Genomic DNA, 121896 nt, shown 5'->3' with positions numbered 1-121896 from the left:
CCACAAAAACTTCCAAGGTAAGTAGGAGCCCCTACCCCACAGATCAAAGAGGATTTGCGCTCAGATGGCCTTTTCTCTGCCTTCAGAGGGTCCCCCTTGGAGGATGTAGGAACCCTGGGTCTAAGTCCCTCCCTCCCGACTTTCCTGTGGACAAGCCTCCCTGGGGCAGGTGGGCCCAGTGACCTCTTCCATCTTCTCATCCAGGCGCTTTCCTTCGAATCTTCCCCCAGCAACAGCTACCCCAACTGAGAGAATTTCTCTGATTGGCTGAACACAGCAGGGGGCTCCCCACCCCCCCCACCCCAGAATCTGTTTGCTTCCTCTTTACCTCCACCTTCTTCCTTTACCCTCACACCAAGCGGGACTTATCTGGTTAAAGCACCAGAGGGCAATGGTCCTCAGGGGGAGGCTGGTCCTGGGACTGCACACCCTGATGACCCTCCTGAGCCCCCAGGAAGTTGGGGCCATCAAGGGTGAGTGCTGAGGGCGCTGGGCGAGGAGAGGAGATTACGGGCGTGGGGTTACCCTTGTGATGGTACAGAGTGTGAGCGGTTCCTCTCTGCTGGTTTACGGCAACTTCCGTTGCGAAGAGACTCCCCATCCCTCTCACCTCGATCAGGTCTGTCCTGAACCTAAAATACAGGCTCAGCCTGGCCACACCAGCCATGTTCTGGTGCCTCCTGTTCCTCCCTCCTTCCTTTCCGTTTTTAGATTTTTTTTTTTTAACTGTGGACCATTTTTAAAGTCTTCATTGAATTTGCTACAACATTGCTTCTGTTCTATGTTTCGGTTTTTTGGATGTACGGCATTGTAGGATCTTTGCCTGGAGAATCCCAGGAACGGTGGAGCCTGATGGGCTGCCATCTATGGGGTCGCACAGAGTCGGACACGACTGAAGCGACTTAGCAGCAGCAGCAGCAGCTACCCCCTGGCCAGGGATCGAACCTGTAACCCCTGCATTGAAAGGCGAAGTCTTAACCACTGGACCACCAAAAAAGTCCCCTTACCCCCCTCTCTGAGACCCAAACCTCCATCTTGCTGCCCAGCGTCCTGATTTTTTAAAAACAACTTTCATGCATTTATTTCTTTTTGGTTGTGCTGGGTCTTCACTGCTGTGTGTAGGCTTTCTCTAGCTGCAGCAAGCCAGGCGGCTCTCTAGCTGCGGTGCCCCGGCTTCCCTCATTGTGGGGCGCAGGCTCGAGGGGGCCAGGGCTCGGTAGCTGCAGTGCACCAGCTTAGCTGCTCCACGGCGTGTGGAATTTCCCCAGGCCAGGGATCGGACCCGTGTCCCCTGCACTGGCAGGTGGATTCTTATCCACTGTACAACCAAGGAACTCCATCTCTCTTTTTCTAATTTATATTTTTAAAATTCTGGGGCCAAGATGCACAGCATGTGCTATCCTAGTTCCCTGCCCAAGGATCAAACCCGCCTCCCCTGCGTTGGAAGCACGGAGTCTTAGCCACTGGACGGCCAAGGGAGTCCCAGCATCCTGATTTCTGTAGAATTCCTGGTTTGAAATGTGCCCATGCACCTCCAGCTCTAGTACCATATTTTTTACCAGGTCAATAGAGAGTTGTTTATGTCTTTATCCTGCTCTGTTCATGAGCTCCTTGTCTGCAGGGCCCACAGCTGGTTTGTCTATACTCCCCTGGGGCCTGTACTGTGCTGCCCACACGGTGGTTTCTCATGACTGCTGTGCAATTAATTTCATAGAATTATCAAGCCATCTTATCCACAGTCACCTAAACCCTAATTTCTAGAAAGCTGAGCCTCCTTCATGTTAAGAGACACATTTAGTCATAATGCTCTGAGCAGAAGAGATGGGACGTGAACTTTGAACTTCGAATCCCCTTTCCATTGCTCTCTGCAATACCTTGGGCTGCCTTTTTCTGCCCTTCTTAATTCTTACTCCTACAGCCATCTCCTGTTTTCCCTCACACCCGCTTTCACCGCATCTCTGTGCCCACAGTTCCATGGATGCTCTTTTTTTTTTTGCCTTTTTCTAAAAATTGAAGGATAATTCAGTTCAGTTCAGTTGCTCAGTTGAAGGATAATTGCTTTACAGAATTTTGTGGTTTTCTGTCATTCATCAACAAGAATCGGCCATGGGTACACCCATGTCCCCTCCCTCCCAAAACTCCCCCCCATCTCCCTCCCCACCCCACCCTTCTAGATTGTCACAGGGCCCCTGTTTGAGTTCCCTGAGTCATAGAGCAGATTCCCACCGGCCATGTATTGTACATACGCTATTGTAAGTTTCCATGTTACTCTCCATGCATCTCACCTCTCCCTTCTCCCCTCCCCCCTTGTCCGTAGGTCTGCTCTCTATGTCTGTTTCTCCATTGCTGCCCTGAAAATAAAGTTATCAGTGCCATCTTTTTAGATTCCATATATGTGCATCAATATACAATATTTATATTTCTCTTTCTGACTTACTTCACTCTGCATAAGAGGCTCTAGGTTCGTCCACCTCTTTAGAACTGACTCAAATCTGTTCCTTTTCATGGCTGAGTAATATTCCATTGTGTATATGTGCCACAACGTCTTTATCCATTCATCTGTCGATGGGCATCTGGGTCGTGTCCATGCTCTAGCTATTGTAAATAGCGCTGCAATGAACAATGGGGTACATGTGTCCTTTTCAATTTCAGTTTCCTCAGGGTATATGCCTAGGAGTGGAGTTGATGGGTCATATGGTGGCTTTATTTCTAGCTTTTTAAGGAATCTCCATACCATCTTCCATAGTGGCTGTATCAATTTACATTCCCACCAACAGTGCAAGAGTGTTCCTTTTTCTCCACATCCTCTCCAGCATTTATCTTTTGTAGACGTTTTGATGATGGCCATTCTGACTGGTGTGAGGTGGTATCTCACTGTAGTTTTGATTTGCATTTCTCCAATAATGAGCGATGTTGAGCATCTTTTCACGTGTTTGTTAGCCATCTGCATGTCTTCTTTGGAGAAAGGGCTGTTTAGGTCTTTTCCCCACTTGTTGATTGGGTTGTTTGTTTTTCTGGTGTTGAGTTGTATGAGCTGCTTGTATATTTTGGAAATTAATCCTTTGTCAGCTGTTTCACTTGCTATTATTTTCTCCCATTCTGAGGGCTGTCTTTTCACCTTGTTTGTAGTTTCCTTTGCTGTGCGAAAGCTTTTATGTTTAATTAGGTCTCACTTGTTTATTTTTATTTTCATTACTCTGGGAGGTGGGTCATAGATCTTGCTTTGATTTATGTCATCAAGTGTTCTGCCTATGTTTTCCTCTAAGAGTTTTATAGCTTCTGGTCTTACATTTAGGCTTTTAATCCATTTTGAGTTTCTCTTTGTGTATGGCATTAGGAAACATTCTAATTTCATTCATTTGCATGTAGCTGTCCAGTTTTCCCAGAACCACTTATTGAAGAGGCTATCTTTGCCCCATTGTATATTCTTGCCTCCTTTGTCAAAAATAAGGTACCCATAGGTCCGTGGGCTTATTTCTGAGCTTTCTATCTTGTTCCATTGGTCTATATTTCTGTTTTTGTGGCAGTACCATACTGTCTTGATGACTGTAGCTTTGTAGTATAGTCTGAAGTCAGAAAGATTGATTCTACCAACTCCATTCTTCTTTCTCAAGAGTACCTTGGCTATTTGGGGTCTTTTGTGTCTCTATACAAGTTTTGAGATGTCTTTTTGTTCTAGTTCTGTGAAAAATGCCATTGGTAATTTGATAGGCATTGGACTGAATCTGTAGATTGCAGCTGGTAGTATAGTCACTTTCACAATATTGATTCTTCCTACCCAGGAACATGGAGTATCTCTCCATCTGTTTATGGCATCTTTGATTTCTTTCATCAGTGTCTTATACTTTTTCATATACAGTTCTTTTGTCTCCTTAGGTAGGTTTATTCCTAGATATTTTGTTCTTTTTGTTACAATGGTGAATGGGATTGATTCCTTAATTTTCTTTCTGATTTTTTCATTGTTTGTTAGTATATAGAAATGCAAGTGATTTCTGTGCACTGACCTTGTACTGTGACTTTGCTGAATTCACTGATCAGCTCTAATAGTTTCTTTGGGGGTTTCTATGTATAGTATCATGTCATCTGCAAACAGTGAGAGTTTTACTTCTCTTCTGATCTGGATTCCTTTTATTTCTTTTTCTTCTCCAATTGATGTAGCTAGGACTTCCAAAACTATGTTCAATAATAGTGGTGAGAATGGACACCCTTGTCTTGGTCCTGATCTTAGAGGGAATGCTTTCAGTTTTTCACCAGTGAGAATAATGTTTGCTGTGGGCCTATCATATATGGCCTTTGCTATGTTGAGGGAGGTGCCTTCTATGCCATTTTTTGAAGCGTTCTTATGATAAATGGGTGCTGAATTTTGTCAGAGGCTTTTTCTGCATCTATTGAGATGAGCGTATGGTTTTCATCTTTCAATTTGTTAATATGGTGCACCACACTGATCGATTTGCATATATTTATTGAAGAATCCTTGCATTCCATGGGTGCTTTTAGCCTCAGTTAGTTTCTCCTCGTCCCACCCCTACTCTTCTCATCTCGCACACAGGACCCCACTGGGACTGGAGGTCAGAGTCAAGATTTAGCTCTGGGACCACAAGCCTGAGTTTAGGTGGCCTCTCTTCTTCCAGCGCAGTGTGCTGGGCTGAACCCTTGCCTGTGTGCTGGCCAGCCTCTCCATCCTCTTCCTTCCAACCCTCAGCAACTCCTCTGCTCTCCAGGGACCAACTCAGTGTCAGAACAGGACTCTTCCCCCACACAGAGCCCAGGATGGGGCATAGCTCAGAACTCAACCCATCACACCTGATGGGTTCTTTTCTCCCCCTGACCCTGAACTCACCCAACACAGCTGACCACATGGGCTCCTATGGACCAGCCTTCTATCAGTCCTATGACGGCGCAGGTCAGTTCACCTATGATTTTGATGGAGAACAGCTGTTCTCTGTGGACCTGAAGAAGAGGGAGGCTGTGTGGCGTCTGCCTGAATTTGGCAACTTCGCCTACTTCGACCCGCAGAACGGGCTGGTCAGTATCGCGATGATCAAAGCGCATCTGGAGGTCTTGGTGGAGCGCTCCAATGGCACCAGAGCCCCCAACGGTACCGGGCCCTTCCCTTGCCCACCCCCCCCAGGCCCCCAGCAAGCAGGGGAGGTCCAGAGAAGCCTCTGCCCCACCCCTCAGGCCTCTGTTGGCTCCCTGGCCCCACTCTCAAAATCTGAGACTGTTGTTCTCAACCCCTTTCTTTCCCGGGAGGTTCTAGATCTCCTCAGATTCCTTCCACAGCCCCTTCCTATAGGAATGACCCCTCCTGCCTGGCAGATACGGCACCCCCTGGGCACCCCCTGTCCCTTCATTCTCTTGTCCTTCTGTTCCCCGCTTCTGCCCCAGTGTCACCAGCCCAGAGCCTCCACTGCCCTCAGAAGGCTAATACCAGGAAGCTCCCCTCAATCCATCCCTGATGAGGCCCCAGCTGGAGGCTGCTCCTGTGGGATTCAAGGCCTGCTTCTTCCTAGTGCCCCCCAGAGTGGCTGTGCTGCCCAAGTCTCGCGTGCAGCTGGGCGAGCCCAATGTCCTCATCTGCATCGTGGACAACATCTTCCCCCCGGTCATCAACGTCACCTGGCTGCGCAACGGCCAGCCTGTCACCCAGGGCGTGACCCAGACCAGCTTCTACGCCCAGCCTGACCACTCGTTCCGGAAGTTCCACTACTTGACCTTTGTGCCCTTGGCGGACGACTTCTATGACTGCAAGGTGGAGCACTGGGGCCTGGACCAGCCGCTCTTTCAGCACTGGGGTACGGAGCCCCCTCCCTGCTGCCCACCTCAGACCCATGCATCCTTCACCCTGAATCTCTTTGCAGGACCCCCTGACCTTCCCTTTCTCTCCCAGAGCCCCAGGTGCCCACCGTGCTGCCTGACACCACAGGGACTCTGGTCTGTGCCCTTGGCCTGATCCTCGGCCTGGGGGGCTTCCTCGGGGGCATCACCCTCATCATCACAGGCACGTGCCTGTCCAGTGCCCCCAGGTGCATTGGGGGTCTCGGGGGAGGAAGGTGGGGACTCTGCACAGGATGGGGGTGGAGGACGAGAGATTCTGGGAGGGGAGCAGGGACAAGCAGAGGGGAGGCAAGGGGGTCAGGTTGGAGGGAGGTGGGCAGAGAAGGACCCAGAATTGTGAGCTTGAAGCTTGATCACGTGGTTTTTGCTACTTTAGGTGATGACCCTTCTGAGAGAAGCAAGTGTGAGACACCATTCAGCTCCCTGGCAAGTTTCTGACGGCCCTTGCCTGCTCAATGTGACTCCACCAAGTTCATCATGCCGACTTTGAATGGGATCAACCCCTGTCCCATAGGTCTCCTTTTTGGCCCCCATACTCATGGCAGGGACTTGTGGGGAACCAACACGCTCCCTTTCCCAGCCCCAACACACACACACACACAGACACACACACACACACACACACACACACACACACACTTTATTGGTTTACCCAAAGCTCTGGCCAGCAGCAGTAAAATTTTAAACAATGTTTGCACAGTGTCCATCTTCCCAGGCCTTAGCCAATTCTCTAAGGGTGTAAGGGACACTAGGGGACCTCCCAGGTGGCTCAGTGGGTAAAGAATCTGCCTGTCATGCAGGAGATATGGGTTTGATCCCTGAATCGGGAAGATCCCCTGGAGAAGGGCATGGCAACCACTTCAGTATTCATGCCTGGAGAACCCCATGGGCAGAGGAGCCTGGTGGGCTACAGTCCGTGGGGTCCCAAAGAGTCGGATATGACTGAAGGGACTGAGCCTGCGTGCAAAGGACTCCAGGGTCTGGAAGAGGGGCTTTCTGGTGATGGCCACTGAGCGTGACGTGCTGCTGGGGACTGGCGTTCATTCACGGGCCAATCTAGCTATGTCTTGCTTCATTTGACTTGTCAGCGTGGGGCCCCTTGTGTGTCACTTGTGAACGGACCACTTCACATGGACGTCATGAAATTTATATCCTGTATTCAGATTTGCCCCCAAAGGGATGCAGAATATTCTGTTCATTGCAACTCCCCTAGCCGACGACAGTTCTGAAGGACACCAGGCAAGGGAACATTCATGGAAACTTCCAGATTTACCGTCATGAAGAGGCCATTGGTATCCAGCTGTGACCCAGATACTGTCTCCTTTTTCTGCATTCACTAGAGTTCGATGCCTGGCAAACAGAGGCCAAGGCTTGGGTAGGATGGCCACATCCTCCGTCTGAGGTCCATCACATCAGGTAGGAGGGTAGAGAGGAGTGATCGAGTACTTCTCAAGGGACCTGTGAGAAGGGAGGTCTAGGAGATATCTGTCTGAATCCTCTTTAAATCTGTGCCCTAGGGCTTCCCAGGTGGTGCTAGTGATAAAGAATGTGCCTGCCTAGTGCAGGAGACATAAGAGACGCAGATTGAGTTCCTGGCTCTGGAAGATCCCCTGGAGGAGGGCATGGCAACCCACTCCAGTGTTCTTGCCTGGAGAATCCCATGGACAGAGGAGCTTGGCGGGCTATGGTCCACAGGGTCACAAAGAGTTGGATACGACTGAAGCGACTGCACGCACGCGGAAGGTTTCAGCTTACTGTGAACAAAATTTAAAATACACCCAAAGCAATAACCAACTCTACAAAGTAGTTTATGAAGTGAAGTGAAAGTTGCTTAGTTGTGAGCAAAAAGTTGCTCTCTTTGCCACCCCAGGGACTATACAATCCATGGAATTCTCCAGGCCAGAATACTGGAGTGGGTAGCCTTTCCATTCTCCAGGGGATCTTCCCAACCCAAGAATTGAACCGGGGTCTCCTACATTGCAGGTAGATTCTTTACCAACTGAGCTATTATATCAGGTACCAAATGAGTGGTACAGATTGGTGGTTTTCAAACTGAATACACAGAAGAACCACTTGGGAGCCTTGATGAGTACAGGCTACTCTAAGATCTACTGAATCGGTATCTCTGGGGTGGAGAGAGTGGTGACAGGGACTTTGTAATTTTTAACACGCTCCAGATGGTGCTGATGAAGTCGTTCTGGCCCCAGGCTGGGGTCTGGGAACGGAGACTGGCTGGTGCCATCAGAGGTCATTGGAAGAGCGGATCCCTGAGGTCTGAGTGATTCGGGGAGACTTTCTGGAAACCCTGGGCCGGTTAGGGCGTAGAAGTTGAGCAAGGGACTTCCCTGGTGGTCTCGTGGTTAAGACTCTGCCCTTCCAACGCAGGGGATGTGGGTTTGATCCCTGGTTGGGGAACTAAGCTCTCATGTGCCAGGTGGCACAGCACCCCCCACCAAAAAAAAAGAAGAAGCTGAGCGTAATACAGGTATGTAGGGGTAAGATAGGTATGTAGGGGTTTGGAATTTGAGCGTTTTGTCCTGGAAAAAAAAAGAAACCAAGAGATTATGGGGACTCTGTGGGCTTCCCGGGAGAGAGTGAGGTGGGGAGTCACAGGCCAGAAGAGGACTTGGGTGGGAGTGAGGGAGGGTTGTCCTAGGTGTGATTTTTGTTTGTCTGTCAGTCCCGGAAATGCTATTAGAATAATCACAGACACAAGAGAGAGTATTTACAATAAAGACGCCAGAGTGGTACCCAGAACCCAAGGGTGAGTTTGAGTCAGGGGCGCAGGGAGCAGAACTCAGAGCTGAAGCGCCAGCAGAGCCCAGCGCCCAGCCCTCTCCGGGCCGCAGACCCCCTGCTCTCTAGGTCCCTGAGCACGTCAGCCGTGTTCTCTCTGTGTGGACTGACTGTCCTTTTCAGCCGACCTGTCAGTCTTGTGGGTCCTGTGTGTGTATGTCACCTCAGCCCTAGCCACCCACGGAGACTGTCTCAGTCACAATTTAAACTTTTTGAAACAACAAATGATTCCCCAAACTTAGGGAAAGTGTCCACCCCGGCCCACGGGGATCAGATCCCACGGTACAAACACGATGCCTGGCGCCCACCCCCGAGGTGAGGAGTCAGGTTGTCCTCAGAGAAAGAAGAGGGTCTCGGAAGACACCATGAGAGATGTCTGGCTCCACTGTGCCCTGATCTCTGTTTTACTTAAAACTTAACTTGATGCATCCTTGGAAAAGTGTTTCCCTGATCTCTGTCCTGATGTTTAATAAAGTTGTTAAAAGTGTCCTCTTTTGAACAGACAGGTGGCCACCAAGGGGGCAGGTGGTTGGGGAAGGGATGGAGTGGGAGATTGGGGTCAGCAGATGTAAGCTTTTGTATATGGAACAGACAACAAGGTCCTACTTACTGTATGGCACAAGGAGCGATACTCGGTTTTTGTTGTTGCTGGGTCGCTTAGTTGTGTCTGACTCTTCACTATGCCTATACTATCCAGGAGTCACTAGAAGCAATTTGGAAGGAATGTGGAGTAATTCCAAAGGCTTATGTATTTTGACGTTACACTCACATTATTCTCTTCTAGTCTCAAAGTCTTTCTCTTTGGGTCTCTGAAAAAAAAATATTGTTATGCATTTTTGATCTGACTTCTTTCAGTCTCTTTTAGAGTAGATAGTCAACTTCTTTTCTGTATTTTCAAACTCTGCTCCTTCGCAGGGTTCCCCTCCACACATAATAAAAATACCACCGCTTTCATATATGGAGAACAGGAAGCCTCCTCTCTGTCCCGTAACCCCCACCCCCTCCTGCAAGCTCCTCCCAGCCACTCTCTCTGAAGGAGCATTCTGCACCAGCTGCCTCCATATCTCCTCTTCTGATGGATTTTCTTTCTTAAAATTTTAATTTTTAACTAAGTTTACCACACAGTTTAGAGAGTCCAATAGTTCTGCCAGATTCGCTTTAAAAAGTTCTAGTCACTGTCTCCCTTCCAATCCTGTCTTTGCCCCCAGAGTTGATTAGTGAAAGTGAGAGTCATTCAGTCATGTCCAACTCTTTGCTACCCCATGGACTACACAGTCCAGGGAATTCTCCAGGCCAGAATACTGGAGTGGGTAGCCGTTCCTTTCTCCAGGGGATCTTCCCAACCCAGGGATCAAACCCAGGTCTCCCGCATTGCAGGTGGATTCTTTACCAGCTGAGCCACAAGGGAAGCCCGAGAATACTGGAGTGGATAGCCTATCCCTTCTCCAGTGGATCTTCCCGACCCAGGAATTGAACCGGGGTCTCCTGCATTGCAGGCGGATTCTTTACCGACTGAGCTATGAAGGAAGCCCAGAGTTGAAAACTTTCAACTTAAAAAAATTTTTTTCTTTACTTATTTATTTATTTGGCTTCATTGGATCTCATATGTGGTATGCAGGCTCAGCAGCTGTGGCCTGTGGGTTCAGTGGCCTTGTGGAATGTGGGATATTAGTTCCCTGACCAGGGATCCAACCTGCATTCCCCACACTGAAAGGAGATTCTCAACCACTGGACCACCTGGGAATTCCTTTTCAACTGTTTTTTAACTAATTCTGTTGGTACTGACCTTCTGTCTGTAAGTAGTGTGTTTGTTTAGCTCCATCTTGATTTTTCAGCTTTAGGCCTTTTTACTTCTCGCTATGGAAGAAGACTTAATTTTTTTTTTTTTCATCTTCACACCACACACATGCCCTCCTTCCTTTAATATAGTTATACTGTAACTTTTCACCAGGTTCAGTGTTTGTTATTATTAATTTGTAAAGGCTGTTCACAGCCAAACTTCCTTTCTTATACAGCTTTTTGTTCTCCCTAGGATAAATAATTGCCTTACTTTCTCTTTGCTTGGTTTTCTTGGTACCTAGCATTAGTGAATCACAAGTTTCACTAATACAACCAGCTGCTTCAGGTATTCTGTCCATTTTATTGTCAGATAAAAACTTCCAGAACCGCCCCTGATCCATGCTTTTGCTGACGAGGGCCCCGCTCAATCCTTGTGCACAGAATTAAGATCCTGCAAGGCGTGGCAAAGAAAAACAAAAATCCACCCCCCCAAAAAAACACCTCTAAGAACCTTCTGTTGGCTTCAGTCTTAACTAATGTCTTCAGTGAGACAGCTGTCATCTGGGGAACACCCTTTACCATCCTTGTCTTTTGGGTTGGACCTTGACTTCCCTGGTGGCTCAGACGGTAAAGAATCTGCCTGCAATGCAGGAGACCCAGGTTTGAAGATCCCTGGAGAAAGAAATGGCTACGCTCCAGTATTCTTGCCTGGAGAATTCCATGGGCAGAGGAGCCTGGCAGCCTGTAGTCTATGCGGTCGCTGAGTCTGACACGACTGAGCGACTGACACTTGCACTTCCTGTTTCTTGCATCCAGCTCGCAGAATGACCACGTTTAGAAATTACTGCAGAGCTGTCACTTCTGCCAACCATTCACGTAGATCCCCTTGATCAGACTTTCTTTCTCACTTAGACTCTGGATTCCTTCCTGGCCAAGGTTCTCCAACCTCACCTCCTTGCAGCCGTCCTTTTTTCATGACGCTACAGCCACACTCTCTTGCCTGAGAATCCTCCTGCCTGTGACCTTAACATCAGTGCTTCCAACTTACCAGCCATTCATAAGTCCCGTGGTAAAAATTCAGTCTTCCCTGATGAGCTTTGCTGAATAAACCACCCATTTCCGCTCTTCTCGATCACGTGACTTGTTGCTCTCCATGGACAGACGTTTCTCCTAGCACGCAGCCTCTGCTCCCAGGCTTCCTTTCCTCTTCTGAGTGGCCAGGCCTGCAGAGGAGCTGCCACTTCCTCCCCCCTCTCCTCCCCTCCCCTGTCTCTGGCTATTGCCACTAATTCTGTGATTTGACTGTGTCTTGTGGCTGGATCCCAACTCCAGTGGAGGCTCTGAATTTGAGTCAACTTCCTCTTCCCAAGAGAAGGCCCCCTGGCCTTTCTGCCCCCTGGAAACCTTCTGTTGCCTCGCCCCTGGGTCCTTAGGGCCACTCCCGAGACCTGGCTTGACTCCCTGTAGTCCTTCATTCCTTCCCACAGGCCGGCACTGTATGCTCTGGCTCCAGGTATGAGTTCTTACCCTATCGCCCTGAATGCAACGCAGCAGTTACTCAACCCGTGTTGCTCAAATGACTGACCTAAGAGAAAGTCGTAGCCCACTCAGCTCTCAGATTCCTTGATGACATGCCCAGACAAAGAGAACTTTTAAAAGCTTCCTGCTGTTATCAATACTATTGCTTTTCTGAATACTATTAGCTTTATGTATTGTTAGTCACTGTCATGTCCAACTTTGCGACCCCATGGAGCCCGCCAGACTCCTCTGTCCATGGGGATTCTCCAGGCGAGAGTACTGGAGTGGGTACCCATTTTCTTTTCCAGAGGATCTTCCCAACCCAGGGATCAAACGCATGTCTCCCACATTGCAGGCAGACTCTTGACCGTCTGAGCTACCAGGGAAGATTTTCACATATTGATCACTTGCAGTGTGCCAAGCAGTAGTCTAAACACTTATATCCGTCAGAGCTATGAGTCTGCACACCTACCACAGTGTTTCCTAAACTGTTCCATGAAACTTAAATGTTCTGAAGGATGTTAATAACGTAAATCAATGTAAGTAATCTTTTTCTTCTAAAGCATATTTTAATATGGGTAAGGAAATGCCAAACATGTAGCCGTTAGTTTATAGTATTCTGCCTTTCAAAAAGGACGTCATGTTTGCTAATAGCAAAACACTGGAAACACGTCCAGTAAGAATGTCCTAGATGAAAGAGTTACGGTACATCCATGCAGTGGAGAAACACAAAGCTGTTAAAAAGAATGGGGAAGGTCTCTTTGAGCTGATATGGAGGGATCCCTAGGATGTAGTGGAAAAATTGCAAGATATCAATACAAAAGAAGGCATACAGTATGTGCTACCCTTGGGGTAAGAAAGAGGGGAGATGTTTGCAAAAAACCGCACTGAAAGGATAAACCAGAAATTGTTAAAAATGGGGAGGGGAAGGAAGAAAAGAGGGAAGGCACTTGAGGAAACAGGGATAAAACTGGATACTGACTTTGGAAATAAATAAGTACTTTATAATTTTTATAAACATGAAACAAAACCCCCTAAAATTTAAAACAGACATAAACGACTGAACCAGAGAGACAAGAATTATTTTAACTCCTATTAGAAAACAATACTGTATATTCCCAGTGGACTATATTCCAAGGGCAAAAAGAACTAAAAACATTGAAGGTCATCCAGTATATTCCCAGTGGACTATATTCCAAGGACAAAAAGAACTACTAAAAACAGTGAAAGTCGTTCAGTAGTTTTATCGTTAGTAATAATATTGTGTTATTATTTTGAAACTATGTTTATATATATTACAGGATAAAGCAATGCACGAATGACTGATGCAATGTATTTGGGAGGCATGATTTTTAGTGTATAAAAGGAAAGAAAAAAGTAGCTACATTAAAACACGAATATTAAATTTGAACTGGAAATGGCCAATTTAAACTAATGATTTACAAGTATATATATTTTCTAGCTCTAGCAAGTGATAGAACTTGGAGGCAATGGTCCTTCAGGAGTGATGGTTGTTCCTAGAACGCAGATTGTGATTTCTTAATATCATCACCCAATAAAAGGAACTGGAGCGTCTCCGAGAAGTGACTTATTTCAGGCCTGGATTAGGGAATATGCAAAGCAAGCGTGTTTCAGAAAGCGAGAAAGTACTCAAAGACTACTGGAATCACATCCAAACAAAAGAGTAGGGACTTCTCTGGTGGTCCAGAGGTAAAGAATCTGCCTTCCAACGTAGGGGATGCAGGTTCGATCCCTGGTCGGGGAACTAAGATCCCACATGCCACAGGGCAACTCAGCTGCATGCCACATGAAAACCCAGAGCAACCAAAATAAAAATAAATATGTTTAAAAAATAAAAATATATATGTTCAAAAATAAAAATATATTTATAAAAAATGAAAGAAAAGAGCAGCCAGCTTGAAGGAGCTCCAACTGGCCAAATTTGGGGCAATTTGACGATTTAAAAAATTTTTTTCTGTAACCAACGTAAGCACACCAAATGGATAAAAATGCACAAGTCCCTAATAATAATCAAAATAAAGATAAAGCAAGCAACAACAACAGAACTTTTCTGTGACCACTGGGGGTGATATTCTATTCCTAAAAAAGATAAGTGATACTTAAAGGAAGCTAGCTGATTTCCTGATTTTTTTCAGAAAGAACCATATAGTTCACTGGATGAGAAAATGTCTTCCTTTCAGATGAAGGCCAGCTAGGAAATAACAGAATGATTAAATAAGCATTTTGTAACCCTAATGTGAGAATTGACTCAGGTAAGGTATCTAAATGTTAAGAAACAGAGGCCTGAAATGGGAGAGTCCCCTCTCGCCAAAGTGTCGAGCCTGCAGCTTGCTTGCTGCGGATGGAAATGTGTGTTCATAGCGGAGACACCTGGTAGCCACTGCCTCGGCTCGCCAGTCTAGCGTGACTTCACCAATAACGAGAAAAGAGCACCGTCATCACACACGTCTTGATGAGAGGAAAAGTACACAGCATCACCTATGCAGAATTACTGTGAAAAATCTTTAATCGGAATCTAATAAAGCCTTTTGCTCAAAGTTCTAGTTTACAGAAATTACACTGGATACAGGAATAAGTCAAATGAAGCCAGGAAGAAAACCGCCATACAAACACAGAATATGAGATATTCTATAAGGCAACTGGCTTGACCTCTTGAAAAATCATATAAAAAAGGAGAAGGGGGGATTAAGAGAGACTGCATAGACATTACAATCAAATTTAGAGGGTGATTTTTGGCAACACTTTTGGGGGAAAACAGATATAAAGATACTTTCGAGATAGATGAAGAAATAGACTGGATAATCAATGATATTAGGAAATTATTTTCAACTTTGTTCAGCACGATTACTTTCCTGTGGTTATGTAGCAAGACAGTTTTAAGTATTTAAAGGTAAAATGCCATGATGTCTTTATTTTGAATAGGATGTAGATACACACACACACACAGTTGCAATAAATATGGGAAAATCTTAATAGTTGTTAAACCAGTGCACAGGTAGTCAAGTATTCTTTGTGCTTTTTCTGGATTTTCTTATTTGGGATTTGTATCATAAAGTGTGCGTGTTTGTGAGTGTGTCTATGTTTGCACGCTGTTCTTGAAAATATCAGGAAATTAAAGGCTAGATCGTTGGATTCCTCAATGCATGAGTTACTATATTGCCACTTATTGAATAATTACTCCTCTCGCAAAGAGCTGGACATGACTTAGTGACTGGACGATAATAATTGAATTTTGTAATTTACATATAAATAATTTTAATCTATTGTTTTTTCTTTAAAATTAAAATAAAGACGGAAGATGTAATGCCTTGTTGGGGTTCCATTACGTGGTTATTAAATACATACGTCAAGTTTGACCATTTCTTCCAGCAACTTTTTCACCTTCAGGTTCGAAGCACACTCTCCATTTTGTCATGGGAGCTCTACAATTGCTTCCTCATTTTTTCCTTTGGAAAAATGCTCTGCGGTCAGAAGTTATCACAGTGCATCTCGGGAACACCAAGAATAAGTTCATCTGTGAAACTATCAAGATGGGTTGAAATTTTGTAGTTTTATCCATGTTTGAGATTTTTATTTTCAATCCCAACCAGAAAAGAGAGAAGATTAATAAAGATAGGAAGAAAAATTATGCAAAATTTTCAAAATCTTACAAAGTTCATATAATTTTTATTCTTACTTGTTTTTGTTTTTTAAATTTTGGAGAGGCTTGGGGGGCTTGTTTTTGCTTTTTCTGGTCTATATTTTTGTCATGCCTTTACTTCTTACACGGTCAAAAGGAGGTGAGCTATACCCCTCCCCACTTTCTTCTCATGGACCCTGTCCATCTGGCCACAGCTTCACCCCCTCACATCCATCGCCTATTCCCTGGGAGCCTTTTTCCTTCAAGAAGCTCCCAGTCTCCAAGTCAAGCCTGAAGGAATGGTTAGGAGGGATGGTGGGTATGAACAGTCACCACTCAGATATTAGTCAGTGGCATCACTGGGTAAACAGCACTCAAAGTGAGTAATTCCCGCTCAGCCCGGTTCCTTTCCACACAGCAAGAGTCAGCGTTGGGGATCCCCTCAGCTGCACTGTTGGAGCCAAGTTGTTTGACTTCTCTTGTGTTTTCACTCTTCCTGATATTTCCTCTGCTAAGCTCAGCATAGTTGGGCTTGATGAAAAAAGATTAATTTTCTACTGCATGGTGGAATCTTGGCAGGAGCTACGTTTAAAAAATGTTGATACATCAGTAGATGTATCAGATAGACAGATAGCCAGCCAGACAGATGTGTGTGTGTATGTCCAGCCTTGTTCTTCCATTCTGGTTGGCGGAGTTAACAATATCTGAATTTTTTTTTCAAAGTTTCACTTCTGAATTCCTTTTTTGCTTGTATCTATAATATGGCCAGAAACAATGGACATAGAAAAAAGGGTATAAAATGCTGTCTTTGAAATCAGCATTTCCCTGTCTCACCAATTCCATGATCTTACACACATCAAGTCAGTATTTCCTCTAAAACATATATAATAGGGATGTTCTGTGGACTAAAGAGATCACTACAATAAGGTTGACAGCATTGTCTCAGCTAAGCGTCAATTCCTTTTCCCTGGTTTTCTCCTTCTCTTTCAGCTTGCCCAGACTTGGCAGAAACAAGGCCCTTTCTGCTTGGTTTTCCACGTTGCTCTGAAGTAAGGCCGAACCACTATTCCCACTCACAGAGCTGCTCTCTGAACCTGCTTCTCGACCCCAAGCTGCTGCCTCGGTTGCTCATCATTCTTTATTTCATTCGATTTTTCTTCCTGGCTAAATCATGGCCTAAATCACGGTGGGGCTTGGCAGGGTCTATTTGTGAGATCAAAGGCAATGATGGAAGAGCCTAATCCTGGGACCAGCCTGAGGGGTGGGAGGTGGGCTTGAGAACAGCATGTCTGGGGGTCGGGTCATTGTGGTTGGGGTCAGATCCAGAATGGGGTGCAGAATTTTAAGTGGAGATATAAGCAAAGGTTCACGGCCAGTATCAGCACCAAGTCACTGACCAGACCTCAGGGACCTAGGGGCCAAGTCAGGGGAATTCCTTATGGAAGACAGAAGGTGCAGCAAGGGATCCAGTATAGGAACCAAGAGACGTGTGTGTGTGTGAGCGTGTGTGTGTGTGAGTGTGAGAGTGTGTGTGAGTGTGAGAGAGTATGTGAGAGAGTGTGTGTATGAGTGTGTGTGAGTGTGAGTGTGTGTATGTGTGTGAGTGTGTGTATGTGTGTGTGAGTGTGTGTGAGTGTGTATGAGTGCGTGTGTGAGTGTGTGTGAGTGTGAGAGTGTGTGTGAGAGAGTGTGTGTGTATGAGTGTGAGTGTGTGTGTGAGTGTGTGTGAGTGTGAGTGTGTGTGTGAGAGAGTGTGTGTGTATGAGTGTGAGTGTGTGTGTGTGTGAGTGTGAGAGTGTGAGTGTGACAGTGTGTGTGAGTGTGACAGTGTGTGTGTGAGTGTGTGTGTATGAGTGTGAGTGTGTATGTGTGTGTGAGTGTGAGAGTGTGTGTGAGTGTGAGAGTGTGTGTGAGTGTGAGAGAGTGTGTGTATGAGTGTGAGTGTGTGTATGTGTGTGTGTGTATGTGTGTGTGTGAGAGTGTGTATGAGTGCGTGTGTGAGTGTGTCGGGGTGGGGCATGTTGGACGGCACTTGTTCTCTCTCAAATCAAGAATATAGAACAGCAGGTCGTGGTGGCCAGGAACCCAGGAGAACAGCCACCCCCACTTCCCATCACAGAGCAGGAAGTTTCACTCAGATGGAGATACAGGGCTTTCTGACCACTTAGAACTATCATCCTATTAGTTAACTTTACAGCTTTCGTTTCCCTGGGGTTACTTAGAGTTAGAAACATACAAGCAGGCTTAAAAAACCATTGTTTTGTTTGGTTGGTTGGTTTTAAGAAAGAGAAGAAAAGGATGAGAGAAAATATGAAACTGTCTCCTTTTTTTCTGTAGCCAAGTCTGAAAAGCAAAGTCTAGTCAGGAAGACAGGAAATCATCATTTTGGGAGGAACTCAGTGTCTCTACAACCTGCCTTTCTGGGGAAGCCCATTGCAGAGGCAGAAGAGAAGAAAGTATTGGTGGCTAGCCAGTGTTGTGTTCTCATAGTCTCAGAAATTATAAGAGCAATGATTCTGTGAGTACAGCTGATAGCATTTTAGTAATTCTGGTTTTTCAAACGAACACCCGGCAGAAAAATCTTATTACGGGAGACGTAAATCCCTTTTCTCCTCTAACTTCTAATCAAACATTAGCTTGCTGCTGCTGCTGCTGCTAAGTCGCTTCAGTCATGTCTGACTCTGCAACCCCATAGACGGCAACCCACCGGGCTCCCCCGTCCCTGGGATTCTCCAGGCAAGAACACTGGAGTGGGTTGCCATTTCCTTCTCCAATGCGTGAAAGTGAAAAGTGACTTGACAAGAATAGCTCTGTCCTCATCTGGCAGACGCATATGAGAAATATTTTATTGCATATCAACATTTACTTGCTATACAAGGACACACAAATAATTGAAGCTTGGCAAGGACAGTGGGTTCCTCTTACTTTGACAAGAAGCTAGTCTTATCTTGGCCATCTTCGGCTGAGGTGAGGCCCCCCTGGGGGTGACCGGCCCGGTACCCCACCAGGGGAGGCCACTGTTGTGGAGAGGAGGGCGCAGGCACCAGGGAAGGAGTTGGCTGAAGGACCCCGGAGACAACGTGTCTAGCAGAAGGACACGGTGTACGGAACCAGGGGTTTAGGCCACGTTAATAGGCCTCTCTGAACCTGTTTTCTCTTCTACGAAGTGGGTATAATAGACTCTAACGACCAGGAGTCGAATGCTAGGCACATCATGAGATGGAGTCTGTAAGGGATGAGCGCAGAACCTGGACAGTGGTCCAGCCTGGTGTCGACCAGTTCTGTCTCCTTCACTTCCGAGTGATGACCACGTCTCCCATTCCTGACGTGATCACCCATCCCAGTTTGCCCAGAGGACTTTCTCAGTTTTATTGCTAAAAGTTCCATGTCCACCAAACTCCTCAACCCTGGGCAAACCCAGGAGGGTTGTCTACCCTACCTTTACCCCACCTTAATGTCAGCTCCCCACCTGCCAGCCCTAAGGCAGGGCCAGGGAGACTGTTTGGGGATCTATGCTGGGGCATGGGGATGGATGCGGATACCAAGGTGGTCTCATCACCGTTATTATTTGTTTAATATTTATATATTTGACTGTGCTGGGTGTTAATTGCAGCATGCGGGATCTTTAGTTGCCAAGTGCAAACTCTTAGTTGCTGAATGTGGGATCCAGCTCCCTGACCTGGGGTCGAACCCGGGCCCCCTGCATGGGCAGCTTGGAGTCTTAGGTACTGGACCACAAGGGAAGTTCCCTATGGTTTGTTCATGCTTCAAGTCTTTCCCCAGGCACTGGGCAGGTTAAAGATCTAAAGAATAAGACATAGTTCCTACTTCACAAAGGAGCTGTGGGAAACGTGTCCTAGGGGGCAAAATTAAGGGGGAAGGAAGCTAGGTGTGAAGTGAAAGAGGAAGTGGCCGTCTGTGCACCGAGAGAGCCCTCGAAGGCTGGTGGGAACAGCCACGTAGACACTGTGTGAGGAGCCACAGAGCTCGACGCTGCTGCTGGGGTCTGCGAAGTGCATGAAGGAGGGGCCTGGACGGGGCTGCAAGCTCAGCGGGGCCCCTTGGAAGGCGTGTGCCGATGGACGTGTCATGGGGGATGGACAGGCAGCGTTACCTTCACAGTGGAGGTGACGAGCTGTTTATGGAGATTGTGTAGGACTTGCTGATGGTGGAAAGGGCATCTTCTGGGCAGAGAGAACAGCATGTGCCAAGATCCAGTGGCAGCAAAAAGCTGGGGAGAATCTGGGAAGGTCTCTCTTTGGCTGAGTTGAGCACAGGGTTCAGAGGAGGGTGGATGAGGGACATAAATTTCTGGATGTAGCAAGGGCTGGAGCGAGGCCTTGCAAAGGAGTTTAAACCTTAGAGGTAATAAGCAACACGACAGGATTTCTTTCCTCAGCGATCTCCCTGGCAGCAGCAGGGCGGGCAGGTGGGGGCCCACGAGGGGTGGACTCAGTGGCAACAGGACTGAGACTGCAGACTGGAAAGAAGGGACTTCCCTGCTGGTCCAGCGGTCAGAACTCGGCACTCCCACTGCCAAGGGCTGAGATTCCGTCCTTGGTCCTGGAACTGAGATCCTGCAAACCATGGAGCACCCCCCCCCCCAAAAAAAAATAACTAGGAAAGAGAGAGTTGTGACAGTCCAGCTGGAGGAGCACCGAAAGGGGAGAAGTGACAGAGGGAGGCTCGGGAGGCCTCGCTGGCTGCGCAGAGCAGGGCGGCGGCAGAGGGCTCACCAGGCTCGGTCTGGCTGGAGCGTCCCGGGGAGTGCAGCGCGTTAGCGACACTGACTTGGCTACTGACTTGCTGCGGGATGGCTACTCAATGGCTCTGAGCCTCAGTTTCCTCATTTGTAAAAGGCTGATGCATATCAATGTGTGGGATTATTGTGAGGACTTCATTTTATTTACGTATTTTTTAAAGACTGACTGTATAGTTGATGTACATGTTCTGTTAGTTCCTGCTGTATAGCAGAGTGAGTCAGGTGCTCATATACATACATCCACTCTTTTCTAGACTGTTTTCCTATACAGGTCTTTATAGTGATTAAAGTTGAGGACTTCATTTTTATTTTTAAATTTATTTTTTTTAATTGACGTACATAGTTGATTTACAGTGTTGTGTTACTTTCGGGAGGTGTACAGCAAAGGGATTCACTTATTACATGAATCTACTCTTCAAATTCTTTTCCCACTTAGGTTATTGCAGAATATTGAGCAGTTCCCCATGCTATATGGTAGGTCCTTGTTGGTTATCTCTGGCTATCTATTTTATTTGTTTTTAAATATTTATTTATTTTTGGCTGTGCTGGGCCTTCATTGCTGCACGTGGGCTTTCTCGTATTGCCGCGAGTGGGGGTACCCTAGTGATGGTGCGCAGGCTTCTCATTGCAGAGGTTTGTCTTGTTGGGGAGCACGGGCTCTAGAGCAGGCTCAGCGGTGTGGGGCACGGGCCTGGCTGCCCCTCGGCATGTGGGATCTTTCTGGACCAGGGATTGAACAGGTGTCCCCCGTGTTGCAAAACAGATTCTTAACCACTGGACCACCAGGGAAGGCTGGTTACCTATTTTAAATATAACATATGTGTACCTGTCAATCCCAAACTCTGAATCTATCCCTTCCCCCCTCCCCTCAGGACTTCATTTTAAAGGGATTTTAAGTGTCTGGCACATTAACAAGGGGCTTCTGTACAAAGTGCTTGTTACATAAATGGGTAACTCACAGAGACACGTTTGGGGAAAAGACAGGATCTTTTCTGGATGTGTGTAGAGTGCCAGGAGCCTACGGGACATTGCTATGAGGCTGTTGAAAAACAGACTTGGAACTCTGGAACAAGGTCTAGACAGAGATAGACTTTATGAGTGGGAGTTGCCTCCAGAGGAATGGAGGAAATTGCTTAGAAATACTGCACCGGTAAGAAGAGGGAAAGGGAAGTAACAGGATGGACAACAACATGTGGAAACTGAAGCCGAGACTCTGGAGAAAACGACCAAGTAGGGCTGACTACCGAGGATGCGTGCTGAGAACCCGGGACCAGGGAGGCTGAGAGCTCGTACAGGGAGACAAGGATCTCCGGGTCAGAAAAGAGAAGGCTCATCTTTCAAGAGCTGAAGTAGAGGAGGTGAGCAGGAAAGACAGACCTAAAGCTGGAAGGGTGGACACAAAAGTACCCAGCATGGAAATTCAGGAGGACGTCATGGGCAACATGCTCACCAGGTGGCGCCAAAGACCCTCCGCGGAGATTAACACCTGTTAAGAAACAGTGTCAGACTATTTTGGGGGCTCCCAAATCACTGCAGATGGTGATTGCAGCCATGAAATTAAAAGACGCTTACTCCTTGGAAGGACAGTTATGACCAACCTAGACAGCATATTCAAAAGCAGAGACACTACTTTGCCAACAAAGGTCCGTCTAGTCAAGGCTACGGTTTTTCCAGTGGTCATGTATGGATGTGAGACTTGGACTGTGAAGAAAGCTGAGTGCAGAAAAATTGATGCTTTTGAAGTGTGGTGTTGGAGAAGACTCTTGAGAGTCCCTTGGACTGCAAGGAGATCCAACCAGTCCATTCTAAAGGAGATCAGTCCTGGGTGTTCTTTGGAAGGAATGATGCTGAAGCTGAAACTCCAGTACTTTGGCCACCTCATGCAAAGAGTTGACTCATTGGAAAAGACTCTGATGCTGGGAGGGATTGGGGGCAGGAGGAGAAGGGGATGTCAGAGGATGAGATGGTTGCATGGCATCACCGACTTGATGGACATGAGTTTGAGTGAACTCCGGGAGTTGGTGATGGACAGGGAGGCCTGGCGTGCTGCAATTCATGGGGTCGCAAAGAGTCGAACACGACTGAGCGACTGAATTGAACTGAACTGAAGCATCCTTTCCAGATGTGATAGTCGCTCAGCCATGTCCAACTCTTTGTGACCCCATAGACTGCGGCCCGCCGGGCTCTTCTGTCCATGGAATTCTCTAGGCAAGAATACTGGAGTGGATAGCCATTCTCTTGGAGAGGGAAGCCATGGCTACTGGAATGGGATCTTCCCAACCCAGGGGCTGAGCTCTGGCCTCCTGCACTGCAGGTGGATTTTCTTCCATCTGAGCCACCAAGGAAGCCTAAATAGTCATCGGAAGGACTGATGCTGAAGCTGAAGCTCCAGTACTGTGGCCTCCTGACAGGACGCGCTGACTCACTGGAAAAGACCCTGATGGGAAGGATTGAAGGCGGGAGGAGAAGGGGACGACAGAGGATGAGATGGTTGGATGGCATCACTGACTCAGTGGACATGGGTCTGAGCAAACTGCGGGAGACAGTGAAGGACAGGTGAGTCTGGCATCCACGGGGTCGCAAAGAGTCAGACGTGACTGCAGAACCTCGCTGCTCCCTAGGCGAGCCTCCCGGACTTGCGTTCAAACCTAATGGTCAGCTGAAGGCCTTCCTTCAGTAAGGAGCCATCAGGCTCCCACTGCTGGAGGGCTCTGAGGGCTACGGGCACACACACTCTTCCTTTGGCACGTGGAGGTCAAATAAGAACCTTTAGAAAATAGTCCCGTCCATTTTGTCTCTTGCGTAGTTTTCTAAGCCATCTGTGCCTCTTCATGCTTATTTCCAAACCGCTGTCCTGAGGCGGGGGCCCACATTGCCTCGGCTTTCTAAATGCCGCCTGCCTCCATTCTCACTGCCCTGCTAACCCGACGTGACTCTCCTCACTGCAATTTCTCCGGAGGAAGTGCGTCTCCCAGCTCCCCACCGACCCGTGGCATTGGGATTCCTAGCCAGATTGTGAAAGTGAAAAATGTTTGTCACCCAGTCGGGTCGGGCTGGCTTCAAATCCCCCCCCTCCAACTCACTGGCTGTGTTGAGGTAAGAAAGGCTTACCTCACAGAACTAGAATGAGGCCGAATGAGCTTACAGTTTACTTCCAGCACAGTGCTTGGTACACCGTAATTGCTTGATAAATGAGAGTTGTTACAAAAACCTTCAGGATAAACATTCAAACTTTGACGGCAGCCTTTGGTCCAGCTCTGCGCGACTTTCTGACCTTATCTGGAAGCCCACACCCTTTCCTGCTGCCTCAGCATGGCCTGCTCTCAGGCAGTTCTCATCGCGGTTTCTTTTCTTGCTTTTCTTTTGGCTGCTTGGCTAGCAGGACTTCGCCACTGCAGTGAAAGCGTGGCGTCCTAACCTCTGGACCCTAGGAAACTCCCATTGCTGTTTCCTCCGCTGGCACCACTCACTCCCATCCTTCCTGACACAGTTTCCAGATCTGTATGAACAGTGCTCAAAAGTCTCTCAGATCAGAACGCTCTCTCCTACATTCTTTGCAGACCTTTGCCTATGGTGCTGCTACCACTTACAATTTTTATTAAAAACTGGGACTGGTTGCCTAATATCACCCCATCCCTATTCCCAGCATGTGAAGTATGGGGACAGAAAGACCTGCTGTCTTGCTAGTGGGATTCTGCCGAGATGGCACTGGGGTGATGATCCAGGGAAGGGGAAGAGGTGCGGACGGCGGTCACTACGTCATCAGGTCGGATTCGCCCAGCCTTTCCGGCCCCTCTCCCAGCTCGCTGTTGCGGCTTGACAGTCCCTTAGCTGTGTCTCTCTCTGTGCCACCCCATGGACTGCAGCACGCCAGGCTGCCCTGCCCGTCACCATCTCCTGATGTTTTCTCAGACTCATGTCCGTTGAGTTGGTGATGCCATCCCACTATTTCATTCTCCGTCGCCCCTTTCTCCTTCTGCCCTCAATCTTTCCCAGCATCAGGTGGTCAAAGTATCGGAGCTTCAAACTTCAGTTTTTCCAATGAATATTCAGGGTGATTTCCTTTAGAACTGACTCGTTTGATCTCTTTGCTGTCCAAGGGACTCTCAAAATAGTCTTCTGTGCTATCACTTCAGTCGTGTCTGACTCTTTGTGACTCCATGGGTAGCCCACGAGGCTCCTCTGCCCATGGAATTCTCCAGGCAAGAATACTGGAGTGGGTTCCCATTCCCTTCTCCAGGGGATCTTCCTGACCCAGGGATTGAACTCGGGTCTCCTGCACTGCAGGCAGATTCTCTACCATCTAAGCCACCAGGAAGCCCCAAGAGTCTTCTCCAGAACAATTCGAGAGCATCAGTTCTTTAGTGCTCAGCCTTCCCAGCTCTCTGAGTCCCTTTCTCATTGCTCAGGGAGCCCTCCCCCACCTTACTCTTGGCAAGTCTCAGTGAGTAACTCCAACCAGCTTTGGTGCTTATCCTAGGAGCCCCTCAGGGAGGTGAGGCTTTTTAGTCAGGATAGTCCTGAGAGAACGCAAGAGCAAGGCAGGCAGGGCTCGGACTTGTGTGCACACTGGGATTCAATTAGAAGGAATCATCTGGAACAAGTCACGCCTTCATTTCGAAGCAGATCAGTTCAATAACTGCACCACGAAAGTTAACTGCACTGATAAACCTTCAAAGACAAGGTAAGGGCCTTGTATCTTCACTCTCACACCTCCTGACTTAACAGTTAGGCAACATCTAGGTTTATTGCTGTAATGCTGTTTGTTGAAAAATAAAGACAATCAAAGGAACTCAATAAAATGTGGTGATTGAATAAATGAAAGCATTAAAGATGAGTAAATGGCATGAGATAGGGAAAAATAAAAGCAGAAGCAGTGGAACTGATGCTTACAGAAGGAGCTGGAAATTAAGAGCATGGGAGGAAATACTGCCCACAGTCGGACCCCACAGTTGTTTCTCCCCCGGTTGAGCTGGGGACTGTACTTGTTAAAGTGAAAGTGAAGTCGATCAGTCGTATCCAACTCTTTGGGACCCCATGGACTGTAGCCTAGGGCTCTTCCGTCCATGGGATTTTCCAGGCAAGAATACTGCAGTGGGTTGCCATTTCCTTCTCCAGATCTTCCTGACCCAGGGATTGAACCCGGGTCTCCCACATTGTAGGCAGATGCTTTACTGTCTGAGCCACCGGGGAAGTGGCTTGTTATTCTGGAAGGCAGTAATTTCAATCAAGATGGGGATCAGACTCCTGAAACCATTACAATGCCTCAAGCAGATGGGATGGGGGGTAGAGCTAAGGTTTGGACCAGTAAACTCAATTAAGGGAAAAAGTAAGTTGAAGGGCCATATGGCAACCTCAAAGGTCAGGGACCAAGACAAGGACTCTACCAACAGACTTATGCTTGGGAAATCCACAAACACTGGTAAGCTGCCTACTCAAGGTGGCAAGGTGGGAAGTGTAAACCAGGTCCAGAGGCACCTCTCCCAGCCTCAGCCTGTCTACACTCAAGGGGATACGCCAGGCTGCTTTCTCTTCAGTTCAGTTCAGTCGCTCAGTCGTGTTCAACTCTTTGTGACCCCATGAATCGCAGCATGCTAGGCCTCCCTGTCCATCACCAACTCCCGGAGTTCACCCAAACTCAAGTCCATCAAGTCAGTGATGCCATACAGCCATCTCATCCTCTGTCGTCCTCTTCTTCTCCTGCCCCCAATCCCTCCAAGCATCAGAGTCTTTTCCAGTGAGCCAACTCTTCACATGAAGTGGCCAAAGTACTGGAGTTTCAGCTTCAGCATCATTCCTTCCAAAGAACACCCAGGACAGATCTCCTTTAGAATGGACTGGTTGGATCCCCTTGCAGTCCAAGGGACTCTCAAGAGTCTTCTCCAACACCACACTTCAAAAGCATCAATTTTTCTGCACTCAGCTTTCTTCACAGTCCGAATTTCACATCCATACATGACCACTGGAAAAACCATAGCTTGATTAGATGGACCTTTGTTGGCAAAGTAATGTCTCTGCTTTTGAACATGCTGTTTAGGTTGGTCATAACTTTCCTTCCAAGGAGTAAGCATCTTTTAATTTCATGGCTGCAATCACCATCTGCAGTGATTTGGGAGCCCAAAAAAATAAAGTCTGACACTGTTTCCACATCTATCGCCCATGAAGTGATGGGACCGGATGCCATGATCTTCGTTTTCTGAATGCTGAACTTTAAGCCAACTTTTTCACTCTCCTCTTTCACTTTCATCAAGAGGCTTTTTAGCTCCTCTTCACTTTCTGCCATAAGGGTGGTGTCATCTGCATATCTGAGGTTATTGATATTTCTCCCAGCAATCTTGATTCCAGCTTGTGCTTCTTCCAGCCCAGCGTTTCTCATGATGTACTCCACATTTGAGTTAAATAAGCAGGGTGACAATATACAGCCTTGACGTACTCCTTTTCCTATTTGGAACCAGTCTGTTGTTCCATGTCCAGTTCAAACTGTTGCTTCCTGACCTGCATATAGGTCTCTCAAGAGGCAGATCTGGTGGTCTGGTATTTCCATCTCTTTCAGAAGTTTCCACAGTTTATTGTGATCCACACAGTCAAAGCCTTTGGCATAGTCAATAAAGCAGAAATAGATGTTTTTCTGGAACTCTCTTGCTTTTTCCATGATCCAGCAGATGTTGGCAATTTGGTCTCTGGTTCCTCTGCCTTTTCTAAAACCAGCTTGAACATCTAAAAGTTCATGGTTCACGTATTGCTGAAGCCTGGCTTGGAGAATTTTGAGCATTACTTTACTAGCATGTGAGATGAGTGCAATTGTGCGGTCATTTGAGCATTCTTTGGCATTGCCTTTCTTTGGAATTGGAATGAAAACTGACCTTTTCCAGTCCTGTGGCCACTGCTGAGTCTTCCAAATTTGCTGGCATATTGAGTGCAGCACTTTCACAGCATCATCTTTTAGGATTTGAAATAGCTCCACTGGAATGCCATCACCTCTACTAGCTTTGTTCGTAGTGATGCTTTCTAAGGCCCACTTGACTTCACATTCCAGGAGGTGTAAACCAGGTCCAGAGGCACTCTCGCCCAGTCTCACCCTGTTTTGCAGTCAATGGGATAAGCCAGGCTGCTTTCTCTTACCAGGTATCAAATTGCCAACATCTGTTGGATCATAGGAAAAGAGAAGTCCAGGAAAAAACCTACCTCTGCTTCAATGACTATGCTAAAGCCTTTGACTGTGTGGATCACAACAGCAGAAACTGTGGAAAATTCTTAAAGGGATGGGGATATCAGACAACCTTACCTGCCTCCAGAGAAACCTGTATGTAGGTCAAGAGGCAAGTTAGAGCAAGACATGGAACAACTGACTGGTTCAAAATTGGGAAAGGAATACATCAAGGCTGTTGTCACCCTGCTCACTTAACTTCTATGCAGAGTACATCACGCAAAATGCCCAGCTGGATGAAGCACAAGCTGGAATCATGATTGCCAGGAGAAATATCAGGTATGCAGATGCCACCATTCTAATGGCAGAAAGTGAAGAGGAACTACAGAGCTTCTTGATGAAGGTGAAAGAGGGAAGTGAAAAAGCTTAAAACTCAACATTCAAAAACCTTAAGAGCATGGCATTCAGTCCCATCACTTCAAGGCAAATGTTAGTCACTCAGCTGTGTTTGACTCTGTGATCCCATGGACTGTAGCCCACCAGGCTCCTGTGCCCATCAGATTTTCCAGGCAAATTCTGGAGTGGGTTCCCATCTCCTTCTTTAGGGGATCTTCCTAGGAATCCTCTCTAGGGATTGAACCTGGGTCTCCTGCATTGTGGGCAGATTCTTTACTATCTGTGCCACCCGGAGAAGGCAATGGCACCCCACTCCAGTACTCTTGCCTGGAAAATCCCATGGACCGAGGAGCCTGGTGGGCTGAAGTGACTTAGCAGCAGCAGCAGCAGGGAAGCCATGGCAAATAGGAAAAAAAAAAGACTGGCAGATTTTCTTGGGCTCCAAAATCACCGAAGTGACTGCAGCCATGAAATTAACAAGATGCTTGCTCCTTGGAAAAAAAGCTATGACCAACCTAGATCGCACATTATAAAGCAGAGACATCACTGTGCTACCAAATCTGTATAGTCAAAGCTATGGTTTTTCTAACAGTAATGTACCGCTCTGAGTTGGACCATAAAGAATGTGAGTGTCAAAGAACTGATGCTTTTGAACTGGAACTCAGAAGACTGAGTCCCTTGGACTGAGAGGAAATCAATCCTGAATATTCACTGGAAGGACTGATGCTGAAGCTATAATACTTTGGCCACCTGAGGCAAAGAGCTGACTCATTGGAAAAGACCGATACTGGGAAAGATTGAGGGCAGAAGAGGGTGACAGACGATGGGATTGTTGGATGTCCTCAATGGACAAGTTGCAGGAAACTCCAGATGGTGAATGGCAGGGAAGCCTGGCGTGCTGCAGTCCACTGGGTCAGAGAGTCAGACAGGACTTAGCAACTGAACAGGTAAAGTCACTTAGCTTCTGAGAGTTGAAATCTTTATATTCCCAAACCACAATTTAGAAATACTTGAAGGGGATACAGCCATAGACGTTAAGATTCTAACTGGTCTCCTTTCCAAACTCACTCAAACCTTCAGTTCCCTTTTAAATGGGACATAGTGCTAGGCAAACAGACACACATCTAATTGAAACCATTTATCCTTCTAGATTTAAATTCTACCCCACTCCAATTAAGTATTTCTGGCTTCCCTGGTGCCTCAGAGGTTAAAGCATCTGCCTGCAATGCAGGAGACCTGGGTTCAATCCCTGGGTTGGGAAGATACTCTGGAGAAGGAAATGGCAACCCACTCCAGTATTCTTGCCTGGAGAATCCCATGGACAGAAGAGCCGGGTAGGCTACAGTCCACAGGGTGACAGAGTTAGACACGACTGAGCGACTTCACTTTCACTTAAGTACTTCTGAACTTTCAGGACAAGAATTTAAATGCAGTTGGGGAAAAAAGGGGGAAAAAATAAATAAATGCAGTTGGAGTTCACTCACTGAGCCTCACAAGTTGGCTCAAAACCCCCTCAAGATCTCATTTAAAAAGCTAAGGCCCTTGCACAAGTATAACAAGCAAGCAATCTCAACCCTGCCTGTGTTACTCTTTGAGCTGGTGCCCAGGCCTCCATTTAAGACTTTAGGTAATTCCCTGGGGGCCCAGCAGTTAGACCTCATCAGTACTTTCACTGCCAGCACGGGTTCAATCCCTGGCCAGGGAATTAAGATCACACAAACCACAGGGTGTGGCCAAAACAATTTTCAGATATAATTTCAAGTTACTAGCTTTCAGTGGCTCTGCAGATCAAAGATTCGAGAGCTGAGAATCTGCTAGAACCCAGCCTTCTGCAATTTCCAAAATCACCACCACTATTTCTGTGTTTCTGGCAACATACCGAATAAGCCAGCCTTCACTTAGAAAATTCAAGATTTTCTACCATACCTGTTATACTGAAGGCTCTTGCTTTTGTATGGTCTAAGGCCCCAAATTCTGGTACCCAAATGTTTCATCGTTCTTAACTATAGAGCCCTTCTGTCTTTAGCAAAAGGGCTAGACTTGTACAGTTTTCGTGATTTCCATTTGGTAGACTGCTGGAATCCTGTAAATTAGGCAACTCTGCAAAGCTCCACAAACACGCAATTTGAAGCCAAACCAGCATATTATAAAAATAGGCACACCCGCCTCTTAAGGCAGATGCCCAATGCAAAAATGTACCCATTGTTGGCTACTCTCATCCCTTTCACATCTAATTGGTAACTTCAAGTGTTCAGGGGACAATCTACACATCCAGGACCAGCGAAAAATCTGAGCCTATTCAAAGTCCTGAGTTTGAAACTCTTGGCCAAATGAGCCAGGTATTGGGCTTCATCTAAATCAGAGCAGATTGTGAACCTTGTCACAGCAACCGCCTACTGATTTATTTAAAACAGGATGATCCTTCTTCCCGCCCGACCCCCAACACATTCCTCAAAATTCTCAAACGTATTCCATTTGTTTTGAAGCAACTACAAAAACAACCGTCATTAAGGTAATGAACTCAGAACATGAATAGTATTTCTTTATTTACAAGTTAGAATCAACAGACAAAAAAAAGACAATCCAGGGGACCAACTGGGGAGATGACTGAAACCCCTGGGGGCCCCAAATGGAGCAGAAGGAAAAGGGAAAACTGAGTAGAAAAAAAAAGTCAACGTAAAAAAAGAGCTCCCCCTTCCTCCCTCCCCATGGAAGCTGAGGGACCATGGCCCCACCCCTCTGCAGCCTTACCTAGCTTAAAATAAATTAGAACAAACAATCTCAAAACAGGGCCCTTCTAAGCGAACAGGGCAGCGTGGCCTCAGGCAAGCCCTATTAGGGCCTCTGCCCATTCCCACCCGATACCCCTGCCTGCCCCAGCCATTTTGAATGGGGGCTCTGTGCCTAAGGGGGCACTCTTCACAGGGCTGGGAGCTCAGTCCTCCTTTGTCCGTTTCTCCGTCCCTCCCTTAGTCTTGTCCCTGCACCCCTCCCCCCTGCAGAGCCAGCTCTCTCACAGAGGGGGGAGGGGGTGAGATGAGAAGTGTCACAGCACAGGGAGGGAGCGGGCGGGGCAGGGCGGTCTGGGGGTCCGGTCCTGCGGAGCCTCCTGCCCCGTCTGGCCTGGCCCTTTAGCCTGAGTCTGAATCACTGGTGTCTGAAGAGGAGGAAGATGAGGAGGAGGAGCTGGAGTCCGAGCTGGAGCTGGAAGCACTGAGGCGGGACACCGCGACCTGCTGTGCTGCGGAGGTCTCTGTTTTCTCACTCGCTGAAGAACAGGGGTGAAGTTTAAAGATGTGTGAGCCTGTATTCCCCTTTTGAAGAACCAGGAGGGCAGGGTGTAATGAGCTCACAGTGGCTTATGGGACACTCACCTTTCTTGGGGGGCTTTTTGGTAGAATTGAGCTGCCCACTAACATCTTGTAACCGCTTTTCTAGTTCCCGCTTCTTCTCCAAAGCCAGCTCCTCCTTTGTCTTTCCCACAGGTTTTTTAATAGCTAGAAAAGAAACAAACCAGGACTAACATAGCCAGGGGCACTCCGGTTTCCCTGTCCCATGCGTGTCGTTGCCAAATGCCTTTCTTGAACTTAAGCAGGCAACTAACGCAGCCCGTCATCCCGGGAACTGATGATTCCAAGGGCATCAAGCATAACCCCCACCTCCTTCTCTAAACTGTCCTCAGAATCACACAAGGATTTGCTAGGGTAACTTGGGGACCTCACTTCATACTCACTATACGGCTTCCGGGGTTTCTTTCGCAGGCAGGAAAGAACGTAACGTTCAAGCTCTCTAAGTGTGGACGGCTTGAGTGTTTCAAAGTCAATCTCAATTTCTTCTGGGTTTGAGTCACGTAAAGAGGGCTCCCTGGCTTGGATTATGTGCACAACACGACCCAGTTTCTCCCCGGGCAGCTTGTTGATGTCCAGGCTCAACTGCCGCTTCTCATCGTAACTCATGGGCCTGCTTTCTTCCTCCTCCTCTGAGTCGTAGCCAGCAGGCAGGGCAGGGGGGGCTGTCTTTGTGGCCTTTTTGGGGAGCCTGAGCAAAAGAAAATTATCACTTGGGGGAACACATTATCTCAATACATTCTCACTGTTCAATCCAGTGATCTGGATTTCACACGTGAAGAACTGTTTCCATTAAGGCAAATGAGTGAGTCAGAGATGGGCTACGGGGCACTTGTCTATCAGGGGAGCAGAGCTTCTTTACACAGCTAATATTTTAATCTCGGTTGGGCTTTGAAAAATAAATACAAGTGTGTCAGCACAGGTCTATCGTTTTTTTTTTGTACCTAAAGCACTAACCCACCCCCGACTACAGAAAAAAAGAACATACAAAAAGGCTTAGAGAAGAGGTAGGCAGATTACACTGTCAAGAGTTAAGCAGCTTCAAAAGACCCTATGTTCTTCAAGGTCTATTTCATCATCTGGACACTTGTCAGAGGGGGAAAAAAACAACCCCAATCACTGGCCCCCCCCCCCATTTAGAGAAAACTGCAAGCAACGGGAGAAATCTCTGCTTCCGTTCCTGTTGGAACTCACTTGGTGCCCCCTCCTCCAGAAGGTCCAAAGCCAGGAGGGCCCAGCGTGGCAGCGCCACTGCTCCCACCGCTACCGGCCTTCTTGGACTTCTTGGGCTGAGACGGGCGGGGTGCCCGAGGCCCTTTGTCATCTTCATCAGCCCCAGCTCGGCCTCGATGCTTCTCTGCCTTCCGTTTCTTCTTTTTCTCTTTTTTCTCTCTCTTTCGCTTGGGCTTGGATATTGGGCCTTGGGACAAGGCAGCCAGTTGTTCATGTACTGCTCTAAGCTTGAGAGGAAAAAAAAAATTTGAAAAAAAATACATAGGTAAAGCAATGGAAAAAAAAAATTAAGCCAAAGACTGCATGAACCTCATCCAGTAATCAACAGTGACAAAATACCTGCTCCTGTAGTTCAGCCAAGCGATGAGCCCTTTCTTCCTCGGAGTCAGAGCTCTCACTCTCTTCCTCCTCCTCCTCATCATCCTCATCTTCCTCCTCCTCTTCCTCAGAAGAACTCTCACTGCTACTTTCCTCACTGGAGGACTCTGAAGATGACTTGGCCAAGCCAGGGGGCAAGGCAGTAGAGACTGGTAAAGGCCCTGGTTCCAGTGGTTCATCTGGCATTTTGGCATAACGGAACTCAAACACATCCTAGAAAGAGACAGCAGACTCAAAACCGGGCTAACAGATATGCCCTGATCACACCCAGCCATTCGGCAGCTCCAACGTACAACTGCGTACACCGGGAGCGCCTCATGTTCAGGCTCCGCAGCACAGACGGCAAAACGCCCCCCCAGCTCCATCTGCCCTCCCGACCGCGGCCCTGCCCTCACCTGCAGCTTCCGGGCCATGGCCACAACATCGTGGTCTGGAGGGTTGTATTTATAGCAGTTGGAGAACATAAGCCGCACGTCAGCAGCAAACTCCTGTGCGTCCCGATAGTCGCGATTCTCCATCTTCCGCTGCAGAAGGAGGCAGCATCAGAAGCTGCACAGGCAGGGAGACTCACCTTTCCCTGCCAGGCCCAGACACTGCCAAGAACAGCCCTCTAGACAGCACAGTGGGGGGTGGGATGTGTGTGACGGGAAGGACCTATACCCTGGGGCTCAAGTTTGAAGTCAAAGGAATTTGGGTGGGCTGAACAAATGTCTATGTCTAAGAAAAAAAAAATCATTATTTCTAAGTGAAAGTTGGGGGTGTGTGTGGCCTCCAACTATTGGGCTACCCCCTTTACTCCACTACCCTAACCCAACATTTCCAATACACAGGACTTGAGTATAAGCAGTGACGCTCTGAACGTAAAACCCACCAGTTTCCAATTCCAGAAAATACACTCATTAGAGTATGTGACCTTTTGCCTATTTCGTAAAAGTAAAACGCCAAGATAGCTGCATGCCCATAAAAAGTGACTGTTTTATTGATCCTTAGGCTCCGATCACTGCCTGCGTATCCCATCTGCCCCATGCAGTGGGTACCTTGACAGTGCTGAGGTCCATGGGGTGCTTAATGATGTCATGGTAGTCATGCAGGCCAAGAGCAGAAGCGTCCACTGGTTTATAGAAAGGCCAGGCATAGGCAGCGTGCTTCTTAGACAGTAACTCCTTCAAAATGCCATTGCAATGTTTTAACTGTTCTGACAACTTTCCTTTCTTGGAGCTCTGGTGTTGTTGCTGAGAGTCAGGCAAGTCTTTGCGTGGGGGCTTGATAGGGCGGCCACTTTCTCTACGCACAGGGGGGAGCCGGGCTGCCTTAGGCTCCAGACCCCCTGGAGGGCTAGCTGGGGACCCAGGAGCCAGGATAGCTGTAGGTGTAGGGGTGGTAGTATCTGCTTTCCGCTTTACCCCTTTTTTCTGTGGAGAAAAGACAGGTGCCTTTTACTCTGGGGATCCACCCCATTTAAGACCTTCCCCTCCTCATTACCCCAAAGATATCCACAGATGTATACCTTGGCAAGGGGCTGTGCTGGGGGAGCTGCAGAGACAGCAAGGAGTGGGGGTCCAGCGGAGTGCAAGGACTTGAGAAGGGGAGAAGAGATGACCGACGGGTGGGGAATGTTGAGGACAGTGGTAGGTATCTCAGGCGGTGGAGTATACAGGGCAGTGTGAGACACAGAAGAGACAGCGGGCACCTGATGGGCACTGGTGATGCTGCCCTGGAGCGCTGCAGGGGAGACAAAGAGTCTAGTTTGATTACCACTGCCATCTCTTGGTCTCCATTAGCAAAACTCCTTCTCTTCCTACCTGCCAATTTGGCCCCTTTCTTGTGGCTGTTCTTAGGGATAGTAACCACAAGTTCTTGTTCTTCTTGCGGCATTGATGCCACTTTCTGCAGAAAGATCTTTTCCAGCGTTTGTGCCATCAGAACAATATCATCAGTGGGCTACAGGAAACAAAAAGTTCAAATGCTAGGAAGAGAGGTAAAACCATTTTCTCTGGGAAATACCTAGCCCCAGGCATCATCACTACTTCCTTACACAACTCCATCAAAGTACTAAAAATTACCTATACCGGGCCACTCATTTCCCTTTTATCTCGTCCAACTTTGCCCCTCAGAATGCAACAAAGATAAAAAGTGAGTGAAGTGTTGTATTTAAACATCTCTTAATCCTGGATCTCTGAAGCCACATCAGTTTTCAGTGGCACCTTTGCAAACAGACTTTCTAGATACCAAACTGCTGAGAACACCTTCAGTAAAAGATTTAAACTTTACAATGATAAAGTAGTGGTAAGAAACACACTCTCTCCCCCCAACTAATAACACACAAGAACTCACCTTGTTGTAGATGTAGCAGTTGGTGAACATGGTGTTGAAATCCTGCATACACTCTGAGGCAGCCCAATAGTAGTTGTTTTCAAGTCTCCTCTTGATAGTACCCATATCCATAGGCTGCTTTATAATTTTGTGATAATCCTAAAGAAAAAAGTGGTAGGTCAGACCACAGAAAGAAAAATGCCTGTTCTCAGGCAAACTACCAACCCCTACACACACACACACACACACCCAAGTCTGTCAGAGGAGTACATAGTCTCCTCAACTGCGGCCCCAATCAAAACTATGGGATAGGGTTAAAAAATGGGAACAGGACTCTGATCACCCATAAGGAGACCCCTATCGCCTTGCTCTAACCACCCATCTCCCACCCACTCTGGAAAAGTTTCCCATCCTGTGACATTACCTCTGGGGCTGGCTATCCATGGGCTGCATGAGGGAAAGGAAGAAGCTAAGAATTTTGGCCACCGTGGTCCTCTCCCAACCTGGGGTGGGAATCTGTAAAATGGAGCCAGGGCACAAAAGTTAAGGACACATGGAGGGCACAATGAGAGATCCTAGATAGCAAGCGGTTGGATCAATCACAAAGGACCAAAAATCTAGAATTCTGGTGGCTATCTGCCCTACAGGGTAGAAATGGGAACGCCCTAGGGGCCGCAGCACCTACCTACACTAGGCAGCCGACCTCCAAGCACACGCATTCTTTTCATTTCCACACCTCCCCACTCCAACCTCTCTACTCACCGGCAGACCCAGTTTGACGGCATCCACAGGCTGCCGGAAGGGCCATGCAAACTGATGTTTCCATAGAGCCTTCATCACCACCTTGTGCAGATATTGCAGCTGGTTGGTAACCCGTCCTGGCTTTTTGGGATTGGACACCTCAGGAGGTGGTGGGTTGGCAGGGGTTAGTTGCAAAGCCGGCACTGAAGCCATTGTGGGGCTCTCGAATCCCTCATACAATAGAGAGGGCTTTCGAATCCTTTTCCCAGGCGCTGCTGCTTCTGGGCCCAGGCCCAGTAACCCTGCATTCCCCTCCCCAGGGAGCCTGTGAAGATAGGAAACAAAATCAGATGTGGTAATCTGGTGGAGTTTAGTAGAACTCCACAATTCACAGATTTGCACTATGTACCCTCAGCACATCTAGGCTTGGAAAAACAGTGGTAAAGATTATGAAAATGAATTCAGCATCCAAACAATCCGTGGAGCTTTTGTTCTTGTACCTCTTATTACCTTTTCTATACCCACAGAAGCCCTATCTTCTGAGTTCTTAAAATCTAATAGGCTTCTTCACCTGTTTTAAACTGAAAAAGCCCAAGTAGCTTCTCATAGGGCCCAGCCATTTAAGAATCACAGCCTTGCAGGGACAGAACTTAAGTAAAATGGGTGGAGCCAAGAAACTCAAGCCCCAAGCTTCCTCCTCACTAGGGGCTTGGTGGTTGCCATGGTGGTTGAGCCTGAGGGGAACGGATGAAAAGAAACAAAATAGAAAAATATCATAAATCGCTGATGAGACAGACACCTAAGAATCCACCTGTGCAAAAGGAATTCGCATTCTCCACAAAGCTCGGAATAGTTAACTCCAAACAACGGGCAAGCAATCTAACGGATCCATACCAAAAAAAAAAAAGAACCAGACAAGGGAGTATTTGTCAGACTTCAGAGCCTGGAATACCTCAAGCTACCAGCCTCCAGGAATTAACTATTCGAAAATTCAGTCTCCTCCCTCGAAGGGACTCAAAAAATAGAGCTGTCCAAACAGTCAAGGTCAGCAAATTCCCCCATAAAAGTGATCCAGACCTCCCCCTACCCAACCTCTGCCAAAAACTGCGATGCCATTAACTGGTTCCACTGTAGCATCACCTCTAAAGATCAAAGGCCAACAGTGCATCAGGTTTACATTCTCTCAGGGGCTCCTCAAGACCAGGTGTTACCCAAGGCCCAAGATCTCATTGTTTACATCCCCAGAGCAGAACTAAAGAGTGCTTAGCTCCACCTCTCTACCCTGAAGGAAACTCTCAATGGTACCTCACACTCTCATACACACACACAAGAGAAGAAATCCAACCTTCAGCAACACAACGCACACCTCTCAACACAAAACCAAACCACTCACCGAAAATCAAGAATTTAAAGATCTGTCCCCGACATTAGGAACCCACAGTAAGAGTGGTCCTTGTACCCTACTCAGGGAATCCCCGTTTCCAGTCCCCGAAGCTCTATCACCATGGCAACCCTGTAAAGCACAAGATGTGAACACGAACCCCCGCCCCAGAAGGCCCGACAAACGGTCGCTTAGACAGCAGACTTACTACCCTCAGGACCCGCTGCCCAATCCAAGTCCTCCCCCGGTACATATTCCGCCGCCACCTCGCTCTGCCCGACTCAGCCAAGATCTGACCACAGCGGGAAAGTAACGCGTAGACTGACTACCTGGGCTCCCTCCATACGCATGATCTGGGGCCGCTACCACGGTCCCCAAACCGCCGCTCACCCCTGCGCGAGCCTCGACAACCAACAGTTGCGCCACGAAACAGCAACGCGCCCGAGTCGGTTCCACACTCCTTCCGAACCCGACACCTCACACCCGCGCGCCGCAGCCCCCCAACGCCCCCTTCCCACACGCGGCTCGCAGGGACGTACTTGTTGTGGGGAGTCACGTTTTGCAGCATCTTGATCACGGGGAACCGGCGCTGCCCTCAGCCGCGGGAAGTCCGGGTGGCCTCGGTTCCCCTTACCTCCCGGTCCAGCATAACCTGGGAAGTGGGGGGAGGGCGGGGGCCGCCGCCCTCGGCCCTCCAGGCGACAACCCACCCCGCCGGGCTGGCACGAAAGCAATCTCCTCCGCTGTTCCTCGGAGAACTCCCAGCAGCTTGGCGCGCTCCGCAGGAGGCGGACAGCGAGAAAATGGCGGCGGCCTCAGCTGAGGCGGGCGAACGAAACGGGACGGGCTCTTCAAACCCCAGGATGGCCCCCGATCCCAGACACCGTCGCCAATACTGCCCGCCGTTGGTCTGCAAGGATCCCCTCTTCCTGCCGGGACCGTCCGGGGCGGACGAGGTCCCGTTTCGATCTCGGATGGAGGCGGATGAACACGAAAAGTGGTTTAGGGAGCCGCCGCCTCCATCTTTGAAATCCTCTTGAGGGCGGAGTAGAGGGGGTGGACAGACTCCGAGAACTGGGCGGGGCCCGAAAAAGGGGAGCTTCGGGGGCTTCTATGGGGTCTGTACTGTCCGCCGGGGCCGGTCATAGGCCGAGACGAAGGCCATTTCCAAGCGGATGGACGTGGATTGTAATGGCGGCCCCAGACGACTCGAAGGCTCTGTGTAGACACGCAGAATCCTCCAGCTCGTTCTAGAGGCTGCTCCACTCCAGCGCGAAATGGCGCCTCTGAGCCCCGCGCCAGCCCTTTATATATAGGCAAGGGGGAGGAGCCTCGCCGCTCATGCGCGCCACCGTGCTCGCGATTTCCCCCACCCCCTTCGCGCGCGCTCGCTCGCTCACGCGCGTGAAGAAGCAGAGTCGAAGGGGGAGGAACACCTCTCCGCGGGAGCGTTCTCTATTGGTCGGCGGAAGCGATGACGTCATAAACCTCATTTCCAAAGCGTCAGTCACCAGGCAGAAGAGTGCCGCATAGACCCCCAGGGAAGCGGCAACCCGCCACATCTCTGAGCCAATTGGCTGCGCTGTGGTTCGGCAACTCCAGGGAAAGAGGGAGGTTGGCAGGGGTGCAGCACCCTCTCCCTGCCTCCCCTTCCAACAAAGTCTTTCCAGCCGTCCAAGCCCAGTGCGACTGGCGACTGCCAAGCTTGGGCAGGTCGTGCCATTCGTAGCTCCTCCATTGGCCAGGCCGGCAGGACTGGAGGGGGCCGCGTGGGCGTAGCCAGGATCGGCCCGCCGGGGTGTGGCCACAGGACGCCGGCGGTGGTTGTTCTCGGGATCGAGGCGGCCGCCGCAGTGAAGAACCTGAAATGAGGAAGACGACGCCATCTTAGAAGCCGCGGCCTGCCACTGTGGCAAACGGCCGAGGGCTCCCAAACACAGCGAGGAAGGAACCTAACGTTCCTCTGCTTCGCAATCAAAAGTGCAGAATTACCAGAGTCTTCAAATCCTCCTCTTCCTCCCCCAGGCCAAGCAGTCGAAATCAAAAACGCTCCCCAGAATCTACCCTCTGTGAACTCAAAGGCTTCTCTCCAAGGCAACTAAACAGAGACCATGTTCTAAATACTTGCACCCCAAGCACCTCTTCAATCCCTCCCTCTGATACCTTCAGTTACCAATACAAATATCTACCTGGTCGACAAAACCTCGGCAACCCTTTAGTGGGAGCAAAATCTCCAACAAAAGCACCCGTATACCCTGTAAAATGAAACCCACCTCCTCCCCAAACTTCTCTCCAGTGTCTGGCTCAGAGCGGAAAAAACAAGGCCTTCGAGGGGCGAATCAGGGTGCGCACCCTCCCCCTCCTGGCGAGCTCAGACCTCTCCCCACGCTCCCCGCCCTTCCCCCCACTCCGAAGGCGGGCCCGCACCCCCTCTCAGGGTCCTGGCGTCGGGGGGGCGGAAGGGCTCCCCCATCCCCCCCACGAGGGTCCGGAGTCCTCCCCACGGAGCGGCTGGTCTATCGGTCAGCGCCAGGGAGGAGGGCGAGCGGAGGAGGCGGCGGCGGCTGCGGCTCCGACTAGCCCTCCCCCTCCTCCCCTCCCCCCTCCCCCCGGGCCGTCCGCCTCCGAGGAGGGGCAGGAGCCATTTTGGGAGCTCAATTTCGCCCCCTCCCCCCAGCCCACTCAAATCTTTCCCACCACCTAGTAACCCGAATGAGGTTACAGACTACATGTGAATAGAGCCGCAGCGCAAGGTTAGGATCGCTAAAGCCATCTCTTGGACTCCCCCGGTCCCCTTCACCGGAGAGGGAAAGAATTTCCCCCGCCCAGGCTTTAGTTGGGGGCCCTCCCCCCTCCTCCTTGTCCCCTTTTCTGGCTACCAAGTAAGAAAACAGTCTATGCGTATCTGAATAAGGAAATTAATCACGAAAGTCAACGAATATAAAAGCCCCCCCCCCCACCCCCAACCGCAGGGCTTCGTGAAGGCATAAGTCCTCGAACTGTTACCCTCTTTCCTTCGTAGCACCCCTGGAGCCTTAACCTCGGTTACTGCGTCTAAAATGGCCGTCAACCTTTAGTCTTCTAGACCACCAACTCGGGCAAACCCTGCGGGGGTGGGGGGAAGCACGCACAGGGACGGCAGTCTCTCCTCTCCTCCCCCCCCTCCGATCAGGCCTCGGCCTCAAAAGTACAAGCGGGCCCGCCCGGGTGGCTGCAGCAAGGAGAGCAATGACACAGCAACTTTCGCCCAGAGGCCTTCTCCCCTCCCCCTCGTGGCCCAGCCTCCCCAGTCTGCCATTCTTCCATGAGGGGCCTTGCAAGTCTGCACCGAGGCCTATCTGAGGGCCGGTCAGGGAAGAAAAAGAGGTCGAGAGACCACAGGGCCTTATTAGAAAGTAGAAGGGCAGCCAGACATTCTGGCTTATTTCCCTGCATTCCGGAAAATCACTGTTTTCCTCTGCCTCCCAATCGTCCCTTCCCCCAAATGAGTCACACGGGAGGCTACTGGTACTCAGTAATTTGGAAAAGTAACTCTTCCCTCCTTTCCGCTCCCTCCCCCGCAATACACAAGGAGAGACTGTTCAGGAATGGGGGAGGGGATGAAGGAGGCAAAAGACACCACCCAGGAGAAAACTGAAACTTTGGGAGCTGTGAAATCATCCCAGGTCCCAAGACTCACTCTCCTGTGTCTCAAGCCACGATTTTCAACCTCTCCCAAGCCCCTCGTTGGGCCTGGTTCCTGATCCAAAGAAGACCCCAAGCTTCTAGCCTGCAAACTCTCCTCAGCCGGTGATAGACACATGCTCAGCTAAGACCCCGCCGGGGCAACCAAGATTTATTCAGAAGGCTCCGCAGGCCAGGTCCACGTGAATGCACACAAACTCGATAACCCACTCGAAGCGTAACCTCCACCATGACATGTGATGACTGCCAGGTTCCTACCGCTGACACAAAAGCAGCACAGAAATGCTCCTTCTAGAGCCTCTGGGGAGAAAGGGAGTGAGCGCCTGGAAACAATTTCAGTTCACAGCCTGGGTTGCCAACTCTCAGTATTCCCCTCTAGGAGTAGGAACTACAGTCACCACTCCCACTCCTCAGCCCACTAGATCACCCCACCCTCCGACCGCCAAAGGATCCCTTCTCACCTGGCTCCAAGCTCCTGTACCCCTAAGGGACGAATGGAATCGGGGGGACACACCGCCCCCACGCCCCTTTGCCCTCCAATTGGTAAGAGGACAGAGGTTGGCCATTCCCCTCCCCCACCCGAGGGGCCCTCGCCTGCTCGCCCCCTCCCCGCTCCTATTGGTTGTAAACTGTTTGAAGGACAAGTGCTCCCACCCTCAAACGGTTCTTCTCTGCACCCCAAGAATCTCCCTTTCCGACTCCCCACATTGGTTAGGCATTTAAATGAGTCAACATGCCCGCCCGGCAAGGGCCCCTTCTCACCTGGATCCCGGAACCTTCCAGGGGGGCTCCACTGTTCCCCTTGGCTTGGTGCGGGGGGAGGATGTAATCCGGGGTGTCACCCCCCCCGGAAACTGAGGTTGCGTTGGGGGAGGGGGCGTAGCCCCCAGCCCCTCCCTTCCCGGCCGAGCTGGGGGGTGGGGAGAGCATCGGGACCGCGCGGCCACGTCAGCGTCACCCAGATTGGCTGATCCGGGTCACGTGCCAGCCACCCCCCTTCCCCACCGCCACGGGGGTCGGTTTTTCCGAAGGTTCTCGGGGGTCGCGCAAGGGGCCAAGGGGGCCGCATGGCCCAGGCCTTTCTCTACAGACCCAAAGCACCCTAACGCCGCCGCTTCACATCCTCAGCTGCCTATCCCGCTGTCCTCAACCCTATCCCCCCCACTAGTCGCGCCGTACGGGCTCAGCATGGCTGCCGCAGCCCGGGAACGTGCACAGCGCAGGCGCAAGGGTGCGACCGGCTTGGGGGAGGGGGAAGGAGAGTGGGAGGTGGCGGGGAGAGCGGCAGTGCGCAGGCGTCGGCCGTGGCCCCGGCGGCTGGGCTCGGAGCGCGCGCAGTGGGTGGGGCGGAAGCGGGCGCGGCGCGCGCCCTCCCGCCTCAGCAGCCCCTCCCCCACCGCAGGCGGCCTCGCGGGGCGTCCTGAGGGGGCCCAGCTCGGTTCCTTTTCCGCAGGTGTGAGGGGTGGCTTGGGACGCCCGGGCGCGGAGTCCAGCGGGAGCGCGCGCTGCTGAGCTGTAGTCAGTGGAGGAGGAAGGGGCCTGGACCTGGAGTTGTGAGGGTTTGCAGGGTGGGGTCCCTCCGCGGTGTAGTGTGGTTCCACAGCGGGAGGGTTGTCACCACCCTCGTCGTGCCTGCGGCGGCGAGCGGAGGTTGTGGGCTTTGTGTTCGGCCTCTTTTGTCTTTAGGCCCGTAACCTCTCAATCGCCTGAGTCTACCTAGACTGCCTTCATTGAATGCTGCGGGGCGAGAGGGAGAGGGAAGGTGTCTGGACTCTGCGTGCTGCAAAAGTTAACAGCCTTCTGATCGCTTCCTTTTGCTTTGAGCAACTTTGGGATTCTTAGGGCAGGAGCCACCCAGGTATGAATTTGTAATGAACCTTGCCCTGTTACCAACTCTGATGTTTAGATTGATGAGCCTCACTGTGCAGGAGGCACAGGGGCTTCCGAATTCGGTAACAGGGATGGTTGGCACCTAAAGCTTTGTTCCTGGGCAGTAATCCGACCCATGACCCTCAGTGTGGTTCAGTCTGTAGTTCATTACCCCACTCCCCTCCCACACACCGGAGCAGAAAGGCCAACTTGCCCGACAATTCTGGCTTTCCGTTTCCCACCTGTAAACGCCCTGTATGTGTCTCTTTACCATTTTATCAGTACTAGAAGTCCTCTTTTCGGATTAAAGACACGTATTTTCCTTTCGACCTGTCAACTCGATCTGTTACGCTGAAGCTTTCCATTTTCTACCAATTGGCGTTTTAAACTGCTCCCTTCTAGGGGTTTTTCCCCTTCTAAAAATAAGGAAAGAAAGAAAATAACCTTAATCAATATCATAGCCCTTTATGGACTCTCTTATGTACTTGTCAGCTCCTCTTCCCAGTCAAGACCTGAAATTGTGTTAATTTTCCTCTCTCTGCCTCATTTCCCATTCTTTAGCCCATTTCTTCCACTACTGACACTGTCTTGGCAAATGTCACCAAGGACCTTCTAATTGGCAAAATCAGGAAGCACTTTTCAGCTCTCACCTTATTTGACCTCACTGAAGTATTTGACATTTGATCAGGCTTCCTTCCTGAGATTCTCTACACCCTTGATTTCTGTGACTACTTCTCACTTGATTCTTTTCCTGCTTGTCCTACTGTTCCTCTGGTGTCCTTTGTGGACTCTTCTTTAGCCTGTGTTGATGTTTGCCTGGATTTTGCCTCAGTTTGCTTCTAATTGTGTTCATCTTTTCTAAGTAATGTCACTCAGTGGCTCAGAGACTCTCAAATCTGTATCTTTAGTTCAGTCAACTCTCCTGAGCAAAACTCAGTACTTAATTTTACCACTTAGATAGCCCTCAGACACTTCAACACGTTCAAAACGGTGCAACCTATATGCAGCCTAGACCTGCTCCTATTAATGTATTATCCTGGCTGATAGCAGAAATTCAGCCAAAAAACCTAGAATCTGGGAGCAGTTCTTGATTTATTTTTCTCACGGTTTTGTATCCCCTTGACTTATCATTGTGCCTCTGATACAGCTATTGACTCACCCTCTGCCCTAGTCAGATCGCCTGAGCTATATCAACAGCTTCCTAACTGATTTGCTTGTCTAAAGCTGCACTGTTCATTATGGTAGCCACTAGCCATACGTGGCTGTTTAACACTAAATACTGTTTTAAATTTAGTTCCTCAGGTGCCCTAGCCACATTTTAAGTTCTCATTAGCCCTGTGTGGCTAGCAGCTGTTGCATTGGACAGGACAGATTACAGAGCATTTCCATCACTGGAGAAAGTTCTCTGGGACACTGCTGCTCTAGATTTTCGTCTCTGTCTCTGCCACAACACTGCCAGAAATAAGCTTTCCAAAATACAACTGGAGCCATATGCTACTGTTAAGTCCTGTATTAATTCCTCATTGCCTGTGTGATACAGTTCAAATTCCTGTGCTGGCCAGAAAGGTCTGCCTACCTCTCCAGCATCATGTCTAGCCACTTGTTTGTGGGCCCTATACTCCAGCCATATGGAACTGTTCCCCAACACGCCATTTTGTTTTACACAATATTTTACACACACTGCTCTTCCTACGTGAAATAGGCTTTTTTGCTCAGTCCATGTAAGCCCAAATACCATCATCCAAAAAGCCTACCCTTGCCTTCCAAATTGAGATGGTGTCTCTTTCTCATAATTGCACCTTTCACAGCGAATGGCATTTATGTGAGCCACGTTTCCCTCCCTTACTTGATTTTGATCCTGAGAACAGGTCCATGCTATAGTCTTTAAAACAACCACAGCAGCAAACTTCCAGCTTCTGGCTCAGGATCTGGCCAATAAGAGGTGCTCACAGAGTATGCAAATGTTGAAGCAAGTTGATGTTTAAGTAAGTACGTGACTTAGGTAAGATTGTAATGTTTGTGGTTGGGGGCCTCCATGCGTAGTGTGGGAGAAGTAATTGTAGTGAGACAAAATTATTGTTATCAGATAAACATTTGAGACACTGGGGTTGTGTGAGAAAAGACAGAACAGAGCAGGTCATTTTCACAGAGCATTGCAGTTCAGTCTGGCCAGACAGAATAAGTTACAAGAAGTAGAGCCGGAGGAGACTGGAAGGTACATTTATTTGAGGCAACATGATGAATTCCAGTGCTGTTAAGTTTGGACCTAATAGGGAACCACTGAAAGTTATTGAGCAACAGCTTGATCAGGATTATATCATTGGATAGGAATTCTGTCTTCATATCTGTGGTGGCTATCACTGTACCTGTTAATAAACACCAAATAAAAATGTCAGGTGTTGGAAGGAGATGAGCCTAGTGGTAGCTAACATTTATTGAGTTGAAATGTCTCAGACCCTATTAAAAGTGCTTTATGTGTATGAACTCTTCTTGTAACCCTGTAAAGTAGAGTCTATTGTTATCACTCCCAGTTTTCAAATGAAGCAACTAAAGCAAGAGATATTAAATAAACGGTTACATGTTTAATAAGTGTCTGGAGTCGGGATTTGAACCCAGGAAGTCTGCCACTGAATGGTATGTTATTCTGGTTGTTAGGCTAAGGGATCGAAGCAGGTGGGGGAAGCACCAAGTCCTAACCTAAAGTCTAAGGTTGAGGTTTGAGGAAAAAAGATTGGTAGAGGTAGATTTGGGAGTCACCTTTGGGGTATAGTTTGAATCTGTCATGCAGGTAGGTGAGATTTGTAAGGGAGGAAGTATGGGACAATTTAGTTGTAGGTTAAACATTGAGATCTGGGTTACATCCTCACACAGGCAGCAAGAATAGGAAGTGGAACCAGAGGAAGAGCATCAAACAAGAAGGAAAAGCAGAACAATGCAATATGAGCAACCCAGAACAAGAGAGGGCTCCAGTGAGGACCTCATGTTTACAGAATGTATGACTAATCAGGAGTTTTTTAAGCTTGTCTGTGCTATGGACTTGGGCAATTTGGTGGAGCCTTTGGACCTTGTCTGATGATAATATTTATAAGGGCATAAATAAAATATGCAGTTATCAAAGTATTTAAAGAACAGGGTGATCATCTAGTAATATGTATTCCCTTACTAATAGAATGCTAATACATTAAGTTAAATGATTTATTTGAAGTCTAACAACTCATAATTGTAGAGATATCCATTTTGAGACTGTGATATGAAAATTTAATTGATGGTGATCTCTATTGATGACAACATTACAGGTACTGTTGATACTACAAAGACTTATTCTTTTCATTGATAAAGTTTAGTTTCAGTTAGTTAGATGTTCTTAAAAATAAAGGTGGCTCTTTTTATTCCATCCAGGTTCATGGACCCCTGAATTTTATGGCATGTGGGCTGCAGGTTAAGAACCCGTGTTCTTTTCTTTCTTTTTTGATAGTGCTGTACAGCTTGTGAATCTTAGTTCCCCAACCAGGGATCGAACCAGATAGGGGAAGCACCAAGCCCTAATCACTGGTCTGCCAGGGAATTCCCAAGAACCCCTATTCTGATTGAAAGAGGAGACAAGATCCTGCACAGGGTGTGAGAGCATGAAGAAAAGGGGAAAACTTTTAGGTTAGTAATTGGGGATTGTTACTGACAGTGGAGAGCAGTTTCTGTCATCTAGGGATAGAGGTCAAAGTACAGGGGATCTGAAAACCCAGGCCAGGTAATTCAGACTGAATCTTGTAGAAAGGGAGGAGCTGCTTAATTTTTCTGAAAGGAGAAGCTAGAGTTACTTTTATAGGAAGTCTTACTTAACAGCGTGCACCATGGATTGGCTTTGGAGAGACTGGAGGCAGATCAGGAACCACAGCATACATTCACACATGAAATGAAAAGGAATAAAGTTGTCACAGCATTAGAGCTAATTGCACTTAGAAACCTCACTGTGGTTCAGGAGGCCCTATGTGGTCTTGCTTCTTCCTGCCTCTTGCCTCATGTCTGTCTGTTGTCTCTTAATCACTAATTACTATACGCCAGCCACACAGGTCTCCTCCATGAAAGAACCAGCCCCTCGCCTGCCTCAGCGCCTTCTCTCCTTCCCACCGCTTCGCTAACCCCTACTCACACTTCATATCCCATCACAACATCACTAGGTTCCATTTCAGTTAGTCTTTCTATGGGATCTCAGTTCTTTTCCTTTATGCTGCCTTTTACAATTTGCTTTTGTAGGTTTGTGTGTTTACTTATTTAATGTCTCTAGACATTAGAGATAAGTTTTCATTAGATTACAAGTTTGATCATGTAGGTGCCTGGTGCCCAGCATACTATCAAGTACATAGAGGACAGTCCATAAATATTTGCTAAATAAATGAATGAACCTCTTTGAGCCCAGGATTTCTTATTTATGTAATGGTAATAGTAAATTCCAACCTTGTAGAGTAGTTGACAGCATTACTATATTCTAATAATGTAGCCAAAAAGGAAGAGTGAATATGGATGTGAAGAGATACCCGGAGCAGGAAATGAAGGGGAGGGTGAGAGCTGGGTGGCCAGGTTTACTCTGGGCTGTGGCAGAGGGGAAGAAGAAAATGGGAAGAGGGGTGGTATGCATGGGGAAGGCAGTGGGAGTGAAGATGTCTGTAGAGTGGCCCATAGACATGCCTGGTGAGATTTACTGTTGAAATACCAGTATTAGAAGAAACTCATTCATTTAAGGCTTGAAGGTTCTTCCAGGCCCAATTTTGTACCTTCAGTAACCTACAGCCCATTTATTCATACAGTGAGCAGTCACTTGCTGGTGGGCTTTCTTGGTACATGCTGAGAGTGTTAAAAAAAAAAGGATAAGATCCCTTGAGACCCTGCAGTGGGAGTGAGGTGACTAAAGCAGACATTAACAGAATGATAAAATACAGATGGAAGGGCAGGCCAGTGCTATGGACACATACTGAGGAGGTCCCTCGTCTCCACTCGGTTCCAAGGCTTTCTGAGGGAGCTGAAATTTCAAAGGACTAATACAGAGATAGATTAAGAGGGTCCCGATCATTTAAGTATCATGTCAAGGAAAGCAGACTGCAGAGAACTAGTGAAGGTTTTCATATAAATACGATGTGATCAAATGTACTAGTAAAAAGATTCCCATGGCGGTACTGGTAAATGGGAGATTGGAGGCAGAGAGATCAATTCTAAGAAAACTGCAGTAATCCAGGAAAAAAATCTAACCACCGAGGGCCTGAACCAGTAGGAATGGAGGACAGATTCAGGAGATGCGGAAGAGGTAGGATCGGTAGTGAACAACTGGGCAAGATGGTTTGAGGAAGATGAAGTTGTCAAACTTGACTCCCACATTTGTGACTCATCTGATTGGGTAGACAGTCAGCCTACACACTGAGCTCTTGAATACAGGAGCTGGATCATGCTGGGAAGGGAAGCTGGTGAGGTTAGTTTTGTAGATTTTGAGATAGAAGTACATTCAGTGTAGCAATTCCTGAACTTAATTTGCCTAAAAATTCATTACTGAACATTTAACAGGTTTATGAGACATCATGTAAAATAGGAAAGTAGTTTTAAAAAATAAAAGCACAATTTGAAAACCACAAGAGTGCTTTCTATTTCAAACTTTCTCTTAGGCATTTTTGAGATAGGCAGGGGGGAAAAATGAACACAAGACTGGGTTAAGTTAAGCAGTCATTTTTAATTTTGTTACTTGTAGTGATGGTATGGCAGTTAAGGAAAATTTATTATAGATACTCTTAGAAATGTTTCCTTGTGAAATATAACGATAGCATTTAACCACTCTAGGAGAATAGATGTTACAAGAATGGAAGACTTCTAGCATGTTTAAATTACTGAAACTGCGAGCATATAGGGGGAGACTTCTGGTGAGCCAATGCTTCTGGGAGACTGGTGAGCCAGTGCTCAAGAATCTGTCCTGCAATGCAGGGGAGCAGGGTCAGACCCCTGGATGGAGAACTAAGATCCCACATGCTGTGGAGCAGCTAAGCCTATGTGCTGCAGCTACTGAGCCTGTGAAGTTGCTCGGTCATGTACGACTCTTTGCAGTCCCATGGACAGTAGCCTGCCAGGCTCCTCCGTGCATGGCATTTTCCAGGCAAGAGTGCTAGAGTGGGTCTCTGTTTCCTTCTCCAGGGGATCTTCCCGACCTGGGGATCGAACCCAGGTCTCCTGCCTTGTGGGAGATGCTTTACCATCTGAACTACAAGGGAAGCCCAACTGAGTCAAGAGTCTGTTCACTGAAGACCTGATGCAGCCAAATTAATTTAAAAAAAAGTGTGTATGGGTTTACTATTCTTTTGTGTTTGTTTGAAATTTTCCATGATAAAAAAAAAATTTCAGGGACTTTCCTGGTGGTCCAGTGGCTAAGGCTCTGAGCTCCCAATGCAGGGAGCCAGGGTTCGAACCCTGGTCAGGGAACTAGAGCCCACATTCTGCAACTAAGGCCCAGAGCAGCCAAACAAATAAGAAAAATTCAAACTTGGTCATAGATCCAAAGGAAATCATTTAGTGGGATATAGATATTAGAATCAATTAATCAACATTGAGTCAAGTCATAAAGTATATTCTGAATTTGTGGCAAGACCTGTGATAGACCAGAAGTCATCAAGTAGATGATAGACATCATTTGGGAGTTGACTGGGAAATGCTGTCTGAATATTTATACGCAGATTTCATGTTATGTTTATGCCTCAGGTGATCTCATGCCATTGTCTGGGATGCCGTATGTTCAAGATAGCTATGTTGAGGTGGTGGTTTGGTTTGTGATAATTCTCTTTTCTTCAGGAATAGCTCTAAGACATAGAGATGATATTCTGCCTGGCCACCACTAATTGATCCAGAGGTCCATACCTAATACAAGCTGAGACAGTCAGATTGTCTCTTGTAGCAACATGAAACTTGAAAGATAAGATGCTGGAGGCCTTTGAAGATGAGGTATATTAATGGCAACTCAACCCCTGCTGCTAAGGCCCCTGTGACTCCCCTTCCTGAGACTAGCTGATTTATCCCTTTTGATTTTGTGAGCTAGCTCTATATCTGTCCAATAAATCTCCCCTTTAAGGGGCTTCCATGGTGGCTGAGAATCTGCAGGGCTGACTCTGCCTGCAATGCGAGAGACCTGGGTTCGATCCCTAGGTCAGGAAGATCCCCTGGAGCAGGAAATGGCAGTCTACTCTGGTACTTTTGCTTGGAGAATTCCATGGACACGGGGGCCTGGTGGACTATAGTCTCTGGGGCTACAAAGAGTTGGACAGAACTGAGCGACTAATGGGCTTAGCTGATAAAGAATCCACCGGCAATTCAGGAGACCCCCAGTTCAATTCCTGGGTCAGGAAGTTCCCCTGGAGCAGGGACAGGCTACCCATTCCAGTATTCTTGGGCTTCCCTGGTGGCTCAGATGGTAAAGAATCCACCTGCAATGCAGGAGACTTGGGTTCGATCCCTGGGTTGGGAAGATCCCCTGGAGGAGGGCATAGCAACCCACTCCAGTATTCTTGCTTGGAGAATCCCACAGACAGAGGAACCTGGTGGGCTACAGTCCATGGGGTCACAAAGAGTCGGATGTGACTGAGCGACTAAGCACAGCACAGAGTGACTAACGCTTTGACTTTTCGCTTAGAAGTTAACTAGGATTGGTTTCTGTTGCTTAAAATCAAAATAACCTGATTAAATATAATTATTGCATAATAAAAATTACTGTATAAACATCTTTGTTGTCTTATTACCTCTGTGTTGGAATACATTTAAAAATAAAAACTCCTACTATCAAATTTACATTTACAAAAATTTCTTGTGGGACCCTATTTTGTGGTGGGTACAATTTGAGAACCGCTGTGTACAACATCCAAGTGGAGATGCCTAAAGGCATCTCCTTTAGGTTTGGTGTAAGGATGGTGGAATCAGCAAGGTCTCAGCCAAAGAAGGGAATTTGGAAAATGTCAGCAAATAGGTGCTAATGGAAGATAAGTGAGGGTAAATGCCATCGAGAGCAGGTGTAGAGTATAAGAGGGGTGAGGACAGAACTCCAGGGACTTAAGGGTTAGCCGAAAGGAGTCCATAAAGGTGACAGGATGCCAGAGAAGTTGGAGGAAAAACTAGGAGAGAGTGCAGACAGGGATGCCGAAAAATAAACCGTTTTAGGAAGCAGGGCATGGCCAACGGTGTCAAATGTTGCTGAGACTGCAAAGAGTCCATTTGATTTAGCAACACAAAGATGTTGAACTGTTTCATTGTTTAGGGTTAAGGATTAAATGGCAAATATGAAAGAGAGATGGTTGCCCACAACTTTTTCAGGAAACTTGGCTCTGTCAAGAAATAGAAAATCGGGCAGGAGTACAGACACATGAAGGGCTGGGTGTTAGAAAGCCGGGACCTATTGGTTTCACAGGTATGAGGGCTCTATTTTCAGAGGCGTTCATATCATCAAAGACAGTGAGTTACTGGGACACAGAACTGGCCACCTCCTCTTGCCTGCAATTCCCACTTCCCTAAACTGATGACATACTATTTGTGAGATATCTGTTAATAGAGTTTGTTGCACGGTCCTGGGAGGAAGAAGAATTACATAGAGGGAAGGGTAGTTAGAAATGTTTTAACTTGTTCCCATTTGTACAGGGAAAGAATGGTTAACCACAGCCTTGCCTCCTTCTTAATGATGGACAGTTGACTTTCTCTGCATGCTGGACTTGTCTACACTGTACTCTTGGTGGGGAGCTTGGATCCTCTTTGCCTTGTCCCTCCACCCAGTGTATTGCAGTGTCTGCCCCCACGTGTTCCTAGACCTCCCACTAATCCTCGTGCTCCTCCCCCAGACTTCCCCCTGAACAGTGTTAATCTGGGACACATTAATGAATTGCCATCCTCAAGGAGGACTGGGGCTCTTTGGAGGGTGGGTTTATTTTGGTTCCCCTACCCCATTTCTGACCACACAGAACCATGTGCAGCAAACTATGGTCTGAGTAATATTCAGCCCATCTGCTTTTATATGGCCTGGGAACTCAGAATGGTTTTTTGTTTATAAATGATTGGAAAAAAAAGTGAAAGAATTGGGGACATCCCTGGCTGTCCAGTGGTTAAGACTCCACTTCCAATGCAGGGGACTCAAGTTTGAACCCTGGTCAGGGAACTAAGATCCCACATGCCTTGTGGTAAGACCAATAAATAAATGATTTGAAGACTCTGCCTGACTGCCCTTGCTCTCTCCCGCTCCCCCCCCCCATAAAAAAGGATTATATTTTGTGACTCATCAAAATTATATGAAATTTAATTTTCAGTGATTTACAATCTGGTCCTTTATAGAAAAAGGTTGCTCACTCCTGGTGTAGAACTGTAGGTGGCCATGTGCCATCTGTCTCCACCGATAGTTTTGGTGATGTTAATATGACAGAAACAGTGAAAGCTGCTGTCGTATCCAACTCTTTGCAACCCCATGGATGGTAGCCTGCCAGGCTCCTCTGTCCATGGAATTCTCCAGGCCAGAATACTGGAGTGGGTAGCTGTTCCCTTCTCCAGGAATCTTCCAAACTCAGGGATCAAACCTAGGTCTCCCTCATTGCAGATGGATTCTTTACTGTCTGAGTCACCTCCTCTCTAATTTCCTCGGGCTTTCCTAGTGGCTTAGATGGTAAAGAATCTGCCTGCAATGCAGGAGACGTGGGTTCTATCCCTGGGTTGGGGAGATCACCTGGAGAAAAGAGTGGTTACCCACTTCAATATTTTTGCCTGGAAAATCTCATGCACAGAGGAGCCTGACGGGCTTAGTCCATGTTGCAGAGTCCGGTTGCAGAGTCGGACACGACTGAATGACTAACACTACTTTCCTAAGGGGTGAATCTTCCCCACCACAGGAATTCCTGATGGATTAATCCACAAAGGAAGCCTACCCCAACCCTGGCCTTCTACCCACCACCACACACACACTCACACACACATGTATGTACCCTTTAGTGTTTGGGGATATGCAGAAAGTCATGGGGGAGTGTTTGGGGCTGTCAGGACTGCTGTTGTTTGTTTCTCAGAAGGGAGGATGGATTTTGAAAGGACCGTGTTCACATAGATTGATTTTTAAGATTACTACTTAATTGCCACATTAGATTTTTCTCACTGCCTCCCCCTCAAACCCCTTCTGTCTTTCTTTTTCTGCTCTATCATACTTGCAGCATATACACTGACAGTTTCTTCCTCTTCTCCTGCTTCCCAGCCCACCACAATCTGGAGTCCACTCCCGCTAGAGTGCTGAAACTGCTCCCAGCACGTTTCTCAGCCATCTCATAACCGCCAAACCTGAGGACGCTTTCCAGTGCTCCCTCGACTTCCGAGCTGCATCTGACCGTGCTGACCTCGCCCATCTCATAACTGCCAAACCTGAGGACGCTTTCCAGTGCTCCCTCGACTTCCGAGCTGCATCCGAGCGTGCTGGCCTCGCCCCTCGCCGTGGAGCGCCTCTGTTTCCCTGAGTGCTCGTCGTCTTTTATTCGCGTCGCTCCCGGGGTGCTCCTCTTGCCACGGGCTTCATACAAGTCAGTGTGTTTTGGTGGCCTGGCTAACGCGCGGTGTCGGCGCCACGCCTTGTCTCCTGTATTGTGTTCTAGACTGTTCTGTCTAGGAGTCTGCGTTTCCCAGCCTTCCTGGGAGGTTGGCTTCCTGTTAGATGCTCTCAGTAGGAGGCATGGGCTCATATTTATGCCTTAGGCAGGAGTTTCAAACTCAGGACTTGGAATAGGCTCAGGTTTTCCTCTGGTGCTGGATGTATGGATTGTCTTGGACTCTTAGTCATCAAGAGGTGGAAGGGATGGGAATAGCCAACGGTGCGTCCTTCTTTGCATTGGACATCTGCCTTAAAACTAGGATCCTGCATGCCGTGTGGTGCAGCAGGAAGCAAAGAAACAAAAACCCCACCTGCCTTCTGGTGTAACAGAGCCTATATGATCTAGCTCTTGCCTAAATTTTTAGCTCATTATAAATCAACTATACCCCAATAAACTTAAAAAAAAAGATAAATAAGTAACTCCTAAAAAAAAAATTCTAGCTCCTCTTGACATTCCACCTTCATCCCCTGCCAGTTACCAAACAGGAACACGTGAACAACCTCCAACTATTACAGTCCAACTATACAGAGGTCTCCAAAGAAAGGAGCTCTGAATGCCTTTGACCTTCACCCCTTTGCCTGCTCCTTGCCCTGGGTGTTTTTTCTCTCTTCACATTCTGCTGGCCTGTTTCTCCTTCAAGACTCTTATCAGCCTTCCTAATTACATCCCACCTGTTCCTCCATCCTCAGTCTGAAGAGCCCTGTGTCTGGGTGAGGGGGTGCGGTTTGCTATGGAAAAATGAGCTTCCTCAGTTTATTATTTGGCCACGGGGTGGTGCTGCTCAGAAGAGTCCCTTGGTCTGGTTACAAGCTGAGGCTGACAGACAGATTCTAAAGAGGGATCCCCACCAGGAGGCAGACATTCCTCCACGGCCTCCCCACGCCGCCAGCTACACCCCATGCCTGGCCGGGTGAAAGAGCCAAGTCCTAAGAAGATGGCTTGCTCCAGGTCTCTCCCCAGCGACTAATAACGTCAAACCCTACACTCTTTATGATTGGCTTATCCAGAATGACAAGGGCAGTGGTGGGAAGTGAGCTGGAGAAACATGATCTGGGAAGGAATTTGGGGACCTGGGTCAGCTGGCTGGTAGTTCCTAGTCCCCCGGGGAAGTGTGAAGATATGGATCGTGAGCCGAGCCAGGAAACTGCGCTGCTACGGCTGCTCTCCTTTCTGTGGCTGTTGCCCCTGTCCTGGACCGCCCCTGAAGGTATGACAGTACCTCTCACTGACTTCCATCCTGATTGGGGTAGAGCCTAGGGAGCTGGGGTATTTGAAAGTGACAAGAGTGCTTAGTAAATGGTGAAAGTGTGACGAGAGAGCAAAACGATAGCAGAGTTGGGAAAGAGCCATGCTGTAGATGGACGGTAAACAGTGCCAGAGGTGCTTCGTAGGTTCCATTGAAGACAGTCTCTTGAAGCAGAGATTATTATATCCATTTTCCAGCTGAAGGAAATGAGACTCAGAGTTTAAGTAACTTGGGCAAGTTCACCCCTTTGGTAAGTGGTAGAGCTGGGATTTGAACAAAACAGATGTTATCTCCACTGTTCCTGCGTAGGAACCCTGCACTCTGAAATCAATTCACCTTAACAATTCTTGAGAAACCTCTTAACTTTATTGGTCCTTAGTTTCTTTCTCTGAAAAGGATGGAGTGGAATGGAAGAAGAACCTGGAAGATCCCTCTTACTCTGTCTATCATTCTGGGTACTGGGTTTTGAATAGAATCTTTCTGGCTGGGGAGATTCCTGCCAGGAGTTTCAAAGAATTAGGGATTATTTCCTGCAGCTATGGTACTATTCCCCCAGGCCTGTCTTTGCAAGATCTGCAGGGCTGAGGGAGGGAAGACATATTCAGAGAGGCCTGGTGCCAATGAAGTGCCTGAAAAGAAGCCTGGAGAGTGGTTTTATAGTCTGCTGTGCACTTGCTCAGATGGTTAAGTGTCTGCCTACAATGCGGGATACTCGGGTTCAATCCCTGGGTCGGGAATATCTCCTGGAGAAGGAAATGGCAACCCACTCTAGTATTCTTGCCTGGAAAATCCCATGGATGGAAGAGCCTGGTAGGTTACAGTTCATGGGGTTGCAAAGAGTCGGGCACGACTGAACGACTTCACTTGTGTGTGTCTGAGTGTAGGGTAGGGCACTGTTGTCTATGGCTTAAATCACCATTCCTCCATCCACGTGAAGACTGGGAAACCCATACAGGCCCTTCACAAGTCAACAGGATGGCCTCCTGGGAATTACACAAAGGTCTCTTCTGGGGGAGAAAGTAGCCCTGTGCCAGGACTTCCCAGGTGGGGCTAGCGGTAAAGAACCTGCCTGCCAGTGCAGGAGGTGAGTCCTGCCTGGAGAATCCCATGAACAGAGGAACCTGCTGGCTACAGTCCATAGGGTCGCAAATAATTGGACACGACTGAATGGACTTAGCACGCACACACACAACTCTGTGCCAAGATGCATGGCTTGGTAAGCAAAATGCAAGCTGAATTTCAGCCACAACTTACCTCCTTGGCTGGGTGCTTTGGGGCACAAAAATACAGTCAATGCTGTGACTCTGTCAACTGAATTTGTCACTTTAGATCCTAGAACCTTTGACTTGTTACAGCTTTAGATGTTTTTGTGGACTGGGAAAGTTTGGAGAGATTCTGTAATTTCTTTTTCGCCCTTTTCAGAGCCTAAGAGACAGACACAAGAGGGGTTGTAAACCCGCTACTGCCCCCCTCCTCCCTGGAGCAGGGCTTGCTGTTTTCTTTTTTAAAAAATATTTATTTATTTGGCTGTACTGGATTTTAGTTGAGGTAAGCAGAATCTTCATTAGGTTATGCAGGATCTTCCGTTGTGGCAAGTGGATTCTCTAGTTGTGGCACAAAGGCCCCTGAACTATTGCTCAGTAGCTGCAGTGCACAGGCTTAGTTGCTTCTCAGCTACGGGACCTTCATTTCTGGACCAGGGATCCAACCCAAGTCCCCTGCATTGCAAGGGGGATTCTTAACCCCTGGACCACCAAGGAAGTCCCTTGCTGTTTTCTAAGCTGAAGGGGATCCCACCTCCCTGAACCCCACCTGTCTCTCTTGCAGCTCCTGCTCCAGGGTGGACGGATGACCTACAAAACCACACGCTCCTGCACACAGTGTACTGCCAGGACTGGAGCCCCAGCGTGGGGCTCTCTGAGGCCTACGACGGGGACCAGCTTTTCTCCTTCGACTTTTCCCAGAACATCCGAGTGCCTCGCTTGCCTGAATTTGCCGACTGGGCTCACCAGCATGGAGATACGTCCAACATTATGTTTGACAAAGGTTTTTGCCGGACCATGATCGAGGAAATTGGCCCAAAACTTGAAGGGAAGATCCCTGTGTCTAGAGGTCAGGGCATTTTTCTGTAGAGGTGGGGAGGGGAGCTGCCCTCTTAACCTCATTATACACTGAATTTTTCCCTTTCACACCAATTCCCCATCTCTCATGCTTTCTGGTTCTCCCCTTGAACCTTGATTTTTTTTACCACCCATGGTCTGCACTCTGTTTTTGTTGTAGGCAGAAGAAAAGCCCCTGGGGTGTAGTAGGATTCAAAACTATGGAACTTGATAAATTTAGCAGGGACCAACTGATGCCTTCTGACTGTTAGCACTTGGGTTATGATTGATACTCAGCAAAATGGAAGGGGAGAATGGAAGTATCTGATGATGTGTCTGAATTTCGTTTTATTTATTTATTTTAAAACTTGAGTTTATTAGGGAATACTGATGGATCATAGTAGATGAAAACCCTAGCTGAGTTAACGAAATGGTAGTTAACTGCCTTGGTAAACTAGGCTTAACTACATGGATTAAGTAAGCTTTGTTAATATTTATTTTCTTATTCTGCCATGATTGTTTGGCCATCACAATGTGTTTTTTTAATTGGAATATAGTTGATCCACAGTGCTGTGCCAGTCTCCGCTGCGCAGCCAAGCGACACAGTCATGCACACACATACATTCTGTTTTTAATATTCTTCTCCATCATTGTTTATCCCAGGAGATTGGATATAATTCCCCATGCCACACAGCAGCACCTTGTTGTCCAACTGTTCTAAAGAAAATAGTTTGCAATAATAATGTGTTTTAATGTACATTTTTCAAGATTTAAACAATACCACATCAAAACTGAGTTGACATTAATTGCATGACAAGGTAACTTAAAAAACACATATAGATGTGATCAGCAAGTCTTTCAAATATGTCCAAACATATAGTTCTTGAAACTATCCTTCAAATCAGTATTTTCAATGTTTTTTTAGCAATTGGTTCTTTTTTTTCTGGTGGTTACCTTTATTTTTTAATTTTTGTTTTATATTGGAGTATAGTTGATGTACAATGTTGTGTTAGTTTTAGGTGTACAGTAAAGTGGTTCCCTTACACACATACATATATTCATTCTTTTTCAGTTTCTTTTCCCACATAGGTTATCACAGAATATTGAGTAGAGTTCCTAGTGCCGTAAAGTAGGTCCTTATTGATTATTGATCTTATATATAGCAGTGTGTCTGTTAATCCCAAACTCCTGGTTAAAATGTGCCTGCATTTTTAATGAGAAGACAGCTCATGGTCAGGAGCCCCCCGTGCGGTCCAGTTAGGATGGCGGGGCCCGCGTGGTCTGCCTCTGGTCCAGGTGTGGTTCTTGCCTGGGCAAAGACCTCTCCCATAGCCCCAGTTCCTCATCTCTCCTCCACGTGCCACGGCCCCTCCATAAACGGGGTTCCCATCTGAGCTTCCTTCCCTCACACCTCAATCCCCTCACAGGGTTCCCCATCGTTCAGGTATTCACACTGAAGCCCCTGGAGTTTGGCAAGCCCAACACGCTGGTCTGTTTCATCAGTAACCTCTTTCCACCCACACTGACCGTGGAGTGGGAGCATCAGTCGGCGCCCGTGGAAGGAGTCGGGCCCACTTTTGTCTCTGCGGTTGATGGACTCACCTTCCAGGCCTTTTCCTACCTAAACTTCACACCAGCATCCTCTGATCTTTTTTCTTGCATCGTGACTCATGAGATCGATGGCTACACAGCAATCGCTTTTTGGGGTGAGACCCTTCTCCCTGGAAGCCTGGTTCCTTTGTGGGGCAGAAGAGAGGGGGACCCATGGGAGGGCTTCTTTCTCCACCTGGCCCTTGTTCAGGCCGTTCCCGCTCTGCGCCGACCTCAGTCTTCCCAGCCTCGGGGTCTGCCCTGTCGTAGACAGCCACAGCATCCCCAACCAGGTCTCGGGGCTGATCAGCTCCCCTTTTTCTCCAGTGCCCCAGAACGCGCTGCCTTCTGATCTTCTGGAGAATGTGCTGTGCGGCGTGGCTTTTGGCCTGGGTGTGCTGGGCATCACTGTTGGCGTGGTCCTTATCATCTACTCCCGGAAGCCGTGCTCAGGGGGTACGTTGGGGCATCTGGAGGGGGCGGGAGAGCCAGACACAGTGGCGCACATGTGAGTTTGCCGGGGACCGTCTTGTGACCCAGGGAGCACACAGTGGCCCTTGGGTGGGCAGGCCTGTATCTGCACACCCATCCTCCTGGTTGAGGCCCCGGCTGCACATACACAGTTACAGGTCGGGAGGATGTCTTTGCATGGGGGAGGAGCGGTGGGGGAGCTGGAGGAAGGGCGTTTGGAGATGATCTGGAGACAAGGAGAGAGCAACTTCTGGATGGTGTGTTGCTGGTGGGGAAGGGCCTTTGGGGATGAGAAGGACCCCCCTGATGGATTTTCTCCATCCTTCTCTCTCCTCAGGCTGACTCTTCCTGACCAGAGTCTGATACCAACAGCTGCAGCCATGCAACCAGGAGGTGTTCAGGTTCTCACATCCTGACCAGGATCTCTCCTTCTCAGAGCAGGAGGCCCTGGGACTCCTCTGGGGTGTGTGTGTGTGTGTGTGTGTGTGTGTGTCTGTCTGTCTGTCTGTCTGTCTGTCTGTCTGTGCGAGCATGACAGCCCTCTCAGCTGAGGGCTCTGCATCCAGGGGAACCCAGAGTGGCCTTCTGATCACAACCACACCCCTGCTGTGTCAAGGCAATAAATTTCATTTCTTAATATTGATGTGGCTTCTTTTTTAACTCATGATATTTTATTTCTGGATATTTTAACTCGAGTAGGTTATCATGTCAAACTCAACATGCCTTTACCTGACACAGTTTGCCCTCATTAGGGAGAGAAATGGGAAAACCCCCAACTCCTGGCTGACTCCTGCTTCCTGGTCTCCACACAGCATGACGGCTTTTACTCCTATTAGTCTGTGCAAAATATGTGAGTAATGAAATCAGAGCCTCTTTCTGATAATCTGCTCACACAATAGTGGAGGAAGCTGCTTGCTTTTTTTTCTTTTTTTTAGCACTCTACTCTTTGTGAAAGTGTTCATGCCTAGTAGAGGCTGCCTTGAGGAATATATAACTACCTTCAACCTTCACCATAGCTGGGAAAACAAGAGCTTCAGAGTGGGAAAAATAAGACTTCAGATGCTGTTCTAAGTCATCTTGGTTTTGTGAAAACAGTATAATCAAAAATCACTGAAGTGAAGTGTGAACAGCCTGGAAGGGCCCAGAACTCACGCGTCCTCTCCGATGGCCTGTTCCGTGGCCTGAGGGGACTATCCAGGGAGAACCGTGCTGCTGCTGCCCCGGGTGGGCGGTGGTGGTGTGGTGGGGGGCACATGGCGAATGGTAGTAACTCCCTTTGTCTGCACTTTCTTTCTTGCTTTTCTCGAGGTCTGGGAGTTGCTTTCAAGGAGGGAGTGGCGTTAAGATGAAAAGTGAAATTATTTTGGTGTTGGTGCAAGAGTCTCTGCTTTCTGCATTGTATCAGAATCTCAGGGAAAATATTCGCTTCTTCTGAGAAGCTGGCACCTCCTCTGAACCACCTTATTGCTAAGAGCAGCATGTGTACTGGTTAAGAAGATGGGGTGCAGAACCAGACCACTGGGGATTCAGTCATGACTGTAGCTGTGTTCCCTTGGATGAGTTCCTCAACCTCTCTGTGTCTTGGTGTCATTTTCTGTAAAAGGATGATGTTAACAGTGGTGCCTCCCTGAATAAGGTTGCTGTGAAGCTTACATAAATTAATATCTTGCAGAATGCTTAGAACAGTACTTGGCACGTAGAAAAAGTGCTTGTAACTTAGCCAAGATTTTCACTGGGGAATTCAGCAGCATCATTAACTTGTTTTCTGGAAACAACTTTGACTCTACCTTCAAGTATTATGTGGTCTCTCTTTGAGACCCTTTCCTTTCACTTTACCATTTTGTGTCTGTCCCTTGTTGCTTTCTAGTTCTTCTTGATTTCTCTCTCTCCATTTTCCAACCTATCCAGAAACTTCCTGCCACTCAAGCCTTAAAAGTGGTTTTATTTATTTATCTGTGAGAATTTTTTGGCTGCACCTCTTGGCTTGTGGGATCTTAGTTCCCCGACCAGGAGTGAATCTGGGCCCTTGGCAGTGAAAGTGCAGAGTCGAAAATCACTGGACCACCAGAAAGTTTCCAAACCTTTTTTTAAACTACACTGTGTGACCTTAGACAAGTCACACCCTCTCTCTGGGCCTCAAACTCCTCATCTGTAAAGCCGTGGGCTTAGGTTAGGTGCTCTCTGATCAAGCATTCTGTGATACTGTCACTTATAATATTCAAGAAGCCTTCCAGACCCTCTCTCATCTGATGTCCCTCTTTTAATAAAAATCTTAGTGCCTCCTCTTCCGTGAACCTATGCCTAATCTTCCAGCCCTATCTGACCTTGACTGAAGTCTTCCAAGACGTGATACACTCAGCCCAGACTCTGCCCTCACGGCTATGCCGTCTTGGCTCATGGGTTAGTTTTTTCACACAATTGCTTTGTCATTTCAGTGATTCAGGGACCATGAACAGTTTACACGCTCACCAACTCTCACTTTCCTTTATTGTCATTAGCACTTGAAATTATTTGACTTTCAAATGTTGGCAATTCAGTGGGTGTCAAGTGGTCTCATGTTTTAATTTGCTTTTTTTTGCCTTGCTAGTGAGGCTGGACATCATCTCCTAGGTTTCTCTCTGTGTGAGTTGTTGATTTATATTGTTCATCTATCTTAAAAATGGTTTTTTCATGTGACTGTGGGGGTGGGTGTTTCTGATATATTCCGTATAGTAATCCTATGTCAGCATATAAATACTATAAGTGCCTTCTTCCACTTTGCTGCTCGTCAGTTAAGTTTGTATATGGTCCCTTTCCTAAATAGAATGATTTCATTTTCATGATCAAAACCCATATGGTGGGAAATCCCTGGGGGTCCAGTGGTTAAGACTCCATGCTTCCAATGGAGAAGGCACTGGTTTAATTCCTGGTCATCAAACTAAGATATCACATACACCTGATGTGACCAAAAACTTAAAAAAAACCCACAAAACCCATATGGTTTGTGTTTTCATAATCTTAAGAAATTCTTTCCAAACCCAGGGCAGTAACGTTATAAATTTTGCTGGAACATAAAGTGATAAGGTGAGTCTCCATATTCTCAGTGAGAATATTTTTAAAACATTTGACCAGTTTCAAAATATAAAGCTTTAGGTATATAGAAGTTATAGGCAAATAGTCAAACGTCTGCTAACTACTTTTATTTAGTTACTCACAAGTTTAAAATCACATAATTTATAACATAGTATTTTAACACATATTGCTGTTTCCACTTTCATGTTCCATAATTTTTAATCTAATTCTTCTCATGTATTTATTTTTGATTATGCTAATGGTTTCTAGATTATCTGATTGATTGATTTAAAAATAAATCCATTTATTTAAACTAAAATGCCCCACCCAAACCAGTTTATTCTTCTCTCCCATCTCCCGGCCCCTGTCTCGGCACCCACAAATCTGTTCTCTTCCATTCCTATAAGCTTGTTTATGACTATTATTCCACATAATAAAGAGATTATATGGTATTTTTCTTTTCCCAACTTATTTCATTTCACATAATGCCCTTGAGGTCCATCCATGTTGTTGAAAATGACAACATTTTATTTTTTATGACTGAATAGTATCCCATTATATGTACACACGACAATTTCTATTTTCTTTCATTCACTGATGGACAGTTAGGTTGTTTCCATTTTGTGTCTATAGTAAATAATGCTGCAGTGAACATGGGGGTATATATATATACACATATTTGAATTAATGTTTTTGTTTTCTTTGAATCAAGACCCAGAAGTGGAATTGCTAGATCATATGGTAGTTCTGTTTTTTTATTGTTTTGAGGAACTTCTGTACTGTTGCTGAATCCTTATGCAATATGGTAGGAATGGAAGTTGGTTAAGCCACTCTGGAAAACAGTATGCAGGCTCCTCAGCTATTTGTTAATTGAAATCATTTTAGAATAATGTATCTTCTCCAAAGAACTTTGAAAGAGTGGCCATAATTTGGAAAGGGAAGAATTTAAGGACTTATATCGAAGGTAATTCTCTCTTTTCTGATGGATAATTTTGGGTAAAAATGCTTTGCTTTGCTTTGTGTTTATCTGGCCATCTATGATGTTGCACTGAGCCTTCTATTAGTGTTTGTCATTCTCCTTTCACATTTGGATCTTGACTGATCTGGAGTCTTTGCATGTGGTGTGAGTATGTTGACAGCTTCCTTTTTCTCCAAACACTGAATTGACATTAATGTCATTTAGAAACTATTTGATTTATTCCCAGGAATTTTATGCCAAATTCCTCCGTATGCATGGATTTGTCTCTGAATTATTCTGTTCAATGGCTTTGTCAGTTTCTTGCTCAGTTAAACATGTTTAAATTATTACGGCTTTTTATAAATGTTTTCATATTTGACAATGCTAGTTTCCATTTCTTTGCCACCTCACTTCCCAGAAAACTATATTATGCTCTTCTTTATCAAAATTGTCTAAGATTCTCATGGACTTTATTATCATATATATTTTAGAGTCAGTTTGTCAAATTCTGCTTTGATTTTGGTTAGGAATATGGGGGGAACCTGACTTCTTCATTGTGATAGGATGCCTCATCCATGAATAATGTTATGTCTCTTCACTTCTTGAGGTCTTCATTTATGTACTTTAATAAAGTTTTCCTTTTATTCCATTAAGTTCTTATACTTTTGTATATTAATTTCTAAATATATAAATATATTACGGTTTTTAAATTCCTATTAGAAATGGTTGACAATTTTCCATTATTTTCTGATTATTAAGATATTATTATAGGGCTTCCCTGGTGGCTTAGATGGTGAAGAATCTGTTTCTAATGCAGGAAACCTGGGTTTGATCCCTGGGTCAAGGAGAACCCCTGGAGAAGGAAATGGCTACCCACTCCAGTGTTCTTGCCTGGAGAATTCCATGGACAGAGGAGCCTGGCTACAATCCATGGGGTTGCAAAGAGTCAGACAGGATTGAATGACTAATACTTTCACTTTTTCAAGATATTATTATAGTGTAGGATTTTGAATCATAAATCCTGAGTTCAAGTCATCGCGCTATTACCCAGCATCTGAGCAAAGCTGAGCAATCACTAACTTCCCTCTGCCTCCATTTTTTCATAGCTAAGATGGGGAGGTAATAACATGATTCAAAGGTGGTGGTGGCAGGACTTCCCTGGGGGTCCAGTGTCTAAGACTCCATGTTCCCAATGCAGGGGGCCCGAGTTTGATCCCTGGTCAGGGAATAAGATCCAACATGCCACAGCTAAAGGTCTTGCATGCTGCAACTAAGTCCTGGCTGAGTCAAATAAATTAAATATTTTTTTAAAAAGACTTGTGGCAAATCAGGTAAAATATATGCTAGTAGTTCAAGTAATCCGGCTGCAGGACGGAAAGATGTTGAACTAGTTATAGCTACTGTAACCCAAAGGTCAGGGTCTAGAGTAGCGAATCCTAACAGAGAAGATGAAGAGTGAGAAGAGGTGAGATGGCAGGTGGGCGGACGTGAAGCTGAACAGACGGGGAAGTCACGTAATCCTGACCCAATGCAGAAGTGTGTAGTTTTGGGAAGACATTGAAGGAAGTCACAAATGTGGTCTTATACTCTTGGTTTTCAATTGCAGATGTTGGATGGATTGAACAATTTTTGACTTTATAAAACGGAAGCTTAAGGGAAAACCATCTGTCAGGAGAGGAGCCTGTGTGCATACAGGGACACTAGGAAATACCTAGAAGAGCTCCAGTATTATGGCCAGCCTCTCGGAAAAAGCGTAAGACCACATTGGTGAATTTCATCCATGTGCCAATGATGTCACTGTAGTTGGTTTTGTTTTCACCAGTCCAGGTGGCTGGTAGACCCTCAACAGAAACATACACTTCCAAGCTTGTGCGGTTATACACCAACCGCCTTCCTCTTCTCTGATGTGAAGGCAGCCCACTTCCAGGCCTACTCAATGGAGAGGACTTCCTGGGCACCAGACCCACAATGACGTCTCTTTTCTCTTTTAAGTCCCCCATTCAGACTGCTTGCCTGCTTTAACAAAAACTCTTCTCTTTCTAGGTGTTTCTTCTCACTCTCCAACTGACCTGCAAGTGAACGACATGGAGGCAGAGGTCACATCTCTTAGCTCTTGGGAGTCTGTATAATGCTTTGCACACACACACCATAGTTAGTCCACTTCTGGCCTTGGTGGCTAGGTTGGTGGAAGAGGCAGTGGGCAAGGAGGGGACTCACTCTTTGGGCCCTCCTATAGCGGCAGTAAAAGAGGGACAGGGACTCCCCTGGTAGCCCAGTGGTTGAGAATCCACGTGCCAGTGCAGGGGACCCAGGTTTGATCTCTAATTTAGGAAGATCCTACAAGCCACAGGAAAACTAAGCCCGTGCACCAGGACTATTGAAGTCCGCGAGCCCTATAGACTGTGCTCTGCAGCAAGAGGTCCTTACACCACAGCTGGAGAAAGCCCATGAGCAGCAGTGAAGACCAGGTATAGCCAATAAATAAATAAATACAGAGGGACAGCACAAGAGAAGCTGCCTGGGGTTCCCTAATGTCAGTCCTGGGTTCTACATAAATGGTCATCCAATCACCGACAGCCACAGGACTGGAAAAGGTCAGTTTTCACTCCAATCCCAAAGAAAGGCAATGCCAAAGAAAGCTCACACTACCGCACAATTGCACTCATCTCACATGCTAGCAAAGTAATGCTCAAAATTCTCCAAGCCAGGCTTCAACAGTATGTGAATCATGAACTTCCAGATGTTTAAGCTTGATTTAGAAAAGGCAGAGGAACCAGAGGTCAAATTACCAACATCTGGTAATTCAAAATGGATTACCAATGTTGGATCATTGAAAAAGCAAGAGAGTTCCAGAAAAACATCTGCTTCTGCTTTATCGCCTACGCCAAAGCCTTAGACTGTGTGGATCACAACAAACTGTGGAAAATTCAAGAGATGGGAATACCAGACCACCTGACCTGCCTCCTGAGAAATCTGTATGCAAGGCAAGAAGCAACAGTTAGAACCAGATGTGGAACAACAGACTGGTTCCAAATTGGGAAAGGAGTACGTCAGGCTGTATATTGTTACTCTGCTTATTTAACTCATATGCAGAGTACATCATGCAAAATGCCTGGCTGGATGAAGCACAAGCTGGAATCAAGACTGCTGGGAGAAATATCAATAACCTCAGATATGCAGATGACACCACCCTTATGGCAGAAAACGAAGAGGAACTAAAGAGCCTCTTGATGAAAGTGAAAGATTAGAGTGAAAAGGTTGGCTTAAAGCTCAACATTCAGAAAACGAAGATCATGGCATCCAGTCCCATCACTTCATGGCGAATAGATGGGGAAACGATAGAAACAGTGACAGATTTTATTTTTCTGGGCTCCAAAATCACTGCATATGGTGACTGCAGCCATGAAATTAAAAGACACTTGCTCCTTGGAAGAAAAGCTATGACCAACATAGACAGTATATTAAAAAGCAGACACATTACTTTACCAACAAATGTCCATCTAGTCAAAGCTATAGCTTTTCCAGTAGTCATGTATGGATGTGAGAGTTGGACTGTAAAGAAAGCTGAGTGCTGAAGAATTGATGCTTTTGAACTGTGGTGTTGGAGAAGACTCTTGAAGCGTCTCTTGAATTGCAAGGAGATCAAACCAGTCCATCCTAAAGGAAATCAATCCTGAGCGTTCATTGGAAGGACTGATGTTGAAGCTGAAACTCCAATACTTTGGCCATCTGATGCGAAGAACTGACTCATTGGAAAAGACCCTGATGCTGGGAAAGATTGAAGGCAGGAGGGGAAGGGGACGACAGAGGATGAGATGGTTGGATGGTATCACCGAGTTAATGGATATGAGTCTGACTCTGGGAGCTGGTGATTGACAGGGAGGCCTGGCGTGTAGCGGTTCATGGAGTCGCAAAGAGTCGGACACGACTGAGCGACTGAACTGAACTGAAGTGAATTACCAACAATGCTCAAGACAGTTGAAATATTCTTTGGAGTTGACTAGAAGTGGGGACAGAGCTATGTGTGTAAAAACAAACACAAAAAAGTAGAGTCAAGAGGAAAAAGGGAAGGAAGAAACCGCTTCGCTGAGCACAGGTCGCTGGGTTTTTCTGTCCAGCTTAATTCTAAAACCACATTCAATCTTCTCATTAATAGAGAAGTGAAATTGCCTGCGTTTCCTGTTGCTGCCTTATGGAAGGTTTCACATCTTTGGCTGCCTGAGCAGAGACCCAGGCACAAGAGGGAGCTCTCCGAGCCTCCAGAAGCTGGCGGAAGGCCACGCAGGGAGCATTCCAGTTCCAGGCAGGCTTTGGAGACCTTGATAAGGATCCCGAGACCTGGTTCCTAAGGTTAGGGTCACCACCTACCTAGGAGGAGAGACTTTCAAAGGGGAAGTGAACATGTGTGCAGGGGAACTCACACAGTTTTGAGGCTGTTGAAAGACAAAGTAGAAGAGACACTGGTTCAGAGTGGGAGGAACTCTGAGCATTGGAAAGAGAAGACTCAGAGGCATGTGCTGGCTCTTCCCGTTTTCCTTTTCTCAGCTTGGGCCACCACAGGCTACCTCTATGTGCTCCTCTCAGTCCTAGGACAGTGAGTGTGTGGGCACACTCAAATGTTTGTGTGTGTGTACCTTGAAACCTTTGGTGTGAATCTTCAACTTGTTTTCCAAATTATAAAAAGGACCATTAACAGGACTTTTAAGATTAAATGAAATAGTGTGGCTCTCATAGTATCCGCCACAAAGTAGAAGCTCACTAAATTTTGGACTCCCCCCCACCTCCTCCGTTTTCGGTTCATTCAACACCCTTCACGGCTGATTAGAGAAGTTCAAGTGTAGAACAATCTTGTAACCAGGTGGGGCTGAGGGCGGGGGTGGTAGGAAAACACGGTCAGAGCATCAGTGAAGCTCAACTAATTACACAAAACCAGCCTTTGGTTCCTGATATTCGTCTATATTTTCATTTGGAGGATATAGTTTCCCCTTTCCTCTCTTCTTCAGAAATATCATATTCTCTTGGAGTCAGGGACTTGGAGGGAGGATGGGTGTTAAGGGGTTCCCTCCTCATCCTCTTTTGTTTAGCTCACTATTAAGTCAAGTTCAAGAGCTTTCAGGAACCAAGCTGGGGAGAGGCAGCCCTGAAGACTGGTGGGGACCACAGGGAAGTCAACTGAGGGTTTTCCATTTGTAATGGAAAAATCTACCAGTTGTATAGGTCACAGGTGAGAATGAATTGCTAAGTGAAGTTTGTCTTTTCCTGGGGAAGAAGAACAGGGAACGTTTATCTCATTTTCCTAGTGGCTTCACAATGCGAGGAGGGCCTGCCCCAAGACAGATGGGACCTGTCAGGGAAACACATAGGGGAATTTTGAGTTTGGGGGAGACAAGTGAGCTTTGGGCACTGGCTCATGACCAGCTATATATCAAGCAGATTAGTGGGGTTGCCCAGCGGTCTGCCCTGAGATGGTTCAAAGGATAGGGTGTCCTGGCTCCAGAAAGCAGAAAGGGGAAAATGAAACTCGTCTGGCTAGAACGGAAGAAGCAATGGAAGCCCAGGGAGGGACTGTTCAGGGCTGTGGCCCTGAGCTCTTAGGAACAGCACCTCTTATTCTGCCATCTTGCTTTGAGGCCAGAAAAGAAGGGCCTCTTGTCCATCTGTTTCCTGGGTGACAGGACAGACCACGGGTTATGTAATCAAGGGTTAAGTTCCCCAGTAACTTCCCTTAAAGGAGCAAGAGAGGTGACCTTGTCTCAGTATCTGGGGAGACCTTGAGAGAAAACAGTTAGACCAGTGGGCAGTCTAGGCTGCATACATCCTGGGAATACAGGGTTATTCTCTCCACCAATCTAGGGAAATCCACCTGTGTGTGTGTGTGGGTGTGTGTGTGAGAGTTGCTCAGTCGTGTCCGACTCTGCAACCCCATGGACTGCAGCCCACCAGGCTCCGCTGTCCAAGGGAGTCTCCAGGCAAGAGCACTGGAGCGGGATGCCATTTCCTTCTCAAGGGAAATCCACCTGCAGACTGGTTGTTCTGTGGGATAGTAAGAGACCAGTTGCTAAAAGCCCAGGGCAGGATGAGATCTACCTGGTAACTGATGATGCTGGGCTGAGATGCTCAATGATTTGTCTCTATACTTGTCCCCGCCTACCTAGGCAGTCTGACAATTCTCAGTTTGGAACGCTCACATGATCTGGCAAGGAACAGGTTTATTATCTCGGGCCTTAGTAGCCCCAAACTGCTCATTTAGAGAGCATCAAGGGGCCCCGGGCAGTACCACATTCCCACTTAGTGTGTAGAGATACTCTACCCAGGCTGGAACTTTTGGGGTAGACGAAGACCCAGGGCCCCTGGAGGAGCTGGTCCAGGGGACCGAACTCCCCGTGTCTCCCCAGAGCAAAGAATGACTGTCCTCTTGCCGCTGCTGCTGGGCCTCAGCCTGGGCTGCACCGCAGCAGGTAAGGACTCTCCCTTCCTCTGCTCCCTTTGGATTGGGAGGTTCTGTTTTGCTATTGGATTCGGATACCCCAAAGCAGTCTATCTCCCTATTATATACTCCCACCACACTTTGTACTGTAGCGTTGCAGCAATTTTTTGAATTTATATTTTTAAATTGAAGTATTGTTGATTTACAATATTGTGTTAATTTCTGCTGAGCAAAGTGACTCAGTTATGCACATGTATAGTTCTTTTTTATATCCTTTTTCATTATGGTTTATCCCAGGATATTACTATAGCTGCCAGCGCTACACAGTAGAAACTTGTTCATCCATGTAGCAAATTTAATGCAATTAAGCTGTGTAATTATTTGTGTGACAGATATCTCTTGCTGGAATGTAGGCAAAGGTGATGACGGCCCTGTTGATAGCTGCTGTGTCCCCAGTTCCTCGCGTGGTGTCTGGCACACGGCGAGTCCTCCAGATATACATGCGGCATGGATATTTAATAATGTATACGGCACAGAACAAGCCTGACTCTTTCCTTTGACCCCCTTTTCTCACTCAGTCATTGGTCTTACTGAAAATCTTAATCCTGGGAGATTGTTGTGTTTAAACATGCAAATAATTTTGGGTCACTTGTGTCTCCATGCTGAGTCTTCTGTAAAGAGGAAATGGGATCTAGGAACTTCTCTGTTAGGATTACCTAGTGCCTGCATCAAGACTTGCAGAGACTCCTGTTCATGAGCTTGGTGAGCAGATGATGCCTCAGGCAGGAATTCTGTGCCCTCCTCACCAGGTGTAACTGAGGCTTGGGCTCCTGCAGAGGACTCTGAGCTGCCCCCTTTCTCTGGCTCCTGCAGGTGGCTTTGTGGCACACGTGGAAAGCACCTGTCTGTTGGACGATGATGGGAATCCAAAAGAGTTCACGTATTGCGTCTCCTTCAACAAGGACTTGCTGACCTGCTGGGATCCCCTGCAGGCCAGTATGGTTCCTCGTGAATTTGGGGTGCTGAACGGCTTGGCCAAGTACCTCTCAGATTCCCTCAACAGTGACGATGTCCTGATCCAGCGCTTGTCCAGTGGTCTGCAGGACTGTGCCGTGCACACCCAGCCCTTCTGGAGCTCTCTGACCCACAGGACACGTAAGGAGAGAGGGGAGCAGAGGGATGGTGCGGAGAGGGGAGGCTGGAAGGCTCCCTCCACTGACAGGGGGTTTAATGTGGGCAGAAAAGAAGCAGATAAATGGGAGGACCTGTGATGTAGAAAGAGAGGGAAACAAGGGGGTTGACAGGGATGGGGCTGGAATGCAAACTGGGTGGTGATATTTGAGCAGGCAAGGAGCTTCTGCAGGGAGAGTAAGAATGTTCTCCTTTGATTCAGGGCATCTCAGGAGACAGATCCAAGTTCAGCCAGGGGTTGAACTGTCAGAATAACCAGAATGGCTTTCCCCAAAATGCTTGTGCCTCTGTATCCCAGGTTCTGGTGTCCCGGGTCTAAGATGGGCCCAGGCATGGGACAATTTGGAAAGCCTCCCAGGGAATTCTGAAGTAAAGTGAAAGTGAAAGTCGTTCAGTTGTGTCCGACTCTTTGCAACCCCATGGACTGTACAGTCCGTGGAATTCTCCAGGCCAGAATACTGTGGATAGCCTTTCCCTTCTCCAGGGGATCTTCCCAATCCTGGGATCGAACCCAGGTCTCCCATGTTGCAGGCGGACTCTTTACCAGCTAAGTCACAAGGGAAGCAAACTCTTTCCCTAATCACTTGCATAGAGAATGACTTGAGATTGGTTAAAAAAAACAAACAAACCCAAACTTGAAGTTCTCTATCTTAAAAAGTATTGTGTCTCAAGATATCATTTCTCAGAATTGCCTGGGGAAGGTGCTTGTTAAAAATGCAAGTCCTGGGATTTCCCTGGTGGTCCAGTGGTCAAGAATCAGTGCTTCCAGTGCAGGGGGCTCAGGTTCAACCCCTGGTCAGGGAACTAGGATCCCGGAAGCTGCGTGGCACAGCCAAAAACAAAAACAGAAATAAATTTAAAATAAAAACATAAAAATAAAAATGCAAGTCCTTGAGAGCTACTGCAGATCTGTTGAATAAAAATATCCAGGGATGCAGGCTAGGGAATCTGCATTTTAACACAATATCTTGGATTTTTATCGAGGATTTTATTTGAAAGACACCCAAGCAAGCTGAAGGGTCACCTAGAAAAATAAATTACTAACAGGTGGCAATATGAACGATCTGATGAATTGGGTCCACCCTCATCCAAATTTAAGAGTTAGTCCTGAATTAGTCTTGCTTCCTTAAACTATTCAGGCTTCCCAGATGGCACAGTGGTAAAGAATCTGCCTGCTAGTGCAGGAGACTCAGGAGATAGGGGTTCAATCCCTGGATCAGGAAGATCCCCTGGCGTAGGAAACGGCAACCCACTCCAGTATTCTTGCCTGGGAAATCCCATGGACAGAGGAAACTGGCAGGCTCCAGTCCATGAGCTCGCAAAGAGTCAGACACGACTGAGCACGCAAACATGCCTTAAACTCTTCAAGGGAAAAAAAATACTTTCTTTACCAAGTTAATCTGTTCAATGTGATTTGAGGACAAGGGTGTTTTCCTACTTTTGCTCACCCCCATCTATAAGTCTGGATGACAATTTGCTTTTAAATACTTGCAATGAATACAATGCCTTCTGAAACAGCTTGCAGTTCAGCCCCAGCTTCTACTTACAGTGATCAAACAGGATTTTGGAGGAACGAGAAAGAAAGGAGCAGGGATGGAGTGGGAGACAGGAAAGAGTACAGAGGAATATATTCCAGCCTCTCATTTTCAGAGGGATGTGTGCAGGCCTGGGGTGAGCGCGGGGAGGGTGGGTGGGCAAAATCCAAGAAGCATTGAAGTAGGAGAGAAACCAGGTTGGAGGAAAAGCCAGGGTGGTACCCTCCTTCGTGACTGTTTCTTCCTCCTGTGCAGGCCCGCCGACCGTGCAGGTAGCCAGAACCACTCCTTTTAACACGAGGGAGTCTGTGATGCTGGCCTGCTACGTGTGGGGCTTCTACCCAGCGGACGTGGCCATCACGTGGAGGAGGAATGGGCAGGAGGTCCTCCCACACGGCACAGCCTGGAGGGTCATCCAGCCCAATGGAGACTGGACGTACCAGACCGTCTCCCATCTGGCCACAACGCCCTCTTTTGGGGACACCTACACTTGTGTGGTCGAGCACATTGGGGCTCCTGAACTCATCCTTCAGGACTGGAGTAAGTGTGCAGCAGGCGGGAGGAATTAGCGTTAAAGCAGAGAGCTACTGGAATTCCCTGGCAGCCCAGTGGCTAAGATTCTTCGCTTCCACTTGCAGGGGGCCCAGGTTTGATCCCTGGTCAGGGAATTGAGACCCACACGTGCTGCTCTAGCGTGGCCAACAAAAACAACAAAAAGCAGAGACCTACTGCAAGTGGGTTGGAGAAGGCAATGGCACCCCACTCCAGTACTCTTGCCTGGAAAATCCCATGGACAGAGGAGCCTGGTGGGCTGCAGTCCGTGGGGTCGCTGAGTCGGACACGACTGAGCGACTTTACTTTCACTTTTCACTTTCATGCATTGGGGAAGGAAATGGCAACCCACTCCAGTGTTCTTGCCTGGAGAATCCCAGGGACGGGGGAGCCTGGTGGGCTGCCGTCTCTGGGGTCGCACAGAGTTGGACACGACTGAAGCGACTTAGCAGCAGCAGCAGCAGCACTGCAAGTAGGTGGTTGTAAAAAAAAAACACCGGTACTTTGGCAGAGGGAGGAAGCTGTAGAGAGGTCCACGGTACAGGGAAGAGAGGGAGATGCTGAAAACGAGCAAGTCTGGAGGAACTCGTGGAGCGTGCTTGACCAGAGATGGGGCCAGGGGATACTGGGGCATAAAGAGTTAATCATCCTTGCTGTTGCTATGGTGCTGTGGTTGGTGTTCTGCGCTTGTTGGAAGGTGGGAGGGGAGCCTGATTGTCTTGAGAAGAGGATGTTGATTTGGTAACCGTATTTTCAGAGCCCCAAATTGTGATGCAGTATTCTAGGATCTTCAGATTTCCACTGTTCCGTTGTCAGGTCAGGGATGGGAACTGGAGAAATAAAGATCGCAGGAGAGCGAGGAGCCTCTTGGTGTCAGAGAGGGGAAGCCCAGGCTGACAGATGCTTTGATGTGCACATTTGAGGGCTACCGTGTCAAGCCAATCATCACTGTTTGAACCCTAGGACTGGAAGTAGTTAAAGGAAAGGAATTTGGGAGGGGCACAGGATTCAGACTAGGACCAGTTCCAGGATGTGGGGGCTGTGGAGGTGGGATAGACACAGGTTCTGGAAGGACCCACGGCCAGTCTGAAAGCGGACAGGCAGAGACACCTAAGCCCTCGGATAGCAAGGAACTGCAGAAAGGAAAGGGGGAAAGACAATTTAATGGGAAAATGCTCGAATAAAGCAGTCAAGGGAGCAAGTATTGTCACCACAGGCAAGTGAAGAGAGGAGTGGGGGGCCCTGCATTCTCCGGTCAGGGTGCCTTTGGGGTGAAGAAAGAAAACGGGAAGCCTGGAGGGCCCTACGGTCTCAGAGAGCATCTGGAAGCCGGGGTACAAACCTGGGGAGAGGGGTTCCTCAGGGACCTTCAGGAACAGAGACCCACGGGACAGGGGTTTTGAGGAAAGGCCACTTGCTCAGGCCTGGATTGGTGTGAGCCCCGGGCCCCGGATGAGCACCTCTGAACCTCTGGGCGGAGGTCGCAGTCAGCGAAGGCGCTCTGGGGGCCAGCTCTGGGAACTGGTTGCAGTTCAGTTCCTGTGTCCGCAGCTCCTGGGCTGTTGCCTGTGCAGGCGGTGAAGGTTTCCTTGTCTCTGGTAACGCTGGTCCTGGGCTTCATCGTCTTCGTTTTTGGTCTGCGCAGTTGGCAGAGAGCCGCCTCCTCCGGTGAGTGAGCCTCCCGAAACGCCAGACCCAACCTCTGCTCACTTTGTGTTTGTGACTGGCTCTCCCGTGGCGTCCCCCATCGCCATGGGGGAGACTTTCATCCACCAGGCCTGTCCTGGGCGGGAGGGATCAACGGAGAGATGGGGATCGGCATCTACACACTGCTATGGATAAAGCAGATCACTAACAGGAACCTGCTGTATAACACAGAAAACTCCCCAGCACTCTGCAGTGGCTTAGATGGGAAAAGAATCGAAGATGAGAGGGGTATAGGTAGATGTATGCACTTTGCTGTACACTTGAAACCAATACAACAGCGTAAATCAACTATAGTCTAATAAAAATTAAAAAAGAAAAGAAAAGACTGTCCTCAACGCAAATATTTTCTTCTCCTAGGCTACATTTTCCTCCCGGGGTCCACTTATCCAGAAGGTAATGTCTCTGTTGGTCTGTGCACCTCCTGGTCCCTTGGAGGGGGAGACAGAGGGCGTTATCTCTGGTGCTGATGGCGGGGGCGGTGCGCGTCTGCTGGGATCAGGCTGAGTGTGATTGAAGCTGCTGCTGTTGGGCTCAGGAGCAGAAAGCAGGAGCACCGGCCCCCTCCGCTTCTGCCCGACAGTGTGTCTGAAAGTGGCTTCTAGTGCTTGGTGCTCTAGAATTTTCCACCTCACTGTGTTAAGGGCTCTGGCATGGATGGTTATAGGGACAAACAGGGTCAAGTTGGCTCGAAGCATTATTATCTCCTTTTCCTTTCTTCTGCAGGTCATCACGATTGATAGAGGCCGGACCCTACAGCTTTCCCTCCACGTGAGGAGGAGGCCTGAACTCTTGGGGATGCTGCTGGGGCCCTCCACATCTTCTTGGACCCTGTGGTTTCTCTATTTAATTCTTTGAATTTCCCAGTGTTCCCTGTGTGAGGGCTTTCCTGGTGGCTCAGCTAGTAAAGAATCCGCCTGCAATGCGGGAGACCTAGGTGTGATCCCTGGGTTGGGACGATCCCCTGGAGAAGGGAAAGGCTACCCACTCCAGTATTCTGGCCTGGAGAATTCCACAGATTGTAAAGTCCATGGGGTCACAAAGAGCTGGACACGACTGAGCGACTTTCACTTCACTTCACTTCCCTATGTGAACCTTAGTAATTTGGGGAAACTCATTCCTGGTAAAAATATTCTGTAACCAAGGTGCTGTCCATAGGCAGACCCCAGGGCTAAATATCTGGGGTGAATATCATCTGGGGAGGAAGGTTAAAGACCCTCTTGGGGGCCCCCCTGTGTCACAGAGGGCGTGAGTCACTGTTGATTGTCTCTGAGGAATAAACTGGTGGAATCCTGTTTTTTTCCATGCTTTTTCCTGCGGTCCTGGGGAGGGACAGCGGGCAGTCGGGCTGGGCTTGATTCGCTCCAGTCGGTGTTTCCTCCCATTTTCCCATCTGGACATGACAGAACTGGGGGCTGTTTTCTGCTGGATAATTCATAAGCAGACTTTAAATTTTGGTGGGAGGGAGTCACAGAGTCAGAGATAGTAGGAGGTTAACAGTTTTCTGAACTCATAAGGGATCTTAATGAGGCTTAAATGAGTTCATACTTGTAATTGGCCAAGAACAGTACCTGGCACCCAGCCAGCCCGCCTCCGTGACGTTAGCTGTCAGCGGTCACTCTACTTTCCGGGCCAGGCTTCCTACCAGGTGCTTTACTTGCTCTGTTTCATTTGATCTTCATCACAACTCTGACAGACCCTCAGGCAGGGTTCAAGGGGCAGAGCTCAACTTCAGATCTGAATTCTGGGCCGTTACTCCTTCCACAACCAGCATGGGAAAGGGACCACAGCTCGAGCGCTTGTCACGACGTGGGCAGTGGGCTAGGTGCTTTATGCTGTGTCTCATTCACGCTCCACAATCACCCGGTAAGGGGGACGTGGTCTGCCTCCAAGTCCCAAGATGAAAGTGAGGTTCAGAGAGGTTAAATAGCTTGCCCAAGATTGAACAGCAAATTCTCTACAGGATGTTGGTCTGGCTTAGCTGGAAGTAACTAGGCTGCTGTATTCGGAGGACTTTCCTGCTGGCGCACGCACCATTCTTCAGAGCCCCCCTTTCATTCCCTCCACCTGGTGCCCATGGGGGCATGCACCGTTTGGGACTGGATTTCACACAGGACAAGAGGGTGCTTTAAAGAGAGCTGAGCGCCGAAGAATTGATGCTTTTGAACTGTGGTGTTGGAGAACATTCTTGAGAGTCCAAACTGCAAGGAGATCCAACCAGTCCATCCTAAAGGAGATCAGTCCTGGGTGTTCATTGGAGGAACTGATGTTGAAGCTGAAACTCCAATACTTTGGCCACCTGATGTGAAGAACTGACTCACTAGAAAAGACCCTGATGCTGGGAAAGATTGAAGGCAGGAAGAGAAGGGGACGACAGAGGATGAGATGGTTGGATGGCATCACTGACTCGATGGACATGGGTTTGGGTGGACTCCGGGGGTTGGTGATGGACAGGGAAGCCTGGCGTGCTGCAGTCCATGGGGTCGCAAAGACATGACGGAGTGACTGAACTGAACTGAACTGAACTGGAGAGGTGCTGATCATTCCCAGTGAAGGGTGACACCTGCTGGACCCAGGTGGCATTGTCTTTGGAATGAGAGTTGGCGTCTAGAAAGAATCCAGAAATGAAAACACATACTGGAGGAGTTTAGCCTGACAGAAAGTTGTGGACAGAGAACAAGCGGTTAAGAATGCACGTCTGCCAAAAAAGAAAAAAAAGAATACATGTCTGTGTGTGGGTGTCTATGTAGGAACATGGTAAGCAGAATCTGATGAGCTGCGGGAAGGGGTCAGAAGACAGTGTGTGGAATCTTCCTGGCTTGTCTCCATGGTGGTCTGTGTGGGTGCCTGGTGGGTGGGGTTGGGTCCCTTCCTCCTTGCATGGTTTCTGTCCTGATGGGGGCCTGGAGAACAGTGGGGATAGCACTGATCGTACAGCCTTCATATCCAAGGCAGGTGCTCAGGCATAAAAAAAGAAGAAAACAATTCCATTTGCAGCAACATGGATGGGCCTAGAGATTATTTTACTAAGTGAAGCAAGTCAGAAAGAGGAAGACAAATACCATGTGATACCACTTATATGTCGAATCTAAAATAAGATACAAATGAATTTATCTACGAAACAGACTCACAGATACAGAGAATGGATGGATGGTTGCCAAGAGGTGGGCTTGGGAGAGGGACGGTTTGGGAGTTTGGGGTTGGCAGATACAAATTATTGTATATAGAATGTATCAACAAGGTCCTACTGTAGAGCCCAGGGAATTATAGTCAGTATCCTGTGATAAATCATAATGGAAACGAATATAAAAAAGGAGGCATATATATAAACTCCGGGAGTTGGTGATGGACAGGGAGGCCTGGCGTGCTGCAGTCCATGGGGCTGCAAAGAGTCGGACACGACTGAGCGACTGACCTGAACTGATGTGTGTATGTGTGTGTGTGTGTGTGTGTATGTGTATAACTGAATCACTTTGCTGTACAGAAGAAATTAACACAACATTGTCGAGCAACTATGATTCAATTGAAAAAAAGAGTAGGTGCTCAGGGTTTGTCTAATCAGTGAATTGATTTCCACTACGTCCATGCTTTCCCCAGAAAGATCCTTGTGATCAAGGCACCTCTTCTGGAAGGAGTTTCGCCAGAAAGTCAAGGAAATGGGAAAATGTTCCTGAGTTCAAAATGGCTCTTCTCTGAGCTGGGCCATGTAAGGTAGGAAGCAGTTGGGTGCTCTGTGCTGTGATTGGTGAGTGTAGGCTCAGACACAAATCCCTACAAATTTTATCAATTTTATGTTTCATTGAAAAAAGGTTTTTATAGGGACTTCCCTGGCAGTGCAGTGGTTAAGACCCCAGGCTTCCACTTCAGGGGGCTTGGGTTCGATCCCTGGGCAGGGAACTAAGATCCCAAATGCTGTGCACTGCAGCCAAAAAAAAAAAAAAAAGGAAACAGTTTTTATGTAACATTTAATTAATTAGCCTGTATATCATGTAAATAATCTATCACCTCTACCCAACTCTGAGCTTCCTTTAAGAACTTGCCGTCTGAAGCCTTGCCATATCCTTTCATTTTCACTTTTCCATTCACTGTTCTTGCTTTTGTTTGCTTGACAAAGCTAATTCCTTCTGAAATTCTAGTCTAGTCTGGAGTGAGGCTTTGGTCTAGGCTTGGCCATTTATGAAGGAGACGCTGTACATTCGGAGGGTATGGGTGTGGTCTCAGCGGTGGAAATCAAGGGGGCAGGACCCCAGGGGAAGGAGGGAGAGAGGCAGCTAATGAGTGCACCTCCAGTCTCCCTCTGGAGATCCCAGGCAAGCTTGCTCTGCCCTAATCTTACTGGGTTTTGTTTTATAGGGAAGGCTGTCCTCTTTCAGATGGGGAGCTGAAAGAAAAATACCACGTAGATCTCCTGGGATCCAGCAAGCCAGATTACAAGGGGAGAGGAAGGAGGATGTGTGTGCTGCACAGGCAAGCGAGTGGAGCCTGGGAGGAAGGCAGGATGATGGGTCACCTCCCGCACTGCGTGAGGAGAGTAGGATGCCACGCACAGCAAGTGCCAGAAAGGGGGGTGTGCATGTGCCTGTGTGTGTGTGAGACAGAGAGAGCTGGGCTTTTGCGTTATACCTAATACAAGGGGCACAATGATTGGTTCTCTCCCTTCAATGTCTGCTTTGTTTTAAAAACTGAACTGGAAGCTGGGAATTGACTCTGAAGGTCATCTAGTCCAACTCTCACAGCATAGCGGACATGCGTCTGTGTCCATGAGGGCAGACACCAACGCTGTAGTCAAAGGTGTTGACCCCAAGTTTGAGGCTCTTTGGGCCCTTGAAGACGATGGGAATAAAACCAGATGCACCCCCCCCACCTGAAAAGAACACAACATTGTAAGCCAACTATGCGCTAATGAAACTAAAAAAATGTAAAAGGAAAAAACGAAGGGAACACCAAGGATGGCCGGCAACCCCGGAAGCGGGAGAGAGGCAGGGAACAGATTTCTCCTTAAAATCTCCAGGGAGGACTAGTCCTCTCGGCAGCTTGATCGTGGCCTTCTGGGCTTCTCAGCAGTGAGAGAATCAATTTCTGCTCCACCCCCCCTTTTTAAAGCGTCAAGTGCACCCCAGAGGCTGTCTCCTCACGGCCCCACGTTCCAGGTGCTTTGCTTCCCTAGTGCACGTTCATGGGAAAGGAGCAGACAGGGATTGGTAGCTAATCTCACTGTTCATTTAGGAAAAATAACGTAGGGAAATCATTTTCAGACCATCTTCTCAAGTAATTCTGTTTCTGAAGTAAAATCAGATGGATCAGATGAGAAATGAGGGTGGAGTGGAACCTTGGTTGGAGTGCCTGCTATTCCCGAGAGTCCTCAAACTGCCCTAGGGCAGGGTCTGGGGGATTCCTCCTGGGTGTTGAAACCAAGCAGTGCCTGTGGGGCTTCCAGGCATGGAGGCCCTTCTTGTCTCCTGTTTCTTGTAGGCGAGACTCCAGCTTCCACAACCCACCCTGAGTTCCACTTCCAACAGCTGCTTATCACGGGAAGGGCAGCCAAGAAACAACCCGAGGCAAGATTAAAGGGACCTGAGGAGGTTAGGTCCTTATGATTATCCAGTGGAAGTGAGAAATAGATTTAAGGGCCTAGATCTGATAGACAGAGTGCCTGATGAACTATGGAATGAGGTTCGTGACACTGTACAGGAGACGGGGTCAAGACCATCCCCATGGAAAAGAAATGCAAAAAAGCAAAATGGCTGTCTGGGGAGGCCTTACAAATAGCTGTGAAAAGAAGAGACACGAAAAGCAAAGGAGAAAAGGAAAGATATACCCATTTGAATGCAGAGTTCCAAAGAATAGCAAGGAGAGATAAGAAAGCCTTCCTCAGAGATCAGTGCAAAGAAATAGAGGAAAACAACAGAATGGGAAAGACTAGAGATCTCTTCAAGAAAATCAGAGATACCAAGGGAAAATTTCATGCAAAGATGGGCTGGATAAAGGACAGAAATGGTATGGACCTAACAGAAGTGGAAGATATTAAGAAGAGGTGGCAAGAATACACAGAAGAACTGTACAAAAAAAGATCCTCACGACCCAGATAATCACGATGGTATGATCACTCATCTAGAGCCAGACATCTTGGAAAGTGAAGTCAAGTGGGCCTTAGAAAGCATCACTACGAACAAAGCTAGTGGAGGTGATGGAATTCCAGTGGAGCTATTTCAAATCCTGAAAGATGATGCTGTGAAAGTGCTGCACTCAATATGCCAGTAAATTTGGAAAACTCAGAAGTGGCCACAAGACTGGAAAAGGTCAGTTTTCATTCCAATCCCAAAGAAAGGCAATGCCAGAGAATGCTCAAACTACCACACAATTGCACTCATTCACATGCTAGTAAAGTAATGCTCAAAATTCTCCAAGCCAGGCTTCAGCAATATGTGAACTGTGAACTTCCTGATGTTCAAGCTGGTTTTCAAAAAGGCAGAGGAACCAGAGATCAAATTGCCAACATCTGCTGGATCATGGAAAAAGCAAGAGAGTTCCAGAGAAACATCTATTTCTGCTTTATTGACTATGTCATTTGACTGTGTGGATCATAATAAACTGTGGAAAATTCTGAAAGAGATGGGAATACCAGACGACCTGACCTGCCTCTTGAGAAATCTGTATGCAGGTCAGGAAGCAACAGTTAGAACTGGACATGGAACAACAGACTGGTTCCAAATAGGAAAAGGAGTACGTCAAGGCTGTATATTGTCACCCTGCTTATTTAACTTCTATGCAGGGTACATCATGAGAAACGCTGGGCTGGAAGAAGCACAAGCTGGAATCAAGATTGCCGGGAGAAACATCAATAACCTCAGATATGCAGATGACACCACCCTTATGGCAGAGAGTGAAAAGGAGCTAAAAAGCCTCTTGATGAAAGTGAAAGTGGAGAGTGAAAAAGTTGGCTTAAAGTTCATCTTTCAGAAAATGAAGATCATGGCATCTGGTCCCGTCACTTAATGTGAAATAGATGGGAAAACAGTGGAAACAGTGTCAGACTTTATTTTTTGGGGCTCCAAAATCACTGCAGATGGTGAATGCAGCCATGAAATTAAAAGACGCTTACTCCTTGGAAGAAAAGTTATGACCAACCTAGATAGTATATTCAAAAGCAGAGACAATACTTTGCCAACTAAGGTCCGTCTAGTCAAGGCTATGGTTTTTCCTGTGGTCATGTATGGATGTAAGAGTTGGACTGTGAAGAAGGCTGAGTGCAGAAGAATGGATGCTTTTGAACTGTGGTGTTGGAGAAGACTCTTGAGAGTCCCTTGGACTGCAAGGAGATCCAGCCAGTCCATTCTGAAGGAGACCAGCCCTGGGATTTCTTTGGGGGGAATGATGCTAAAGCTGAAACTCCAGTACTTTGGCCACCTCATGTGAAGAGTTGACACATTGGGAAAGACTCTGATGCTGGGAGGGATTGGGTGCAGGAGGAGAAGGGGACGACAGAGGATGAGATGGCTGGATGGCATCACTGACTCGATGGACCTGAGTCTGGGAGTTGGTGATGGACAGGGAGGCCTGGTGTACTGCGATTCATGGGGTCGCAAAGAGTTGGACTCGACTGAGCGACTGAACTGAACTGAACTGAGGAGGTCAGGAGACAGACTGCCTGAGAAGAGTTTAAGGAAGTGCTAGCCTTGTTCCCACAGCTGAGGCTTCCCTGGTGGCTCAGAGGGTAAGGAGTCTGCCTACAATGTGGGAGACGTGGCCCTGGATCAGGAAGATCCCCTGCAGAAGGAATCCGCTCCAGCATTCTTGCTTGGAAAATCCCATGGACAGAGAAGCCTGGCGGGCTACACAGTCCAGGGCCGGGTCACAAAGAGCTGGACAGGACTTCACTAGCCTTGTTCCCACTCTAATCTTGTCAGACCCCACCGTTGACCCACCTTTATAAAAATCCTCATCAAATCCTCCTGGGTGGCAACAGTTTTTCAAGGCAGAAGCCTGGTGTGTCTCCCTTTGGCTGGCAAAGTAATAAAGTGATCCTTTTCTACCTCACCCAAAACTGTGTCTCCAGGATTTTATTTGGCACCAGCTACAGAGAGGCCATAAAGGTGGTGTCATCTGCATATCTGAGGTTATTGATATTTCTCCTGGCAGTCTTGATTTCAGCTTGTGCTTCTTCCAGCCCAGCGTTTCTCATGATGTACCCTGCATAGAAGTTAAATAAGCAGGGTGACAATATACAGCCTTGACGTACTCCTTTTCCTATTTGGAACCAGTCTGTTGTTCCATGTCCAGTTCTAACTGTTGCTTCCTGACCTGCATATAGGTTTCTCAAGAGGCAGGTCGGGTGGTCTGGTATTCCCATTTCTTTCAGAATTTTCCACAGTTTATTGTGATCCACACAGTCAAAGCCTTTGGCATAGTCAATAAAGCAGAAATAGATTGTTTTCTGGAACTCTCTTGCTTTTTCCATGATCCAGCGGATGTTGGCAATTTGATCTTTGGTTCCTCTGCCTTTTCTAAAACCAGCTTGAACATCTGGAAGTTCACGGTTCACTTGATTAATGTGAAGGAAGAGAGTGAAAAAGTTGGCTTAAAGCTCAACATTCAGAAAACGAAGATCATGGCATCCAGTCCCATCACTTCATGAGAAATAGATGGGGAAACAGTGGAAACAGTGTCAGACTTTATTTTTTTGGGCTCCCAAATCACTGCAGATGGTGACTGCAGCCATCAAATTAAAAGACGCTTACTCCTTGGAAGAAAAGTTATGACCAACCTAGATAGTATATTCAAAAGCAGAGACATTACTTTGCTGACTAAGTTCCGTCTAGTCAAGGCTATGGTTTTTCTTGTGGTTATGAATGGATGTGAGAGTTGGACTGTGAAGAAGGCTGAGTGCAGAAGAATGGATGCTTTTGAACTGTGGTGTTGGAGAAGACTCTTGAGAGTCCCTTGGACTGCAAGGAGATCCAGCCAGTCCATTCTGAAGGAGACCAGCCCTGGGATTTCTTTGGAGGGAATGATGCTAAAGCTGAAACTCCAGTACTTTGGCCACCTCATAAGAGTTGACTCATTGGAAAAGACTCTGATGCTGGGAGGAATTGGGGGCAGGATGAGAAGGGGACGACAGAGGATGAGATGGCTGGATGGCATCACTGACTCGATGGACGTGAGTCTGAGTAAAGTCCGGGAGTTGGTGATGGACAGGGAGGCCTGGTGTGCTGCGATTCATGGGGTCGCAAAGAGTTAGACACGACTGAGGGACTGAACTGAATTGACTGACAGGCCAAGGTTTCAGCCCAGAGCTTCCTGCCACCTCTTGGCCTGACCGGCCCCCAGGGGGGCTGCAGCAAAAGGCCCCAAATTCAGAGTCTACTCCTAGACTGGGACTCACTGACTCTCTTGACCCTGACTCTCCCTCTTTTCCATTGCACACGAGGCTTCAAGCGCCCCTGGCCAGACTGCATTGGGGCAGGGAATGAAGACATAAGTGACTTTCATTGTCACTTTCAAATGTCACTTATTTCAGGGCCGCAACCAGGATAGTTCAAGGAGAGTCTGTTTATGAGGAAGCGAGTGGAGGACAGGACAGTAGCAGCAGCTGAGCCGTCACCAGCCCACCCCTGCCCGCAATGGGAGGGGCTGTCAGGACCCAGAGGAGGGCGAATCCCGCAGCGTCCCCGCCTTGCCGGCAGATGCCCTTCAGCCCAGGGACACAGCCGGCCTAAGGTGACCTTGCAGGGTGAGAGCCAAGGGAATAAACACCCTAACCTCACTGTCTTCCCTCCCTCTCTGGGTGAGGCTGAAAGCAAGAGAAGGCCAGGGAGCAGGTATCCTGTGATGTCATACAGACCCCCAGGTGGAGAATACAGAGGGCGGGGCCAGAAGGCAGAGGGAGGAGGTCAGTACAGTTTATAACGTGAAGGAAAGAAGCCAAGGTTGGGGCGTGTGGGTGTGTGTGTCGGGGAGATGCAAAGCGCCGGTTTCTCTGGCCCTGGATAAGACCTCAGTAGCAAGAAGACCAGGTTTGTGCTTTCCTGCTGGGATACGGGGTGGAACACTCCCTTCTCCACCCCTTCCCCCGCAAGGTTTTGTAACTCTTTCTGAATCTTCCTTTTTTCTCCTTCTTAGTTCACAGTAAGTTTGTTGAGTTCTCAGAATGAAAGTAGAATTTTGATTGAGGTTATACTGAATATATACAGCAACGTGAGGAGAATTGATTTCCTTTTCCTATCAAGTCATCCCACAGAAAAGCAGAGGGTATGTCCTCATTAATTCAAATGACTTATTTGCTCTTAGTTGCTTTTTCACTGCACCGTGGAGCTTGTAGGATCTTAGTTTCCCAACCAGGGATTGAACCTGGGCCTTGGCAGTAAAAGCCCAGATTCCTAACCACTAAGCCACCAGGGAACTTATATGTTTTTAAAAACTCACTTTTTCATAGTGACCAGGGTATGGTTGGTTAACTCTTGGACATTTTAGAGATTTTGTTGTAATTGGGATAGGTGTCTTATTGTAATTCTACTTTCAAGTCAGTTATTTCTGGTACAGAAAAATATAGCCAATTTTTAAAAATTGTGGTAAACATTTATTGTAAAATTGACCATTTTAACTATTCTAAAGTATACGTTTCAATGCTAGGCATGTTCACGTGTTGCATATTTGTGTAGCAAATTGCTCAAATGTCTTCATCGTGCAAAACTGAGTTTTTGTACCCATTAAACACCAATTCTCCAGGTCCCTCTCTCCCCAGCCCCTGGTGACCACTGCGCTTCTTTATGTTTGACTGAATTTGACTGCTTTAGATTCCTCATGTCAACTTAAAAAAATGCACAATGTGAAAGCTACAAGCTGAGTTTTACTTGGGGCAAAATAAGGACTGTAGCCTGAGAGACAGCGCCTCAGAGAGCTCTGAGAAACTGCTCCAACGAGGTGGGGGCGGGGGGCGGGTGGGGAGGACAGTACATGTGTGTGATTGTTGATGAAAGGAGAGTGCTTGCAATCAGGCACATGTTTTTGCAGAAGATCTCTGTTAGTCACAGGGAACAGTCATCACCATGAAGGATTTCAGCGCTTTTCTAGATATGAAGAGAGACAAGAATTGGACTCATACAACCAGCTCCTGAAAATATCTATTAATAACTGTCTGAAGACCTGTCCTGCCAGTTTTTCCCTAAGCACAGAGTGCCTCCTTTCTGTTCTCCACCCTGAACTCCTTTCAGGGGGTGTTGAAAATCAGCAGCTGCAGCGGCAGATGATGTAATCCTCGTAGAGGTAGACGGGCAAGTGCCAATTTGTGGTTGACACCCATATAAGCCATACAGTATTTGTCTTTTTATGGCTGACATTTTACTTAGCACAATGTTCTTAAAATTCACCCATGTTGTCACATATGATAAGATTTCTTTCCTTTTGGAAAGCTGAATAATATTCCATTGTATGTATTTACCACATACTACTGCTTATCCATTCATCCATTGATGGATGTTTGCCTGTTGCTTCCACCTCTCGACAACTGTATATAGCGCTGCTATGAACATGAGTGTGCAAATATCTGTTCTTTTCTTCTTTTTTAATCGTAGGTATCCAAATGGTTGGAGAAGGAAATGGCTATCCACTCCAGTATTCTTGCCTGGAAAATTCCCTGGACAGAGGAACCTGGTGGGCTACAGTCCATGGGGTCGCAAACAGTCAGCCACGACTGAGCTCACATCCCAGTGGTATGTCACTGTGGTTCTGATTTACACATCTCTGATGAGGAGTAGTGTAGAATGCCTTTAGATAGGCTTGCTGGCTATACCTGTAGAGATGTGTCTGTTCAAGTCTTTTGCCCATTTTTCAGTTGTTTTTGTGCATGGTCTTATTTGTTGTTGTTAAGTTACAGGAATTTAAAAAAATTTTTTTTTAAATTTTATTTGGAGGCTAATTACTTTACAGTATTGTAGTGGTTTTTAGATTCTGGATATTGCTGAAGCCATGAGTGGGGCTGAGCTCCATGAGGCTTGGCTTGGCCCCAATGCTGCCCTGGCTGCTGAGGTGAACTTTTATTTTCAACACTTGAAAATATTTTCAATACTTGAATGAAGTATTTTCAATATTTCATTCCTGCCCTGTTCAGCTCCACAGCTCCCAGCTAGTAAGTTTCTGCTCCTTGGCGGGAATTCTGACTATTCAAATAAACCAGACACCCCACATGTATCACGTAAGTTAAAAAAAATAGATTCTAGATATTAATCCCTTATCAGATGTATGATTTGCAAATATTACTTCTAGCCTACCAGTTTGGTTATAGTGAAGCTTCCCAGGTGGCACAGGTGGTAAAAAACCTGCCTGCCAATGCAGGAGATATAAGAGACTCGGGTTCTGTCCCTGGGTGGGAAAGATCCCCTGGAGGAGGGCATGGCAACCCACCTCAGTATTCTTGCCTGGAGAATCCCATGGACAGAAGAGCCTGGCGGGCTACAGTCCACAGGATCGCAAAGAGTCAGACACGACTGAATCAACTTAGCATGCACTCATGTGGCTATACTGGCACCAGTTCAGTTCAGCCCCTCAATCGTGCCCGACTGTTTGAGACCCCGTGGACTACAGCAGGCCAGGCCTCCCTGTCCATCAACAACTCTCAGAGTTTACTCAAACTCATGTCCATTGAGTTGGTGATGCCATCCAACCATCCAACCTGTCGTCCCCTTCTCCTCCTGCCTTCAGTCTTTCCCAGCATCAGGGTCTTTTCCAGTGAGTGAGTTCTTCACATCAGGTGGCCAAAGTATTGGAGTTTCAGCTTTAGCATCAGTCCTTTCAGGACTCATTTCTTTTAGGATAAACTGGTTTGATCTCCTTGCAGTTCAAGGGACTCTCAAAAATCTTCTCCAACACCACAGTTCAAAAGCATCAGTTCTTTGGTGCTCAGCTTTCTTTCTAGTCCAACTCTCATATCCATACATGACTACTGGAAAAACCACAGCTTTGACTGGAGGGACCTTTGTTGACATACTGGCATACCTCAGGATATTGTATGTTTGGTTCCAGACCACTGCAATAAAGACAATATCAAGTTAAGCAAGTCACATTTTTTTTGTTTCTAGTGCATATAAATTCATATTTGCACTATACCATAGCTGCCGTCTATGGGGTCGCACAGAGTCGGACACGACTGAAGCGACTTAGCAGCAGCATAGTCTATCACATGTGCAAAAACATTATGTCTAACAGAACAATGTATGTATCTTCATTTAAAAATAATGCTGCTGGAAAAATGATGCTGATAGATTTGCGTGGTGCAAGGTTGTCACAAACCTTGAATCTGTTTAAAAAAAACCCACAATATCTGCAAAAATGCGATGCAGTGAAGTGCAACAAAATGAGGCATGACTGTATTTGAACTGAGTTTCTTGCAGTTAGCATATCTTCGGTATACCTTTTGAAAGTCAACTCTTCCAATCTCTTTTAATTGATGTATTTAGACTGTTTACATTTAATGTAATTATTGATATGTACATTTCCTTGAGCTGCCATAACAAAATACCACCAATTGGATGGCTTAACAAACAGAAATTCAGTTTCTCGATTCTGATCTCAGACTGCCAGGATGACTGGCTTCTGGTAAGAACTCTCTCCCTGGCTGGCAGATGGTGCCTTCTTGTTGGATCTTCCCACGGATGGTGTGGGCAGTCCTCTGATCTTGGCCTTCTAGATGGTTTGCCTTCTTATCTCTACCTTTCTGAGTCTTATGTTTGTATATATATGATGCCTGGGGTTTTTGGGTGTACTTAGCGGGAGGAGTTAGAGAAGGAAATGGCAACCCGCTCCAGTGTTCTTGCCTGGAGAATCCCAGGGACGGGGGAGCCTGGTGGGCTGCCGTCTATGGGGTCGCACAGAGTCGGACACGACTGAAGCGACTTAGCCGCAGCAGCAGCAGCGGGAGGGGTAGGAAATACATGTCTATTTCTTCCTCCCAGAAACAGAACTCCTTTCTGAAGGTTTTTGAGTACAATCTTCACTAAATTAAGTAGGTTTCCTTTCATTCCTAGTTTTCTGAGTTTTTTTAAAATAAAAAAAAAAATCATAAATAGATGTTGAAATAAAAAAAATAGTTTCCCAGGATTGATTTATTTCATTATATATATATTTCCCCTCTTAATCTCCGAACGTAGTGAATTATACTGAGAGATTTTTGATGTGAACGATTTTTGCCTTCTTGTGATAAACCCTGTTTGATCATCCTATGCTGCTGCTGCTGGTGCTAAGTCACTGCAGTCGTGTCCAACTCTGTGCGACCCCATAGACGGCAGCCCACCAGGCTCCCCCGTCCCTGGAATTTTCCAGGCAAGAATATTGGAGTGGGTTGCCATTTCCTTCTCCAATGCATGAAAGTGAAAAGTCAAAGCGAAGTCGCTCAGTCGTGTCCGACTCTTCGCAATCCCATGGACTGCAGCCCACCAGGCTCCTCTGTCCATGGGATTTTCCAGGCAAGAGAACTGGCGTGGGGCGCCATTGCCTTCTCCTATAATTACATATTAATGTTGGTTTTATTTAGATAATATTTTACTTAGGGTATATATTTACTTTTATAAAGCATGGACATAAAATTTGTTTTTATTTCCTTATTTATTTTTGCAGTAGAAATTCCTTTATACAATGTGCTGAGCAGATTTTGTTCTTCTGTTTTCTGGAACAAGGTACACATTTATCTTTTCAAACACCCAGCTTTTGTTTTCATTAATTACTTTATTGCTTTCTGTTCTCTATTTCACTAATCTCTAGCCTTATCTGTATCATTTCCTTCCTTCTTTGGGTTTGTTCTATTAATCTTAAAAAAACATTTATTTATTTTCAGCTGCACTGGGTCTTCACTGCTGCCTGCAGGCTTTCTCTAATAGCGGCAAGCAGAGGCTACTCTGCCTCAGTGCTGGGGCTTCTCATTGTGGCGGCTTCTCTTGTCGCAGAGCATGCACTCTAGGGCTCGAGGGCCCAGTAGTTGGGGCTCACAGGCTTAGTTTTTCTGCAGCATGTGGAATCTCCCCACACCCGGGACTGAACCCGTGTCCCCTCCATTAGCAGGCAGAATTCCTAACCACTGGACCACCAGGGAAGCTCCATCTTAACTTTTGAGTTGAATGGTTAGCTCATTTTATTCACATCTTTTTATTCCTGAAAAGTATAGTTAAAGGTAAAAAACTTCCTTTAAGTTCTGCTTTCGTTATATCTAACACATTTTGACATGTACTGATTTAATTTCTATTCAGTTTGAATTCGTCTTAATAATTTTAACTTGAAAGTTATTTATGAAAAATGTAAACATTTTATTTTGAAATAATTTCAAATTTACAGAAAAGTTATAAGAATAGGACAAAGATTCCTATGTACACTTCATCCCGATTCAAGTTTTTAACATTTTTCCATATTTGCTTTTTTTTTTCTGTTTCTGCCCCTTTCTCTAAGATTTTTTTCCTAATATTTTAGAGTAAGTTGAAACAGATGCTCCTTTACTACTAAGTATTTTAGTGTATTTCCTGACAGCAAGGATATTCTTTTATATAAATACAGAAGAAGAATAATGTCTAAGATATTTTAATTTTGTTATAAAACTATTATTTAATCCACAGTGCATATTCAAGTTTCACTAATTTCCCCAGTAAAGATCCTCAAAGTCTCCCATCCCCAACCTTCTGCCCTGCAATCCAGAATCATGCATTTCAGAAAGTTGTCTTATCTCTTTTTTATTTTTAATTAATTAATTAATTTGGCTGCACAGCTTTGGGGGAGAGCTTGAACCTATACCAGAGACTGAACCTACACCTCCCCACCCCCCACACTGAAAGCATGGAGTCCTCACCTCTGGACTGCCAGGGAATTCTCAAGTTGTCTTATCTCTTTAGTCATTTATAATCTGGAAGAGTTCTTCAGTTTCTTATTTACTGAGATCCGAATACCTTGATATTCTGCTATTTAAGATCTTTTTATTTTCTAACTTCCATAGTTTGACAGGGGTTTGTTAAAATCTCCAACTGCGATTTAAAAAGACCCACAGCTTCCAATTATAGTTTTTTTAGTGCTTGCTTTATAAATTGTGAGGCTGAATTGTTAATTTTATGTATATATTTATGATACTCTTCTGGGTCTATTGTTTTCTTTTTAATTATATAAACACATTTTGTTTTTTCCTTTCTGCACTTTTATTAAAACTTGAATTCTATTTTGTTGTGTAATTGTTGCCCAGTTTTTTGGGGGGTCATATTTGCCACCTGGTTAATCTTTTTCTTTCTTTTAATTTCAACCTTTATGTGTGTCTTCTTGCTCTAGGAGTATTTGTATGTGGATAACCCATGCTGCTGCTGCTGCTAAGTAGCGTCAGTCGTGTCCGACTCTTAGCAACCCCATGGACTGTAGCTTACCAGGCTCCTCCGTCCATGGGATTCTCCAGGCAAGAGTACTGGAGTGGGTGCCATACCATAGTATGGTCTTTTTACTTCCTCCGTTATGAGAGGATCTGTCTTTTTGATTTGTGACTGCTGACTTAGTAAGGCTTATTTTGGAATTCATCTCACGCTTTATATTTATTCTACATTGTTTCTTCCCTTTTTTTGCTTTCAATTTGATAGACTGATTTTTTTTTTCCTGCTGGATTAAAAAATATACATACTGATTCTGTTCTTTTGTGGTTGCCTTTAAGACATACATTTGTGTTTACTTACCTTTATTCTTTCCTTTTTTTATTCTTAAGGTATTTATTACCATACTGGATATACTTCCTCAACGTTATTTTTAATCTTGAAAATTTTATGAAATGCAGCATATATGCATGCATGCGTATATTTCTTGTTCCTTAAGTTAAATGACTATCATTTTCACAAAATGCATTCCAGATCTGTTTGTAAGGTTTTCTTTTTCTTATTTTTTCTTTTTTTTAAAAAACAATATGAATTATATTTAATCTTTATGAAAATTAATCTCTTGATGGAAAGGTAACACATTGGAATTTTATATATGTATCTATCTATCTATATAACAATAAATATTTTATAGATTTTTATTTTTGCCATTTTAACCAGTTTTAAGTGTTTAGTAGTGTTTAGTGTGTAAGTATCTTCATGTTGCTGTGCAACCATAGTTTTTCTTAAGTGGAACTTAGTTTATTGATGAATGTGGTATTGCTGAAGCAATTTCTTCATGTTTATTCCACTTTATTATTCTTTCTCCAGAATATGTATCAACTTGAAGGCACTGGGTTTTCAAATATTCCTTAACTTATAGACCACGACTATACAATAAAACGTGACATCACTAAGCAGTTAGGTGTAGTTCTGTTGAATCCTGTTCCTAAGGTAGGTGTCTACGTACACTGTGAGACTTTTTTTATTTAAAACACTAATCTCATTGAAGTATAGTTGCTTTACAATAATGTGTCAATTTCAGGTGTACAGCACAACAATTCAGTTGAAGCTGATCGGTTTTATGAAGACCAACACCCTTGAGACCTAACACCAAAAAAGGATGTCCTTTTTACCATAGGGGATTGGAATGCAAAAGCAGGAAGTCAAGAGATACCCAGAAAAACAGGCAAGTTTGGCCCTGGGGTACACAAAGAAACAGGGCAAAGACTAACAGTTTTGTCAAGAGAACACGTTGGGCATAGCAAACACCCTTTTCCAACAACCCAAGAGACGACTCTACACATGGATATCACCAGATGGTCAATACCGACATCAGACTGATTATGTTCTTTGCAGTCAAAGATGGAGAAGCTCTATACAGTCAGCAGAAACAAGACCAGGAGCTGACAGTTGCTCAGCTCATAAGCTCCTTATTGCAAAATTCAGGCTGAAATTGAAGAAAGTAGGAAAAACCAATAGGCCATTCAAGTATGACCTAAATCAAATCACAGTGGAGGTGATGAATAGATTCAAGGGATTAGATCTGGTAGGCAGAGTTATTGAAGAACTAAGGACAGAGGTTTGTAATACTGTATAGGAGGGCGTGACCAAAACCATTCCCAAGAAAAAGAAACACAAGAAGGGAAAGTGGTTGTCTGAGGAGGCTATACAAAGAGCTAAAGAAAGAAGAGAAGTGAAAGAAAGGGAGAAAAGGAAAGATATACTCAGAGATCAGAGATCAGAGTTCCAGAGAATAGCTAAGAGAGATAAGAAGGCCTTCCTCAATGAACAGTGTGAAGAAATAGAGGAAAACAATAGAATGGATAAAGACTAGAGATCTCTTCAAGAAAATTGGAGGTATCAAGGGAATATCTCATGCAAGGATGGGCACCATAGACAGAAATGGTAAGGACCTCACAGAAGCAAAGGAGATTAGGAAGAGGTGGCAAGAATACATGGAAAAACTAAAGAAAAAGGTCTTAGTGATCTGGATAACCATGATGGTGTGGTCACTCACCTAGAACCAGACATCTGGAAGTGTGAAGTCTGGTGGACTTAGGAAGCATCACTTCACATAAAACTAGTGGAGGTGACTATCTGAGCTCTTTAAAATCCTGAGATGATGCTTTCCAGCTGAGCGATTTCAAATACTAAAGGAAGATGCTGTTAAAGTGCTGCACTCAATATATTAGCCAATTTGGGAAACTCTGCAGGGCCACAGGACTGGAAAAACTGTTCTCATCCTAATCCCAAAGAAGGGCAATGCCAAAGAATGTTCGAGTGTGTTAATTGCTTCGTTGTGTCTGATTCTTTGCGACCCCATGGACTGTAGCCTGCCAGGCTCCTCTGTCCATGAAATTTTTCAGGCAAGAATACTAAAGTGAATAGCCATTCTCTTCTCCAGGGGATTTTCCTGACCCAGGGATCGAACCCTGGTCTTCTGCGTTGCAGGCAGATCCTTTACCATCTGAGCCACCAGCAAAGCCCCAAAATGTTCAAACTACTGTACACGACTGTGCTCATTTCATATGCTAGCAAAATTATGCTCAAAATCCTTCAAGTTAGGCTTCAGCAGTACATGAACTGAGATATTCCACATGTACAAGCTAGGTTTCAAAGAAGCAGAAGAACCAGAGATCGAATTGCCAACATTTGTTGGATCATGGAGAGAGCAAAGGAGTTCCAGAAAAAAACATCTACTTCTGCTTTGTTGACTATGCTAAAGCCTTTGACAGTATGGATCACAATAAACTATGGAAAATTCTTAAAGGGATGGGAGTACCAGATCATCTTACCTGTTTCCTGAGAAACCTGTATGTGGACCAAGAAGCAGCAGTTAGAATCAGACATGGAACAACTGACTGGTTCCAAACTTGGAAAGGAGTATGACAAGGCTGTAAATTGTCACCCTGCTTATTTAACTTACATGCAGAGCGCATCATGCAAAATGCTGGTCTGGATGAATCACAGGCTAGAACCAAGATTGCCAGGAGAAATAACAACCTCAGAAATGCAGATGATGCCACTTCAAAGGCAGAAATCAAACAGAAACTAAAGAATCTCTTAATGAGGGTGAAAGAGGAGCATGGACAAAGCTGACTGGAAACTCAACATTCGAAAAACTAAAAGCATGGCACCCAGTCCCATCACTTCATGGCAAATAGATGGGGAAAAAGTGGAAACAGTGACAGATTTTATTTTGGGGGCTTCAAAGTCATCGTGAACAACAGTGACTGCAGTTATGAAATCTGAAGATGCTGGCTCCTTGGAAGAAAACCTATGACAAACCTAGACAGCGTATTAAAAAGCAGAGACATCATTTTGTTGATGGTTTTTTCAGCAGTCATGTATGGATGTGAGAGTTGGGTCATAAAGAAGGCCAAATGTTAAAGATATGATGCTTTTGAATTGTGCTGGAGAAGACTCTTGAGAGTCCCTTGGATTGCAAGGAAATCAAACCAGTCAGTGCTAAACAAAATCAACCCTGAGTATTCATTGAAAGGACTGTTGCTGAAGCTCTAATACTTTGGCAGCTGATATGAAGAGACTCATTGGAAAAGACCCTGATGCTGGGAAAAAACCGAAGGCAAAAGAAGAAGAGGGCAGCAGAGAATGAGATGGTTAGATAGCATCATTGACTCAGTGAATGTGAATTTGAGCAAACTCAGGGAGGTAGTGGAGGACAGAGGAGCCCGGTGTGCTACAGTCCTTGGGTTTGCAAAGAGTTCGACATGAATTAACTACTAAACAACAATAGCAATATATATATATATATATATATATATATATATATATATATATATATATATATATATATATAATACCGATACATCTATCTACCTATTCTTCTTTAGACTCTCTTTCCTTATAAGTTGTATACGTCACATCTTTATCCATTCATCTGTCGATGGACATTTAGGTGGCTTCCATGTCTTGGCTACTGTAAACAGTGCTGCGATGAACACTGGGGTGTAGGTATCTTTTCTATCTATGCCCAGGAATGGGATTGGAGGATCATATGGTAATTCTACTTTTAGTTTTTTAAGGAGCCTCCATATTGTTCTCCATAATGGTTGTACCAAATTACTTTCCTACCACAGTGTAGGAGGGTTCCATTTTTGCCACACCTCTCCAGCGTTTATTATTTGTAGACTTTTTGATGATGGCCATTCTGGCCGGTGTGAGGTGATACCTCATTGTACTTTTGATTTGCATCCCTCTGATAATTAGTTCTGTTGAGCGTTCTTTTCATATACCTATTTGCCATCTGTGTTTCTTCTTTGAAGAAATGTCTATTTAGATCTTCTCTCCATTTTTTGATTGGGTTGGTTGATTTTTGATGTTGAGCTGTATAGGCTGTTTGTATATTTTGGAAATTAATCCCTTGTTGGCCACATTATTTACAAATGGGAGAAAATATCAATATTTGCAAATATGACCAATGAAGGATTAGCTTCCAAAATATACAACAGTCATTGATTTCCTAAAAAAGATTTGAAACAAGTAAGGCAAAATATTAAGATTTAATAAACCTGGGTGTTCAGGCAATGGATGTTTTTTAGTCTTTATGTCTAAATATGTAACAGTTAAAATAAAAATCATTAAATGGATTTTTATTAAATGGATTTAAATCAGTAAATGGATTTTAAGAAATACTAAATATAGGAAGAAAATCAGTTGTTACTTGCCCAAAGAACCAGATATAATTAATAATACCTGATTCCATTAGAACTAGATAGAATTAAAACTTATTCTATCATCTCTACATGGATTATGAGAATAAGAAGTTTGATCTGAAGAGTAGCATTCTATAATTGGCAGCATGAGGGATCTAGAGTACATTTTACATTGTTATAACTAATATGAAACATTTCTAACACACAGAAAACATAGAATCATACTTATGGACTGACTTAAGTTCCACCATTTTTTTCCCTCCGCAGATGTAATTATTATCTTAAAGTCAGTGCGTATCATTTCTCACCATGTTTTGAGAAATGTCCTTGTGAGATGTTGTAAAATATTTAAATCTGTCTAATAACACAATGAATGTTCTTCTTTGGGAATTCAAAGATTCACTATTAATATTCACTGGACTGTCATAACTATCCACAAAACACTTAAAGTTTTTAAAGGCCAAGGATGCTTTCATGTTCCACTTGGTACCAAGGGAGGAATCGGTGTGGTATGTGTGAGTTACACCACGTGTGTTGAACAGCTGGGCAGTCAGAGGTGAAAACCTCTCCAAGTGTTCAGGACATGGACATTAGGGAACTGGTACTTCTTTGTTTCATCTTAGAGGAAAAAACCCCAGAAGTTCCTGTGTTGCAGGTAGAACTTATTTGCTCTGCTTTATCCATCGTGGCCCTGTGTCTGTGCTGGTATTTGTTCCAGGCTCCAAGAGCAGCAGTCTTTAAACTGGGGTTCTTGTATTTCTGGGTGTATCAGAAAAATGTCCAAGGGGTACCTAGGCGCAGACAACTGTAAGGGAATCTAGATGCCCAGCACCCACGTGCACATTGGCTGTAACAGTGCTCGCTGCTCTTACAGTAAGCACTCTTTCCCACTGCCCCCATCATAATAATTTTCCTCTCACTTTGCACAAGAAAGGCATACAGCTTACCTATCCCAAGTATAACTACAGTACTCTGACCTGAGTACTAAAGGAAAGGACAGTTCAAAACCTGCATCCGTGAAGCCTTCTTTCATCGCAGCGCTGGGTCTTCCTTGTCTCATGTCTTATTTCTGTGAAGGGCAATGGCCCTGAGACACTCGCTCCCCAGGAAACATCTGCAGCATCTGCAGACACTTTTGGTTGTCTCTGGGGTCAGAGATGGGTGCTCCTGGCATCTAGTGAGCAGAGCTGGGGGGATGCTACACGGTACATTCTACATGGCATGGGACAGCCCCCTACCATGCAAAATTATTGAACCTCAAATGTCAATAATACTTTGGTTGAAAAAATGCCATCTGAAGCAACGTGGATGGACCTTAAGATTATCATACTAAGTGAGGTCAGTCAGACAAAGACAAATATCATCTGATATCACTTATATTGTGGAAATTGAAAAAATGATACAAATGAACTTGTTTACAATACAAAATTAGACTAACAGACATAGGAAACAAACGTATGGTTACCAAAGGGTAAAGTGGTGGGGAGAGACAAATTGGGAATTTGGGATTAACAGATACATACTACTATATATAAAATAATAAGGATCTACTGAATAGTACAGGGAACTACATTCAATATTTTATAATCTATAGTGGAAAAGAATCTGAACAAAAATATGTATGTGTGTGTATGTAACTGGATCACTTTGCTTTACACCTGAAACACTGTAAATCAACTGTATTTAATTAAAAAGGATAAATAATGCTTCAGCTTGAGTGGGAACTTTGTGTTAAGGGTGAGGTGGCATTAGAAAAAAAAAGAGCTTTCGGCTTCCCTGGTGGCTCAGAGGTTAAAACGGCTGCCCGCAATGCGGGAGACCTGGGTTCAATCCGGTCGGGAAGCTCCCCTGGAGAAGGAAATGGCAACCCACTCCAGTATTATTGCCTGGAGAATCCCAAGGACGGAGGAGCCCGGGGTCGCAAAGAGTCAGACACGACTGAGTGACTTCACTTTTCACTTTCTTTTCCAACAATATTCCAGATTCATGTAATCTCTCGGTGGAGAAGCTAGGATGCTGAAAAATTTTCATCTGATGATTTTGATGCTTCCTCTCTGATAATGATTAAGGATGAATAGCTCTTTGGCACTGGCAAGAAATACTGATGGTAGTGGTGATTTCATTCAAGTGACAAACTCAAGGCAAGGTTCCAATCCTTACCTGTTTCAGGATTAGGATATGTAATTTATAAAACCATGGAAAGAAACAGTAACTTGCTGCAAAGCAGTCTAAGCTAAAAAGACTTACTCGTGTCTCACCCGTACTTTACTTGCTTAGTTTGCAGGATTTCGAGGCAGTGAAGGCAAAGGTCTCAACATTGATTTCTGACTCACCAACACCACATTTTACAGTAAAAGAAACACATATCAGGGGTACTTTAATATATATTTTCTTAAACTTATTCAGACTCATAGGAGAAATGTGTTTTTTAAATTTATTTATTTTAATCAGAGGTTAATTGCTTTACAATATTGTGTTGGTTTTGCCATACATCAGCATGTACCTGCCACAGGTATACACGTGTTCCCCATCCTGAACTCCCCTCCCTCCTCCTTCCCCGTACCATCCCTCTGGGTCGTCTCAGTGCACCAACCCCAAGGATCCAGTATCATGCATTGAACCTGGACTGGTGACTCGTTTCATATATGATATTATACATGTTTCAATGCCATTCTCCCAAATCATACCACCCTCTCCCTCTCCCACAGGGTCCAAAAGACTGTTCTATACATCTGTGTCTCTCTTGCTGTCTTGCATACAGGGTTATCATTACCATCTTTCTAAATTCCGTATATATGTGTTAGTATACTGTATTGGTGTTTTTCTTTCTGGCTTACTTCACTCTGTATAATAGGCTCCAGTTTCATCCACCTCATTAGAACTGATTCAAATGTATTCTTTTCAATGGCTGAGTAATACTCCATTGTGTATATGTACCACAGCTTTCTTATCCATTCATCTGCTGATGGACATCTAGGCTGCTTCCATGTACCGGCTATTATAAACAGTGCTGCGATGAACATTGGGGTACACGTGTCTCTTTCAATTCTGGTTTCCTCGGTGTGTATGCCCAGCAGTGGGATTGCTGGGTCATATGGAAGTTCTATCTCCAGTTTTTAAGGAATCTCCACACTGTTCTCCATAGTGGCTGTACTAGTTTGCATTTGCACCAACAGTGTAAGAGGGTTCCCTTTTCTCCACACCCTCTCCAGCATTTATTGCTTGTAGACTTTTGGATCGCAGCCATTCTGACTGGCGGGAAATGGTACCTCATTGTGGTTTTGATTTGCATTTCTCTGATAATGAGTGATGTTGAGCATCTTTTCATGTGTTTGTTAGCCATCTGTATGTCTGCTTTGGAGAAATGTCTGTTTAGTTCTTTGGCCCATATTTTGATTGGGTTGTTTATTTTTCTGGAATTGAGCTGCAGGAGTTGCTTGTATATTTTTGAGATTAGTTATTTGTCCGTTGCTTCATTTGCTATTATTTTCTCCCATTCTGAAGGCTGTCTTTTCACCTTGCTTATAGTTTCCTTAGTTGTGCAGAAGCTTTTAAGTTTAATTAGGTCCCATTTGTTTATTTTTGCTTTTATTTCCGATATTCTGCTTTTACCAAATATTACTGGATTGTAGAAATACATTTTTCTGCTTGGGTTCTGGTCTATGATAGACTGTTATTTCTCGGCTCATTTATTTATTATCATATACTAACCAGATTCAGATTAATCTGATGAAAAGATCTTGTGAATTCTGTTTAACATAATGCACACAGCAATCAGTGATTGGATTTCTGTAACTAACACACTGATGACCTAATACTTTCTTTTCATTTTGCTGTTGATTTTCATTAAGTAGATTAAATGGTGTTCTTCAAAGCAGAAAGCCACTTATGAATAAATACAAAACAAAATGTTCCCAAATACAATTTTAGATGTAATACCTTAAATTAAAAAAACCCAGGTTTGTTTACTTTGGATTAATTTCTCTGTCTTGGATGTTGCCACATGGTTTTTCATTTGTCAAGTGAAAAATTATGAAACATCATTTTGACAATGAAATAAAATGATATACACATGTTAAAGTATCCTCTTTGCCATATTTTTCACTATAACTACATTTCCAGATGACATTAACAAGTGGAAAAAAGTCTATTCAGAACCTACTGAATTTTCATTTTCAATTTTGTGCACTTGTTTCTTTCTAACCCCATTTTCACGTAGTTTGAGTTTCACAAACGATGTCTCTTCAGTGAAGGGCTAACACATATAATTATTAGTTATTTCTATAAGCATTTGTGGGAGAAGGCAATGGCACCCCACTGCAGTACTCTTGCCTGGAAAATCCCATGGATGGAGAAGCCTGGTAGGCTGCAGTCCATGGGGTCGCGAAGAGTCGGTCACGACTGAGCGACTTCACTTTGACTTTTCACTTTCATGCATTGGAGAAGGAAATGGCAACCCGCTCCAGTGTTCTTGCCTGGAGAATCCCAGGGGTGGGGGAGCCTGGTGGGCTGCCGTCTATGGGGTCGCACGGAGTCGGACACGACTGAAGTGACTTGGCGGCGGCAGCATCATAAGCATTTGTCAAGCCTTTTTGGCATTGAGAAAGTGATAAAACCTTATGTATGTGTTTTGCAAATCAAGTAATCTCTAATTCTTTGCTTCAACAAAACTGAAGAAAAATTCTATGTTTGAGTTGTGCGGCTATTAAAAATAGCATTTAATAAGAGCTTGCTATGTGAGTTTTTGGCATTTAAACTAAGAGAAAATTTGTAAAATTGGGTGAAGTTGCTACAAGAAGATTCTTTTCACCACTCCCTTATTTTTTCTGTTTCCCATACTTATATACATGAACAAAATTCTTTAGACATTCCATGTTAAACTTTTTTTCTAAGGAACAGAAATCGTGCAGAACCTGGCCTCACTATCGGTAAGTAACTTTCATCAGCATGAAGCTGGGAAAATAAGTCTCCTGATCCTCTCAGGAAGAGATGCATTTTGGTTAAATTTTACTTTTAAAAAATTTATACTATTTACATATGTGTATCTTTTACAGACATTGTTCTCTGCATATTTTTAAAAGTTCATTTTTATCTATTTATTTGGCTGCTCTGGTTCTCAGATGCCCCACACGAGATCTTTTGGTTGCAGCAGGTGAACACTTGCTGCAGTTCATGGGATCTAGCTCCCCGACCAGGGATTGAACTTGGGGCCCCAGCATTGCAAGTGTGGAGTCTTAGCGACTAGAAAACCAGAAAGTCCCTCTACTTTCTATATTTTTATTTACCATAACCTGTCTTATTTGTATTGTTTTGACCAACTGTGTATCTTTAATAATTGTAATATTATTTTAATCCACATGACTTTTTAAGCACTTAGCAGAGAAAAGTAAAAATTCATTTTAAGAGCGTACTTTACTGCAAAGAAACATAATAGCTGGATCAAGAAAAGATTTCCAAGAACAAAAACATATTACATTAGGATGCAGCCAGCATGGAGAATTCAAAAACAATTCTATAGGGGATAGTAAAATGAAAACAGGAATTCACAGGAAAAAGAAGGAGGAGCAAAGTAAAAAATTCCAACTGTTAAGGGGTTGCTTGTGCATTTCAAAAATTAATGATGGGTGTCAATCATTGTGGTACATGGATTCCACTGGACGTGTGATGGAGTGATTGACAGTTTAATGTAAGTATATAATATACTGAAATTTATTTTCTTTGAAACTATTTGAATCCATGCTGAGAATTTCAGGTCAACTTCAGCCCGAAGTGGAAAGATGTTTCACATTTCTTTTAGGAGTGATGTGGACAGACAAGCACTAAGTAACTCTACCCTCTCTGTGTTACCGTGATAGGAACACAGACCTGCAACTGGGGAAGGAAGCTCTGCGTCAGCAGAGATGGGAAGGAGGGAACTGTTTCTCATTTCTATGCTGGGAAGTCCACTCAACCTGAGGCAAGAGAGAATAAGACACACGAGCTTTGAAGCCCTTGGTATTCTGGAGGGCCTGCCCGCACCACCAATGACCAACCTCCAAAGCTCCCTTCTGCTCAGTAGACTGTTCTTAAACTCTCAGCAACTCTTCCCCACAGCAAAGAACCAGTTTTCCCTTTCCCATGTGATTTGAGTCCATCCCCTTTATTTTCCCCACAATGAAGATCCTACCGTTTCTGATTTCTGTGAAGAGAAAATGGCCCTGCGGGGTCAGGGTGCAGGTGGAGGTTGAGGTTGTGACGTCCTGGAGCAGCCCCATCAGTCTTCTCTTTGAAGTAGTATAAAAAGGTGGACGCCAGGCCGAGGGTGATGTCCGGAAACAAGGGAGGGGAAGATGGACAGAGACTGTCTTAGAGGTCTGTCCTGCAGCAGTGACTTTCCTCCAGTGGACCCTGCATCTGGAGACCACACCATTGCTTCAACTTTACAATTCTCCTCCTCTCTGCTTGGGGTAGGTGTCCCCTTCTGACTGTTCAGCACGCCAGCTGTAGTGCCATCCATACCCACACACGCTCACCTAGAGCTTTCGGGGTTGGTTTCTGTTTTTAACCAAGGCTGGCACCTGGTTTCCTCCCATGGAATCGCTGTTGACAAACTGGAGAAGAGGATTCCTGGAGAGGATCTCTTGAAGACAGGAGAACCGTTGCTCGGGTGCCTGGGTCCCCTTCTGGTCCCTCTCCAGGCCCCTGGCTCAGCTCCCCCAGCTGTCTGAGTAAGCAGGGGAGGTCTGAGTGCAGACCAGGCACATGGGCGCAGCCCACATCCCTGCTGGAAGCCTGCCCCTGGGCCCCGGGACATCTGGAAAACCTGGACTGCTGATTTTGTACTTCTCCATCTTGACTGCTGCCTGGACTGCCCACGAGGCTGAGTTTTCAGCAGCCTCTCGCCTTCCCTCATTTCACACAAGCAGCGCTGGGAACGCACTTGCACATTCTGGCCCCTCAAGCGAGTGGCTACTTGGCCAAACCCTTCTACCAAGCTGGACTTGTCTGCCTGACATCAGACAGCCCCCTGCGCTCTGCAGCACACCTGTGAGTCACCATCTCTGGCCCTGGAGTAAGAGTGGGGGGAGATCGTGTAACTCCCCAACTTGAGTGGGAAACCCACAAGTCAGGGTAAACAGATCTGGCATCCTCACTCAAGTTTTCCATCTAGGGACTTCCCTGTGCTCCAGTGGTTAAGACCTCACCTTCCAATGCAGATACCTGGTGGAGGAGTTAAGATTCCACATGCCTCAGGGTCAAAAAACTCAAAACAGAAGCAATATTGTAACAAATTCAATCGACTTTTTTTTTAAGCTTTTCCTCTATATTATCAATCTCCATTCTGATAACCAGAGTACCAAGGAAGAGCAGGCCAGCCATTATATCCATAATGGTTTTTTCTTCTTTTTTTAGGGTTACAGAAAAACGGAAGTTCATTCAACATTTTATCAGTAAATTTTTTGCTTCATTAGTCCTTTTCTATACCAACTGAAACATCTATAAAAGGGTGGGCTAAATAGTTCAGATTGAATATAGAATACATGAGATATCTTACTTTAATAGAAGATTATTTCTGAGATGCAAAAAGCTCTTGGCTTTTATTTTAAATTATGAAACCAAATTAAAATTGCTTTTTAGATATTAATGTGAGGATTCCATAAAAATCTCTTGCTTCTACAACTAAAATTTTTAATTGTACATTTTATCTTTGTTTTAGACTTCCATGATTATACCATTCCCAACTGTAAAAAAAAAAGAAGTTAATATATTTACTTTCAGGACTATGTATAGAATAAATATCTACAATACTATTTATCCCATGTGTGTGGAGATATTTCTGATCACTGACATTTCAGTTAGAAATATGATATTCAGAAGACGTTCAACTTAGGGTTTTTTTTTCCTTAAATTTCTTTACTAGTTTGAATTATGGAGCAACCGTGTCCATGATTACAAGAAGGTAGCAAAATGGGTTTTGAGTAGAGGAAAGGAGATGGCTTCTGATTCTCTCTTGGCTGGAACTCTGGTCCTGCTTAAGGCGCCTTGGATGGCTCCTGATTGCCCCGGTCTGATAAGAGCTTCCCTTGCCCACATCCCTCCTTCCTAAGTAACCCTTCCTAAGGTGACAGATGTGGGTGTGAGGCTCAGAGGGTAACGTATAAGAGAAGCAACTATTGCACAAACCAAGGCCGCCACAGGTTAAGCAGAACGAGTTAGGCATCCAAACGAAGGCAGTGAGACATGAAGGGATAAAGGTCCCATCCCTAGTGTTCTCCTAGGACTCTCTCCAAGGACCTGGGTTCCCTTCACGACCCTGAAGGGGCACTCAGTGCGCCTGCCAGCAGCAGCAGAGGGTCTACAGGTCTGGGCAGCCCCGCCCCCACCATACACCAGGGCTTCCTGGAGGAAAGGAGAAAGGACTCTCCAGGTCCAGATTCCTTCTTCACTGCCCTACTTCGCTTTCCATTCTGCCTGCCCTCTGATGGAAAAGGATAAGAGGCTTACAGAAGCTTTCTGATGGGAGAGACTGACTGAGGGGGAAACTGGGTCTTGTTCTCATAGGAGGGGCCATGCTCAGATCTTCAATCCAATTTTCTGTTGATGGGCAGGCCTGTGCTCCCTCCCTGTTGCTTGACCTGAGGCCAAACTGTGGTAGGGGTAATGAAGACAATGGTGACCTCCTTCAAAAGGTCCCATGCACGCACTGCTGCAGAGTGCCCCCGACCCTGCAGCAGGCCACCGCCAACCCACACTTCTGCCGGAGACTCCTGGACACTCAAAGGCAAGTCTGGGTCCCACTCATGTGCAGTCAGCTTCCTGTGGGGTCCCTGCTCCTTTCCCCCAGGTCCCAGGACACATGAGGTTTTGTCTGTGCCCTCCAAGAGTCTGTTTCTCCAGTCCTGTGTAAGCTCTGGAGGCTCTGTGGTGGGGTTAACAGCGGCCTCCTTCAGGAGGGCGTATACCATACTCAAGTCTGCTGCACCCAAAGCCCCTGCCCCTGCGGCAGGCCACTGCTGACCCGCACCCCACAGCAGACACTCAGACACAGCTCTGGCTCAGTCTCTGTGGGTTGGGCATGTGTTTTGTGCCCTTCCCAGTTCTGAGCAGCTCAGGCGACCTTGATGAAAGTGAAAGAGCAGAGTGAAAAAGTTGGCTTAAATCTCAAAATTCAGAAAACGAAGATCATGGCATCCGGTCCCATCACTTCACGGCAAATAGATGGGGAAACAATGGAAACAGTGAGAGACTTTATTTTGGGGGCTCCAAAATCACTACAGATGGTGACTGCAGCCATGAAATTAAAAGACACTTGCTCCTTAGAAGAAAAGCTGTGATCAACCTAGACAGCATATTAAAAAGCACAGACATTACTTTACCAACCAAGGTCCATTTAGTCAAAGCTATGGGTTTTCCAGTAGTCGTGTATGGATGTGAGAGTTGGACTACTAAGAAAGCTGAGCACCGAAAAATCGATGCTTTTGAACTGTGGTGTTGGAGGAGACTCTGAGAGTCCCTTGGACAGCAAGGAGATCAAACCAGTCAATCCTAAAGGAAATCAGTCCTGAATATTCCTTGGAAGGACGGATGCTGAAGCTGAAGCTCCAATACTTTGGCCAGCTCACGCGAAGAACTGACTCACTGGAAAAGACTCTGCTGCTGGGAACGATTGAAGGCAGGGAGAGAAGGGGAGACAGAGGACGAGATGCTTGGATGGCATCACCGGTGTGATGGACATGAGTTTGAGTGGGCCCTGGGAGTTGGTGATGGACAGGGAAGCCTGGCGTGCTGCAGTCCATGGGGTCGCAAAGAGTCGGACACGACTGAGCGACTGAACTGAACTGAACCCTACTTAGGTGATCCCTGGGGGCTACAATCACCGTCCCAATTTCACCCGCTATAAGCGTCTCCTGCGCGCTCTGTAGCTGTGTGCCAGCCACCGAACGGATGCCCTTTTCCTCCAGCCAGGCACTCCAGGACTTTTCGCAATCTCCCAAGGAGCCTGGGCTTTCGAGCCGCAGCTTCCGCTTCTGTCGAGTCTTCAGGTCCGGGTGCAAACTTTTAAGGAGGGCTGTCTGAGGCGCGGAGAAGCGGGACTCCCGGGGCGCTCCTCCCGGGCTGATGATACCGCAGCACCGGGTTCGGAGGATTCTCCGCCCCCGCGCGTGGCGCACTCGGGCCCCACCCACTCGGGTCGGAAGGTATGATTGGCTCTCTGGAACGCCAGTCACAGCCCGGCGCCCGGCCCAGGGCACAGAGCCCCACCCTCCCGCTTGGACTCTGCAGGGCTGCTCTCCGCTCTCCCGGGAGGAGCGCCGTCCCGCCGAGACCCGAGCTGTCCCGTCTCAGCGCGGTTCCCCACGCACCTGCTCGCCCCTGCGGCAGGGCCCATGAAAGGAGCCGGACGGGCACGTCTAGTAGCTATCGGGTTCCGGATGCCACAGCACGCAGTGGGAACTCAGCAAGGAAATTCCCTGCCTTTGACTTGATCAGTGCGAATCTTGACTAAGGCTGGAATCTTCCTCGTGGGCGGGTAGAAGAGAGAAACCTGGAGTCACTGGCACCACGAATGTGGAAAGGTGGGTCCTGGGGATCCCCAGCGCGGGTCACGCTCCTGGATCCATTCCCGAGCCTCATCCGCGGCGCTGAAAGCCTGTGTGTATGTGTGTTATTAGTGGAATGGGGTAAGTAATGTAAATGTATGTAATATTTGTATATATTTTATATATAATATATGGGCGTGCTAACGTCGCTCTAGTCGTGTCCGACTCTTTGAACGACAGCTATGGACTGTCTAGCCCGCCAGGCTTCTCTGTCTATGGGATTTTCTAGGCGAGAATCCTGGAATGGGTTGCCATGCCCTTCTCAAGGGGATCTTACCGACCCAGGGATCGAACCCTTGTCTCTTAGGTCTCCTGCATTGGCAGGCGGGTTCTTTACCACTAGTGCCATCTATATATATCTATATCTATACATATATTGATAAAATATATAGTAATATGTATCTCCAGGCAAGAATACCGGAGTGGGTTGCCATTTCCTTCTCCAGGGGATCTTCCTAACCCAGGAATCGAACCCGGGTCTCCTACATTGCAGGATTCTTTACCAGCTGAGCCACCAGGGAAGCCCTATATGACATAAATATACTATAAATATGTATTTAGTGGAATGGAATATAATACAGTAGAATAGAAAGTAGCAACCACAGATATTGAGTGTAACTACAGTTTCGTGAAACGCTTCAGGTAAATATATTTGTGTGTATCAACAGGTGAATATATTAAAAAAAAACTTGCTTCTTTGTAAATACTTAAATTTTTAAAATTAATTAATTTATTTTTGGCAGCACTGGGCCCTCACTGCTGTGCACGGGCTTTCTCCCCGCGGTGCATGGCTCCTCACTGCGGTGGGTTCTCTTGATGCAGAGCATGAGCTCCAGAGTTTGTGGATTCAGTAGCTGTGGATCACAGGCTTAGTTTGCTCCACAGCATGTGGGATCTTCTCGGACCAGGGATTGAACCCGTGTCCCCTGCATTGACAGGTGCATTCTTAACCACTGGACCACCAGGAAAGTCCTAAACAAAACATTTAATTTTTTTTTTAAGTTTGAAAAGCACTGATCCCTCTCCATGAACTGAACTCCTGGTGCCCTTGCTTCCAAAGTAAACCAGCAGGAGCAACATGGATGGATCCAGTGAGTCAGGAACAGAAAGAAAAATACCATGTACACTTATGTGCGGGCTGGGGGAGACGGGCTGTTCCCTGGTGGCTCCGTGGTGAAGAATCTGCCTACAAGGCAGGAGCTGCAGGAGCTGTGGGTTTGATCCCTGAGTTGGGAAGATCTCCTGGAGGAGGGCCTGGCAACCCACTGCAGTGTTCTTGCCTGGAGAATCCCACGGACAGAAGAACCTGGCAAGTTACAGTCCATAGAATTGCAGAGTCAGACACAACTGAAGTGACCTAGTACCCCCCACCCCACACACGCACTTACATGTGGAATCTAAAATCTGACACAAATGAACCTTTCTACAAAACAGAAACGGACTCACAGACATAAAGAACACACTTGTAGTTGCCAAGGAGTTTGGGGGCAGGAGAGACATGGATTGGGAATTTGGGATTAGCAGATGCAAACTATAGTATATAGGATGGATAACAACAAGGCCCTACTGTATAGCAGAGGGAACTTTATTCAATACCCTGTGATAAACCATAATGGAAAAGAATACTATATATATATATATATAGCTGAATCACTTTGCTGTATAGCATAAATTAACACATTGTAAATCAACTATATGTAAGTAAAATTTTTAAAAGTAAAGCAAAGAAAAACACAACCCCCACCCCAACCCCCGACCAAGGCTTCTCCCTCTGAGCCCTAATCTACCACCCTTAGACTCATTTTTAAGGAAAGGAGCCCAGAGTCAGAGTGACCTTCCTTCAGGACATGGCATGTAATGGAAAGGGCTCTGTTATTTCTTTCTGAAAATAGCTCTGGTTGGAGGGTCCACACAGTGATCAACTGCGTCATTTTTCAGCTGCATTGAATTCTTTGTTTGAATAATCGTGTAGGAAAAATTAAATTGCTTGTTGAATGTCTTTGCATGAAAGAAACGCAAACCCTGAATGCTACACCAGTAAGTTGTACTGAGAGCTTCTCTGATGGCTCAGTAGGAAAGGGTCTGCCTGCAATGCAGAGACTCGGGTGGATGCAGGTCCAATCCCTGGGTTGGGAAGATCCCCTGGAGAAGGAAATGGTAACCTGCTTCAGTATTCTTGTCTGGAGAATCCCATGGACAGAGGAGTCTGGCGGATTACAGTCCCTGGGGTCTCCAAAGAGTTCGGACGTGACTTAGCAACTCAATAACAACAAAGTTGTATCAAACAATTAAGGAAGAAGCAATTCTAATCCTATAGAAATTCTTACAGAATATTAAAGGAGAGTATATCCCATACTTATTTCAGGAGGCTTGTGCTGTGCTTAGTTGCTCGGTCGTATACTACTCTGTAAAGCTATGGACTGCAGCCTGCCAGGCTCCTCTGCTCTTGGGGATTCCCCAGGAAAGAATACTGGAGTGGGTTGCCATGCCTTCCTCCAGGGGATCGTCCCAACCCAGGGATCGAACCTATGTCTCCTGAATTCTTTACTGGCTGGGCTACCAGGGAAGCCCTTTAGGAGGCTTATGTAAACTTTACACTAGAAATTTCACAAAGGCAGTACAAGAAAGGAAAATAAGTCAGTCTCATCCATGAATATAGACACAAGCATCCTAAACACACGGCCCACATGGGCTTTCACAACAGGGAAAATAAATCTCACGCTCTAATAAAGGAGAAATCATTAACTTCTTGGGAAAGCTGGAGATTGTACGATAGCGTTTTCCTGCCAAGGAAAAGAAAGAAGAAAAACACGTACATCTAGAAGAGAATAAAAAGCACATGGCCTCCTTATGTTTCCTTAATAAAAACTTGGGGTGGTGGGTTGTGGGTGTCCTACTGAGGAAAAGCCACCTATTGCAACCTCTGGGCTCTGCAGCATGGACTTAACCCGGGCTGGGTTGTTCTCAGGCCTCCCCATGGAGACACTCTCCAGCTCAGCCTCATTTCTCACAAAGAATCACTCACCTGGAATAAGATGAATTTAGAGCACAACCAACTTAGAAAAATGAATACTAGAACGTATGCTGGAATTACAGTTGCTTTTCTACTCCAGTAATTCTCAACATGTGGTCTTCAGACTAGAAGCCTCAGCATCACCCAGAGATGTACTTAAAACGCAAATTCTATGTCTGAACTCAAACCTTCTGAATCAGACATTCTGGATACAGGACCCAGGAATCTGCATTTTAACACACTTTACAGAGAGTTTCTATGCACTCCAGTTTGGGAATGTCTGCTTGGATTCAACCAGTACACTCACAGATGAGACTCCACCTGGACCCACACCTGTGACAGCCGGCAAAAATCTTTAGACAAAAATCAACAATGCAAGAAAATCCTGTAATTTTCTTACTTTCTAATAGCTCTGGAGTTTTAGTACAAATGAGTCTTGAGTGACAGAGTTTTGGGATCTCTGGGGGAAGATCACAGAACCGGGCAGACTCCCACTGAAGCCCGAACAGAGATTTGTCTTACTTGATATTTTAGGATTAAAAACTTTTCTTCTTATTATTACTGTGGGCTCATTTTTAGGCTCAGCATAGAATCACTCACCTTATGGTTCTACTTTCTGTTTGGTTCAGTCATTCAACTGTCTCTCATTCTTTGTTTAATATAAAGTCCAGTAGAGTCATTTTATTCTGTGTATGAGAAGAGAGAAAGGCCAGTTATTCTTTTTCTTTTTTGACAGAAAAAGTTTTCAAGTAAATTTAGCTTCCTGCAGATGGAGGTGTTAACAATATCACTAGGGCTCTCTACATTGTTAAGAAAGATGAATGCTCAGACTTATAGATGTTTTACAGGTTAAGGGATATTTTATGTGGTCTATGTCCAAAGTCTTTGAGGTCTAAGGGTTTGACAAATTATCTTTGTTAGATATAGCATTTACAAAGACAGATTTATGTTAAAAATGCATTCATTGTTCTCCCCAGCTTCCTGAGAAGAAAAGAACATCTTTTTCTTTTTATCTTACACAGAATTTTGTCACCTGTGTCTTAAGGCTAAGAACTGAAATTCTATCGTTGGCATTGAGTTGAAAAGAGGTAGACCCTTCTAGAGAGTCAAATGTTATACTGTGAGATGGAAAATGGCATATGGAGTTCCTTAGGCAGAGAATTGAGGAATTTTAACAACAGCCAAAAGAAAGAAAGGAAAGAAGGCAAGAAGGAAAAATATAGTTAGAAGGGTGGGAAAGGAAGAAAACAAGTCTTCATTATTCATATGTGATATGACTGTCTACAGGAAAAATACCCCAAAATCTAAGATATAAGGATAAATAACAGTTTAGCCAGGCGGTGGGATAAATACACGCAAAAATCAATTGCACTTTCAAAACAAACAAGTGGGACATGAGATAAAATGGTCTTATTTAATAACAAACTTACAGGAACTAGAAATAAATTCTCAGAAAGAAAAGACACACAAGATTTAAATGGAGGAAACTAAAAATATTGAAAGTCCCGTGGAAATGGAGAGATATACCACAATCATGGTTAGGAAGCCTCAATATTAGAAAATGTCAGTTTTCCCCTGTATGATCTATAACTTCAATGCAATTCCTCCAAAAAAAAAAATCTCTATTGGGTATTTCATAGAATGTGGGTGCTAAGTGGCTTCAGCTGTGTCTGACTTTTTGGGACGGTATGGATTAGAGCCTGCCAGGCTCCTCTGTCCATGAGATTCTCCAGACAAGAATGCTGGAGTGGGTTGCTGTGCCCTCCTCCAGGAGATCTTCTGGACCCGGGGATTGAACTTGCATCTCTTGTGGCCCCTGCATGACAGGCTGAGCCACCAGGGAGCCTAAAAATGGAATGTAGACAAACTGATTCTAAATGAAATAAAGTAGAAAAAGGTTAAGAAGAGGCAAGATCCACTGAAGAGAAACAGGAAGTTGAGGGGATTTCTCAACCGTATAACAAGATATTACAATGCCGCTGTAGTTAAGAGCTGCACTACTGATGATGGTGTATGTATAGCCAACTGGACCAATAAAATAGAACAGAAAGACAGCATCAGGTCCCCTTGTACCAATATATGAAGCGTGGGCATTCACTTCAAGTGGGTAAAAGAGGTGCTCTTAAATAAAAGACACTGAAATAATTGAATGTACATTCATCACACGTAAAAATACATTTCAAAAGAGCTAAGGTTTAAAAGGGTTTCCCAGGTGGTGCTAGTGGTAAAGAACCTGCCTGCCTATGCAGGAGACATAAGAGACGTGGGTTTGATCCCTGGGTTGGGAAGATCTGCTGGAGAATGGCACAGCAACCCACTCCAGTATTTCTTGCCTGGAGAATCCCATGGACAGTGGAGCCTGGCGGGCTACAGTCCATAGGGTCACAAAGAATTGGACACGACTGAATCAGTTTAGCACGCATGCAAGGGATAAAATGTTAGAGACAAGACATTAAAACTTTCAGATAAAAATGTAAAAAAATTAACTATGACTTCAAGATGGGAAAACAGTTATCAAATAAGACACACACAAATACTTGAAAACAGAAAAATAAAGGAAAGGTTAATAAATCTGACGATATTAAAATTAGAAACTTTCATCAAAATACGCTTTAAAGAAAGAAAACCAAAAGCTACAAACTAGATTTACTTGCATCACACATAATTTACATAGGATTATATTCAGAATAGTTAATAGCAATCCAAGAGAAAATGGTCAAAGATGGGAATAGGCATTTCACAAAAGAAGGAAATATGAACGGCCAATAAATATACAAAATTATGTACATCCTCAATAATTATCAGAATTATGAATTAGAACGGCCTTTTAAAATTATTTATTTTTAATTGAAGGATAATTGCTGTATAATATTGTGTTGGTTTCTGCCGTATATCAGCATGAGTCAGCCGAGATATACATAGGTTCCCTCCTGAACCTCCCTCCCACCTCCCTCCCCGTCCCACCCCTCTAGATTGTCACAGAGCCCTGAGCTCTCTGAGTCATAGCAAATTCCCACTGACTATTTTACATAAGGTTCAGTTCAGTTCAGTTCAGTCATTCAGTCGTGTCTGACTCTTTGCTACCCCATGGACTGCAGCACGCCAGGCCTCCCTGTCTATCACCAGCTCCAGGAGCTTGCTCAAACTCACGTCCATGCAACCATCTCATCCTCTGTCGTCCCCTTCTCCTCCCGCCTTCAGTCTTTCCCAGCATCAGGGTCTGTTCATGAATATGTTTCTAAGCTACCCTCTCCATTCTTCCCGCGTGTCTACAAGTCTGTTCTCTCTCTCTGCATCTTCATTGCTGCCCTGCAATAGAAATGCATTTGGAATCACATTTTATTTTATTCTTTTATTGAGTTGTATTAACACACAGTATTACATTTACATTAGTTTCAGTTTATGACACAGTGATCCAAATCTTTGTATATGACATGGTCACTGCAATAAGACCAGTTACTATTTGTCCCCATACATAGCTGTTACAATAGTATTTGCTATATTCCCTATGTGTACATTACATTCAGGTGACTTGGTTACTTTATATCTGGCAGTGTGTGCCTGTTGATCTCCTTCACTGATTTCATCCGCCCTCCCAGCCCCTTGTCCTCTTGTTCTCTGTATCTGTGAGTCTATTTCTATTTTTTGCTGTTGTCCATATTTTTTTTGTTACTGCCTATGTAGATCCCTATATAAATTCACATGGGATTTGTTTTTCTTTGACATTTCATTTAGTATAATACCCTCCAGGTCCATTCACGTTGCTGCAAATGGCAAGATTTCATCTTTTTTATGGCTGAGGGGTATTCTGCTGTATCTTTTTTCTTCATCTATCTATTGATCCCGGAGAAGGCAATGGCACCCCATTCCAGTACTCTTGCCTGGAAAATCCCATGGATGGAGGAGCTTGGAAGGCTGCAGTCCATGGGGTCGTTGAGGGTAGGACACGACTGAGTGACTTCATATTCACTTTTTACTTTCATGCATTGGAGAAGGAAATGGCAACCCACTCCAGTGTTCTTGTCTGGAGAATCCCAGGGATGGGGGAGCCTGGTGGGCTGCCATCTACCAGGGATGGGGGAGCCTGGTGGGCTGCTGTCTATGGGGTTGCACAGAGTCGGGCACGACTGAAGCGACTCAGCAGCAGCAGCAGCAGCATCTATTGATCCACATCTAGGTCGATTCCAATCTTGGCTATTGTAAATAGTACTTCAGTGAACATAGAAGTGTGTATATATGTATATGTATATATATCACATTTAAAATTAATGTTTCATGTTCTTCAGATAAAGACCCAGGCTTGCTGGATCCTATGATAGCTCTATCTTTAGGGCTTTTCGGGACCTCCATACTGTTTTCCACGATGATGACACCAGTATTTCTGCCAGCTCTCCATGAGGGCGCCCTGTGCTCCACACCCTCATGAACGCTTGTTATTTCTTGTCCTCTCGACGGCCGTTCCGGCAGGTATGCAGTGGTGTCTCCACAGGGTTTGACTTGCCTTTCTGTGATGGTTAGTGAAGTTGCGCGCCTTCTCGTGCGCTTGTTGGCCATCTGTGCGTCTTGGGGGAAAGCGTTGCTGCAGGTCCTCTGCCCAGTGTTTCATTAGGTTGTGCTTTTCTGCTTAGTTGCATGAGTTCATTATGTATTTTGGATACCAACCCAGTATTGGGTATGTCACTGGCAAATACTGTCTTCAGCTCAGTAGGGTGCCTTTTCGTGCTGTTGGTGATGTCTTTTGCTGTACTTTTAGTTTGGTGTAATCCCATTTCTTTATTTTTTCTTTGCTTTTGCCTAAGGAGAGATATCCAAAACATATAAGGGACTAAGTGTTGATTGTTTTTCTTTCCAAAGAATTAATTCTTAGTCTCTTAATTAATCTTCTCCTTTTAAAAAGTCTGCATTTCATGTATTTCTGCTCTAATCTTTATTTTCTTTCCTCTATGAATGTTGGGCTTTATCTGTTCTTCTTTTTCTAATTCCTTTAGGTGTAAAAGTAGATTATTTATTTGAGATTTCTCTTGTTTCTTGGGATTAGGCCTGTGTTGCTTTGAACTTCCCCCTTAGGATTTCTGTGTCTCATAGATTTTGGACCGATGTGTTTCTATTTTCGCTTCTCTCAAGGTAGTTTTTGACTTCTTCCTTGATTTCTTCCTTGGCCCATTGGTTGTTTAGTAGCATGTAGTTTAGTCTGCATGTGTTTGTGTTTTTTGCAGCTTTTTTCTTGTAGTTGATTGTCGTTTTATACTGTTGTGATCCCAAAAGATGCTTGATATGATTTCAACCTTAAATTTCTTGAGACTTATTTTGTGGCCAAACATGCGATCTGTTTTGGAGGCTGTCCCACGTGCACTTGAGAAGAACGTGTGTCCTGCTGCCTTTGGGTGGAGTGGGCACTGCGACTGGGTGGAGACATGAGGGTCATTGACGCGATGGGTCAAGCATACTGGAGATTGGGCGAGGGTGCTGCAGCCCACTTGTGGGAGGCTCCTCCTTCAGAACACCATCCTCCCGCTATCCAGGGAGACTTAAGGGGAGGAATGTGTGCAGATTCAATGTATATTTCTGCAATTTCACTTTGGCTAAGGAAAAAATATATATGTTATCAGTATGTATCTCTTCTCAAGATTCCCTTATTCCATAATGCATCTCAATTATTCAATTTTCTTTTTTTTCCTAGAAGTCCTTAAAAAAATTTTTTTTTTTAATCTTTTAAGCCTGGAGAGAAAGGTTGAATTAACAGATTAAAAAAACCCATGTCTCTGAACCTCTATAGTTTCTCTGTTAGATCTTCCGTGGAAGAGACAACCAACAATTTAATTCTTTCCTTCAGGATGCAAAGTTGTTATATCTGAATTTCTCAACTCCTTAGAGTAAAAGTCACAAGACATAGTATCACATAGTATCATAACAGTGAAACTTCAATAATTATTTAATTTTAAGAAATCCTTTCAGACTTCTGCAACCAAAGAAAGCAAGCTTTTTATACTTTTTTTTAAAATTGAAGGATAATTGCTTTACAATGTTGTGGTGGTTTCAGCTGTACATCAACACGAATCAGTCATAATTGTATATATATATATCCCCTCCCTCTTGAGCTCCACCCCCCCCCCCCATTTCCACCCCTCTAGGTCATCACAGAGAGCCAGGCTGGGCTCCCGGTATTATGACTTCAATTTCACTGGAAGTACATCTCAGGCTAGTTTTCAGACAGGTAGGTTATAGGAGAGCATGGCCAGAAAAGCATCGCTCAAACGGATAAATCTGTTATGTAGTGTTCATGAAGCAATGAAACCTCAGACTGAACTTCTAAATAAACGTTTGTAGCTACAAATGAGCTAGAGCCTTTTCTTCTCAGCTTAGTAAGTATTTCCTTCTGCCCTATAGGGTCAGACTAATATTGATTGTAATTCTCTACTACCACCTAGTGGAAAATCCATCCATTTCTTATTTTAAAAATTCCATAGTAAATACCTGATTGCTTGTTGTAAAGTTATCTTGTTATAAAAAGTTCAAACCCTATAGAAGAGTGTAAAAAGGGTAACTGCTGCTGCTGCTGCTAAGTTGCTTCAGTCGTGTCCGACTCTGTGCGACCCCATAGACGGCAGCCCACCAGGCTCCCCCGTCCCTGGGATTCTCCAGGCAAAAACACTGGAGTGGGTTGCCATTTCTTCCTCCAATGCATGAAAGTGAAAAGTGAAAGTGAAGTCGCTCAGTCATGTCTGACTCTTAGCGACCCCGTGGACTACAGCCTACCAGGCTCCTCTGTCCATGGGATTTTCCAGGCAAGAGTACTGGAGTGGGGTGTCATTGCCTTCTCCAAAAAGGGTAAAAGGGCTCCTTTTTCACTTGCCCTTCCCCTATCACTCTGCTTCCCAAAGGTAACTGGGCCCTGTGGCCTATATCCTGCAAGAACACTTCCTGTATTTTTTACATATTCAGAGGTACAGCAGAAAAATTCTAAGACATCAGCTGAAGATTGTTTTGTCTTTCTATTATAGAGACGGAAAGCATCACCACTTCATGCCTTGAGTGGCCACAGGCGGACAAAGATGGTCAAAAGGTTAAACTCTTGGAGGGATAGATTAGGAGTTAGAGATTAACATAAACACACTACTATATAAAACAGATAACTAAGATCCACTGTATAACACAGGGAACTGTACTCAATATTTTATAATAACCTGTAAGGGGAGAGAATCTGAAAAAAATGTATAACCGAGTCACTTTACACCTTAAGCTAACAGCACTGTAAATCAACTATACTTCAGTTTTGTTTTTTTTTAAGATAAAAAATGGTGAAGCTTTTGAACTTAAAGTTTACTTTTGAAAACTATGGTAGAAGAAAGAAGAATGAAAGGCCTAAACTGGTAAATATCTGGTCAGTAAATGGTAGATTTGGGAAGGACTCCTGATGAAGTTAGTGCCACTTTTCTTGCCTGGAGTTGATACGGGATCTATGGGCTGAGGAGAGTGTCAGGGACGGGACCAGAGCCTTACACTCTAATCCTTCTAATCTGTGTCACAGATGTTTTTGTTTTAGTTTAGTTTAAATAATTTGAGTTTAAAAATCTGATCTACTAAATTTGGGAGCGTAAAAGGAAATAGCGTATTTGCTGTGCTCTTCTTGACCTATAAACTATTTGGTTTTGCTAGTCCAATAACTAGGGTGACAATAAAACATTTAAAAATAAATGTAAGAAGGTAACATGATAATTATAAGAAGTTTTAGGTCTCTTATGACTCAGAGGGTTTTGTTATTTGCTTTTACAATGATTTAAGAACATGAAAAACTTTATTGAGGTGTAATTTACATAAAACCAATGGAACCATTTGAAGTATTCAGCTTGATGAGTTTTAACAAATGAATACATGTGTAACCACCACCTCAACTGATACATAGAACATTTTTCTTGTCTCAGAAAGTTCACTCTCTCTTGACATTTAGCAGTCACTTCCCACTCTATTAGACACTTACTAATTTGATTTCTATCACTTTAAATTGATCTTGGGGAAAAAAAACTAAAGGACTTCTGTCCTCAGATTCATTTTGCTGTCTCAATTTCTGGGAAGCAAACCTAAATGTAAGCATACCTATTTAATCTAATTAACACAGGACATGCTTTTATTTTTTAACTATTGGTTCTTGTGAACTTTAGACAATGTTGCAAATCATTTGACAGTTTCTCCACTTACTTTCTCCCTAAAAATTTGAAATTTCACCTCTAAGTGAAAACTTCTAAGATCAATAGTGATTATGTTAACTTTATGCTGCTAAGTTGCTTCAGTCGTGTCTGACTCTGTGTGACCCTATAGACAGCAGCCCACCAGGCTCCCCTCTCCCTGGGATTCTCCAGGCAAGAACACTGGAGTGGGTTGCCATTTCCTTCTCCAATGCATGAAAGCGAAAAGTGAAAGTGAAGTCGCTCAGTTGTGTCCAACCCTTAGTGACCCCACGGACTGCAGCCTTCCAGGCTCCTCCGCCCACGGGATTTTCCGAGCAAGAGGACTGGAGTGGGCTGCCACTGCCATTGCCTTCTCCGATGTTAACTTTGTAGTCTCACCTAAATGATTTTATAACTTCGGACTAATTTAAATTGAGCTAATCAAGAAATAACTTTTGATTACTTGAAACATGCTTAAAAGAAATAATAATTTATAGAGACAAAAGAAAAAAAATACTGACTCACTGAAAAAGACTGAATCAGCTTTTGTGTATATACTCTTAACAATATTTATTTTTTGTAAAACTCAAATTAAGATGGTCAACTTAAGCTGAATGGATGAAAAAATGTGGCATATGTGTATGTGTGTATATATATATATATTTATGTATAATGGAATATTTCTCAGCCATAAAAAAGAATGAAATAATGCCATTTGCAGCAACCTAGATGGGCCTAGAGATGATCATATTAAGTGAAGTCAGTCAGACAAAGAAAGACAAATACCATATATAACCCACGGATCGAACCCTGGTCTCCTGCATTGCAGGCAGCTTCTTTACCATCTGAGTCACCAAGGAAGTCCCATGTATAACTTATATGTGGTAATTAATAAAACGATATAAATGAACTTGTTTATAAAACAGATTCACAGACATAGGAAACAAACTTATGGTTACCAAAGGGGAAAGGTTGGCGGGAGGGATAAATTAGGAATTTGGAAGTAACATAACACGCACACTATTATATATAAAATAGATAACCAACAAGGACCCACTGTATGGCACTGAGAACTATACTCAATATTTTGTCCTGGTGTGCTGCAGTCTATGGGGTCACAGAGTCAGACACGACTGAGCACCTGAGCTGAACTGATACAGGAAAACAATCTGAAAAGGAATATGTGTGCTCAGGCACCTCTGATTCTTGGAGACCCTATGGACCACAGATCACCAGGCTCCTCTGTCCAGGGAATTTTCCAGGCAAGAACACTGGAGTGGGCTGCCATTTCCTACTCCAGGCGCTCTTTCCGACCCAGGGATTGAACCTGCATCTCTCGCCTCTCCTGCATTGGCAGGCAGATTATTTACCGCTGTGCCACCTGGGAAGCCCCCGTACTACACTTGATCTTGGCCAGGAGGCCGAGAAATGAAAAGGAATATATACACATATACATTTGCATGTGTGCACGCTCAGTCACTTCAGTCGTGTCTGACTCTTTGCGACCCCATGGACTGTAGGCTCCTCCGTTCACGGGGATTCTCCAGGCAAGAATACTGGAGTGGGTTGCCACGCTCTCCTCCAGAGGATCTTCCTGACCCAGGGATGGCACCCATGTCTCTGTGTCTCCTGCATTGGGAGGCAGCTTCTTTACCACTAGCACCACCTGAGAAGCCCGCATATATGTAAAACTGTACATCTGAAACTAACACAGCACTGTAAATCAACTATACTTCAATAAAAAAATGATGGCAAGCTCAGTGTCACACCCACGTTACTGTATTGTATTAATAAGACTAATTTACACTTAAAGCTGAAGTTGAAAGCTTTAAATAATATTGTCATCTAACTATATTTCTGTATATTTAAAACACATACATAATGATGAATTAAAATTAATAAGCAAAAAAAAGAGAGGATTTGTTCAAATTTGCTCTTGGAATATGCACTGCACTCTTACAAAGAAATAAAAAAAGTTGTTTTTTTCCCCTTGAGTGTAATCAGCCCAGCCAACAGCCATTTCTTTTCAGAATACTCTCACTCACTCAGTATCCTGATAATTTGCATATTTTGCTGATACTGTCCATGTTCTTAAATTGTTTTATAAACAAATAACAAAAACCCTCTGAATCATGAGAGACCTAAAGCTTCTTATAATTATTATGTTAACTTCTTTATTTTAAAATGTTTTATTTTCATTCTGGTTATTGGGATAGCAAAAGCTTTAACAACTGCCCACTCTTAAGTACCTGTCCGCTTATATTAAGTGACTGACCAGTTTCCTCTGATAAAAAAATTTTTTTCCCCTTCCTGAAGCCTAAACTCTGAATTGAAAATACTAAAATTGTCCAACTATTTTTTACTCTTAAAAAAACCTTCCCTCTCCCTCACTGCTGCTGGTGCTGCTGCTAAGTTGCTTCAGTCGTGTCCGACTCTGTGCGACCCCATAGACGGCAGCCCACCAGGCTCCGCCGCCCCTGGGATTCTCCACGCAAGAACACTGGAGTGGGTTGCCATTTCCTTCTCCAATGCATGAAAGTGAAAAGTCAAAGTGAAGTCGCTCAGTCGTGTCCGGCTCTTTGCGACCCCATGGACTGCAGCCCACCAGGCTCCTCCGTCCATGGGATTTTCCAGGCAAGAGCACTGGAGTGGGCTGCCATTGCCTTCTCCGTTCCCCCCACTAGATAGCCACTACTTATTTGACCACTAGGTGGCGCCAAAGGCTTAATCTATCAGCACATGCGCAGCAGAAGGACGTTATTTGGGTGCACTTGGCAGGCTTCATACAATTCCACCAAGTGTAGCACTCAGCACACGCTGTGATGAAGGGCGGCCCAGCGCATTCACTTGGAAGTCATTCTGTACTCTCAAAAGAGCTACTTTGTGTATCAACCCCACAATGTAGAGTAAGCTGATAAATCACAGGGTGCTCAAACTTTCCTTGATTAATCTTGTCCAGATAAAAATATTGCAGATTGTGTGCGTGTGTGCATGTGTTGCTTGGCCGTGTCTGTGATCCCATGGGCCGTAGCCCACCAGGCTCCGCTGTCCATGGGACTCCCCGGGCAAGAACACTGGAGTGGGTTACCGTTTCCTACTCCAGAGGATCTTCCCCACCCAGGGACTGAACCTGGGTCTCCTGCATTGCAGGCAGATTCTTTACCATCTGAGCCTCCAGGGAAGCCCCACTGCAGATTGTAGGTGTTTATTTAATGACTGTAGCCCTGGAGGAGGGCCCGGCAACCCACTCCAGTATTCTTGCCTGGAGAACCCCATGGACAGAGGAGCCTGGCGGGCTGCAGTCCACGGGTTCGCAGAGTCGGACATGACTGGAGTGACTTAGTATGCACTCACATAGATGTTTCAGAAAGAGTAAAGCACACTCTGGTTCATATTCCAAGTCTGGCAGGCTCATTTTAATACATTCATTTTAAAGAAGCTTTGTTTTTGGGTTTAAAATATCCTTGTCGATTAGTAGAAACCCATGTGAGAGTTGGACTGTGAAGAAGGCTGAGTGCCGAAGAATTGATGCTCTTGAACTGTGGTGTTGGAGAAGACTCTTGAGAATCCCTTGCACTGCAAGGAGGTCCAACCAGTCCATTCTGAAGGAGATCAACCCCGGGTGTTCTTTGGAAGGAATGATGCTAAAGCTGAAGCTCCAGTACTCTGGCCACCTCATGCGAAGAGTAGACTCATTGGAAAAGACTCTGATGCTGGGAGGGATTGGGGGCAGGAGGAGAAGGGGACGACAGAGGATGCGATGGCTGGATGGCATCACTGACTCGACGGACGCGAGTCTGAGTGAACTCCGGGAGTTGGTGATGGACAGGGAGGCCTGGCGTGCTTCGATTCATGGGACAGAGTCGGACACAACTGAGCGACTGAACTGAACTGAACTAGTCTGCAATTTACAGGCTGGGTTAGAAGACCATGGAAAGTTGCCAAAGTCCCTCGCTGTCCAGAATGTGTGCTTACCTTTGGGATAATGACTATAAGTCTTTGTGAAACTGTGAGATTTCTAGATTCTATTCCTCTATTCTGATATTGTTGGTTACTGCGATTAATTAAACCCCGCCAACAGGACCAAAGAGATGTTTTCTGTTTTTCTCTCATAATTCCTGAAGCCCTTTGCTAGAAGCTGTCATCAAAAATTGGGTCTTCTGGGATTTCCATGGTGGTCCGATGGCTAATACCCTATGCTCCTGATGCAGTTCCATCCTGGTGGAGGAACTAGGTCCTGAATGCCTCAACTAAGACCTAGCACAGCCAAATAAATAATAAAGAAGGAAAAATAAATGTTGGAAAATTTGGTCTTCTAAAACAACAGAAAAGGAGACTCTCAGGGCTCAGTTGAAATGAGATGACCATGATTTCTTGATCCTTGCTCTTGCAGAGAATAGAATTATGAGAACAAACCGGCCAGTTTAAGCTCCCATTGCCACCTATTGACACTTGTCAAACTGCACCAGGGACTTAAAAATGGGAACTTGTAAGAGCGCTTTAGTACAGAAGTAGAGGAAGTCACCATCATAGTCTGCTAGCCCTTGTTGTTGCTGTTGCTGTCGTTCAGTCGTGTCCGACTCTTTGTGACCCCACAGACTGCAGCTCACCAGGCTTCCCTGTCCTTCACCATCTCCTGGAGCTTGCTCAAACTCATGTCCATTGAGTCGGTGATGCCATCCAACCATCTCATCCTCTGTCATCCCCTTCTCCTCCTGCCTTCATTCTTTTTCAGCATCAGGGTCTTTTCTAATGAGTTGGCTCTTCCCATCAGGTAGCCAAAGTGTTGGAACTTCAGCTTCAGCATCAGTCCTTCCAATGAAGATTCAGGAC

The 121896-nt window shown here is 45.9% G+C and overlaps 4 protein-coding genes and 1 long non-coding RNA gene across 18 annotated transcripts; 4 read left to right on the top strand and 1 right to left on the bottom strand.

Moving 5' to 3' along the window:
- Positions 1-275: 275 nt before the first annotated feature.
- LOC138425951 (HLA class II histocompatibility antigen, DO alpha chain-like) lies at positions 276-9121 on the top strand. Of its 2 annotated transcripts, none has more exons than XM_069564396.1 (5): positions 276-473; positions 4850-5098; positions 5514-5795; positions 5891-6026; positions 6215-9121. In XM_069564396.1, the coding sequence occupies exons 1-5, from the start codon at positions 392-394 to the stop codon at positions 6216-6218; spliced, it is 753 nt and encodes a 250-aa protein (XP_069420497.1). In that variant the 5' UTR covers positions 276-391; the 3' UTR covers positions 6219-9121. The 2 variants fall into 2 exon arrangements, with proteins under 2 accessions (XP_069420497.1, XP_069420496.1); XM_069564395.1 differs by having other exon boundaries at positions 311-473; positions 5891-6001.
- A 21284-nt stretch (positions 9122-30405) lies between these two features.
- On the bottom strand, positions 30406-42196 carry BRD2 (bromodomain containing 2). Of its 10 annotated transcripts, none has more exons than XM_069564122.1 (14): positions 41716-42180; positions 37809-39131; positions 35910-36213; positions 35572-35663; positions 35169-35306; positions 34637-34775; positions 34342-34556; positions 33872-34246; positions 33230-33358; positions 32796-33047; positions 32418-32683; positions 31610-31914; positions 31251-31373; positions 30406-31144 (listed from the first exon to the last, which is right to left on the bottom strand). In XM_069564122.1, the coding sequence occupies exons 5-14, from the start codon at positions 35277-35279 to the stop codon at positions 31008-31010; spliced, it is 2052 nt and encodes a 683-aa protein (XP_069420223.1). In that variant the 5' UTR covers positions 35280-35306; positions 35572-35663; positions 35910-36213; positions 37809-39131; positions 41716-42180; the 3' UTR covers positions 30406-31007. The 10 variants fall into 10 exon arrangements, with proteins under 10 accessions (XP_069420223.1, XP_069420226.1, XP_069420224.1 ...); XM_069564125.1 differs by lacking the exon at positions 41716-42180 and adding an exon at positions 40276-40460; XM_069564123.1 differs by lacking the exon at positions 41716-42180 and adding an exon at positions 39697-39863.
- Positions 42197-42404: 208 nt separating this feature from the next.
- Positions 42405-53878, top strand: LOC138425799 (uncharacterized). 3 transcript variants are annotated; one of them, XR_011251407.1, is made up of 5 exons: positions 42423-42811; positions 44691-44807; positions 46298-46473; positions 48991-49131; positions 53057-53878. It is a non-coding gene; the product is annotated as an uncharacterized lncRNA (long non-coding RNA). The 3 variants fall into 3 exon arrangements; XR_011251406.1 differs by lacking the exon at positions 46298-46473 and having other exon boundaries at positions 42405-42811; XR_011251408.1 differs by lacking the exons at positions 46298-46473; positions 48991-49131 and adding an exon at positions 46222-46260.
- A 578-nt stretch (positions 53879-54456) lies between these two features.
- On the top strand, positions 54457-59489 carry LOC138425796 (HLA class II histocompatibility antigen, DM alpha chain). Its single transcript, XM_069564113.1, has 5 exons — positions 54457-54651; positions 56518-56802; positions 58217-58495; positions 58707-58835; positions 59188-59489. Exons 1-5 carry the CDS (start codon positions 54564-54566, stop codon positions 59190-59192), a joined length of 786 nt encoding a protein of 261 aa, XP_069420214.1. The 5' UTR covers positions 54457-54563; the 3' UTR covers positions 59193-59489.
- Positions 59490-62685: 3196 nt separating this feature from the next.
- LOC138425797 (HLA class II histocompatibility antigen, DM beta chain) lies at positions 62686-75563 on the top strand. Of its 2 annotated transcripts, XM_069564114.1 has the most exons (8): positions 62686-62865; positions 64466-64612; positions 64903-69317; positions 70160-70441; positions 72268-72552; positions 74116-74232; positions 74629-74664; positions 74995-75563. In XM_069564114.1, exons 3-8 carry the CDS (start codon positions 69263-69265, stop codon positions 75006-75008), a joined length of 789 nt encoding a protein of 262 aa, XP_069420215.1. In that variant the 5' UTR covers positions 62686-62865; positions 64466-64612; positions 64903-69262; the 3' UTR covers positions 75009-75563. The 2 variants fall into 2 exon arrangements, with proteins under 2 accessions (XP_069420215.1, XP_069420216.1); XM_069564115.1 differs by lacking the exons at positions 62686-62865; positions 64466-64612; positions 74116-74232 and having other exon boundaries at positions 68743-69317.
- The last annotated feature ends 46333 nt before the right edge of the window (positions 75564-121896 follow it).

Source organism: Ovis canadensis, chromosome 20 (genome assembly GCF_042477335.2).
Source record: "Ovis canadensis isolate MfBH-ARS-UI-01 breed Bighorn chromosome 20, ARS-UI_OviCan_v2, whole genome shotgun sequence".
In the NCBI taxonomy this organism is placed as follows: domain Eukaryota; kingdom Metazoa; phylum Chordata; class Mammalia; order Artiodactyla; family Bovidae; genus Ovis; species Ovis canadensis.
The sequence above is the reverse complement of the archived record's forward strand: the minus strand, read 5'-3'. Positions and strand labels throughout refer to the sequence as shown.

Coding starts and splice junctions, on each gene's coding strand:
- LOC138425951 (XM_069564395.1), top strand. CDS start 392: ATGGTCCTCAGGGGGAGGCTGGTCCTGGGACTGCACACCCTGATGACC. Junction 474..4,849: donor GGAAGTTGGGGCCATCAAGG/GTGAGTGCTGAG, acceptor CACCCAACACAG/CTGACCACATGGGCTCCTAT. Junction 5,796..5,890: donor GCCGCTCTTTCAGCACTGGG/GTACGGAGCCCC, acceptor TTTCTCTCCCAG/AGCCCCAGGTGCCCACCGTG.
- BRD2 (XM_069564116.1), bottom strand. CDS start 37,837: ATGCTGCAAAACGTGACTCCCCACAACAA. Junction 35,307..35,909: donor CCGTCAAACTGGGTCTGCCG/GTGAGTAGAGAG, acceptor TTTTTTCTTTAG/GATTATCACAAAATTATAAA. Junction 34,557..34,636: donor GAAAGGGGCCAAATTGGCAG/GTAGGAAGAGAA, acceptor TCTCCCCTGCAG/CGCTCCAGGGCAGCATCACC.
- LOC138425796 (XM_069564113.1), top strand. CDS start 54,564: ATGGATCGTGAGCCGAGCCAGGAAACTGCGCTGCTACGGCTGCTCTCC. Junction 56,803..58,216: donor GAAGATCCCTGTGTCTAGAG/GTCAGGGCATTT, acceptor ATCCCCTCACAG/GGTTCCCCATCGTTCAGGTA. Junction 58,496..58,706: donor CACAGCAATCGCTTTTTGGG/GTGAGACCCTTC, acceptor CTTTTTCTCCAG/TGCCCCAGAACGCGCTGCCT.
- LOC138425797 (XM_069564114.1), top strand. CDS start 69,263: ATGACTGTCCTCTTGCCGCTGCTGCTGGGCCTCAGCCTGGGCTGCACC. Junction 69,318..70,159: donor CCTGGGCTGCACCGCAGCAG/GTAAGGACTCTC, acceptor TGGCTCCTGCAG/GTGGCTTTGTGGCACACGTG. Junction 70,442..72,267: donor CTCTCTGACCCACAGGACAC/GTAAGGAGAGAG, acceptor CCTCCTGTGCAG/GCCCGCCGACCGTGCAGGTA.